The sequence below is a fragment of the Ochotona princeps genome, chromosome 4 (genome assembly GCF_030435755.1).
Source record: "Ochotona princeps isolate mOchPri1 chromosome 4, mOchPri1.hap1, whole genome shotgun sequence".
Lineage (NCBI taxonomy): Eukaryota > Metazoa > Chordata > Mammalia > Lagomorpha > Ochotonidae > Ochotona > Ochotona princeps.
In genome coordinates, this window is record NC_080835.1 from 60,927,249 (window position 1) to 61,067,553 (window position 140,305).

The following is a 140,305-nucleotide window of genomic DNA, read 5'->3' on the forward strand; positions in this document are numbered from 1 at the left end:
TGTGGGAGACACAGGAAGAAACTCCTGGTTCCTGGCTTCAGATCGGCTCAAGTCTGGAATATTACAGTCATCTGGGAAATGAACAAGTGGATGGAAGACCTCTCTGTCCTTCTCGCTTTCTAAAATCTACCTTTCAAATAAAAATTAATAAATCTTAAAAAAAAAAGATTAAGAAGGAAATCAATTCAATATTCCAGGAATCACTTTCTGCTTCCCATGGGAAGTGAAGCCAACCAAAAAACATCAGTCCTTTAAAAAACATGGATAATCTCATGTGCTGTGTGCCTGAGATTAGTCACCCTGTAACTTGCTAGAGAATTGCTAGAAATACCTTATCAATAGCATATCTCGGGCCCAGCGGCGTGGCCTAGCGGCTAAAGTCCTCGCCTTGAAAGCCCCGGGATCCCATATGGGCGCCAGTTCTAATCCCGGCAGCTCCACTTCCCATCCAGCTCCCTGCTTGTGGCCTGGGAAAGCAGTTGAGAACGACCCAATGCTTTGGGACCCTGCACCCGCGTAGGAGACCTGGAGGAGGTTCCAGGTTCCCAGCTTCGGATCGGCGTGCACTGGCCGTTGCGGCTCACTTGGGGAGTGAATCATCGGACAGAAGATCTTCCTCTCTGTCTCTCCTCCTCTGTGTATATCTGGCTGTAATAAAATGAATAAATCTTTAAAAAAAAATAGCATATCTCTCCATGTCCATTCCTTTACAATTAAACAGCTTTCAAACGCCAATGTATCAGAACTGAGACTGTTACCATCTACAGCAATAGTGGAATTGTCATATCCTAATTCCATCACTCATCGCTCAGTTATGATAAACAAGCTACAGAAAAATATCTGACAGCATCAACAGCTAATTTGCATTTATATCAGTGAACAAATTGGAAGGCATCAAAGTATGGCACTCAAGTCACAGGAATACCTGGTCAGCAGCACATTCTCCATTGTAAGTCCCATTTTAAAACTGGCTGAGTAAAGCATCTGTACCTCTACGTGAATCAGAGATTTGCAGTAAGACAAGCATGTGAGGAAGGAGAGTAGGGAGGGAGGAAGAAAGGAGAAAGGAGACCAGGAACTAGAGAAGAAAAGAGAAATAGGAAAGAATTTACACTCACAGGACTGGGTGAAACGTTAATACAAGTAGAAGATTAAAAAATGACAGCAAAACTGGATTCCACGCACACAATCTTTCTAAGGTTATCACAGACAATACAAAAATGTTTGTGAGACTTTTCCTCTATTGATATTCTCACTTATTATACTTAGAACATCTACAAAATCCTAGGCCTTGGTTCATCCCGGATGGACAGTGCCAGGAAGTAAGGGATGTGACCTACCCTCAAGGAAAACGCTCTGTCTACTGGAACTCTGCACTTCCGTCCCTTATTCCACAGTATTTTGGTCATATCTGGCCTGTTGTCTGATACCATAAGGTCAGAGAACATTTGTGATATTTTTTTCCATTTTTCAAACTTTTTCATTGATGCAAAGCATATGAAAGAAAAGGAAATAGAAGTTGAAATGGTAGAAATTCAGAGGGAAACATGAAAGGAAAAGTATTCTCTTTCTCCAACAAATTTACCCTAGGAATGGTAGGAGTGAGACTTTTAGAGTACAGATTCATGGACTGCTCCCATTTTCTTTTTTTTATTTCTTAATACATTTAAGGACGTTGATGGACTAAAATGTTTGGTCTGTGAAATCATTAGCACCAAAAATGAGTCATGGGACTTGTATATATTATTAAAACAATGATTGTTACTGTTGGTCATGGGTAAAGGTTTCATTTCATTTTTACATCTCAAAGTTCTTGAAGGTGCCTGTGGGCAAAAGAAATAACACTTTTCAAGATCTCCATGGGGCCATCAATATGCACCAAAGAGACAGTACTTGGCCTTTCTCAGGTCTGTTTTCTCTGGTAGATAACCCAAGGCCGCCAGAGTCTTACCACTGCATCCCTAAAGAACAGCCCCCCGCATGCACCCACAGACATGCAGGAGGGATCCCTACAGTGGGGTTCCCCAGGACTGCATTTAGGAATGCGCTTTTACTTGCTCTGTAAACAATCAAAAGCAGCATGCTCTGCAGATCATGGAGCTCCTAGTGCAATTTTCTCCTTGCTCCAACTCCAGACTGCGAAAGAGTATAACCGTTATATGTTCTGCTAATGCTGAGCTGTGGACAAGACCCTTGGCCTGCCATGCTTTGTAAGCTCGGGAGCCCACAGGAGTCAGAAGGTCGGAGGAGCGGGAGCCACAGTCAGCGCCAGATCTCCCTAGCTACTTGTGGCCCATCAGTGCAGCTGCTGATTCCTTTTGCTTCCTTCTGCTTCAGCCTTTAGTTGAAATTACAACAAGTCAAATAGCTGATGCTTTTCCCTTCTCCGGGTAAGGGTGAGGATACATTGTTTACAAGTGTGTTCTGTCTGGCTTCACTGATGAGTCGACAAGCTAAGTCAAGGAAGAGTTTCTCCACATTGTCAGACTCCTTGGCAGAGGTCTCCAGGTAATACATGTCCTGAGCTTCCGAGAACTCCTCAGCTCTCTGCTGCGAGACCTCTCTCCTCTCAGCCAGGTCAATCTTGTTGCCTGCAACCCAGAAAGAGTTATCATTTGACTATTTTCAGGCTCAGAAGCAATACAATAAATTCCAGATCCAAAGTCAAAGCAGACAGATGAGCAAATGTGACTGAGATTATTGACTGGAGTGCTTCCCCTACCAGTACCAAGGTAGGCATTTGATTTTGTGGCTAAGATGGCAGGAAGATATTCTGCATCAGAGTACCTGGAATCAATTTACCACTCTAGTTCCTGCTCCAGCTTCCTGCTAATGCCTCCCTGGGAGGCAGCAGGGATGGCTCAGAAATTTGGGTTCCTTCTAGTCACATATACAACATGGAATAAGCTTCCAGCTTTTGAATCATCGGACGGAAGATCTTTCTCACTGTCTCTCCTCCTCTCTGTATATCTGACTTTGTAATAAAAATAAAATAAATCTTTATAAAAAAACATAATGTCATCAACATTTGTAATGGCAAAGAATCAGACATAACTCAAATGTCCATCATTAGGGTACTGGATGAGTAAACCATGAACAGCCACACAACAGAGTATTTGCTACTGTAGGGGGCTGGGTAGGGGTTAGTTGTAGTGCAGCAGTTTAAGCACCAATTCAAATCCTGACTATTCCACTTCTGATCCAGTGCCCTGCTAACGCACCTGGGAGGGCAGTGGAAAATGACCCAACTTGCCACTCACCTGGGAGACTCAGATGAAGCTGCTGGTTCCTGGCTTCAGCCCAGCCCAATCCTGACCACTATAGCCATTTGCAGAGTGAACCAGCAGGTGGAAATTTATGTTTCTCCCTCTCCCCACCCCCAGTAACTCTGCCTTTCAAATGAATAAACCTTTAAGGAAAAAAAAGCAGTGAGGAATACTTCATTATACCATCATTGAGTGAAAGCACCAGGATATATTCCTAAGCATAAAAGGCAAAGCAGAAAAATTATATGTAACATGTAATTGTCTAAAAAATGGAAGATACTAATATAACAATATTGTCAACTTTTTAATGGGAAAAGAATTCACATTTTAACCTCGAAGATAATGATTACCTATGAATACACTGTAGATTTGACGTCAGAAAGTAACAAATGTTTTATATAAGTATATAATCAATAAAATATATATTTATAAAATTAAATTTAAAAAGCAAATTCCTAAGAAATCAAGTTAAACAAATTATTATATTTTGTATAACTGCATATAGAGGAACTATTTCAAATTATTTCAGACATAGTAACTTTATTACACATCTTATATGTGCCCCTAAGACCAAAAGAATTGGAAGAAATTATCTTGAGCTCTTTCTGTAATTATCATGTTAATGGCGAATGTTTACATTATTATCACAAGATTGATATCTGTGTATCATGGGTTAAAGTTAACAAGCAGTTATGCTGATGTCACTGGGAACTGGGATTTTCAACATGGGAAAAAGAAAACATAGATATAAGATTAATGAGGTTAAATGAAACTTCTGAAGTCCTGAATTACAACTGAAGAATCAGTATAAATAACTTATGCTAAAATAATTTTATCACTAAAAAGTTTTCGACCTCTATTCTTCGAAAACCTGACAAAAACAGTATGTCATGTGTATTACCTAGCAACACTGCTTAGGAGACACTTGATTGGGTATTCTATGTATGAATTATAAATGATAAATGGAAAACTGCAACTTGAGGCTTTCCTGAGTAGGATGACACTTCACTTGAAGAGACACTGTCATGCATGTGGAGTAGTTCTAATAGATTCTTGGCTTCAAAGGGGCATTGTGGCCTTGGGGCCACAGCTTATCCTGAAATGAGTCTTGTTTCTTCACACTCCAATTAGGATCCTGGAAAGCTATATAGACTCTTAAGAGTTAAACTGGAACATTCCATTGAAAAGGGATGCCTGATGCAGATCTGCTGTTAAGCCACGTTTCCTGTCCTATCCTGTAGGTAAGTGAAGGTGATACCAACAGAAGAAATCTTGGGAGCGAGAACATTTAGTCATGCCTGGTGAGACAATTCTACTGGGTGACACAAACCCTCCCTACACCCCCCCGCCAAACACTCACACATACACATCTACGCACACACAAAAACTCCGTCCATTGAACAGTCTAAAATCAAAGACCAGATGTGTGTTTGGCACCATGAATGCCTGGGTCCAAATCTCAGTTCCGATCCTAGTTCCAGTTTCCTGTGAATGCTTAGCAGGTGACGGCTCAAGTACTGGTTGTCTCTGCCACCCATGTGAGAAACCTGGGTTGAGGTCTCAGGTTCTAACTTCATTTGGCCTGTCCTATTCCTGGCTGTTGTACACATCTGGGGAGTGAATCAGGAAATGAGAGTACCCTTTCTTTCTCTCTCACTTTGCTTTTCAAATAAGTAAACAGTCCTTGACCAACCCACTAATAAGGAGGGCTCCAGAGCCTAAGTTCTTCCCACTAAAAACAAACATTACTTCTTAAAGAAATGGCTAATTCCAGGTCTGAGGAAGGAAATAAGCAAGGGATACCTGAAACGCTTGGCATATCAGGAAATAGAAAATGATCAGATACCTGGGGTCAAAAGCATTCAGGAGTCCTTTGAAAAATCTCCCACTATCAGTGTTGGAATAATTAAAACACCAATAATAATAACTGCAAGGAGTTGAAATGTATCAACTATTTTAAATCTTTAATTTCATTATGAGGTTAAAATTATAAACAAATGCCAATGGTTACCTCTGGAAACGTGAGTAAAAGAAAAAATGTCAACCATTTGTCTTGCCTTTCCTAAGAGAAGTGTATATCAGAATAGCATATGTATGATGGTATGTTGGAGCTTTCAATTGACTGGGATGATACTCTGCTGGCTCTGTCTTCAGACCAGAGAGGGTATACCTAAGAAGCCGTTGAACTTGACTGGACAATAAGATACTGGACTCTATGTTTGGTATACGCTTGCAATGGGGGAATCTCAACTGAACTTGAGCTGTGGTTATGCAACAAGGTGGAGGAATCCACCATGGTGGGAGGGTTTGGGGAGGGTTTGGGGAGGGGTGGGGAGAACCCAAGTATCTAAGTAACTGTGTCACATAATACAATGTAATTAATGAAGTTAAATAATAAATAATTTAAAAAAAAAGAATAGCATATGTAGAGTATTTTTGCTAAATGTAAAAACACTTTGTAGGTAAATGCATCCAGATTTACCTACAAAGCTGCTAGAAATATAGGGGAGCGTGTCAAAAATTATCTTCCCTCAATTCTTCATTTAACTTCTTTAGGAAAAATCCCAAATAATAATACTTTGACTCAAAGTCTACAGGCCCTCAGCAGAACAGGAAAAAACCTCATGGGCAGTGCAGGGCAGAGGGCTTTCAAACTCCTTACGGTATTAGCCACTATGCAAGCACATTTTCAGGACAGGGTATCAAATATTTGTTTATAACCATTATCTTGAAGGAAAATACAAAGCGGAATATTATAGCAAAGCAACAGCGGAGCCTGGAGTTCATCATATGTGTTTTGTGACTTCAGGGAAAAAAAAAATCTTCACCTCTCTGAGCCTAAGTTTCCTTACCAGTAGACCAGGGATCAGGAAACAAAGTGTCTGGTATGATTCCTGGCACACATATTCCAGTTGCAAGGCTTACTGCAAAGTGTTTGCTTAGCTTACTGTTAACCATTGTTTCTAACTCCACAATGCTTCTGAGATTCTCTGCCCAAATATCCAAAATTCAGCTCTTTCTAGACACTACAGTGACTTTCCTTCTAAGGAAGCACATATTTTAACAACATGTTTAGCAACATTTTTCTATCACAACTATAGGAAATTTTAATGATCCAGCCCTTTTCACTACAATTCCATTTTTCCCCTTCTCACCACTTTTCTTTTTGGGATTTCTTTATTTGAAATGTAGAGTAACAGGAAGGGCCTGACAGTAACTCACTCCGCCAAATGTTGCAGCAGCCAGGGCACGGCCAAGTAGAAGCCAGGATCCTAAAATTCCATTCAGATTTCCCACGTGGGTGGCAGGACCCCAAGAATCTGGTCATCATCTGCTGATTTCCAGGTGCATTCCAAGGAAATTAGATCAGAAACAGAGTGGCTGAAACTCAAACCTGCATGTAGGTATGGCATGCAGATGCCCCAAGTGATGGCTTCATTGTGCCATAGAACCCACCCCTATAATTCCATTTATAATAGGGGTATTTATCATGTCAGAATAGCAAAAGTTTTCTGTTTTTCCCCAATGTGAAACACAGGTTTTAGCCTCCTAGAAAATGAAACAAATTGTAGCATTATATTCTTTCTGAGTCAGAAAGAATAAATATAAGAAGGGAAAAAGTTAGGTCTAATTTTTAAGCAATATACAATCATTTTAATAATAAATTTCTTATCCACATAAAAGATACATTTACCTTTAAATCAGTAGTTTCTATCAGCTTTTAGATTTTTTTGTTTGTTTTTATTTATTTTTTAAAGATTTATTTTATTTTTATTGGAAAGTCAGATATACAGAGAAGAAGAGAGACAGAGAGGAAGATCTCCCCAAGTGAGCTGCAACGGCCGGTGCTGTGCCGATCCGAAGCCGGGAACCAGGAGCCTCTTTCCGGGTCTCCCACACGGATGCAGGGACCCAAGGCTTTGGGCTGTCCTCGACTGCCTTCCCAGGCCACAAGCAGGGAGCTGGATGGGAAGTGGAGCTACCGGGATTAGAACCGGTGCCCATATGTGATCCCGGTGCATTCAAAGCAAGGACTCTAGCCGTTAGCCTATTGTGCTGGGCCCAAGATTTTTTTTTTTTTAAATAAATAACAGCCCACATAACTTTCACAACCATCCAGTTCTTCTCTTTGGCCAATATTGATAGAAAAATCAACCAGAAAGGTCAACACTGTGGAAAAACAAGTAAAGCTACTACCTGTGCTGCAGGCAGCCCACCTGGTTGCTGGTACACATCGTGACTGCTTCACCTATCCAGCCTCCTGCTACTGTGCATGGAAAAGCAGCAGACAGCCCAAGTGCTTGAGCCCCTGAGCCTACACAGAGACCTAGGAGCAGTTCCTAGCTCCTGGCTTCAGCCTGGCCCAGCCCCAGCTGTTGTGGCCATTTGGGGAGTAACCAGTGGATGGAAGACATCTCTCTTTTTCTCTCCCTCTCTCTTTCTGTATCCCTGCCTGTCAAATAAAATTAAATAATTAATTTAAAAAGATCATTCAGCAGTATTTTCTACTTGATTTTCTTTGACAGTCATCATAAGACAAATTTCATATTTTCTTTTAATTGTAGAAAAAAATGAATGACAGCTCTAAGACTTCTATAACTGTAGACCATCTTTCCATTCACAAACTTTACATGACGATAAATTCTCTGATGCCCCTAAAACAATTTTCCTTCTTTTCAGACCTTACTTACCTACTAACACGGTGATGACCTTATTGCTGGCATATTGTTCTATTTCCCGGAGCCACTCAGGAAGGCAACGGAAGGATTCTTCACAGGTAATGTCATAGGTAAGGATCAAGGCATTGGCACTTCGGTAATAACTCTGGGTAATGGACCGAAATCTCTCTTGACCTGCCGTGTCCCAGATCTGTAGCTGCAAAGGCAGAAGAGAAGGATGAGGGTGGAGAGGGACAAAGGAAAGCACTGCCTTGCTTGCTTTGGTTTGGAAATGGGGACATCTGCACCCAAATAATTTTAGGACTATTTTCTGCCTTTGAAGACATAATATTTATGCTTTGTTATTATTAGATATTTCTAGTTAGGGAGAAAATAGGAATTTTCTTTGTTATTGAAGTTTCCTTCTTTATTCTTAAAAAAAATTAATTGAGCATTTATTATATGCCAAGCTCTACTCTAAGCACTTACATGTTCTAATCTTATGAGCTGGAAACTATGTATTATAATGTCTGTTTCATATTAGGAAATTGAGATGCAGAAAGATGAACTTGATGGGCTCAAGAGAATTGCATGGCCAGGAATCATGCAGAGCCATAGCAACATGGCACTGTGGTTTCAGAGTCCATTTTTTTTTAAAGATTTATTTATTTTATTACAAAGTCAGATATACAGAGAGGAGGAGAGACAGAGAGGAAGATCTTCTGTCCAATGATTCACTCCCCAAGTGAGCCGCAACGGGCCGGTGCGCGCCGATCAGATGCCAGGAACCAGGAACCTCTTCCGGGTCTCCCATGCGGGTGCAGGGTCCCAATGCATTGGGCCGTCCTCAACTGCTTTCCCAGGCCACAAGCAGGGAGCTGGATGGGAAGTAGAGCTGCCGGGATTAGAACTGGCGCCCATATGGGATCCCGGGGCTTTCAAGGCGAGGACTTTAGCTGCTAGGCCACGCCGCCAGGCCCGGAGTCCATGTTTTTAACCACAGTGTTGTATGATAGAAATCACAGTGCAGAGTAAGCTGTCATCCTTGACTATTGGACTTTCAGTTAGCAGTCAGAGAGGGAGGAGATCAGAAGTTCCTGGTTCCTGGCCTCTGATTGGCTCAGCTCTGGCCATTGCAGCCATTTGGAGAGTCAACCAGCAAATGGAAGATCTTTCTGTCTCCTCTCTGTAAATCTGCCTCTTCAATTAAAATAAATAAATATGAAGAAAAAATCAGTGGGTACTAAAGAGGACTTCATAGAGAAAAATGTTATTAGAACTAGAAACAATACTCTCCTATAACCTTTCGGGATCCCTTGTCAATGCAACATAGTCATAATTAGAAAAGCAGATAATCTTCTCTTTATATTATAATCCCTCTGCTAAGGTTCAAATGCATATAATATAATAGCATTATATAATTATATATTATAATAGCATTCTGCGTATTACTAAAGACTAAAAATCTAATGGAAAAGAAAATTAAATTTTTTCCCATATTCAAAGTTGTGTGAAAATACAAACAACTCATCATTTTAAGTATCCAAGTGGGATCCTTTTTAATGCAAAGAGTCTCCTTTTTAATGCAAAGCAACTGAAGAGAAGGAACTCCCCTTTAGCTTTACCTTTACTGATTTGACACTTACTTAGCCTTAATAGCTGCAAGATCTTTCTAATACCTTGGGTCCCTGCCTTTGATCTTGGGAACCACTGTACAAAAATGACACATATAAAGGACTCTAACGAGGTGATGAGAAGTTAGGAGGCAGACCAAGGATTCTGGTCCTAACTCTGCCCCTCAACAGTCAGTGATGGTACACACATTACTAGTAGATTCTCTTTTCTACTCATTTATGGGCTCTGAGCCAAAAGATTTCAACAAGAAGGAGCAATCAGTAAACCTTAAAGAACAAGGATGACAATAAGAAAAGTGTTTCATAAGCAATGTCTGCAAGCCCTGCCCTCTTCCTCAGGACTAGAGAAGTTCCTTCTCACATGTGCACGCCAGTGAACCCTCAGTCCAAGGCGTTGGAACAAGATCATACTCTGTCTTCATTCTGCACGTTGGCCTGGAAAGATTCACAGGCAAACTGATTTGTACTGAGCCAACTCTTACTTTTTATAAAGTTCTGAAGCCTGAAGAGGTTTGGGGCACAGGGATTGTGCTATGAATACAAAGATGAGTGAGACGCAAACCCTGTGTCTTTGTTGCAGTCAGATATCACAAAAAGATGAATTTTAGGAGACTGTAATAAGCTTTATAGTGAATATATTGTTTACAGAAAGTAGAATAAAGGAGGTTCAGGAAAGAAAACTAAGCATATTCATTAACAATGGAGACTATTTTCTTATTAACTTTTAGTCTTAGCCAAAGTCTAGGAACACACTAATTCTTCTTTTTCACCCTCTCCTTTCTCTCTCTCTCTCTCTCTCTCTCTCTCTCACACACACACACACACACACACACACACACACACACACACACAAAGAGAAACCCAAATATCTGGAAGTAAACACATGAAATGGTAGTTATCTTGACCTACCTCCCTGGATCGGCAACCTTTGCTGGAACAAAAGGAAGCTACAAAAGGCTCTTCCTGTTGGTGCCTCCCAAGAGCACTCCAATCTCCTTCCTGTACCAACACCCTAACTCCTTGTCCCCATCCCAAGCACTCTATTTTTGATTTACGATTATTATTCATACAGATTTCATACCCTGATCTTACCATCCAGCATTGCCAGTTTACCATTCACTATTGTATTGGGTGGAGAGACCCCTGCCAGGAAGAGCCATTTTGAGGAGTCAGGCTGAAAGACAAGGACAGCTTTTGTTCCCCACCCATTGGCTCATTCTAGACATGGCTGGGTGATCACTTTCTATGAGATTCAGTCAAGAGAGATATGACAATGAAATTTCAATATCCCTGAATGGCAGGTTGATGAGAATCCTTACCCTCCTTCCACATAAGTTAGTCTTACTTCTGATTTCTTTTTATCACTTGTTCCATGTCAATGGGCCCCTTGTGTCTTCATTCTGTGGTAGGGAAACTCCAGGCAGACAGAGAGGTATACTGGCTGGCAAAACTGGTTCAAATCCTGCTAGCCTCCCTCCCTAACAGTATAGTTATAAATCAGAAAATTGTCTAGTATCTCTGGAGCCAATAATAACATACCAAGATTTATAGCAAGAATTAAGCTGTGATAGCACATACAAAAGCACTCTGCAGCGGCACTGACACATAACAGACACTCTAGCACTATCCCACTTTTCTATTACTGCACAAACCATACTTCCTCCAGGTACCAAGTCACCCTGAAGTTAGAAAATGGGGAAAGCGTAAGGATCATGGCTCCTTCCCTGGGTCCCTCACTGGGTGTCTCTTCCTTGTTGTGGGAGACAGGATAAGTTTAATATGCATCCATCTGACTAGCAGGGCCATGATGCCACACAGGAATTGGGAAGCCCTTTCATGGGCTGCAACTGAGAAGGGATAGTTAGCACTATTTATGGGTCCAATTCAGGAGATTCACACAGAAATGTCTAATTTCCTTTTGCATTATCTCTGACATCGCAGGAGACAGGGAAAACTTGCTTTCGTCTTTCTTTCCCAGTCCTGCCTCCAATCTGTAAACCATGATGCAAAATCCTTTCCTGCTCCATAAAATGACTAGAACTGTGTTTGGAAATCAGTTGCCCAGGCTGAGGATACTGTTTTCAACAAGGGCTTCAATCAGGAGATTGAATAAGTGCTGAAAACACTACTTACCCTAAACTCTCAGCACATACAAATTTTATTGAATGTTTAGCATCTTACCTTTACTTTTTCACCATTTATCTCCACTGTCTTAATCATAAAATCAACTCCAATTGTCGCTCCTTGACCTGGGGGGAAAAGACCCTATAGGAGAAATAATGAAAAATAAAAGTGAGGCAAAATTTCCATTAAATGAAATCTTTCCTGCCTGGATCTAAGATAAGACCAAGATGACTAGGATGGAGGAAACATTGGGCAGAAGCTCTAGAAGAGCATTTAAGGGTTGTTTATCAACCCTGATCATGGACAACCACTACAAAAACAAACAAACAAGAACTCAGCACAAGAAATGCACACAAGAGGCTGAAGCTTGTGAATTTTACTCTGCCTGGAGGGCGTTTACTGCTTTCCTCATGCAACATACCATAAAAATATAATTACATAGGATCAGGGCCAGTGGCACTGGGGAGAAAATCCAAGAAAATACAAGCATCAGGAAAACAAATTCATAGAAATAGCGCTAAGCCAGAAGGAAGAAGACTGTGTCTCCGTGTGATCCCAGATAAACTACTCCTCCTCGTTGGGTGCCAGATTCAAGGGGTTTGAGGTTGAGAGAGCACTTAAAAAATTTAAAAGTCTTTACTTCAAATGGGAAAGTTATCCAGATAGATGGGATTCTTAGCAAAAGTACACGTAATGCAATCTACTGTTACATAACATTTCCTGCAAACTGAAAAAAAAGAGTTGGGCAAGGAATTCTATCAGGCAAGACCTCGTCTTCCTCATTGTTATCCCAGAATTGTCAGAAATTAAAATAGAATGGGATTTATGAGCTCCAGGAACTGAGATGGGGGCATGCTTAATTAAACATATTCTCTAACAAGGGATTTTTTTAAATTAAAGTTTGCTCTTGAAAAGCTGAGCATCTCAAATCAAAAGAATATTTTGCACTGCATGAATGCAAAAGATGTAAATACGAAACAGGCATAACTTTACTTAAAAATACTGATTCAACTTTCTGCTATTACTGGGATAATAATAGCAGATTATTATGGCTGGGATACAAAGCCACCAAGCTTCAAGTTCATAGCTTTAGCTGTTTTGCTGCCTAACAGATGCCAATAAATAAATAAATAAACCCTACCCAATTTTTCCCCTCTGCTTTGTTCCTTAACCCTTCATGCTGCCAAACAGATGAATCTGATTTGTTCTTAACTGTCTACTAAACATCAAAAACAAACTGAATCCTGTCTGTGAAATATAAACTTTTGGGACAGTAGAAGAACTGTAAAAAATATACAGCAAAGAAAAACAAACTAAAAAATAATAAGAGTGCTTATCAGTAAAAATTATTTTTCTAAACTGGAAATACTTTCACTTTTCATAAGAGTTGTGCTTTTAAAAAGAATGGTCTTGGGGCCAGTGCTGTAGCATACTCAGTAAAACCAAGGCCTGGAACACTGTTGCCCGGCTCATGTCCTAGCTGCTCCACTTCCAATCTACCCCTGCTAATGGCTTGAAAAATCAGCAGATGATGCCCCAAATGTTTTGGCTCCCTGCCACCCATATGTGACACACGAAAGTAGCACCTGGCTGTGGGCTGGCCCAGTAATGTCCATGTGGCCATTTGGGGAATGAACCAGCAGATGGTTCTATCTCTTGCTCTCCCCACCCCCTGTAATTCTGACTTTTCCAATAAAGAAATAAACAAATAAATAAGCCTCAAAGGGGGTGAGGTGAACTGGGCCGTGGTATAGTTGGTTTGGGCACTGGTTCAAATCCCAGCTATTCTACTTCTGATTCAGCTCTATGTTTATGGCCTGGGAAAGCAGCAGAGGCTGGCTCAAGTCCTTGGGCCCCTGCATCCATGCAGGAGACCTAGAGGAAGCTCTTGACTTCTGACTTTAGACTGGCTCACCTCTGGCCACTGCAGCCATATGAAAAATGATCCAGTGCATGGAGGATCTCTCTCTTTCTCTCACTTTCTTTCTCTCTGTAACTCTGCCTTTTAAACAAGAATAAAACAAATCTTTAAAAAGAAAAAAAAAAGGTCTCAGAGGTTAGAATCTGTATGAGATGGAAATTAATTGGCTGAGAACCAGAAAAATGGGTTTTATTCCTGGCCTTGCCACTAACGTCAAGGGAGATCCCTAGTGTGTCAGTCAGCCTTCTATACAATGAGATTGTGGGCTGAATAATCTCTAAGTGATCTTCCCATAACAAAATATGGTCAAGGGAATGTTAATAAAGGAAATGGAAACTTCTTTCTGGCTACAGGTCTGCAGTCATGTCCCTCGGTAAAAAGCAGAAAAGATAACTAATGTCAGGTGGAGGTAAAACCAGCTGGAGTTTCCAACCTATCTGACTACGCCCTCAGATTCCTATGAGATTATTACTTTTGATTTCATCAGGCTAAGGCTTAGTAAAAAGCACAGGTTCTCTTCTGTTTTCACTTATCATGGGAAAAACCCTAACATTTCTGCAGTGACTCTGGACCCTAAAGTAACTCTGTTACCCAAACTGCCTGTTCAGTTTTCCAAGAATCACAGACTCAGAGCTGGAAGGGGCCTGCGAACTGACCTAGCCTCTCTTGTGGAGCAAGAAGACTTGCAAGGCCCTGGGGAGGGGCTGGAGCTGACTCAGGCTCACAGGACAGGCCACATCCCAGTTTTCAGGAAACAAACACAAAGAAAGTCAACTTTGGAATGGCTTCCAGCTACTTTCTCCATAAACACCCCCTCAGGCAGCTATTCTCAACCAGGCAGTCCAGAAGAGAACTTGTACTTTTGTCATGTAATCGGGTCAGCTTGGAGGCAACATTTAACTCAGATCAGACAGTTGTTCCCTATTCTCATTTCATTCCCGTTTAAGAGGTTTAGAAAAATCAGCATATTTGGTTCTAAACCAACATGACTCACTCATTTCCCGCGGGGCTATGAGGGCGCACTGGCAGGGAATTAGATTGATTCGATTTACATTAAGAGTTGTTTTTTTTATTAAAGCTTAAGATTTAGTTTCACTTTAAAATCTCGAGTCATTTATTTATATTTTTGAATTACCATAAATGTATAATCTATTTTAACCTAATAATTTTTGATATTGCACACTGAAAGCAAAATTACTTGCTTATTTCATTAAAGCAGGGATGAGGATAAGGCCCACAAAATCATTTGATCCAGGCTTGCCAAGGTAACCACAGGTGGGACTAGAAATTCAGTAAGTCCACAGCAGGCTAATTTTTAACTTGATAATTTTATATGGCCTGCGAGTAGTATTAAAAATTATCCAAATGGCTCTTGGCAGAAATAAAAGTTCCCTCTCTGCACGAAAGAAAAGAGGCATGGGAGAACTGGTCGTGTTCTCCAGAGCCATGATCTCTGGAGGCAGTCCAGTTACAAAGCTGACAGCTGTCAAAGGCCAAATTAAGATCCTGTAGTCAAGGGGCTGGTCCTGGAACCAGTCACCCCTTCCATTAGAAGCCCCTAAACCCTAGCCCCTAAGCCTAGACTGAGAAGCCCAACCCAGATCTTCTTCAGAGTGTCCTTACCTGAGTGAACCGTCGAACTAGGCACGTCTTCCCCACACCAGCGTTGCCAATTAAAACAATTTTGAACAGGAAATCATAATCTTCCATACTCATTTACGCAGCTGTAAAGCAAACACAGGCAAGAGTGAGAGGGATCAGGCCAGACTCACCCACAGCGCTCAAGTGGCACCAGCCCTGTCTCCTGGGGAACAGCAGGTCTGTCTGATTCATTCGAAGAACAAGTTAATGCTCCCCTTTGGTGGCCCTGCCACTGAGAGGAACCCAGGTGTCTGACCACAGACAGACTCTACTGCTGCACAGAGCAAATAACAGAGATGTTCTTTCACCTAGTGACCTTTATTGCTCCAAGCACATGGGGCCTCATGTGGTAAGACTTGTTTTCTTTTAGCAAAGGAAGGAGATCACAAATAGGGAATGCAGATGCAGTAAGCTGATGTGCAAGGAAGCCAGGATAAAAGGAAGTCTAGCCACAGCTTAAAGGTATACCGTTAGTGGAGTGTGTGGGAACTATGGAGAGGCCCTACAATCGCCTCCAAGTCACTGGAGTCTTGGGTCTTATTGGAGGGAGTCACAGCCTTATTCCTGGCTACCACCAGCCCATTCTGTACTCAGTGTAGGGTCTCCTAAAGTGCCCATCTGTTCTTTCACACGTGTTTTAGTGTCTCTCAGTCCTTCCGCCTGGGATGCCCTCCCGCCCACAGGAAGTTCTTCACGGCCCAACGGCAACACCCTCTTTCTTTCTGAATCTTTCATTCAGCTTCCGCAAATAAACACTTTCACCATGTCTATGTCCCTAAAATTTCACTTACAGTATTTAGTTATTTGTTCAAATGTCTGCCTGATCCTTGAGGAAATAATTCTTTCAGTTTGATTTTCCTAGCCCCTGTCACAGAGATATATTTAATAAATATCAACTCTACAGAAGGAAACAATTAATGGGAGCATTGTTCAAATACAGATCTTACTCTCTCTCACTGTGCTTAAAAAAAAAAAAAAAAAAAAGGATGCTCTGTCCACTTCAGAGGACTCTGGGGAGATTACAAAGTGACCACTACTGAACCAAGCTGTTGCTGTAGCAAATACAGAGGGGAGAGACTGACTGCCCTTCAATACTAACATAAGAAAAAGTTAAACAACAAAAAAGGAAAGTAGATATTCTACCCAAGAGAGCAGCTTACTACATAAGTTGTGGATAGCATAAGCCAAATAGACTCCAAAAGCAGAAGGAGAGGACAGTCAAGCCTGAGGCAGGAGGCTGCTTTAAAGAGCAGAAAAGCCTTGGGGTCACTCCTAGCACATCTGAAAAACAGCTGTGGGCTTACAGGGCAGAAGACAGCCCCATGACGGAACCTGCCAAGCAGCTGGGGGAGGAAATCTGCTATATGCAAAGTCGATTCTTGTGCAGATTAACTGGTCTTGGGCAATAGGACTAACAATCAGGTAGTCTCTGATGTGCACCATTTCACTTCTCTTGGACTGTGAGGGACAAAACATTTTTTCCATATAAGAATCTGGGTTTGGGCCCGGTGCGGTGGCCTAGTGGCTGAAGTCCTTACTTTGCGCACACTAGGATTCTATATGGGCACCTATTCATGTCCTGGCAGCCTGACTTCCCATCCAGCTCCCTGCTTGTGGCCTGGGAAGGCAGTCAAGGACAGCCCAAAGCCTTGGGACCCTGAACCCACGGGGTACACCTGGAAGAAGCTCCTGTCTCCTGGCTTTGGATCAGCTCAGTTCTGGCCGTTGCAGCCACTTAAGGGAGCGAGCCAGCTGATGGAAGATCCTTCTCTCTGTCTCTGCTTCTCTCTGTAAATCTGACTTTCCAAGGAAAATAAATAAATCTTTAAAAAAGAAAGAAAGAATCTGGCTTCATAAGCAGAGGTTACTCAGGCTGCACGTCCAGCACTACACACATCCTTTTATGGGTATTTCCATTTGTTTTCACAAGTCTGTAAGACTGGTGTTTATTAGTTTATGACCTATTTTATAGAGGAGTAAACTGAGGCCAAAGAAAATTAAGGGGATGGCTTGAAGTCATAAAGGTAACAGCCAGTGGTCAAGTGCCAAAGTCACCTGGCAGCACCACGAGAACCCTCACTTTGGAGCCAGAAAGAGGCTCAGATTTCCTCTATACTACTTCTAAGGATGTGCTTTAGGGCAAGTGCTGATTTTCTTTGGAGCTTCAATTTCCCCATCAACAAAATGAGGCTAATAACTGTATCACAATATTGTGATGCTTGAAAGAATTTCAGGAAACCCCCAAAGACTATAACTGGTTCTTAGTTACCCTAACATGACATGCTTTTTCCACGATCTGTTTTCGGCTTTCATTGCCAGCCCCATTTCTACAGCATGAATCCCTGACCTGAAAAGGAACCTGAATTCCTGGCTCTATGCTACCACCACACTCCCCTCTCCTACCAAGATGCACCACACTGTTACTACTTATGTCTGTCTCACACTTTGATTTGATTCCTCAGGACCTCAGTTTTAAACAGACACACACACACACACACACACACACACACACGTGTAAACAGAATGATGTATCCAATTGTATCCTGATACCACCTCTTCACATCACCATCATCTATTCATTTTATATTAAGTCATTCAATCACAGTGACTATAAAATGGATACTATCAGCAACATGATTGATGGGAATTCAGACACACAGAGAAGTAAAATAAGAAGTCATTCTAGGGGCAGAAGTTATGGTGTAGTGGGTTAAGGCACACTTAATGCCTGCATTTCATCCTGGAGAGGCAGTTTGAGCTGTGGCAACTCTGATTCCAATCCATTTTCCTGCTAATTCACCTAGAAAGGCAGCAGATAATGTCCCATACATGTGGGTCCCTGGCACACATGTGGAAGATCTGGAGAGAGTTCCCGGCTCCTTACTTTGGCCCTGCTAAGCCCAGCTGTTGCAGACATTTAAGGAAGTAAACCAGCACATGGAAAATCTCTTTTTTCCCTCTGTCAATTCTTTCAAATAAATAAAAGAATCTTTCCATTAAGAAAGAAAAGGAAGTTGTTACAGGTCCATAGCTAACCGATGGACCAATATTCAAGCCTAGACAGCCTGGCTCTGGCACCTGTTCTATTTTTTAATTTTTCATTTCTTTATTACTCATTTATTTGAAAGGGAGAGAGATCAGAGATCAGAGAGCTTCCTCCTATCCATTGATTGACTCCTCAAATGCCCACAATAGCTGGGTCTGGTCCAGGCTAAATTTAGGAGCATAAATCTCAATTTGGGTGTTGTATGTGGATGAGAGGAATCCAAGTACTTGGGCCACCATCTGCTCAATTGCCAGGAAGCAGAACCAGATGTGGAGCCCAGACTCCAACCCAGGAACTCCACTGTGGCATGTGAGCATCCCAAGCAGTGTCGTAAGCTCTGTGCTGAACACCTGCCCCTAGTACCATGTCCTTGTGTGACTATCTGATCTACCTTTCATAATGTGTGATTCACAGCAAGAGCTCAAGAAAGATGTGATGAATGCAATGAAATGGAACTCAGGGATAAGTACAAGAGTACCTGAGGTTGTGTGGACCACAATCCGCTGCTTTCACAGGCAAGTAAGAAACAGGAAGCACAGGTCTGAACTGCATCCATTTCCTGTGCCTACATTGCCTGACTCATATGAATGCCAGTATCTCCACCAAAGATCAAAGAAACAGAGAATCCAGAGGAGAATGTGTACAAATAAAGATTTGTGATACAAACTCCTAAAAGAAGGTTTGCCAAGTGCAAATGATGTACCTTCAGCAAAAAAGGAGAGATTTGTCATAGATGACACTCATTCAGCATGGCTGCCATCTGGAACAACCCATGGAAGAGAAGTTAAGATGCTTCCCCTCTGTAAACAAAATTACTTAAATGTTCTGTTGAATGCTTTTCCAATGAAGCTCTGGGGAAAATGTGTTTAGTCTCTAAAAAATGCAGGCTGAGGGGGGGCAGCATTATGGTACATGAGCTTAGCTGCAGATGTGTCTGGGAAGGCAGCAGAGGATGGCCCAAGTACTTGAGCCCCTACAACCCAAATGGGACATGAGTTCCTAGCATTAACTTGCACTTGATATTAACCAAAAGGCATTAACCTGGACGAGTTCTAGCTGTTGCATCCATTTGGAAAGGGAACCAGCAGATGGAAGATTCTCTGTTTCTCTCTACCTCCTTCCTCACTGCTCTGCCTTTCCTCACTGTTCTACTATTATCTTAATAAATAATAGATTAGTAATAAATCTATTATTTGCTAAAAGTAAAAATGCAGGCTGTCTGTGACTAAGGCCAGAGTAACTGCAAACTCCAAGTTGTCTGCTGCAGTTACTATTCTAGTTCTAACAAAGAAGCCACATTACTGGGTAAAAGCTCACAAGATGCTCTGACAAGGGCTGTTCTTAAGGTAGCCCTTCTGCTTGGGCTGCAAGGCAGCAGGGCAGGCACCAGCAGTCACCAGGCAAAGGGCAGGGGAAACCCTGCAGAAGCAGACTGCTCTCAACTGCCAACAGCCGGCTCACCAAGTGTGGGGAGCAAACAAGACATGCTTCTGGAGACGTGCCATGCTAGGATTTTATGTTCAATTAGTCAAAAATAAGAACTGACATTTACTCAATGCTTATTATGTGCCAGGCATGCTCTTCTACATGCAGTCACTCATTGACTCCTAACAACAACCTAGTGTCACATGTATTCTTTTTTTTAAAGATTTATCTATTTATTTATGGAAAGTCAGACATACAGAGAGAAAGAGAGACAGAGAGGAATATCTTACATCCAATGATTTACTCCCCAAGTGACCACAACAGCCGGTGCTGCGCTGATCCGAAGCCAGGAGCCACATGGATGCGGGGTGCCAAGGCTTTGGGCCATCCTCTACTGCTTTCCCCAGCCACAAGCAGGGAGCTAGATGGGAAGCAAGGCTGCTGGGATTAGAACCGGTGCCCATATAGAATCCCGGCGCGTTCAAGGCAAGGACTTTAGCCACGAGGCTACTGCACTGGGCCCTGTCACATGTATTCTCATGACCATCCCTAACTTACAGAGAAAAAAAGTCAGGCACACAGAGGTTCTGCTACAGTTCTATAGCTGGAGAGCTATAGAACCAAGATGTAAAACCCAAATGCATCTTGTCCAAAACTTTCTGAAGCAGAATACTGCTTCCCAGGTCTCATCGTTGACAGCGCTGCTACATCTGCCAGGAAGGTGGAAAGCTGCAGTGAAGAAATCTAGAACTGCAAGTGGTTCTAGAGTCCCCCTGATCTGGAAAAAGCACACACATGTTGATGGGGCTTCAAACTGATTCTCCACATAGATCACACCACTGCTCCTTACTTTGCCTCCCAATCCAGCTACTTTAGGGGCTAGACTCAGATTTCTCTATGCAAATTGTTCTGCAATTCAGTCAGCATCCTAAGTACCACAGTGGATATAAACAGGAACACTGCCCAGATGACACCAAAATACCATAATCATCATAAGTTTTAAATATTCATACATATAAACTATGATATTTAAAACATACGAGACTCAGAACTAAAAAAAATAGACAAGCAAAAGGAAGAATGTTTTTCAAAGGTACAAAAGACGAGATCAAGTATGAAAAACTTAAGAAAGAACTATAGTAACTTTGGTGAAGCAAAGCATTTTTTAAAAGTGGCCTTTTAGGGCCTGGTACAGTAGGCTAGTAATTAAAGTCCTCACTTTGCATGCACCAGAATCCCATATGGGTGCAGGGATTCCATATGAGCACCGGTTCTAATCCCAGTGCCCCCACTTCCCATCCAGCCTCCTGCTTGTGGCCTAGCAAAGCAGTTGAGGGTGGTCAAAACCTTGGGACCCTGCACCCATGTGGGAGACCCGGAAGAGGATCTGGGCTTCTGGCTTCGGATCGATGCAGCTCCTGCTGTTGTGGCCACTTGGGGAGTGAATCAATGGACAGAAGATTTTCCTCTCTGTCTCTCCTCTCTGTATATCTGACTTTCCTATAAAAATAAATAAAATCTTTTTTAAAAGTAGCCTTAAAAAAACTATATTGTTCACCTGTGCAACTTTCCCTTTGCCTTTTGGGGCTCAAGATAAAAGATAAAGTTAGAAGCCAGATTCCTTCCTCCATTTTTTTTTTTTTTTATTAAACTTCTGTTTATTTGTTTATTTACTTACTTTACTTTGAAAGGCAAAGAAACAGGGTTCATTCCCCAAATGACTGCAGCAGCTTGGGCTGAGCTGGGCCAGGTTGAAGTCTGGAACTGCATTTGGGCTTTCCAGGTGGGCAGCAGCACAGCTATCACTCGCTCAATTCTAGAATGTGCCTCTATAGAAAGATGGAATTGGAAGCCAACTTCACTCAAACTCTGGCATTCTGTCATGTCTTCCAAATACCTGCCAATTCCTTTTCCATTTTCTACACCTTAGTTTCTACTCCAAAACTCTTTGAGGAACTTGTCCTTGTTCAAAAGCCAGGGTGGCAGGCAGGTCCTTTGCCCTTCCAGGGTTTCAAGTGGTGTGTAAATGGAGGCAGTGTTTGAGTAGACACCAAGGAGCCTTCACACAACAGCCTGTGCTATCGCTAGCTCACACCAGAGGCAGCAAGGGAAGGAAACCAAGAGACCAAGGATTCTAAGGAGCTGTGTAAAGTTTCCTTATCCGTAAAACAAACACTGATGATCAAAATCTATACCACTGAGTTGCCTCACAGACAAATAAGACAATATACCCAAGTGCTCTTTTAAAAATTAAAATAATCAACAAAACGTCTACCTTCTGACAAGACACTTTTACTGAGAAAAAGGAAAAGAAAAATCATTGAAAAGCTCTTGCTAAGCAGACCTCCTCCAGGAGATAATTATAGTTAACAGTTTGGCACACAGACTTCATTTACTTATATACACTTACATCCGGTGTATATTTTATTATAAATTATGGATGTTAAAAACAAAAACAGTACCAAAGCATTATGTAAGGATGTTTTGTTTGTTTTGTATAGAGTGACATTTTGCTAAAACACCAAACCAGAACTTATGGTCTGCAAACAGAACCAATTATCAAGAAATCTGCATATACATTCAACCTGGCTGCCATGAATCTAAGTACCAGGAGTATGTGTGTGTGTGTGAGAGGGGGCGAGGGGAGGAAGGGAGGCAGAGACAGCGAGCGAGCCAGCTTGACAGTAACAAAAATTAGAGAAACACTAAGTACTATCACCCTATAGCAGAGATTTACACTGTTAAAAATTCCCAAAATAAAGAAAACCATTTAGCCATTTAACTTTGGTTAATCTAGGATTTACTGAATATGATTTTAGCTGAGAATTCTTCTCTTTTGGCATATGTTTTAGTATCCTTTATTCTTTAGTATCCTTTGCTCCATGCAGAGTTAATGAGGTAAGTACAGTTGAGATTAGGGCTATCCAGGTGGGGTTATAAGATATGGGGAGTGGGGATAAAGGCAGGGTACCCACTTAAACCTCAGTTTCAAATATCAACAAATATAATTTCACATTGTTCCAAAAATACAACTTTCTTAGATACAACTGTGACTCAATTGCTTATTGTTTACTTGAAATTCACAATTAATTGGGCATCCCACATGTGATTCGGTGACCCTACCCAGGGAAAATGTGGCCCAAAGCACAGTGCCACACCTTCGGAAGATGTGGAGGGAGTTACGCAGACTGTGAGAAGCAAATTATCTCTGATAAATCACTGGAATAAAAAAAAAAAAAGGCCAATAACATTTCAAGAAGGTATTGTTGGGCTTGTAATCTTTAGAATCTGGGGCAAGCTCAGACTGGCACCCAGGGCTCTCTGCAGGCGACAACCCAGACCACTGGGCACCTTCCTCCGCTCGAGTCCTTGCTCATCATCTGCCTATGGAGGGTGCTGTGCTCTATGTCTGTTTAGCCTCTACGACACATAAGGGCAAGAACTACACCTCAGTGAGACCCCATCTGCTCTCACCTTGCCGCTGTGTTCAGTAAGTACACACTGATTGAAAGCCCTTGATCCATCTTTCACTGTAACAAGGCTCTGTCCCAAGAAGCTCATTATTGCTTAATTAGTAGGAGGCAATTACTAACCATTACTATAATCAACTGCTACAAGCTTACCTGCTTTACATCAGCTGCTAATTTCATGTTATTGCAAGTTAATTATTCTCCTTGGCCAGGGATGTCAAACCCCACCTGTGCCGTGACTGCTTATCATTCACCAGTAAACTCCAACATTTCTTAGATGCCCCTTTTATAGTTTACAAAACTGCTTTCACAGACATGGCCAAATCTGGATCTGCTAACAACCTAACGAGCTACTGACTCGTGTTGCAGGTGAGGAAGTTGAGGGTTTAGGTGATCAAGTAACTCACCTACAATCACATCCCAGTGAACCACAAGGCAGCCTCTGCATCCTGGCTGCGTAGAACTTCTTTTTTGTCAGAACACACTGTTTTTCAAGTCTCTGGGTATCTTAACCAGGATTTGAATACACTGTGTGCCAAGAACTATGCTTAGTGCTTTCCATATTTAATCTCAATCTTCAACAGCCATCTGACAGGTGTTATTACTATTTCCTTTCTATGAAGAAACTGAGCTTCAGAAAGATGAATTAGCTTACACAAAATCATGTAGCTAATGAGTAAAATTGCCTTCGTTCAAAACCCAGGTCTTTCTGGAAAGAAAGTAGCAGCTGTATGTCACTCCTCATTCTAAAATAAATTCCATATTGATTCAAGATTTTGCTCTAAAAACAAAAGCATGGAAATACAAAGAGAAAGCATTACGTATATATATATACATGTAAATCTTTAATTACTCAAAATTAGGATGACACTATGAAATAAAAAGATGAATACATTAAATTTTTTAAGTATTTTAAGGGAATAAAAAATAATTTTAAAAAGTCACTGAAATATCTGCTGTACTAAGAAAAGTAAGATCTGATTTTCTGAAATGCAGAAAGAATAACTACAAATGAATAAACCAATAAAAAGAATGTGCAAAGAACAAGAGCAGAGAAGTCATTGGAAAGGAAATAAAAATAACACATTTTTAAAAATGTATTTGATTATAACAGATTTTATTACAATTCTAGTTATAGAGGCCGCTTCTGTGGTAGAGCAAGTTAAGTTGCAGTTTGCAGTGTGGGCATCACTTATGGGGACTTGATCCCAGTCATGGCTACTCCACTTTCCATTCAGTTCCCTGCACTTGGGAAAGCAGTGGAAGAAGGCCCAAGTACTTGGGCCCCTGGCTATGTGGGAGACCAAGATGAAGCTCCTGGCTCCTAGCTTTGATCTGGCCCAGCCCAAGTCTTTGTGGCCATGTGGGAAGTGAACCAGCCAATGAAGATATTTCCCCCTCTCTCTCCAATTCTGCCTTCCAAATAAATACTTTTTAAAATATTTTCAAAAATTCAGAATGCAGTATATTTATGATGATATTTTAAAAGATTTATTTAGTTTTATTGGAAAGGCAGATCTACAAAGAGGAGAGACAAAGCTCTTCCATCTGCTGGTTCACTCCCCAATTCCACAGTAACCACAGCTGAGCCAATCCAAAGCCAGGAGCCTTTTCAGGGTCTTCCACATGGGTACAGGGTCCCAAAACCTTAGACCATCCTCCCCTTCCACTTTCCTAGGCCACCAGCAACGAGCTGCATGGGAAGTGGAGTAGCCAGGACATGAACCAGCATCCACATGGGATCCCAGTACTTGAAAGGGGAGGATGAGCCATTCAAGCCATTTTGCCAGGCCTCATTGAGATTATTTTTTTCCATCTCGTATTAGCCAAGGTCACCCTGTATGGGCAAGAGCATGGAAGAATGAAACGCTCGTAACTACTGGTGGGCCACAAATCGATGTAACCTCTGTTGGAGAACAATATTGATTTAAGACTAAAAATGCTTTCACAATTCTCTGATGCAGCAATCACAGTGCTAGGAATGTATCATACATCAATAATCACAGCCGTGTACACGAGCTTATATAGTAATGATATTCTCTTTTAAAAAAAAGATTGATTTATTTTTATTGGAAAGGCAGATCTACAGTGAGAAGGAGAGGCAGAGAGGTCTTCCAGCCACAAGTTTACCCCTCAAATAGCCTCAATGGCTGGAACTGAGCCAGTCCAAAGCCAGGAGTCTCCTTTGGGTCTCCCCAAAGTGTGCAAGAGTCCAAGGATTTGATCCATACTCTGCTGCTTTCCCAGGTCTTAAGCAGGGAACAGATCATAAGCAGGGAGCTGGATTAAAAGTGGATCAGCCAAGACTTAAACTGGTGCCAGTATGGGGGGTGCTGGCAAGGCATGTGGAGGATTAGGCTACTATACCACAGTACCTGCCCCAGGATGTTCATTATGATAGCTACACAAACAACATTTCTGCTAAATGTATATTACCAGAAAAATAGGTGTATTACAGCAGTCATATATCAACCCACCATGGATGTCTTCAGTGAAAGAAACAAAGTGGACAGCAGTGTATATAATATGAAAGCACAGAGAGTAATGAATCTGTATCTGTATAGGCACAAAATAGCTTTGGAACGACACAAAAGAAACTGGCAACAACGATTACTCCACAGAGGCTTCACCACTTGGCTCTTTCCAGGAAAGGATAATCTCCAACTTCAAAATTGTACCCTGCCCTTTAACTTAATGTAGAATATTGCTTGAAAAGCAAGATAGCATTACTAATATGAGAAAGGCCCTTTACAATAGCATCTGGCCAGTGACTGGCATTCTAAGCAGCCACATGTGACGCCACGTCGCATACTCGAGTGTCCATTTGAGTCCTGAGTTATTCACTTCTTTTTTTTTTTTTTTTAAGATTTATTTTTATTTTTATTACAAAGTCAGATATACTGAGAGGAGGAGAGATAGAGAGGAAGTGGAGCTGCCGGGATTAGAACCAGCAGCCATATGAGATCAAGGCGAGGACCTTAGCCACTAGGCCACGCTGCCGAGCCCCCGAGTTATTCACTTCTAAACCAGCTCCCTGGTAATACTCCTTGGAAGGCAGCAAATGATGGCTCAAGGGCCTGGGCCCCTGCCACCCACGTAGGAGACCAGACTGAGTTGCTGGCTGCTGGCCTCTGCATTCCTCACACCTGGCTGCTGCAGCCGGCACATTTCCTCTCTCTCTGCCTTTCAAATTTATCCTTTTTCACCTGTGTGGGGTGCTCTGTTTCTGTTTCAATGTCTTTCTCTTCATCCACCCTGTTGTATCCCTTCATGTGTCAAGGGCCAAAGGTAAAACTTGCCCCACTCACACTTGGGAGTTGTTTTTCTACCTCAGGGGGTATCACTGCTTCTCTCTGAAATCATATCACAGCACAGCAAGTCCCTACAAAGGAGAACCATTCTTTCCAACATCCCTCAAAACCAAATACCCATGAAATGATAGCCTAAACCAGTTGAGCTGTTTGTGCCACTAACACAAAACTCTTACATGTTAGTACAGCTTAGAAATTACCAGGATTTAGAATCAGTGGCTAAATCCTTGCCTTGAAAGCATTGGCATCCCATACAGGCACCAATTCATATTCTCACTACTCCACTTCCCTTCCAGCTCCCTGTTCATGGCCTGGACAAGCAGCAGAGGATGGCCCAAAGCCTTGGGACCCTGCACCCACATAGGAGAACCAGAAGAAGCTTCTGGCTCCCAGTTTCAAATTGGTTCAGCTCCAGCCGTTGTGGTCACTTGGGGAATAAACCAGCGGCTGGAAGATCTTTCTGTGTTTCTCCTCTCCAATAAAAATAAATAATTTTTTAAAGAGAGAGACAAAGAAAAATTGCTATGGCTGCACTCCGAAACAGTTTTCTCCACCATTATACATTGATGGGATGTGTCTTCAGCCGCCTAGCACATAAACAACAGAGCCAGAAAGGCAGACACCCCATGACTCTAAATCAGAGCTGCTGCCAGGACAAAGAAGGCTGTAAACCTAACTCCCAACAGGGCAGGGCCAGGGGCATCACCACCAGGTGTAGCTGGCACAGATCCCTAAACAGAGAAGTTCAAAAGTAGTCCTTAGAATATTGTTTAAGGCATGGAAAAAAAAAAAAAAGAAAGAAAAAGAAAAGCAGGCCTAAGATATTCACAACATCACTTTCAGAAATCAGACAATTAAATACTTTTCTTTGTATCATTTTTCCTATTTTCATATTTCCTAGAAATAAAGATATATTTCAAAGTCCAAACACATGTGAAAGATAAAAATCAATCCACAAAACAGCATTTCATCAGAATTAACCAATGTAAATATCTGAATGTTCGGCCAGTGTTCTTTCATTTTCCCTTGTAAGGATGTTCCTGCATTGAGCACAGATTTGGTTTTCTAAGCAGAGAAAGGAGGGACCATGATTTGGGACCCACTTGGGCTTGCATTCAGTTAATTCCCCAAGCCAACCTAATTTGTTTTGTACCACAGCACCTGGGTACAGGTGATATTTGACAAATACACTTGAATGTCCCTAGAAATACTAGCATGTTGTTTCCTGGGAGAAGAAAAAAGATCCCTTTTCACTTATTAATCCCTTTCTAAGATGGGGAGCTGTTCTCTGCAAAACATGTTTGTTGAACTGATCTAAAAAAGGCTTTTACAGCCCCAGCTTGCAGCTTCCGTGTTCTGCATAAGGAGGCAAAGCTGCCTCTGTTGTCTTGTTCCAACAATAAACAATGCCACAGCAAATAACTGCCGGGTTTTGCCCCGCTGCCCTCCCTGTTGTGCTCTCTAAATCAGGGCCTGTGTCTAATCTTTGCTACGCAGAAGTCTTCCTGCACTTGTTTGGCTGGACCGGAAGACCTCTTTATTGGCATTTTCAGTCTCCTCCCCGAGCTTGAGCACACAATGCAGCCTGGCCCAGCAGCCAGAGTTCAAGGCCAAAGCCCAGAGTTGGGCTCAAGCTTCTCTCCCCATGGCTGTCCACCCCAGCAGCCAGAGGCCTATCAAGGACAGAGGCGTCTCCTCCTCCCTCAGAAAACATGTGGATCCTTCCTGCCCTGAACTGTTCAGATTCCCTGCTCACTGGAAGCAGGAGTAAAAGCAACAGGGTAGCAACTGCATGTTCTGGGATCCACAGGGAAGGCAAATGAAATACAGGAAGTCTCCCATGTTTGTAACAGGGCGTTTGTCATGCACAAGTGATTTGTCTAAGGCTCAAGTATTTTATACACAGTCCATTACATTGTTAAAACAACCCCATCAAGCAGCATTTCTTAGATACAGTAAATATAAATTTCCACATCTATACGGCACTCAGTTTGCTAAGTGCTTTCCTATATGCTGTCTTATCTGTACCCTGGCACTGTCTTAAGAGGAGGGTAAGTTACAGATCTCCCTCAACATGACCTCCCAACACACACATCTATGCCATAAGCCACCTGTCACCCAAACATGCAGATTGTCTCTTGGGAATGTAATTGGAACTCCTCTCTGCTCCCACTTTGTCCCCTACTGTGCTGCATGGCACAGGCCCATGTTAGCTCTCACCCAGGCAGGACACCAGGGACTTCTATCCAGGCTCCCTGGGGCTAGTCCAGGTATCTTTTTGAAAAGCACCTATTAATTCTCAGCCTTGAGAATGAAGTTTAAATCCCTCAAATGAGGGAAACAAGGCTCTTTATGATTTGCACTAAATTCACCTCGATTTCCAGTCTCCCAAAAGCTTTCCCTCCACCACACAGACTTTCCTTTTTTCTCCAAATATCCCATGTACTTTCATATACCTTCATATATGCTCTTTTCCCTTTCTCCTTATCTTTTTTTTAAAAAGATTTATTTATTTTTATTGGAAAGGCGGATATACATAGAGGAGGAGAAACAGAGAGGAAGATCTTCCTTCCGATGGTTCACTCCCCAGGTGACTGCAATGGCTGGAGCTGAACTGATCCGAAGCCAGGAGCCAGGAGCTCTTCTAGGTCTCCCACATGGGTGCAGGGTCCCAAGGTTTTGGGCCGTCCTCGACTGCTTTCCCAGGCCACAAGAAGGGAGCTGGATGGGAAATGGGGCCGCCGGGACATGAACTGGCGCCCATATGGGATCCCAGCATGCGCAAGATGAGGACTTTAGCTGACAGACTACTGGGCCAGGCCCCATACTTTATTTTATGAAAGATTTATTCATTTCTGTTGGAAAGGCAGATCTACAGAGAGAAGGAGAGAAGACAGAAAGATCTTCCATGCAATGATTCACTCCCCAAATGGTTGCTACAACCAGAACTGAGCTGATCTGAAGCCAGGAACCAGGAGCTTCTCCCAGGTCTCCCACACAGGTGCAGGCTCTCAACACTTTGGGCCAAACTCACACTGATTTCTCAAGCTAAAAGCAGGGAGATGCATGGGAAGTAGAGCAGCCAAGACACAAACCTGTGCCCATATGGGATGCTGGCATTTGCAGGCAGAGGATTAATCAACTGAGCCATTGCAGCAGTCCTAAAATCCATACTTTTTGATCCCACAATTCTGTTCCTAGGAAGTTTCCCAAGGAATGATTTCAAGGTGTTCTCAAAGATTTATTCACAACAAAGTTCATTCTAGTATTTCTCAGAAAAGTCCCCCAACATAGAAGCAAGAGAAAAGATTGTATCTCATAATAGAAAAGTGGACACTTTGCTAGAGCCATTGGGTATAGATGATGAACACATACCTGGAAGAAAACACATTTTAGGAATCCTCTGAGTAAGCAATGGCACAGCACACTAAGCTACCACTTGACATGCCAACATCCCAAATAAGTGCTGATTAGAGGCTGGGATTGCTCCATTTCCTGCCAGTCCCTGATAATGTGTCCAGGAAACCAAGTACCTCCCATGGGAGACCCAGATGAGAGTCCCAGGTACCTAGCTTTATCCTGTCCCAGCACCAGCCCTTGTGGCCATTTAGGGAGTGAATCAGTGAATGGAAGATCTCTCTGTCCTTGTGTCTTTCTCCTTCTCTCTGTAACTAACTTCGAAAGAAATATTGTATTTTGAAAGCCAGAGTTGCAGAAAGAGAAAGAGATCTTCCATCCACTGGTTCACTGTCCAAATGGACACAATGGCTAGTGCTGGGTCATGAGTAAGCCAGGAGCCAGGAGCTTCATCTGGATCCACCATATGAGTGCGAAGGTCCCAAACTGTTGCACCATCTTTCACAGCTTTCCCAGGATCAAAAGTGGAACAGCTGAGACTTAAACTGGAACCTGCATGGGATGTTGACATCACAGGCAGTGGCTTTACCCTCTATGCCACAAAGCTGGCCCCAAATAAATAAATCGCTTTTAAAAATTTTTTAGGAGGGGACCCAGCACAGTAGTCTAGTGCTAAAGTCCTTGCCTTGCACACACTGGGATTCCGCATAGGTGCCAGTTTGTGTCCAGGATGCTCTACTTCCCATCCAGCTCCTTGCTTATGGCCTGGGAAAGCTGCTGAAGACAGGCTAGAGCCCTGGGACCCTGTATCCGCATAGGTGACCCAGAATAAGCTTGTGGCCCCTAGCTTTGGACCGACTCAGCTCTGGCCATTGCAGCCATTTGGAGAGTGAGCCAGCAGATGGAAGGTCTTCCTCTATGTATCTCCTTCTCTATATATATCTGTCTTTCCAATGAAAATAAACAAAATTAAAACAAAAAGTTATCTAGGAGGTAGGACTATAGATAGCTTATCTTCTTTTTTTATCCATTACCTATTTTTAAAATTTTCCCCCACAAACATGACTTACTTAGAAACAATGTGCAATTAATATCACAGAGCTTAACAGTGTTGAGGTAAACATAAGACAGTTACATTTGCATGAAATTAGTGATCATCCACACTGAATCAACCCTTCTAGAAAGCAGGATCTTATCTGGCAAAACCTAATGTCCTAAGAGTCCAAATATTTCATGCAGTGAGTTCTCTGCTGGAAATCTACTCTAATGGAAAACGCTGAACTAAATCAAGCTGATAAATGAACAAGAATGCTCATTACATCTTATCTAAAGAGTAAAAGAATTTAAAACAATCCAAATGTCCAGAGAGATAGCACATCAACACCAAGGAATGTGGGGCAGCCATGAGAAATGCGAATTATGAAAGCCATGTAGAATATAAAATATTGTCGACAATAGGCTGTAAAATGGCAAGAATACATAAAGCTTCACTTGTCAGGACCACAGCTATGAAAACTCAGCATGTACACAAATAGAGGCCTTTCAAAAGTAAAAACATGTTCTGTTAGGATAATGGGATTAGGAGAAGCAGCTTTTCTTTTTTTAAGTTTTGTCCTTTTTACATGTATTTAACATATTGCAACTACCACAGAAACATAACAAGAAAAAAAACCTGGAAAACCTAGAAACAGAGAAAATAAATTGCCAGTAGGAACACAATCACTGTCGCCATTTTGATGTGTTCCTCCAGTCTCTTGTTCCTGTACACTGAGTGGTTTTGTTTTATCTCTATCATTGTAATCCTGTCAACATTTTCCTGAAAGCTGTTACAAATTCAATTCCAATTTTTAAAAAGCAGAGAATTAAGGTGCTGGCCTTGTGGCACAGTTAACTAAGTTACAGTGTGTGATGCCAATATGGCATCCCATTTCACAATGCTGCTCTACTTCCAATCCAACTTCCTGCTCATGCACCTGGGAGGGAAGCAGAACATGGCTCAGGTACGCGGTGTCCGATAGAAATATAGGAGATCAAGAAGAGAGTTCCTGACTCCAAGCTTCAGCCTGGCCCAGACCTAGCTGTTACAGCCTTTTAGGGAATGAACAAGCAAATGAAGATTCCCTCATTTTTCTCCCTTTCTTTCTCTGTCACTCTGCCTTTCAGATGAACAAATACATCTTTTTAAAAAATAAAATAAAATAAAAAGAGAGTTTAACACAAATCCTGTATTAAAATACATGGTACATTATTTCACGGATTAACAAGAAAGCTCATATATTGCTCATTTGTAAGTAAAAACACAAATAATGCACAAAACCCTCGCAACTTAGATGGGTTGACCACAGTTTTAACACCTGCAGATGACTGCCAGGCTTCTGTCAGTAGCTATAAGCCAGCAGTACAAAGAATACTGCAATGCAGTTAGAAATTAGAAGGAATTCTACTAACTGAAACATGATGACATGGACTAAGAAATGGAATGTCCTTGCTCACAGAGCAAACTTCACTCAGTCAAGGAGAAGTGAAACGTGGCCTATCTTGCTTGGATGTTTTTAGAAGCAAAGCCCTGTACAAGACACAGTGAGATACTGCTGCAACCTTCTCCAAGAGCACATCTGATCACTGTCAGCCTCACACATGAATCTCCTCAGAGCGTCTGGCTGCCTCCACAGTTAGCCAGAGGATGAGCTGTGCCTGGTTAAGAGGGCCCCTTGGGAATCCTGACGCTGCTCTCTACCTGGCTGCTGGTAGGCTGGGGCACATTCCCCATCCTCTTGAAACCTGTATTTCGGAACTGTAAATGGGAATCAGAGCAGTATCTACTTCACAATCTTGTGCAGATGAAAGGCTTGAATACAGTGAAGTACAAAGTGGCATATAGGTCACATGTTATGTGCTACTACTATATACTAGGCTGGACCTTTACTTCTCATGGTCTTTGTGTTATCACTACCATGGTTACCAGTCATGCACCACATCCTCCAGAATGTGGACCCCAAGCATGGCTCTTGAGAAAGGCTGATCCCTCTCCACCTTTTTTTTTTTAAAGATTTATTTACTTTTTATTTGAAAGTTAGATATACACAAAGGAAGAGAGACAGAGAGAAAGATCTTTCATCCACTGATTCACCCCCCCCCCCAAGTGGCTGCAGTGGCCAGAGCTGAGCTGATCCAAAGCCAGGGCCAGCAGCTTCTTCCAAGTCCTCTGTGTGAGTGCAGGGTCCCAAGATTTTGGGCCATCCTTGACTGCTCTGCCACGCCACAAGCAGGGAGCTGGATGGGAAGTGTGGCTGCCAAGATTAGAACCGGTGCCCACATGGGATCCCAGCGTGTGCAACGCAAGGACCTTAGCCACTAGGCTACTATGCCAGGCCCCCTCCCCACCTTTATTCACAGAGTTTTTCTCCTCTTGTAGGCTGGTGAACAATCATGCACCTCTGGGAATTAGTCATGCCCTCCTTTGTGCCTCTTCTATATTCACTGTGCGCTTTCGCCACAGACACTGTATTGTCTTGCTTTATGTATCCTGCTGCCTCCAACAGACCTGAAGGACACAAGCTCCTCTCGACTCCTGTCTGGACTTTCAGTGTCCAGCTCTTCAGTTAAACCCTAAATAAGTATTTATTAAATAAATTCAAAGGAAATATCAATCGCTACACACAAAACCTGGCAACATTTTTCTGAGAACTTAAATACCAGGATGAGGAAATCAAACATCAAAGTATTTTGTTTATTATGGAAGCTAATTGGTAAAGATCATATAACCAAAGTGAGGAAGAAAATTAGCATTTCCCAATCTTGCTATAATGCAGTATCTCTGTGTTTCCTGGGGGAGGAGACAGAAGCAATATGAAAAATGGTTGCAAACTCACTGACACTATTTATTGAATAATGCTTTAGAGGCATATTTACATACATATATATTTATATAAAAGGCAGATTTTACAAAAAAGTGAACAAGAGACAGAAATAGAGGTCTTCCACATGCTGATTCATTCCCCAAAGGGCCACAATGGCCAGAGCTGAATAGATTCAAAACCAGGAGTAACCAGGTTCTCCCATATGGGTGCAGGGGCCCAGGACTTGATATCCTCTGCTGCTTTTCAAGGCTGTAAGCAGAGAGCTGGATCTAGAGTGGAGCAGATGGGGCAGAAACCAGTACCATATGGTACTGCAGGTGGAGGATTAGTCTGATATACCATTGTTCCAGATCCCTGAATAGAGCATTTAAAGCATATATATATATATATTTTTTTTTTCCAGAATGCTTGGCTGGAATTTCTTTCCATCCTGTCCAGAACACATAGGTTTAACATACAAGGGAAAAATATTCGGCATAGTGGTTAAGATACTAGTTTGGTATGCCTGTATCCCATATCGGAGTGTCTGGGTTGAAGTTCCACCTATTTCTTTAAAAAAAAAAAAAAAAGATGTATTCATTTTTATTGCAAATTTAGATATATAGAGAGAAGAAGAGAGACAGAGAAGAAGATCTTCCGTCAGATTATTCACCCCCCAAGTGGCCGCAACAGCCGGATATGAGTGAATCCGAAGCCAGGAGCTCTTCCAGGTCTCCCACGCGGGTGCAGGGACCCAAGGCTTTGGGCCGTCCTCAACTGCTTTCCCAGGCCACAAGCAGGGAGCTGGATGGGAAGTGGAGCTGCCGGGATTAGAACCGGTGCCCATATGGGATCCCGGTGCATTCAAGGCAAGGACTTTAGCTGCTAGGCTATCACATCAGGCCCAAGTTCCACCTATTTCACTTTCAGTCTGGCTTCCTGCCAGTGCATATGCTGAAGGTAACAGATGTTGAAGCCAGTACCTGTGCCCCTAACACCCATTCAGAGAGCTGGACTGAGTTTTAGGTTCTTTGTTTTGACCTGGCCCAGTTCTTATGCCTGGTTGCTCTGGGCATTTGAAAAGTGAGCCAGCAGAAAATATCTTCCACTTTCCTTCTTTTGCTCTTTTTCTCCCTTTCTCTGCCTTTCAAATAAAACAGAAATACATAAATAAAATTTTATCTTAAATATAATACTGTAGGGGACCCCTACTGCAAAAAAGAAGAACTAATCTTTGTTGAATATTTACAATGAGTCAGATCCTTCAAAAACAACTTTTATTTATTAATCACTATGTCAGACACAGACCTACTCACTTTATATGTATTAGTAAACTGATAATGTAAGTGTTCAATAATGCAACATCAGCATCAGCCTCTGTGTTCTGCAGATGGGAATATATTCACTCATTCAACACATTTTTACAGAACAATCACTATGTACAATACAGATCCAAGAGCAGAGCAATAAATAAGCAAAGCAAGACTGCCTCTCATGGAACACAGAGGCAAATAAATTAGAAAAATCCGGTTCAGGCCTTGGGTTTGGGGGCAAGTGCCGCTCCTCACAGTGTGGTGGCTGTGGGGGGTGCCCCTGCCGGGTGGGACCCAATGCTGGGGGCTCACGCCAAAGACACTGCCACAAGACAGTGAACAAGTCCTTGGCCTCCCCCAGGGTGGCCAGTGCACCATGTGGTGCCAGGCTCTGCCTGCTAGCCGCCCGGCCTTGGAGCTCTGGGGTATTGGTTGTCTGAATCGCTGCTTAGGTAGCTCCAGGTTGATCCTACTGTGCTTCTGGGATCTCAGTCAGTCCTTAACATTCCCAATGGCAGTAACTCCTCCTTTGAAGAAATTGGTAATGGAACAGAATGTACTGGGCAGGACTGAGCAAACCTTAGCCTACTAGCAAAACTAGAAACCAGCATGGAGCACGGGTCATGCCGAGCCATGCTCTTGCACCTACTGGTCTACTTGAGTCAAGGACACTAAGCCACACTGTCTAAGGCAGAGGCCAGGACAAGTGAGGGACTGAGACAAGCTGAGTCAGAACAACCACTGGCAGGCGCATGATCTATGGCTAGGAACAGGCCCAGTTGGGGAGGTAAGGGGACACCTTAACTGGGTTGAGGTTCCCACCAAGGGGCACGTGTGCTGGAATGGGGTTGCGTTCTATCTAGGAAACAGTTGCAATCTCCCGAGGCACTAGTGTGGGCTGGTATTGTATACACCAGGCCAGGCCAGACCCCAACATCATTTGGTGTCCTGGAGAACCAGGGTGGATGTGGGACTGACTAGGCTGGGTCTCAACCCCATACTGAGCCATGTGTGAGCTGTATGTGGGTATGGACGAGCCATGGCTGGGCTGAAACATCCAACAACAAGAACCAGAACGGGGTGAAAGCAAGCCAGGAAAAGCCACTGTTCCTGCTAGGACATGAGGCGAACTGAATAGGGCTGGCTCAAGGACCCTCTGTATGCGCAAAATCTGGCATTGGGAGAGGTTCTGATGGAGGAGCCTGGGCAACTCCTCTGGCAGGACACAGTCCCTGCAGGTAAGCGCAAGAAGCATGATAGGAAACAGCCCAGAATAGGCCATGGAAAGTTTCCCACTGGCATACATTTGGCATGGGTCAGGGGCAGACCAGGCTGAATCAGTTCATGTCATACACTGGTAACTCCGAACACCAGAACAGAGTGTGGGTCGAGCCGGGACTGGTCACGACAAAACCAGTGCACACTATGGAACGCTAGGGCGAGGTTGCCTGTACTGGATTTGACTGCAGCACCCAACCAGCACGCGCGAGATCCAGGAAGGGAGGGGCAGAGCCAGTGCGGCGGACTAAGGGGCTGGTCCCCTCGCCAGACAGCTACTCCCACTGGAGAGCTTGGGCTGGGATGGGGACAGACCAGACTAAGCAAGGCTGCAACACCTGTGTGCTGCACGTGGACTAGATCAGGGAAAAGCCAGGCTGGGCTGATTATTCCTGCTGGTGCAAGCATAAATTAGAGTGGGTGAGGGATGTTTGGGCTTAGCCACAGCATCAACTGGCAGAAGCTGGCACTGGGGACTAATTCTGTCAAGTCAAATCACAGAACCACCCGAAGAGTGCATAAACTGGGAGTGAGATAGACCTGGGAGGGAAATAGTGGGTTCCCCCTCTTGGGTCACTACTCCCGCAGGAGGGCATGAAAACTAAGACGGGGGCTGGGGTGGCTAGACAGAGAGGCACTCAACAACATCCGTGAGGGCTGGAGAGTTGAGTTGGTTAGATGGAACTAAGCTTTAATACCCACTGACAAGTACAAGAGCCAAATAGGATGTGGGACAGACTGGACTAGTCTGCCACACATACTGGCAAACCAGGGTAGGGGGCGGGCCTGGTGGGGGTTATTGTGGGTCGCCCCGACTAGGCTGCAGCTCTCACTGGTTGATGCAAGGGCCGAGTGTGTGCTGGGCAGGGCCAGGCTGGACTGCAACACCCATTGGTTCCAATGGAAATCAGGACTGAAAACAGAACCAACTCAGTAATTGAAACCACCAGATGATCGTGGGGACGGACTGTGCCGGGCCCTGTGCTTGCTAGAACATACAAGAATCTGGTCTGGGAATACCTCAAAGTTTCTTTGGAGATCTCCCCAATCGAACTGCTGGACTCAGAACCCTAGCCAAGAAAAGACAGAAGACAGAGCAAGTCAATCAACCACCTGAGCTATATGTTGGCAGCGAAATACTGGGCAAATGAAGACTATGATGGACTGTGTCAATCAGTGGACGACCTCATCGAGTGAAACTGGCAGTGATTCATAACTGGAGAACTATTAAAACCATTTGAGCAAGGATCTCAGAGCATGCCCCACATCCGGGACTTGGGGAGGGTGGGAAACTGGGTGGGGCTTCTCCGTCAATATCCCCCTTTACCTCAGATACATGATGGAAACAATATGGACATAATACTATTACCCACTTCCTTAAACCCCTGAACCTTTTTTTTTTTTTTACCGTAATTAACTATGTAAAGATTGTCAACAAAAATACAATAAAAAAAGAAAAAAAAATCCAAGCACAGAAACATTGGAAGAATGTCTTGGACTGAAAGATCACTGGTGTAAAGGCCCCCCGGTGACAATGAGCTTGGCACACCAAGGACCCAACAGAAGCACAGAGGCTGAGTGCACGGGATGAGCGCAGAGATGAAGATTCAGAGACCGCTATGGGTCAGTACATAGAGCTTGGAAAACCAGGACATGTTTTTATTCCAAGTACAATGAAGATATCACCTGAGGGAAGCAGGATGGAAAGTGACACAACCTACTAACACTTTTAGAAGATTTATCATGGCAGCATAGTGGAATAGCAAGCTAATCTTCCACCTGCAGTACCAGCATCCTATATAGGCACTGGTTTGTGTCCTGGCTGCTTCACTTCCATCAGCTCTCTGCTTACGACCTGGGAAGGCAGCAGAGGGTGGCTCAAGCCCTTGGGACCCTGCACCCATGTGGGATGAAAGAAACTCCTGCTCCTGGCTTCAGATCAGCTCAGCTCCAGGCACTGTGGCCATATGAGGAGGGAATGAGCAGATGGAAAATATGTGTGTCTATCTTTCTCTCTCTCTCTTCTCTCTGTAAAATATGTCTCTCAAGTAAAAACAAATAAGTCTGAAAAAAAAAAAAGATTTCTCTGGTCACTTAAATGTGGCATGAATGTAAGTAAAAACCCCCTGCTTTCCTGCTCTGTTCCTCACACAGATCCATTACTTCATTTCCTTCAAGTCTCATTTACATTTGCCCACCTGGCTGAGTACCTACTTACCCTCAGTGGTTGCCTTTGATAGGGGGACACAGAAAAATCACAGTGCAGTGTGAGTGGGGAAACTGAAGGAAATAACTCTCCAGTGAGTTACTAAGGTAGTCAAAAGAATCTTCAAACACTAGTTATGTGCCTTCTTCAGCCAAAAGGAAGATGGAAGTGAAGATGCAGGCTCATTTGTCCCTTGTCCCGGCTATGTCAGGATTCTCCAGGAAGTGGCCTGTGTCATCTGTTTTGCATGTCTGTCCTTTTGTGTCACATGACAACACAATTTGTTCCCCACCTGCATCCTTCTCTCATCTAGCTTTCCCAATAGCTGTTCTAGCTTGTGTCTTCCTTGCAACAAAGATGTTCTTTCCTCGACAAAGTCCTCCCTGATCCGCCCTCCCAATCTTTTTAACAGTGAATGCCCAGTACCATAAAAAAATCAGGTTTGACCAAATTAAGTCTCAAAACTATCCTCTGAGTGTTTGGCTTAGCAGCTAAGATGCCATCTAGGTTGTCCACACCTTGCATTGGAATGCTGGGCTCAAGGCCACTTCCAGGGCCAGTATCATGGCATAGTAGGCAAGGCCGTTACCTGCTATGCATTGCTGCTTCATGTCCTGTTCGCACTCCTTCTGATCCAGCTTCCTGCCAATGGCCGAGGATAAGCAGCAAAAATGGCTCAGGTATTTGAGTCCTGCCACCCCTGTGAGAGACGCACATGAGGCTCCTGGCTTCAGCCTGTCCCAGCACTGGTCATTACAGCCATCTAGAGAGTAAGCCAGGGGACAGGAGATCTGTCACCTCCTCTCTCTCTGTAACTCTAACTTTCAAGATATATAAGTGAATCTTAAAATTAAAAAAAAAAAATGCCAGCTCCACTAACTCTTCCAGTTTCCTGTCGAACTATACCCTGGGAAGAGGCAGGTGGTGGCTCAGTTACTTGGATTCCTGCCATACACAAGTGGGAGACCTGAAGTAAGTTATCTGGGGAATATGTCAGTGTAGATGGGCTATTTCTCTCTCTCTCTCTCTCTCTCTCTCTCACACACACACACACACACACACATACACTAAAAGAAAACCTTTTTTTCTCCCACCTAAAGAACCCATTTGCACAAATAACAAATTTGAGTCAATGTTGTAGTACAGTGAGTTAAGCTGCCACCTGTGACACTGGAATCTCCTATTAGAGCACTAGTTCAAGTCCTGGCTGCTCTGCTTCTGATCCAGATCCTGCTAATGTGCTTGGGAAAGCATGGGCTCCTACCACCCACATGGGAAGCCAGGATGGAATTTCCAGGTCCTTGTCTCAGCCTGTCTAAATCTCAACCACTGTGGTCATTTGGGGAGTGAGATGGCACATGGAAGATACCTCTCTCTCTCTGTTTCTCCCTTGTCTATCACTCTGCCATTCAAATAAATAATTTTTTTTTACAAAGAAAAAAGAGAAACAACATGTTGAGTGTTACCATTTCAATGTTTTATATATGTGTGTGTATACCAGTTTAATGTGTTTTATACACACACACATATGGTTGAATTACAACAGGACCACACACAGACAATATCTAACATCAGCATTTGTAAACATTTGTTTATATTATTTTATTTTTGAAAGGCAGAGTTACAAACAAAGAAGGAGAGAGAGAGACAGAGACAGAGATCTTCCACCTCCTGGTTCATTCCCTAAATGGACACAATGGCCAGAGCTGGGTCAGTCCAAAGCCAGGAGCCAGAAGCTTCATTCAGCTCTCCTGTGTGAGTGCAGGGACCCAGACACTTCAGCTATCTTCCTCTGATTTCCCAGGTCATAGGCAGGGAGCTGAATAGAAGTAGAGCAGCTGCGAGTCAGACCAGTATCCCCATGACATGCCGATGTAGCAGATGGAGGCTTGGCCTACTCTATCGCAATGCTGGTCCCAAACATTTGAGAGACACATAGAGAGAGAGATCTCTCATTTGCTGATTAGCTCTCCAAAGGTCAGCACCTGCTGCAACTGAGTCATGCCAAAGCCAGTCTCCCATGGTCTACAAGGGCAGGAAACTGGAATCACGAATGGAGCCAGGATTCAGACCTAGGCATTGCTACAGAGGATGTGGATAGAGAAACACACACACACACACACACACACACACACACACACAAGAAAAGACACAGAACGAAGCAGCTGTCAAGACAGAACAAATTCTTCCCTTCCCTAGGAAGCAACACAGGGCAGACCACAAGTTCTCCAATCAGAGAAGCAAGTTAAGTATCTCTGCTGAGTCCATTCCCTCTTTGCTAGAATGTTTACACTCCTCCAGCCAGCTGCCCTCCCTCTCCAACCTGCTGACTGCCTAAAAAACCCCAGACTTGAAAGCAAAGGGAACAACATTGCATAACAACAGGCCAGCTAGGCATGTTTTGCTCTAAATAGTTCCCAAACAGTTCCATTTCTAAAACATATGAAGAAAAGGGGCATACTTGTCTGTTCCCATCCCTGGAAATACAATGCTGACTAATCCTGTGGTAAATCAACAAATGTATACTGAGAGTGAGGTATTGTGCTCACGATACAGAGAAAAAGGAAATGCTGTCAACCTTCTGGTTCCTTCTCTGCAGGGAAAAAGGGCAGACAGACAGGCAAATATACTGCAATGCAGCAAGCAAAGTGCATGCAAATGATTCTGTAAGAGGCGAGCACAAAATGCCAGGTAGGCATAAAAGCAGACTCTTTAACTTTGCTTAGACTTAAGGTCAGAAGAGAGGTATGCTAAAATAGGAGAAGGAACAGGTTCCTTCTGGTTCTTAAAAGCTTAAAAGGGAATTTGGGGACAAATATGTTTACCCATAATTGTAAAAGATCTTTGAAAAGTTGATGGGAATATATTATGAAAAAACACACATGATTTCAAAAACTTTTATGTTAAAATAACCTTAGTATTTTTGTCAGTGTTGATTTATTTTTACTTTATTTGAAAGACAGAGATGTGATGTGTCACCCTCAGGTTCACTCCCCGAAAGCCCAGAACTGTCAAGGCCAGGCTAGGCCAAAGTCATGGGGGTCAGAAGTGAGAGCACTTGAACCATCATGTGCTGCCTCCCATGACCTATGTTAGCAGGAAGCTGGATTGGAAGTGAAGGAGCTGGCACTTGAACCCAGCATTGTAATACGGGATGCAGGTGTCCATGGTGGCAACTTGGGTGCTGTGCCAAAAGCCTGCCCTGAACTATCTTTTAATTCTGTTTTTCATGAACTTTCTGAAGTTTCTGGTACATAAATAAAGCAGGATTGCAGAGTTGGCTAACAGAATAAAGCAAAATTGAAAATCATATGTAATCAGTCTCATTAATTTCACTGATTCTCAAACCCCACGAAGATTCAGAAGAGTACTTCTCTTTCTTACTAACAAAATCTTGCGAGCACAGGAAATGGTGAGAGGAGAGAACGGTGTAAAATTTTGGAATCTTGAGATGCAGATGAACACATAGCAACTGACTTGGTAGACTCAAGAAATCTGAGTCCCAAACCAAATAAATGCAGGGAACACTGAGAATCCAGCTGATTTAAACAGCAGAACCCTTAAAAAGCACAAGAACTGGCAGTGCCTTGCACTCCCAGAGCAGGAACACAGGATGCCAGAAAAAAGAACACAAGGGTGAAAGCTGCTTGAAGAGTTGGATCCCTAAATTCTTCCTCACTGACAGAATTCTGGAGGCTTAGCCCTTGGAGGGCATAAAACAGAAACATCTAAGAGCATTCACTTGAAAATAATCTGGGGAAAGGCAGTGGGAAATAATGATAAAACACAAGTGTCTCGGAACCATTGGCTGGGCTGAATGAAGGATCCACAGGGGCTCCATGGAGCATCCTCTCCACTTTGTTAAATCTTAGGAATTTTCCATCACAGTTAAGAGTGTCTCTGGCCTAGGAGTGCTGGTACAGCTGAGTGGGAAACAAGCAGAAGACAGAGCACTGTATCTAGTGAAGGTACACTGCAAAGTGTCCCCAGTCCACTGCCTAGCCGCATTTCTTCTCCTCTCAGCCATTAGGGCATTGCCGGGTGTCTGTGACGGACAGTGGAAAACTCCTCCCTGGTGGGTACAAGCAAGGCAAAACCTGAGGATGCTGAAGCTAGAGGCTCTCAGCTGACAGCCCTCACAGAGCACCTACAGCGAGGCGCAGGGGTCATGAGCCACATCCCTCCATCAGGGCTCCTTGAGAGCGCTTTTGGTTTTTCTCCTGACACCTTCACTGAAAATTAATCTTTAAAAAAAAAATTTATTTATTTGTACTGGAAAGGCAGATATACAGAGAGGAGGAGAGACAGAGAGATCTTTCGTCCACTGGGTCACTCCCCAAGTGGCCACAACAGCTGGAGGTGAGCCAATCTGAAGCCAGGAGCCAGCAGCTTCTTCTGGGTCTCCCACGTGGGTGCAGGCTCCCAAAGGTCTGGGCCGTCCTCCACTGCTTTCTCAGGCCACAAGCAGGGAGCTGGATGGGAAGTGAGCCACTGGGACATGAACAGGAGTCCATATGGGATCCCAGCACATGCAAGGCAAGAACTTTAGCCACCAGGCTACTGCATCGGGCCCTGAAAATTAATCCTTTTAATGTATGTAATTCAGTGGCTTTTACTATATGCACAGAGTTATACAACTATCACCACAATCAATTTTAGAATATTTTCATTACCCCCAAAGAAAACCCAGTACTCATTAGCAGACACTCCGTACCCACCCCTGCTCCCCAGCCCCAGGCAACTACTAATCTATTTTCTGTCTCTTTGGATTTGGCTATTCTGGACATTGCACATAAATGAAATCATACATGGTACGATCTTTTGTAAGTGGCTTCTTTCATTTACTACAACATCAAAGTCTGACCACTTGTCTTTGCCTTCTTAACCGGAAGTTACACAGCTCAGAATCACATTCAGAGTGACACCTTGGAATCCTCTAATGAGGAAACAGATCATGGCCCACACAAAAAAGCAAATGGAAACATACTGTGTGGGGGTGCCAGGGAATACCATTAATATTCTCACAAAAAAGGAAATAAAGCTGCATCCATGAAACAAAAATAGAATGGGTACTATAAAAAGGAAAAACTCGGGCCCGGCGGCGTGGCCTAGCGGCCAAAGTCCTCGCCTTGAACGCCCCGGGATCCCATATGGGTGTCGGTTCTAATCCCAGCAGCTCCACTTCCCATCCAGCTCCCTGCTTGTGGCCTGGGAAAGCAGTCGAGGACGGCCCAATGCATTGGGACCCTGCACCCGCGTGGGAGACCCGGAAGAGGTTCCTGGTTCCCGGCTTCGGATCGGCGCGCACTGGCCGTTGAGGCTCACTTGGGGAGTGAATCATCGGAGGGAAGATCTTCCTCTCTGTCTCTCCTCCTCTCTGTATATCTGACTTTACAATAAAAATAAATAAATCTTAAAAAAAAAAAAAAGGAAACACTCAGGGAATAAGACAAGCTCTTAGAAATTGACAGCATAATGGTCATTCTTCAAAACTAAATAAAAGGGTTGAAAGATAAAGCTGAAGTTTTCCAGAGACTAGAATCAAAAGACAACACTATGAAAAACAGAAGAGAGGAATTCCAACTATTCCAGAGGACCAGTGGGGAGGGTGGTTATCTGAAAAGGATGACTTTCACAAAAGAGAGAAAACAGTGGCAAGGACAGAAAAGTCATAACAATGTGAGTGTATTTCAGTGAAATCTCAAGGAACTGAGATGCAGTTTGCCAAGTTGAAATGGCCCAGCCCATCAAGAACAGTGTGAAATGTCTGTGTCATTTCAAAAAAAAAAAATTGCACTGAGAAGACTCTACAGCTGTCAGAAAGGGGGAAAACAGACAAGTAGGCTAAATATGAAGAATCAGAAGTAAGAACCCTTCCAACTTCTCAACATCAACAAGAAGACAATATAATAACCACTAAAAATCTGAAGAAAAAACCATTTCCAATTTAGAATGCAGTATTCACACAAATAATTGACTGGCTGTTAGAATTAGAATAAAGGTATTTCGAAGTCTACAAAAATCTCAGAAGTTCATGTTTCAGGCACTGTTTAAAAATGTTACTGGGGGATGGGCCCAGCAGCGTGGCCTAGCGGCTAAAGTCCTTGCCTTGAAAGCCCCGGGATCCCATATGGGCGCCGGTTCTGGTCCCGGCGGCTCCACTTCCCATCCAGCTCCCTGCTTGTGGCCTGGGAAAGCAGTTGAGGACGGCCCAACGCATTGGGACCCTGCACCCATGTGGGAGACCCGGAAGAGGTTCCAGGTTCCCGGCTTCGGATCGGCTCGCATCGGCCCGTTGCGGCTCACTTGGGGAGTGAATCATCGGAGGGAAGATCTTCCTCTCTGTCTCTCCTCCTCTGTGTATATCTGGCTGTAATAAAAATGAATAAATCTTTAAAAAAAAAAAAGATGTTACTGGGGGTAGGTGTTTGGTATACAACCAAGACACTGCTGAAATGGCAATTCAAGCCCCAGCTACTCTGCTTCCAACTGCAGCTCTCTGTTCATGGACATCCTGGGAGGTGGCTCAAGTACTGGAATCCCTGCCACCCCCATGGGAGACCCAGATGGAGTTCCTGGCTACCAGCTTCAGCCTGACCACACCCCAGTTAGAGTGACATAGGTGGAGTGACCCAGCAGATTTCTCTCTCTCTCCCTGCCAACCTCCGTTCCTCCCTCTCTGTCATTTTGCCTTTCAAATAAACAAATAAATCTTTAAAAAAAAAAATGGGAACAGTGGTGCTCTCTTGGGAGTATCACTGGGGGTCATTTATACCTGACATCAGTTAAAATTTGTTCTTAAAATCTGTCTATTAACAAAGATAGGAAAAACATTTTTTTCTACTAAGATATACCCCTATAGATGAAATACTTGACATCTTAGGCCTCTCACTGGGAAACATAATTATACAGTTTTGATGTATTTTAGTGGAAAGAGGAGTTTGAGCTTGCCCTAGCGAACATGTTTGCCTCAAATTGTTCAATGACACAAAGCTAGGAGAGAGGCAGAACTCAGGTTTCAGATGACAGAATTGGGATACATCTTGGTGAGTTGCAGTGACAGGTCAAATCTAGCCCAATTTGTAACAACATCCACCGTTTGTTGAGAACATGTGATATGCCAAGAGCTTACATAATTTATTTCATGTAATCCTCACACCCTCAGAGTGAAGCTGAGATCCAGGAAAGGAACTTGCCCAAGGTCACTACCCAAAGCACTAGCACAGCCGTGATTAGAAAGCTAGGTTTTCAGAGTTCCAACTTCGAGTGAGGCTGCTTCCACTGTAACATTTAAACCTGAATCCCTTTTACTGTCACCTTCAGAGAACTGCTACTCACCTGAATGCCCTTGGCCAGAGGAAGGTCTCAGCAAAGTGAAATATGCTAGGACCAGGCTAATTTTATGAATGCACACTTGCAGACCCTTTGTCAGTGCCAGGAAATGTCCTTTTCCTATCAAGAGCAAGTCTGTCCTCACTAGCAAGCTGTAACAGGATTCTCTCTGCTACCCATTCGCAGCTCAGCCATGCCTGTCTCCCATCAATATTTATGATTTTGCAAAACTCAAGCTCTGTAGTTTTAGATGGAGGCGTTTCAGTACAAAGATTGCTGAATAAGACCTCTCCAACAGGCTGTTCTCTGCCCTCAATTTTCTTTCTTTGTCAGGCCACTGTGATCTGATGGGTGTGTGCAGCAGACAGAACAACGCAACTAGCTCCAGGGTACAGTCACATCCAATGGAGCAATCCCGAAAGACAGCCAGGGAATTTTAATGAAAACCAGAAAACCCCTGGCCATCACACTCAACTGTGGTCCAGGCCTGCCAACACCTCTCTCTGAAGCTAACAATCCCTGAGCCAGCTCCTTCCTAAAGAGTGGGGGGAGGGGGGAAATCCACTCTGCATTCAGTTACAACCTTCTTAGAAGCCACTTTCCAGGGTCATTTAGGGTCAGAAGCAAGGCACATATGCCAAATGCAATAGGACCCAAAGACCCTGAAGCACACAGGGTGTGGTAGCAGCAGATCCAAGCCAACAGATTATGAAACAGTCATTTGAAAAAAAAAGGCTTCTTTCCTTCTGCCAAAACTGTCTGCCCACAGCTGCATACAAGGATAGTGAGGAATCTTAACAAGCTTAAAGGGACCGCATTTCCAAATACTTGAGACTCAGAGAAGGAGGAAATGAATATTTTGAACATTTACCATATATTGGACATTTTTACCTCATTTCAAGGTGAGACTTGCAAACAGATAGGTTCACTGACTCCTGGAAATTTGATCACTTGTCAGACACATAGCTGCTAAGTGAGGAATGGCTCATCTGAAACATCAAAATCTTGACCTGTTCTGCTTGATAGGATGATCAGTTACTTAGTCTTGCTGCATGTCCAGCACAAAATTAACATTTTTACATGCATCATCATCTAATCCACAGAGTCAGGTAAGACAGGGGTCATTATTATCCCCAAGTTACAAGGAGCAAATTACAGTTTGGACATTCAGTGACATGGCCTGGGTGACTACAGCCTCAAAATCCGAAGCTGTGTCTATCCAGTTCTAGAGCCTCATCTTAAAACACTCACCCTACCAACCTGCTTAGAAAAACGACTAGAGCCATCATTACCTAGGAAGCACATTGCACAGAAATTTCTGCCATCCTTCTCAGCAAGTAATCCATGCACCAGGCCTCTCAATTCCACCCTGCCTCCACCCCCGTCCCCCACCCCGCACTCCCCAGGGGAAGCACAGAAGGCCGACAGCTGCATTCCCACTTTGCCATGCACTGGGTTCTACTGACTTCATGTGTCTGAAGAAGGCTTCCACTATGGCCCAGAGACTGCCATGCCTCAAGAAACAAACAGCTCCATTCTGCAGGCTCTGCTCCACGGGTTCATATACCCTCACAGGAGTCCCACACATACCCAACAGCTCTTGGGCTCATTTTGTATTCCTAGCAAGAAACCACGTGCCTCCTCTTAGAGCAACTGTGATTTCCCAAGGGGGACAACTGTCTAGACAGAGCATTCCCATCCACCTTGACAAGAAATAGGGCACACAATGTCAGGCTTGATTATTTACATTCTGGGGTCTGTGCTCAGCACCCCAGCAAAGCCTCTGGGCTTGGCATCACAGGGTTATCACACTCGACATTATCCAGCCTAACAATTGATTTCCTGGGTTGGAACCAGCTCCCCAGCCAGGCCAGTGTTACCTGAGCTGGGTGGAGTAGGCATCTTACAACCGGGCTTAGGGTCATGCACACACAGGAACATCACATCAATATTTCCATTAATCAAACTGAAACTGGATAGAACTCATTTATGCATGTTTAGAGTTAAGCACAAAACCTCGAGGTGAACTAAGTCCTTAGATACCGTGGTAGCTATACTCACAGCCTACTTTTTAATTCACCTTCACTCTATTTTGTGAGGTAAACACCGAAACTACTCAGCAGAGGCAATAAAAATCTAGAGACAATGTGATTTTCCCAGAGTCATATAGGAAGTGGAAAATCTGATCCAAATCCATTTTAAGTGACTGTAACACTTTCATCCAATTATATTCCTTCCATTTATTTCTCATATATTCAGTGAGCACTTTCTATGATGCAGGCACTGTACCTTTTGTAGATGATGTAAATGTTAATATGATAAAGTAGACCTAGTCACCAAAGAATACATATTCTCATGAGGGGAGGTGACAATGAAAAGCTTAAAGATAGTTACAGATTGATGAAGTTAGCTGAGTGACTGGGGTAGGTCTCTCAGAGGAAGTGAGATTAAAGTTGATATCTAACAGATGAGAATGATCCAGTCACACAAAAAGTTAGGAGAACAATGCAGGAAGAAGGAACAGGAATTGCAAGGGCAGCCTGCAGGGAAAGACTTGGCACGTCCAAGGAACATAAATGAGGCCAGGGACCAAGGCTGAATAAGCAATGAGGAAAAGAGAATGGCTGAGATGAAATAGGGTTTTGTTAACCATGGAAGAGCTTGGATCTTGTTCTAAGGGCAATAGGAAATCAAAGAAAAGTTTTACTAGGGGAACTGGAATTAATTCTCATTGCTCTGTGGAGGAGCATATAGGGATGGTGAAAAGAATCAGGAGGAGAAATAATGGTAGCATCAAAAGGTAACAGCAGGGCTCGGTGGCGTGGCCTAGTGGCTGAGGTACTCGCCTTGATCCCATGTGGCCGCTGGTTCTGATCCCGGGAGCTCCACTTCCTCTCTGTCTCTCCTCCTCTCAGTATATCTGACTTTGTAATAAAAAAATAAAATAAATCTTTAAAAAAAAAAAAAAGGTAACAGCAGTGAAGATGACTTATATTTGGAGACAGGTCCGAAGACCTGTTGATAGACTGACTGTATGTACATAGTGAAGGGAACTCCTATGGTTCGAACAGGACCTGACTCCTGAACTTGAGGTCTGTAGGTCATTTGGGTTGCTTTCAAAAGCTTCAGTCAGGGCCCAGCGCTGTAACCTAGTGGCTAAAGTCCTTGCCTTGAACGCACCAGGATCTCATATGGGTGCCGGTTCTAACCCCGGCAGCACCACTTCCCATCCAACTCCCCACTTGTGGCCTGGAAATACAGTCCAGGACCAGGACCATCCAAAGCCTTGGGACCCTGTACCCATGTGGGATACCCAGAAGAGCTCCTGGCTCCTGGCTTTGGATTGGCTCAGCTCCAGCCATCATGGCCACTTGGGGAGTAAACCATCCAATAGAAGATCTTCCTCTCTGTCTCTTCTCCTCTCTGTATATCCGCCTTCCCAATAAAAATAAATAAATCTTTAAAAAAAAAAAGAATAAACTGAAGAATTTGACAATTTGTCTTCAGGAACAGGAGTCTGATTTACTTCATGTGGCCAAGACTCCCAACCCAAAATCAAAAGGCAGAGGCGGACACAAAGAAACAGTTCAGTTTGATGTAAGGAAAGGTTGTTTCATGGTCAAAGACTGGAAGATGGAATCAGCTACTTCAAGATGGGGGCTGGAATTTCCCAAATAAGGAAGAACTTCCTTGGCATGTTTTACATATCAAAAGACAAATAAAAATCTTATTAATTTCAGTCACTATAATGTGATGCCTAGATGATTTTGAAGCATCATTCAAGACACAGACAGGTTTTCTGGAACTGACTCATTCTCTGCTATTTATTAGTTCTGTGCCTATTAGCAAGTTATTTAAATCCTCTGAACTGCAGTTCCTCTCTTTGCTATATAGAGAAAATAGTGCCTAACTGAGGTTGTTTGCTGGGAATATCACATCCAGATGTCTGGGAAGGGAACAGGAGATGGCCCATGTGTGCTTGGGCCACTGCACTCCTACATGGAGTCCCAGATGAAAACTGGTTCAGAGCTAGTGTGATGGCTCAATACGCTAATCCTCCACCTTGCCGTACCAGCATCCCAGCAGTTCTAGTCCCAGCTGCTTCACTTTCTATGTAGCTCCATTAATGATCTAGGAAAGCAGTAGAGGATAGTTCAAGTCCTTGGGACCCTGCATCCACATGGGGGACCTTGAACAAAAACCTACCTCCTGGCTTACGACAAGCTCAGCTCTGATCATTGCAGCCAGTTGGGAAGTGAACCAGTGGCTGCAACAGCTTACTCTCTCTGTCTCTCCTCTCTGTAAATCTGCCTCTCAAATATAATTAAGAATTACTATTTAATTAGTAATAAAGAAACTCTTTGCTTTGGTCTGGCCCAGCCCTGGCCATTGCAACTTTTTTGGGGGAGTGAACCAACAGATGAAAGATCTTTATCTCTCTCTCGTAGTGTCTCACTTTCTTTCCCCTAACACCTGTAACTGTGCCTTTCAAACAAACAAAAACTAAATCTTAAAAAAAAAAAGACTTAAAACTAAATTATCCTGGCCAACCTTTGCAAGTAATGGGTCTGTGGAGGCACAAAGGTAGACTTGGTCACCCAACAGACCTTGGAAAAATTTTCTCAACCATGGTTAACAAAGTCAACAATGGCTCAGAAATATCAAAACATCTGTGGAACATTCTTCCTCACATTAGAGTCTCTAAACATCATTAATGACTGTCCCCAATCCCTGGGTGCTGATGTGGTTTGACAATAAGGGGCGGCTCCCTCCCCTCACACCCCTCCTCCGTTCAAACACACACATACACACACACACACACACACACAAAAGCAGAAAAAGACCTGAAACATTTGTCCTACCCACTTTCCTCTTTGCCTCAACCATTCCCACCCTTACCAGAGGCCCACATGGCCATGCATCATTTTCAACTATGTAAACAATATTAAGAAGAAAATTAAGGGCCCAGCATGATGACTCAATGGCTAAGTCTTTGCCTTGCAAACAACAGGATCCCATATGGGTGACAGTTCATGGCCTGGCTGCTTCACTTCCTATCCAACTCCCTACTTATGACCTGGGAAAGCAACTGAGGATGGCCCAAAGCCTTGGGACTCTAAACCTGCATGGGAGACCCAGAAAAAGCTCCTGGCTTCTGGCTACAGATCAGCTCAGCTCTGGCCACTGCAGTCACTTGGTGAGTGAACCAGTGGATGGAAGATCTTCCTCTCTCTCGCTCCTCTTTGTAAATCTAACTTTGCAATAAAAAAAATAATAACAAATCTTAAAAAAAATGAAAAAGATTTTAAAAGAACTTGTGTAATCCTTAACTATATCCTGCTTTAAAAGAAACCAATAGTTACATTTTAACATTATAAAATCATAATTATTTTTAATAATCTTTGCAAGATCACTGCAATTGGTCATTTCCATTTGCTGTACCCCTAAGAAAGGCAACTTTGTAGCCCCTCCCATCAAGAGATTGTTCTTGTGACTTGCTGTGGCCAAGACTGCAACATAAGAGATGCTGACCCAGTTTTATGCCTCAGCTTCACAGGCTTGGTGGACTTTGACTCTGTCTTGCAACTTCTTGTAAGCCATGGGGAAAAGCCTGGCCTAGCCTGTTGGAGGCTGAGGAATGCTCTAGCATAGGCACAGGCCATGCAAACTGAGGTGACTGGAGACCAGTCAGTCCCTAGTTAACTCATCAGCTGACTATAGAAGTATAAGGAAGCCAGGCCTGGTGCGGTGGTCTAGTGGCTAAAGTCCTCACCTTGAACGCACCAGGATCCCATATGGTCACCAGTTCTAATCCCAGCAGCCCCGCTTCCCATCCAGCTCCCTGCTTGTGGCCTGGGAAAGCAGTCGAGGATGGCGCAATGGCTTGGGAAGCTGCACGCATGTGGGAGACCCGGAAGAGGTTCCTGGCTCCTGGCTTTGGATCAGCACAGCAACAGCCAGTTGCAGTCGCTTGGGGAGTGAATCATTGGATGGAAGATCTTCCTCTCTGTCTCTCTTCCTCTCCGTATATATGACTTTGCAATAAAAATAAATAAATGTTAAAAAAATAAAAAAAGAAGTATAAGGAGGCCCAGTCTAACAGCAGAGCCTAAATCTACATAAGAATCACCCAACTGACCTCCAGAAGTATGAACAAGAATAAATGGGAGTTGTTTTAAGCCACTACATTTTGATATGATACATTAATAGCAAAAGCTAGCTGACCAAAAGCCAGATACAAACAGACTATGTATTAGATAAAGTATTTTGGAATTAATGTTAAATGTCTGAGGTATGTTAATGATACTGTGGTTCTGCAAAAGAATGTCATCTTATGCTTAGGAGATGAACACTGACTACCCCACCTCCAAAAGTGTAATTATGAAATTTATAGAGAAAAATAAAGAAAATTGATGTTAACAATGAGTAAAACTGAAGATTTTCACCTGTTCTTCAAACAGCTTAAAATATTTCAATATATGGATAGAAAACAACATACACCTAACTCCACAATATGATAATAGTGACCGTTTACCTGACAACACAGCAGGTCACAGGTGAACACATCCTTTTCACCTTTTTTCACCATCTCCCACCTCTCACCCCTTTGTACTGGAAAAAACTGCTGCAAAGGGGAATGGAAACAGATACAAACTACAGGAAACCAGGGATACACCCTGACCTAGTCATGAAAAAGATGCACTAACAAGAAATATTTAAAAGTAGATATTAGTAGCAAGCAATCATTGAGGTTTTTTCTTCCTGATATAATCAGAAAATATGAATACAATTGAATGGGACTTGAAAAGAAGACAGCTTTAGTGAGCAACAGACAGGTCTTCAAATTGTCTTGTTTTATAAAACAAATATTTGAGAACAGTACTGTACAGGAGGTTAAGTCATTGTCAGACACCCTAGCATCCCTTATGGGTACTGGCTCAAGTCCCAGCTGCACAAATTTTATTTTTGAGATTTATTTCAGACCCGGTGGCGTAGCCTAGCAGCTAAAGTCCTCGCCTTGAACGCATCGGTATCCCATGAGTGCCAGTTCTAATCCTGGCAGCTCCATTTCCCATCCAGCTTTCTGCTTGTGACCTGGGAAAGCAGTCGAGGATGGCCCAATGCTTTGGGACCCTGCACCCATGTGGGAGACCTGGAGGAGGTTCCCTGGCTCCTAGCTTCAGATCAGCACAGCACCTGCTGTTGCGATCACTTGGGGAGTGAATCATCAAACAGAAGATCTTTCTGTCTCTGCTCCTCTCTGTATATCTGACTTTCCAATAAAAATAAAATAAATCTTTTAAAAAACAAAAAAGCCAAGAGCCAGGAGAGGAGCTTCTTATGGGTCTCCCGTATGGATGCAGGGTCCCAAAACTTTAGGCCAACCTCTACTGCTTTCCCAGGCCACAAACAGGGTACTGGATGAGAAGTGGAGCAGCCAGGACACAAACTCATACCCATAATGGATCCTGGCACTTGCAAGCAGACAATTTAGCCACTAGCCATCGCATCAGACTCTGTACTACTGCTGAACCAGCTCTCGGCTAGTGCTCCTGGGAAGGCAACAGAGGATGGTGCAAGTAGTTGGGATCCCTGCCACCCACATGGGAGACATGGAAGGAGCTCCCAGCCCCTTGTTTTGGTCTGTCTAGGCCCAGCCATTGTGGCGATTTAGGAAGTGAATCAATGGGTAAAAGATTCTTGGTTTACGCCCAGCACAGTAGCCTAGTAGCTTAAGTCCTTGACTTGCACACACAGGGATGCTGTATGGGCACTAATTCGTATCCAGATGTTTCACTTCCTGTCCAGCCCCCTGCTCATGGTCTGGGAAATCAGTCAAGGAAAGCGAAAAGCCTTGGGACACTACACCAACATTGGAGATCTGGAAGAAGCTCCTCACTCCTAGCTTTGGATCGGCTCAGCTCCGGCCATTGCAGCTGCTTGGTGAGTGAACCAGTGGATGGAGGATCTTTCTCAATGTCTGCACTTCTCTCTGTAAATCTGATTTTCCAATAAAATAAATACATTTTTAAAAATTTTATATTATAAAGTCAGATTTACAGAGAGGAGGAGAGACAGAGAGGAACATCTTCATCCAATGATTCGTTCCCCAAGCGGCTGCAACGGCTGGAGCTGAGCCAATCTGAAGTTAGGAGCCTGGAGTTTCTTCCGGGTCTCCCACATGGGCACAGTGTCCCAAGGCTTTGGGCTCTCCTTAACTGCTTTCCCAGGCCACAAGCAGGGAGTTAGACGGGAAGCAACGCCGTCAGGATTAGAACCTGTGCCCATATGAGATCCCAGCACATGCAAGGTGAGGACTTTAGCCGCTAGGCTACCACACCAGGCCCAAAAATAAATAAATCCTTTTTAAAAATTAATATATTTTTATATTTTAAAGGTTTTCTGAAATGTCTATGAGAATGGCATCTTATATTATATCTCTCCCCTGGAAAAATCCCTAAACAATCTTACCTCTAGATCCTAAATCATTTTTTTTTTTTCACAATAAAACAACATAATAAAACCTTTCTTTATTTCATTTGGATTTTTCTCCCAAGTGATATGTAGGGATTATTAATGCTACATATTGACATAGATGGCCTAAGTTCAAAGTAAAATCCAAGGACCTCAGCTTTATTATGCCATATAAACTGTGTATGCAGTGAATGGCAAACAAAACCCACATTATTCTTTATAAAATGAACAGTAATCTAGGTAAAAAGGGCTTTTTTCTGTTAGAACAAATCTGCCAAAATATTTTGCTTTCAAAAAACTTTGGCGGAGCATTCTGGCACATTACCATTGTTACATTAGAAAAACATTCACCTTAAAAAAAAAAAAAAAAAAGAAAAGAAAAACATTCACCTTGTAGAAGACTGAGAAGAAAATGTCATGGGATTCCATACAAGAGATGAGTTGGTTGTTCTCATCTGTCAGAATCGAAACATTAATGAAGCAAAGATGTTTGTTTTAGGTGTTATTTGGGTCAGAACCAAATCCCTGTCCATTTTTTTTTTCAAGAATTCCTCAATTCTCTAGCCCACAAACCCCAGGATGCTCAGAATATAGTTGGAAACCACAACTTTAAAAATAGCTGTATAGAGGCCCAGCATACTGGCACGATAGCTAAATCCTCCCCTTGTAAGCACCAGGATCTCATATGGGTGCTAGTTTGTGTCCCAGCTGCTCCACTTTCCATCCAACTCCCTACTTTTGGTATGGGAAAGCAGTTGAGGATGGCCCAAAGCCTTGGGACCCTGCATCCACATGAGAGACCCAGAAGCGCCTGGCTCCGGATCAGCTCAGCTCCAGCCGTTGTGGGCATTTGGGGAATGAGCCAGTGGATAGAAGTTCTTTGTCTCTCCTTCTCTCTGTAAATCTGATCTGCCTTTTAAAAATTGATCTTTAAAAAAATAAAGTAATTAAAGTAGCTGTTTGTAAGGGACCACATGTAGAGAGAGAATCTTCCAATTGCTTTTGCAAACTTCATGAGTTTCAGCAAAACCACTAAGCTGTCACAACGTCTTCATGGACGCGCTGATGTTCAAAGACAGTTCTACTGAACAAATGAATGCTCAAAAAATGTTGAGGGATATTATAAAAACAGATTGAAAGTTATGTGCTTTCCTGGCCCAAATCTGCATAGTCATTTATCTCCCTTGTGAAAGGAAGAGGTTCAGCGGAGTTGGGCATTGTGTGGCTCAGCTACCGGGTTCCCATTCACTTGTCACCAAGAGTGTCAACTGTTTGTAGAAGTGTGGATTGATTGACTCAATGGTTCACTCATTCTGCCAACATTTTTTGAACAAATTTTACAATTTTTTGAACAAATTTTTTTCTGTCTAGAATCAACCCTAAAATCCCATGAATTAATTGTATGACTCAGAGTAAGTAGTACAAATATCTAGATCTCACCTCTTCATCTGCTAATTGAGAGGTTATAGCTCATTAATTCTAGAATTCCCTTCAAGCTCTAGAATATTCAAAGGAGCTGTGACTGACATGACAGGGTTTCACTTGTGCCTCCGTGCCACTGCCCAGATAAACTGGCGCAACCAAGTCAGCCTGTCATGACTGATGCCATGAGCTCAAGTGTAGGGTATTCAAACCACATCTCCCATGTAGGCATCAGGAATGCAACAGCTAAAGACTTTCCATCTATTATTTTACTCTCCGAATGCCAACAGTGGATAGAAATGAGCCAGGATAAAGCTAGGAGCCATAACTCAATCCAGCTCTCTCACATAGATGGCAGGGCCCAAATACTTAAGCCATTATCTGCTGTATCCCTGGGAGTGCACTAGCAGAAAGCTGGATGGGAAGCAGAAAAGTTGGGACTCAATCTAAACACTCCGATATAGGATGCAGGCATGTCAAAGTGGCTCCTTGATTGTTGTGCCATATGCCTGCTTTGGGACACAGGTACCTTAACTAGCATCTTTACAGTTAGGCCAAATGGCCACCTCACCTTTTTTATTTTAGTGTTTCAACCTCAATGCCTACCCCTGCATATAGGAGGGACTTCAAAAGGGTTGTGGGAAAATGAAATTAAAAGACAAAAGATCATTTTGGTACCATGCATTGCTTCTTTGCAATACACATTTCTCATTAATTTCTGGAGATCCATCATATAAGAAATAAGCAGCAGTGAGGGAAACTAGGGCACTGCTCCATTCCTCTAGGTTGAAAAGTGTCTCCCAAAATGTAAGGGATGGAGGTGCAATGAATGAATGAATGAATGAGTGCATTTACCCACCCAAGTATCCCATTTATTGAGGGAAGACTACCTTCATGTGCTTCCACTGTAGGACTACATGTTCTGTTTGCCACTTTCCACAACACTGCCTTACCTTCAGCACCAAAAACCAAAGCAAACTGAGAGCTTTAATCTTGCAGTACTTAATTCTCAATCCCATCCTCAATCCCAAACACAACAGCTAGAATGCAGCTAATAACTTAAGAATTAGGATGTCTACTTCCTTCCAGAACAAAGCTATGTGTTGGCAAAGTGATTAGGCAGTCTGAGATGTGGGATTACCTTCAGGATCGTTAACTAAATGTTGCCAAGCAAGCTACATCAAGAACTGTGTGACCTTGGGGTGTGAGGTAGTAGATGTGGGATGGAGGAGGAGAGACAGAGAGGAAGATCTTCCATCCGATGATTCACTCCCCAAGCGGCCACAACGGCTGGAGCTGAGCCAATCTAAAGCCAGGAGCCAGGAGCTATTCCGCGTCTCCCATGCAGGTGCAGGGTCCCAATGCTTTGGGCCGACCTCAACTGTTTTCCCAGGCCACAAGCAGGGAGCTGGATGGGAAGCGGGGCTGCAGGGATTAGAACCGGCAATCATATGGGATCCCAGTGCGTTCAAGGCGAGGACTTTAACCATTACACTATCGTGCCGGGCCCAATCTTTATATTTTTAAATGGCTGTAACATGTGCCACAGATCATATGTGGTATCCAAAGCCTATTTGCTTTCTGGTCTTTAATAAAAAAAGTTTCCTGCTCTGTGTTTGATGATACTTAAGGTCCCTGCAAACCTGACATTTCAGCTCCCAATTCTGCTGAGTTTCCTATGCAGTCTGATTCTGGCTTGTCAGAGTGTTCCCAAAACTGAAACAATACTTGAGGCACAACAGGACCTCAACTGTATTTGTTCAATTGAATAAATAGATTCTGTAACAACAACCCTAAGAAATAAATCCCCTACTGAGTTGGGTCAATGTGTAGCAAATGATCACCTAGTAAATATCCCCAGGATGAGCACAAAAATGAAGGAAACACAGGCCCTCCCGGCCTTTGAGATGACAGTGATGTCTGCAAGGGCCTAGAGCGCCAATAAGCAGGATTAAGGTTCACCTTACTCCACCAAATTGAAAATACATTTAGCCATCCCCTGAACAAACCCCTCAGGCAAATTACAAAGCTATCTAAAAGCAGCTATCAGTAACACAGATCATCTGAACAGATAATCTTAATAGCTAGGCACCCGAGAGAATAAATCCTGTCCATAATAAGGCACACAGAATAATTTAGCTCACAACATTCTGTTTCCCTTCCCTCCTGTTGTTGTTATGAATATATAATGCCAAAACAAGGAATTCAAACATTTATGTCAAGGCAGCAAGCCAAAATACAGCTACAATATACAACCCCACTAACACTAACGGGAGTCAGAGCCAGGTGAGAGAGAAAATAAAGTTCCCTGCCTCAATGCACACTGCACCTAGTTTTTCAAAATAAACAGCAGCTATTATTCCTCTAATGTTCCTTCTCTGTACATCCATAAATCAATGCTGGTCATAAACCTTGTGCTGACTTCAAACGCTGGGTTTCCCTTCTTTTTCCTTTGCTTACTCTCTGAATGTTTACAAGTACCGAAGAGGGGTAGAGGTACTTTACCCCAACCCCTCAGAAATGCAGTTCCATTTGCAAGCACAATGCACTCCCAACCACATCCTCTACTGTCAGACAGCTACTTAGAAATCACAGAGTTGGAATAGGATTCTCTCTCTTCATGGAGGACCAGAAAGAATCCTATCTGCACACAAAAAGTCCAAATATCCAATGATAAGGTGGAGTTACAAGCTTATTCAACCTCACCAAGTACCCTGCTCTAGAACTGCTAATCTGGAAAAAAAGAAAACAATAGCCCTGGGGCCAGCATTGTGGCATACCACGTTAAGCTGCCACCTGTAAATCAGGCATGTTATATAGTCACTGCTTCAAGTCCCAGTTACTCACCTTCTGGGCTAGCTCCCTGCCAATGAACCTGGGAAGGCAACAGAGAATAGCCCAAGTGCCTGGGCCCTGCCACATACCTGGGAGACTTGAGTGATGTGGAACATCGCCCCTGGATCTCTGCCTGCTACCTGGCGGGCATGACTCACAGCTTACCTGCCCATGACCTGAGGCACAGCTCAGGTGTGCCTTATACCCAATTACAGTGTCACTGCTGGGTGAAGGGACTGTCGGGGGATGCCCTCCTGCCCTCCCCATTCCTACACTATGTAAGTTTGTATTTTCTTCACAATAAATGCAGATTCCCCCACCAGGTTTGTCCCCAGTGATTCTTGGTTCCTGACTTCGAATTGGCCCAGCCCTGGCCATTGCAGCCACTTGGGGAGTGAACCAGAGGACAGAAGATCTTTGCATGTATGTGTCTCTCCCACTGTCTCCACAACACTTTCAAATACATTTTTAAAATTTCTTTAAAAAGTATCAAATATGATAGTGCTATTTCCCAGATTTTTCATAAACCAAATCAAAAATAGTTTAAATTTGAATTCTTTCCCTGACTGGTTAAGTAAGCTTTTTCTAATAACCAAAACAGACAGAAGGTCATTGGCCCTGAACTGATCTTTCTATGAACCTAAAAAATATATATATTCTATACTTCCCAGGATCTTCTGTTACTTTCAAGCCAATAAAATGGGCTACATCCTAAGATGCTAACTGGCATCCTTGCTTGAGAGATAAGTACCCCCCATGATCACATTTGTCTGAGCTTTGGGCCCTTAAGGAAGGTCAGGCTGTGGCTGTTCTCCAATTCCAGGCCCTGGAAGCAGCCTCACCCACATTGTCTCCAAATCCCACCCCTATCAGCCCTGTTCCTTGACCTTATCATGGCCCTGACAGCCTGGGTAAAGGGCTTTTCTCCCTACTGAAACATGTAGGACACGCCATTCCACTGGGACCCAAAAAACAATCACTTGGTTAAAAATGAGTCCTGTTTTAGGGAGTTAACTAATGTAAAGGAATGCAGTCTGCCTCTAGGATGAGATAAATCTGATATCTTCCCATTGTCTCTACAAAAGTCACTGCAGGCGACTCATTAATGTTTACACAAAGAAAGGAGATCCACAGGTACCTTTTGAAGGTGAGGCTTAATAGGAAGCTTGAGGTGATTCAAATAGTCTTTGGAAAACACTTTGGCTTACTTAAGAATCATTACCAGGATCTAGGGAAGTAATTACATGTTAATATTCAAAAGAAACTATTGCTTATTCTTTTCATCAGGCATAATCATTTCAGCAATATGCACAGCATAACCAGTCTCACTCTTCAAAGAACTGACAATTGCTCCTACTTTGGGAGTATATGGTATGCTGTGAAGATTTTCACAGGACTTATAACTCATTTCTTTGTGTGATTGTCTCTCGATACCTCCCAGTTTTCCTACTTAACACCATGTCCCTTAAAGACAAGGTCCCCATCATATTCCTTCTGAATTTCATGATGCTTAACAGCCTTCCTGGCACACAGCAGGAATCTCCTAAGTGCAGGATGGAGAGCGAAGGGTTCAGTTAGGCTGCAGGGGAAAGGCAGTAAGACTCGAGGAGACAGAAGCTAAGTCTGTATTGTCACCTGGACTACAAAAATCTGAATGAATGGATGAACTGAGGAAATAAAATGAGCAGAAGTACTAAGGCATGAAAGCAGAGAGCTTGGAATGTGAACATCTATCAACAATTCTAAAAACATTTTCTAACACTTCAACAGCTTGGAAATAAGGATACATTTTACAAGGGATGGCATATTAACACGTCTTAGTTTTTTAATACCTTATTTTCTTAGTCATACATAAAATAGTTACATAAGACAGAAATTATAATGTCAGGGCAGGCATTGAGGACTGTGACACCAGCACCCTGTATCAAAGCACCATGTAAGAGTCCTGGCTGTGGGCCAGGCATGGTAGTCAACCGGCTAAACTCCTCGCCTTGCATGCACCGGGATCCCATATGGGTGCCAGTGTTCAAATCCCACTTGCCTTCCCGCTCCCTGCTTGTGGCCTGGGAATGCAGTCGAGGATGGCCCAAAGCCTTGGGATCCTGCACCCACGTGGGAAACCCAGAAGAGACTCCTGGCTCCTGGCTTTGGACTGGCTCAGCACCGGCCATTGCGGCCACTTGGGGAGTGAATCAACTGTACAGAAGATCTCCCTCTCTGTCTCTCCTCCTCTCTGTATATCTGACTTTACAATAAAAATAAATACATCTTAAAAAAAAAAAAAAAAAGAGTCCTGGATGCTCAGCTTCTGACTCAGCTCCCTGATAACGCACATGGGAAAGCAGCAGAAGACCCCTGCCACCTACATTGGAGACTCAGACATAGTTCCAGGCTCCATTACTCCTGGGGAGATTTATCACTTGGAAGCAGGAAGGGTGTGGATTAGCCCTCTTACGGTGTTGACAACAGTGAGATTTCAACTTCAGGAGCAGTCAGAGGCTTCCCTGCCATGTGGAAAGAGAAGCCAAAGCAAAAATCTGTGTGTGGTTCAAACTAGTTAGATGCTCAGTGAACCCATGTTTGTTTCCATTCTCAGGCAAACAGGCTGTATTTCTCAACTTCCTTTATTGTTAGATAGAGCCATACACTGAGTTACAGTCAATGCAATGAGGACTGAAATGGTATCAATCAGGCCCGGCGGTGTGGCCTAGTGGCTAAAGTCCTCGCCCTGAACACGCTGGGATCCCATGTGGGTGTCGGTTCTAATCCCGACAGCTCCACTACCCATCCAACTCCCTGCTTGTGGCCTGGGAAAGCAGTCGATGATAGCCCAAAAGCCTTGGGACCCTGCACTTGCGTGGGAGACCCAGAAGAGGTTCCTCCTTCCCGGCTTCAGATCAGCACAGCACCGGCCGTTGCGCTCACTTGGGGAGTGAATCATCGGATGGAAGATCTTCCTCTCTGTCTCTCCTCCTCTGTATATCCGCCTTTCCAATAAAAATAAATAAATCTTTTTTAAAAAATGAAATAGTATCAATCTCTTCCAAACTTGCTCCAAATGATGGCCTTTAATTTCTTCCTCCATTTGTAGATTAAAAGAAGGAAAGTCTGAGAGCAGAGGAAGAGACACACTACGGAATGACCCCAGGCCCTGGAACACTGAAGGCAGCTTCAGCAAGAACAACCATGTTGAACCCCTATATGAATAAGAAATAAACTTTGCATTATGCTACTAAAATCTGGAGACTGTTCAGGCAACTACTTGTTTTAATATATCATGATTCCAGGGACTACCATGGCCAGCTGGTTCTTCTCATGTTTACATAAAATGTCTTAGTATCCTCCCCATAAATTCGTTCTTTGCCCAAGTTAGAATTGGGTTTCTTGCAATTGTAACTTAAAGAATTCTGATAGCCACAACTAGGGAGAACAAGCAGCAATCAAGATAAGTAGCAAAAATATGGGAGTAAGAACCAGTTCTATAGGCCCGGCAGCATGGCCTAGTGGCTAAAGTCCTCGCCTTGAATGCCCCGGGATCCCATATGGGCGCCGGTTCTAATCCCAGCAGCTCTACTTCCCATCCAGCTCCCTGCTTGTGGCCTGGGAAAGGAGTTGAGGACGGCCCAATGCTTTGGGACCCTGCACCTGCATGGGAGACCTGGAAGAGGTTCCTGGTTCCCGGCTTCGGATCGGCGGCGCTCACTTGGGGAGTGAACCATCGGACGGAAGATCTTCCTCTGTCTCTCCTCCTCTCTGTATATCTGACTTTGCAATAAAAATAAATAAATCTTTAAAAAAAAAAAAAAGAACCAGTTCCTAAGAACACCAAGAATTTCTCAGAACAGCTCGATGATTCCAACAAACTAATGAGAATACACAAAAGAATCTTTTTCAAGTCAAGCCCTAAACTCATAAACCACTTTCAGTAAGAAACTCTGTTCCCCACTTTCATTTCATTCCCTTAAATGTGTATGAAGTTGCTATAGCCAAGTGTTAAGTTCACTAAGATCTCCTCAGGAGTTCTCAACCACCAGAATTCTAAAAAGCGAGACAAGGCTAATTTATTACACACCATCATCTCTGCTCATCTGTCATTTACTGGGAAATGAAACACCATGTAGCTCCAAGAATTCAATTAATTACGCTGGGGCAAACAGTGCTGGGTATGAGTAAACAAGTCTGACCACAGTTTTTAAACATAAATAGTCAAGAATCACCCAAGCTTCTGGTAGTACCTACAAGACTATAAATGAGAAGATTACAAAAATAAATAAGGAATGATGCCATGAATGTCTCTTCGGGTAATAATCATGTTTGCCAGGAACTGGGGCCAGTAATGATAGAACAGGCATCCTGCTCAGTTTCCAGAACTGTTGCTCATGAAGCCAAATTTGGCCTATTAACAACAAGCACTGACATCCAGAACACATTCCACAGGCTTGTTTTAAAGCCTTTTTACACTGTATATTGAGTTACTGGACTCTGAACAACAGTATGGAGCTGAAGTTGTCATCAGTCCTTCATCTGCAGCTAAGAAAACAGGCTCCGACAGGTCAGGATTTGTGACTCAAGCCAAGACTTGGGTTCCAAGCTATTGACTTCAGACCCTCTATCCATTTTGCAGTAACTCAAACTATGAAATACCAGGGCAGACAAAAAGCCTGGCAGGAGGAGCCTCTTCCCCACTCCCATAGTTCATCAATCTATGCTGAAAGGTAGTTCAAGTTACAGGCACACATGGGAACATTCGGAGGGTGGTGGGGGGGTTAAAGGGCCTGGGATAGTTATCTGGCCTGCTTCCAGAGTTAGCTGGGAAAACACTCCCTAACAAGACACCATGCCGTTAAGGGACTTGGGGAAAGGAGGGAGGAGTCTGAGGCAGAGGAAGATCAGGGCTGAGCCCTCCATGTGATCCTATCTCAGTCTTACAGAAAGCCTCTGAGGATGACTGACAAGGTCTCGCAGGGCCTTGTGGACACAATCAGCAGTCATCCTTTGAGGGGAGGAAGAGAATCTGCAGTAGACCTAGCTGGCTTCAGTCAGCAGTCTCTCAGATGATTTCTTTTTTTTTTTTAATTTTGTTATTATTTTCTCAGGTGATTTCTATGAATTGCTGCTAAGAGACAAATTGCTGAGATCAATACTTACATACTACTTGAAAAAGAAGGGGACAGGGATTCAGACGTATGTGTGTTTGAGACAAACCAAAATAACCCATGGGCCTGTAAAGGTCCAGGGTGGGTTTAGAGTTGGGAGATAACTGGGGATGGGGTCGTGGCCGCCACTCCTTTATCTGGATTTTAGTTTAGCTTGTGTAACCACTGGGAATTATTTCAATATTCTTCCCTTTATTTAATCTGCTCCCCCGTTGAGGACCAAATTTTTCTTAAAAAAAAAAAAAAATCTCAGGATAGACTTTGGCAATGTAAGGAACAATGGGCACCCAGAAGGATGTTCAACTCCCCAAAGCAGCAACCAATGATTTATATTTGTGGAGAATGTCACATGGAAAATGAGATAAAAATCCAGGGATCCAATCAGATGCAGAGAATGTGGATACAGAATAATGTACAAGAACAGGACAAAAAGATTGATGGCTTTTGGTGCTCGATTAAACATGCAGTTCAGAATATCTTCATTTGTACTTAGATTTGCTGTTAATGTTTCTCATTGTTGTATAGCTTTTGATGTAGTACACTTCTATTTTTGAACTAAATGATTTCCCTTTAAAAACATATTGTATTGGGCCCGGCGGCGTGGCCTAGCGGCTAAAGTCCTCACCTTGGACACGCCGGGATCCCGTATGGGCGCCGGTTCTAATCCCAGCAGCTCCACTTCCCATCCAGCTCCCTGCTTGTGGCCTGGGAAGGCAGTCGAGGATGGCCCAATGCATTGGGACCCTGCACCCGTATGGGAGACCTGGAAGAGGTTCCTGGTTCCCAGCTTCGGATCGGCACACACCAGCCTGTTGCGCTCACTTGGGGAGTGAATCATTGGACGGAAGTCTCTCCTCCTCTCTCTGTATCTCTGACTTTGTAATAAAAATAAATCTTTAAAAAAAAAAAAAAAAAGAACAGCCCTTACTACACATCAAACCTGCTGGTGCCTTTGATCTTAGACTTCCCAGCCACCAGGACTCCGAGATATAAGTTTCTGTCACTTATCTATTTCCCATCTTGGGTATTTGCTATAACTGCACAAACTAAGACAAATGGTGCATCTGTTGAATTGTCAAAAATTTTGGCAAGATACATATAAAATTTACTATCTTAACTATTTCTAAATATTCAAGTCAGTAGGGTGAAATATATTCTCATCGTTATGTAACCAGTTTCCAGAGAGCTTTTCCCTTTGCAAAACTGAATCTCCATACTCATTAAACAATTCCTGATTTTCTCCTTCCCCATTCTTTAGCAACTGTTGTTCTTTCCATTTGGATGAGTTTGCTTAATCTAGATACCTCATGCACATGAAATCATACAATGCCTTTTTTACACTGGCTGGTTTCACTTAGCATAATGTTTTTCAGATTCATCCATGTTGTAATGTATGTCAGAATTTCCTTCCTTTTTAAGGCTGAAGATTATCCCATTGCATGCATGTATATATCACACTTTGCTTATCCATTCACTCATCAATAGACACTTGGGTTGCTTCCACCCTTGGCTTTGGTGAATGTGGCTATAAACATGCATGGAAGTATTGTTTCACCTGCTCGATTTGAGGATTAACTCTTTAAAGATAAAGACAGGGTCTCAACCATCTCCATAAATCTCATGATGCCTGATGCATTCAGGATACTGAAAAATTACCTATCAAATAAATATGACAGGACTCCGCTCCTCACACTTTGCAAATTGCACAGCAGAAAATTCACACAGCACAGGTTTTGCAGTAAGACTGTCTTGGCTTCTGGGCCCAGATCTTCCTCTCATTATTCATATAGTTTCAGACATGTCTCTTAAGCTCTCCTCATGCAGTTTTGTCATTGTTAGATTACATATCTTAAGTGGTCACTACAGTTCTTGATACATGGTAAACTGTTAACATTTGCCACCAATATTATTATTAAATCATATAATAAATTGTACATATACAAAAATGCCCTATCATTCCCTGGCCAGGATAACTTTAAAAGCAAGAAGACCAAACAATATAAGGTAGATACAGTCAAAACAGAATGGGATTCTGCAGTGAAAACATAGAATCCAGCTTGGTCTCACCAAATTTAGAATCTTTAGCTACACGACTATAGCTCTGGGATTGAAAATGTCATCATTTCCAGAAACAGGCATACATGTTACACTGGCTCTCCTCCTTCACTACAGTGGTCTGCTTGAGATCTCATAAATATTTCTTTAATCAGTATTATTTGAGAGGGGCTTTTTGGTGCCCTTACTATGCATGTTGAGGCAATCAACGTAAGGACATTATGGCCCACACAATCTTGCTACTTCCTCTGATCTTAAAAGCTAGTAGATCCCGGATCTCTGTGTCTAGTGCTGCCAATTCAGTGTAGAATTCTTGAGGTCAGCACTTTAAACCCAAGTCTTTCCCTCCCCATCCCTACTCACCCTCTGGACAAAGAACCTGGGAAAACACCAGGGGAGGAAAAAACAGGTGTTCTAAAAAAGCAGAAAATGGGGCCCAGCGGCATGGCCTAGCAGCTAAAGTCCTCGCCTTGAACGCTCCAGAATCCCATATGGACGTTGGTTCTAATCCCAGCAGCTCCACTTCCCATCCAGCTCCCTGCTTGTAGGCTGGGCAAGCAGTTGAGGACGGCCCAAAGCTTTGGGACCCTGCACCCGCGTGGGAGACCCGGAAGAGGTTCCAGGTTCCCGGCTTCGTATCGGCTCAGCACCAGCCGTTGTGGCTCACTTGGGGAGTGAATCATTGGACGGAAGATCTTCCTCTCTGTATATCTGACTTTGTAATAAAAATAAATAAATCTTAAAAAAAAAAAGCAGAAAATGGCAATATATATGCAAAAGGCTAAATGAGGAAAACCAGAAGCTAGTCCTTACCTAAGAACATATTCCCATACCCTGACCCTTCAGTCGGCTCTCTGAAATTTTTCTTTCTGAGCTCCCATTTCTTAGTATTTATTCGTCTTAATTTTACTTTTGGAATACACTGACAAAGATTAAAAAGCAATGTGATATATCCACCACAATGTCTGTAATACAATAATAATAAATACTGGCAAAGAAGTAAGGAAACTAAAACTCTCATAAATTGCTGGTGAGAAGGCAAGCGGTACAGCTGCTCTGTAAAAACACTTCAGCAGTTCCTCAAAGGTCGAGCAAGGAGTAACCTGTTTACTCAGTAGTTTAACTCTTATGTCTATGGTGTAATTAAAGAAAAACAAATGCTCACTCAAAATCTTGTGAGAAAATGTCTATGTCAATATTATTCATAATATCCACAAAGCAGAAACAATTCAAATGATAAATGGACAAACAAAATGTGGTATGTCAGGCCTGGCATAGTGGCACAGTGGCTGAATCTTGGCCTTAAACGCACTAGGATTCTATATGGCCACCGGTTCATGTCTCAGCTCCTCCAGTTCCCATCCAGCTCCCCACTTGTGGCCTGGGAGGGTGGGTGAGGGATGGCCCAAGGCCTTGGGACCCTGCACCCACATGGTAGACCCAGAAGAGGCTCTGGGCTCCTTGCTTTGGATTAGCTCAGTTCCAGTCATTTTGGCCACCTGGGGTTTGGACCAGCAGACAGAGGATCTCTCTCTGTATTTCCTTCTCTCTCTGAATCTGCCTTTCCAGTACATTTTTTTAAAATTATATGTGTACACAATATTTGGTAGTAAAAAGGAGTGAAGCAGTAATTCATATTACAGCATATATCAACCTGAAAACACTATATAAGATAGAGGAAACCTGTCAACAATTACACAGGACCAGCATGGTAGCCTAGTGGCTTAAGTTCTCACCTTGCACATGCTGGGATCCCATATGGCTGCCAGTTCATGTTCTAGTGGCCTACTTCCTATCCAGCTCCTTGCTTGTGGCCTGTGAAAGCAGTAGAGGATGGCTCAGAGGCTTGGGAGCCTGCACCTGCATGGGTAACCTGGAAGAGGCTTCTGGCTCCTGACTTCAGATGGACTCAGCTCCAGCCACTGCAGCTATTTGGGGAGTGAATCAGAGGATAGAAGATCTTTCTGTCTCTCCTATTCTCTATATATCTGGCTTTCCAATTAAAAAAAATAAAAAATAAACACTACATATAGCATTAATCCATCTATAAAAATGTCCAGAATAATGGCTAGCAAGGGTGGTGCAGCTGCTTATTCCCCCACCTGCAGCACCAATCAATATCCTATGTGGGAGTCAGTTCAACTTCCAGCTGCTCTACTTCCAATCCAGCTCTCTGCTGGTGGCTTGGAAAGCAGCAGAGGCAGACCCAACGCTTAGGGCACTGCACTCTTGTGGGAGACCTGGAAGAAGCTCCTGGCTCTCAGTTTTGGACTGGCCCAGCTCTGGCCATTGTGGTCATTTGGAGAATGTTCCAGTGGATGGAAGCGCTCTCTCTCTGTAACTCTTTCAATGAAGTTAAATCTTAAATAATAAAAAAAAAAAGTCCAGTATAGACACATCACATCTGTAAGTAGATTAGTGATGGCTTGGTCTGGGAAGGTGCTGGTGAGGAAGAGGAGAAATGATTTTCATAGGGTTTTAAAGTTTCTTTTGGGGGCTATGAAGATGTTCTAAAGTTGACTGTGGTGAAGGCTGTATAACTCCATCAGCATACTAAAATAGATTGAATTTTATAACTTAAATGAGGAATTTTGTGGTAAATGCAACTTAAAATTCAAGAATTTTTTAAATTAACACTTCTAAAGGAAGCAATCTTGACAAATATTAGTACACATAAGCCAACCACCTTTTAGTAGTAACCACTTAAATTTTTTATATTCTTCTAGAGTTTCTTTGTGCAGCCTTAAATTTTTTTATTCTCCACTTCTTTCATGAAACTTGTACTGTTCCACACCTTCCTCCTTTCATTTAATATGTCCTTGGAGAGCTTTCCATATAATTATTTAGCAAATACCCTAATTCTTGTTGGTAGTTTCATCATTTTCTCTTGTGTAAACATACTCATTTATTTAACTAGTTCTCCACTGATGCACATTTACGGTTATTTTCAACCATTTGCTATTAGCAGCAATGATCTGCTCTTTCCCCTTAACTTGGTGTCAGCCAGTGATTTTCTGTCCCTGGACAGACAGGAACCAGAGTCTACCAGTAAAAACTACTGCACAGCAAGTCAGAGCTAGATATGCAATCTGGACTATGATGCTACAGATAAAATTACTTATAGCTTCTGAGCCCTACTTTCCTTACTTGTATGCATAAAATTTCTCACCTACTTCATTGGGATGCTTTTACAGTTAAATAGGATAAATTTAAGACAGTTTGAATATCATGAAATACAGCCGGGGCAGTCTTTGGGCACAGACGTTAACACTGCTTTGGGACATTGCCATCTGATACCACAGTGCCTGGGTATGCTTCTGAGCTCTGCTTCTGACTTCTGCTAATGTAGGAAGCATCAGTGATGGCTCAAGTACTTGAGACTGCTACCCACATAGGAGACCTGGATTGCGTTCCAGGTTTCTGTCTTCAGCCTAGCCCAGCCCTGACTGTTGCGGGTATTGATAGAGCAAATCAACAAACGGAAGATCTCTCTCTCTCTTTCTGTCTGTCTCACTCTTCCCCACTACCTCTTTGCTTTCAAACAAGTGAAGAAAAAATAACTTCAAAAAAAAAAAAGCCTCATAAAGGTGGGAGGGAAGAAACAAAGACTGATTATGCATTACTAACACAGTAAACAGAGAAAGAATTCATGAATCCCAGCAAAAGACTTATTTTTATTACAAAGTCAGATATACAGAGAGGAGGAGAGAGAAAGAAAGGAAGGTCTTCCATCCGATGATTCACTCCCCAAGTGGCCACAACGGGTGGAGCTGAGCCGATCTGAAGCCAGGAGCCCGGACCATCTTCTAGGTCTCCCAATGTGGGGCTGCAGGCCCCCAGCAACATTTTTTAAAAAATAACAGGAATGAGGAGCTGAAGGATCATTTTTATGATAATATAAAAGAAAAAATGAGTATAAGGTTCATTGATATGATAAAAGAAAAAATGAGTACAAAATAATCTTTTTGCAAATAACAATGAACATAGGCCAAGATTATCAATAGATATTAAAACTACTGGATGAAAGTTATTGAGGAAAAGCATATTCAAGCAATCTCATGTTATCACCTCACACATAATTTTGTTATTTACAATGGAGAGATCTGGACATACCATCCTAACCAAATAATCAAACTTCTCATCACAGTGATGGTACAGACTGATGTGTGGAACTAACAGAGGGACATAACATCACATGTTGGAAATTCTTATCACAAATGTTTAACCTGAGTCTAGTAACAAAAGAAACAAGTTAGGGATTGGTACTATGGCTAATGGGTTAAGCTGTCACCAATGTCCCATAATAGTGTCAGTTTATATAATTTGGCTCCTCCAATTTCAATCCAGCTCCATGCTAGGGTGCCTGGAAAGGCAACAGATGACCCAACCCGTTGGGTCTTTGTACCCACGTGGAAGTTCTGAATGAAGCTCCTAGTTCTTGGTTTCAGCCTAGCCCAATCTAGTCATCGTGGCCATTTAGGGAGTAAACCAACCTATGGAAGATCTTTCTGTCTTCCCCTGCCTCCCCATTCTCTCTATAATTCTGATGTTCAAATAAACAAACAAACAAATCTTAAGAATTACACAAATCCAACGCAAATCTACACAACAAACTTGGAAATCTGAAGAATTTCAATATCATAGAAGACAAAACAGACAGAGATAACTATGCTAACTCGAGAAGAGAACTCAAAGGGCACAGTTATCTTGTGTAAGCAACTCCTGATTAGATCCTGCATCAAATTTCTTTTTTAAAAGGTTATGAAGAAAATAAGGATCTAAAATGTAAAGAATATTACAGTCATATGTAAACACGCTAATGTGCTTAAAAGATACAGTATAGGGATGTCCACAACTTCCTCTCAAATGGTTTAGGGAGAAAAAAAGTACGGGGATTTAGGGGAGAGGGTATACGAGTGGGAAGAGAAAGCATATGAATCTAATTATGGCTTCAGCTAACCCAACAGGTCTACGGAAAATTTCTCCCCTGTGCCTGAAGGTGAAGCATGTGAAAATAAATGCCAGCAGCCAGTCAAGTCTCCGAAAGCTTGTACTTCCAATCAAAAGGCAAAGCAAAAACAAGAAGCAGTTGGGGAAGCCATATGGTTTTGGTTCCAGAAAACCATCAAGGGCCTGTATCAATAGGTGTTTTTTTTTAAGCTGGTTAACTTCAAAAACATAAAAACTTTTCTTACCTAAGAATTGTTTCTTCGTTTGTATGAGAAAAGATGAACCTAAAATCTGTTGCCTAGGGTTGAGAAAAAGAGACAGCACGCACAATGCGCTTTTACTGAATGCTCTCTTTAAAGATACTGAAGACACTAGTCCCAGAATGAAAGTAGGAAAGAAAGAAGCTTCCCAAAGGAGCTTTGTTTTCCTATAAGATACCTAGTATACCTATCAGAACACCTAAGTATACTTAGCATATGCACTAAGCCTTGGTCAACAAGGTAACAACAAAACATTATGAGATAGAAGTCCTTAAAAAAAAAAGTCTTTCAGAGTCAAGTATGCAGTCGTACTTGGGACCCTGTACCCACATGGGAGACCTGGAAGAAGCTCCTGGATCCCGGCCTTGGATATGCTCAGCTCCCGCAGTTGAAGCATTTGGGGAGTGAACCAGTGAATGAAAAATATTTCTCCTTCTCCTTCTCTCTGTACATCTGATCTGCCTTTCAACTAAAAACAAATAAAATCTTTTAAAAAAAAAAAAAGGAGCAGAGTTTAAATTCCCCCATTCTGGTGTGGTTGTGAGACTCAGATGCAGAGGAAGTGAGACAAGGTTGATTTCCTGTCATGACTGATGGTGTCCACATTTTAGTGAAGTTATCCATAACTCAAGAATAAAATTTTTCTGCAGAATTTTCTGGGAAAAACTCCTGGTTGCTTTCTTGTTTCAGTTTTTTTTAATAAATTGTTTTTTTTTAAAAGATCTATTTATTTTAATTGCAAAGTCAGATACACAAAGGGGAGGAAAGACAGAGAGGAAGATCTTCCATCTGATGATTCCTCAAGTGGCCACAACAGCTGGAGCTGAGCCAATCCCAAAACAGGAACCAGAGGCTTCTTTTGGGTCTCCCACACGGGTACAGGGTCCCAAGGCTTTGGGCCATCCTTGACTGCTTTCCCAGGCAACAAGCAGGGAGCTGGATGGGAAGCAGGGCAGCCAGGATTAGAACACTGGCGCCCATATGAGATCCCGGTGCGTTCAAAGTGAGGACTTTAGCTGCTAGGCCACGCTGCCGGGCCCGTTTCAGTTTATTTTTTAAAGACATTATGTTGTATGGCAGATAAAGAAAATGTATTTTATTTCTCTATTGCCGCAGTTTCCAAGTAATTTACACACCAACCTTCATTATAAGATTATACATCAGGATGACAGTGAATGAATTTTGGAGGTAGAATTAAAGAGAACTTTCCTGGGTAATTTGATGTGTATTCTTATAAGACATTTTGAATAACCTTTAGTTATTTCTAGAATTAAAAGACAAATTTACAGTATTTATATGCCCTTTACTATCCTTTCCTCTTCAGTTTAGAGACAGCTCATGTACCACCTGTTTTACAAGTAAAATCAAACAGGGCCAGCTGTCAAAGTTTCCACTGTCATAGAATGGCAGGATCACATTTTAAAAGGACCTTATAGATCTCTTACACTATCGTAGCAAATGGTATCACGGCCCACAGTATCACTCAGCAGCCACCAAGAAGCAGACTCTCTGCTGTGAGATTCCTAAAAAAGCTTCATAAACAGCAACTGATATTATGTCTTTATTCATGTATCAGGCTAAACAGATGGAATCATTTTCATATCCAAGAAAACTACCATTGATTATGTACTGATTATCTAATGTGTAGCTTCCATGCAAACTTCAGTGGTCCCGAAAATGTCCCTTTTAGCTTCTTTAAGTTGTATTACATTTGGTTGTCAAGTCTTTTCTTTTCCTTTAACGTAGACAGCACTTCATACCTTTTACTTCATTTTTCTTTTTTTAATGGCACTAATATTTTGAAGGTCACAGGCCAACTGTTTTTATAGCATGTCCCGCAAACTGGATTTTTCTGATTATTTCCTCATGGTAAAAGTTCTATGATGTTGTATGCTTCCCATTACATCATGTTGTCTCATTACACAAAATCATTTTTTTCCCCATTTTGTCACCGTGGGTACTAAGCAAGGATAACCCAATATATAAAGTGTTTAAAACCAACAACAAAACCGTGGCCAGCCTTGCTATGCAATGAATTAAGCCACTGGCAGCAATGCCAGCGTCCCATGTGAGTGCTGATTCTTTTGATACAGCTCCCTGCTAACGGCCTTGGAAAGCAGCAGCAGAATGGTCTGAGTGCTTTGACCTCTACCACCCATCAGGGAGACCTGGATGGAGTTCCAAGCTCCTGAGATGATTTTAGGAGATTTGGGTGAGGTGAGGGGACGAAGAGAAAAGAAATTAGGATAGCGAGAAAAGTAGCAGACACCTGCAGCGAAATGCCAAGATAGACTCTCCACCTTGTCCCAAACCTCAATCTTTAAAAATTTGGTAAAAAATTAGTAAGTGTGATGTCATAAATACTTACCAAAAGTAGCATAGTACCAAATATCTAAAATGTATGTGAACCTTTTTTTTTTTAAGGTTTATTTATTTTATTACAAAGTCAGATATACAGAGAGGAGGAGAGACAGAGAGGAAGATGGTCTCCGACTGCTTTCCCAGGCCACAAGCAGGGAGCTGGATGGGAAGTGAGGCTGTAGATCCGAGCCCTGTGTTCAGAGGACGCCTTGGCGATGGGCCTTACACAGTGGCCTTCTTGCTCAGCGGGCCAAGAGCAATGGAGACACAACAGCTCCAGGGCCTCCTCACAGAAGGGGGTCAACACCAAGTTGTGCTTCTTGCACAAAGGTGATTCTCCCTGACTCTCTGCCTTGCTCCTGAACTGCAGCATCCTGGCTGTTGCTTTTGACCAATCCCTCTCTGCACTGGTAACGACAGACAGGACAAGGGAAGCTGTCCTGCTGATGAGCCCACATCTCCTTGATGCAGGAATGACAAAAGTTATGTCCACACCCAAGGGTGACAGAGATCTTCAGATCACTGAGACAGACGGGGCACTTCACTGCTTCCCGCAGGGCATCCAGGTTGGCTGCCTCTGCCATCTGGTCTCGAGGGCAAGGATGGGCCGTGCTGTACTATCTTGAGGAGTGGCTGTGAAGGTGACCTCTGGTGGGAAGCAGGGTCACCCTTGGATCTCACTGTCTTCTGTCCTAAAGATCTTCTTGTCTATTAAGGGCAGCCTTGATATCCTACAAGGCAGAAATCGGTGTCCAGAGGCCTTGACTGCCACCTGTAGTTGGTCACAGACCAGTTCAGCAACCCGTGGCATGGACCGACACGAGGCAGCCAAGCTCAACACTTCTGCAGCAGGTAGTATGGGAGGTTCCCCGTGAGTCTCTGCTAGAGTTCTCCGCAGTCTGCCGCAGTGGGTCCCCCACTGTATTTTGAACATGAAATTCTGTCAGAAATTTTTTTCTTTCTTACCCTAAACATCTTCCTCTAGAATCCTGACTCATTTCTTCTTCAATTCTCTTGAAATGTCACTTCCTACAGAAGACATTCCCTGACTTCTCCAGATCAGGGGACACCATCACATAAAGCTCTTCTACCTCACTTTGTAGTAATGCCCCTTTGAACAAGCATCAGTTCAATAATTATCTTCCCTGGTAGAGTATAAGCAATACGAGGGCATGAAAAGCATTTCTTCTCCTAGTGTATCCTACTTAGCACATACTAGGCTGCTTCATTCTTATTTCAAGGTCAGAATAATAGGTCATGGCCAGATGATAGAGGGTAATAATGTCAGGCAAGAAAACTACAGGGCAAAGTTTATTATCTCTTCGCAAACATGTAAGCTGAGACAGAAAGGAATGTATGTATTTTTATTTCAAGAGATATGTCATAGAGATGGCAGTGATGAGGTCAAATTTAACACTTTATTTCTCCTCCCTAAAACATCAGAAACCCTCAGCGGATGAGAGCATTTCAGAAGACTCAGAATGAGAAGGCGGCCCAGAGCAGTCTAGCGTGACAGCTCCTGAATCACCTGTCATGCTAGCTGCCTTCAGATGGACAGCAGGTAACTTTCCCACCACTCACGAAGCAATGCTGTTAAGCAAAGAAATATGACCACCACCATGCCCTGCCGCTTAAGAGAAATATATGTAGGGGCCAGTGCTATGGCATGGGTTAAGCTGCCACTGGCAGTGCCAACATCCCCCGTGGGTGCCAGCTTTTGTCCTGGCTGTTTCACTTCTGATCTAACTTCCTGCTAACGTGCCTGGAGAAGCAGCAGAGGATGGACCAAGTGCTTGGGCCCTTGCACCCATGTGGGAGACCCAGAGAAACTCCAGGCTTCTGCCTTTGGATCAGGCCAGCTTCTGCTGCTGTGACCATTTGGACAGTGAACCAGTGGATGGAAGATTTCTCTTTGTCTCTCCTTCTCTCTATAAACTGCCTTTCAAATAAACAAAATAATTTTTTTTAAAAAAGAGTGTGCTATAAAATAACAGACTTTTTTCCTTCACAAAGGCTAAGAAGTCACAGGAGAGAAAGCTGCTGCCCCACCAAGCACCTTCAAACAAGCAAACAAATGGCCGATTTGGCCACCTGGATTGCAGTCAGCAATCAACAGGGAAGAGGGAAAGACAGTTTTCCCAGTACTCATGAGAGTAGAGATGGGGAGGTGGGGGAAATATACATACATACATATGTGTGTGTATAAAAACTACATATGTATATATACATATTATATATATTATACACATATAATGAGGTGGAAGTCATTTAAAGGCACTTATTCTTTGGATCTTACAAGGACCTCTCAAGCAAAGCATTTTAAAACCTTGCCAACCCCTCAGCAGTTCTTAACACAGGTGCTGGTGAAAGGAAAAGCGGCATGTGCTCTGCTGCAACTCCATTGTCCACATGCTGCTGAGCCAAATGACGTCTGTCAGAGACCGCAAACTGAGCCCGGGGGCAGGCTCATTGCTGCTCATCCTGCCAACACACACTCCTGCAAGAGAACTCTAAATAAACATTCACAGTCTACTGTCACCAGGCAGTTCCTGAGGGAGGAGATGGAGGGTGGGGAGAGGGGCCATTCAGAGCTTGGAAAGAGGCTTGGAGAAAGAGATACAATGCATGGTTACAAGGGCAGGGTTTTGAAATAGAGGCAAAATGTCAGCTGCACCTGGGGAGACAGAGAAAGAAGCTGGGATAATTTTACGAGATTTGGGTGGGGTAAGGAGAGGAAGGGAAAAGGCCAATGCCAGAAGGGCAGGGAACAAGCAACAGAGCCCCGCGGAGAAAGGCAAAGGCTGACTGTCCATCTTGCCCCAGACCCCAAAGCTGCTCATTCCATCCCCATAAATCACTCTACCACAAAGCCCCTGCAAAGGACTGTCCTTCGCTTTCAGGACCAAGCAGCTTGTAACAAAGTATCATCCAGCAGCAACTCTGGAGACCTAAGGGCCTGAATTAAAAATGAACAAAATTGGTTGAGCAAGGGAAGACAGCCGGTAAAAGACTTTCTCAGCTACGATACACTTCAGCATTGTAGAGTTAAGCAAACAGTCTGGCATTTCATCCTCCTTTTGACATTCCAAGAGGGGGTGTGGTTGACCTCAGATCCATTCGTTTCCAAGGTTGTAGATCTTTCAGCTAAGACTGGCCCCATCTGTTCTGGGCTAGCCAGCTGTTTATCTCAAACTAACATATTTATTGCACTAATCATCTCTATAAAACAAGAGGAGTACTAACATCAGACTAGTTCGAACGCTATCTTTCCTGCTCCACGTGTCAGTTCATTTAAAAACTAAAAACCAATGAAAACACAACACTACTATGTTCCTCGGTTTCCCTGGCCAGTATCACCCTCCCGCGGGTAGCTCTCAGTAATGCCAAATGAAGGTTAACGGTCGTTTCTAACTTTCCCTTTCCCTAACGGGCTAATATGAACACAGCTTTCCTTAATCGATCCCTTCTCCAAACCGCTACTCGTGAGTGGTGGCTGTGCCTCAGGAAACAGCGGCTCTTTAGGGTACCACTATCAGCAGCCAGGAGCCTACGGCAACGTAAAACACTCCCGACAAGCACAAATCTACGGGCTCCAAACAATCCTGAATCCTACAGCCCCAGGGAACGGAAAACACTTCACCAAAACGTTGTTTGCAGCCGCCTCAGAGGACCTTCCCCAGACACGTGAAACGTTTCTGACTGGCACCAAGCGCACCATGAAAGGACACTGTCACCTCAAGTCAGCAGAAAAGGCGAACCCAGCGACACTGACCTGCACCTGAGCTTTATAGCCCCACAAAACTCAAGCTACTCGGAAGACGCAGACTCGTCTTTAAAAAGGAGCACAGTGTGCCCGCCCAAGCGACGGGGAAACGTTTTCAAGTAGTGCGACCGCATTCAATCACTGTCTCCATGTCTCCCCACGCATCACCCTCTTCCCACTCAAACCCCATCCCTGGGGCCATCTGTGACAGGACTGCAGTCCCCCACCTCTGCCTCCCTCCGATTATCCAAGAGCGCTTCCCAACGTCCTTCGCAGCCCAACCTCCTTTCCCAGCCTCCACAAGGTTGAGAGGACTTGCGACTAGGGAATTGGCAAGCACCCCATCATCTGGCGGGGGACTGTGGCTGGAGTTGTTCTTTGCAGTGACCCAAATTGCACAGAGCTTTTCCCGTTGCAGCGACTGGGAGCACCTCCCCAACGTGCCCTCTCCACCACCCCCCCCCCCCGCCTCTCTCCCCACCATCTTTCCAAAATAAAGCCTGGAGAATTAAGCGGGAGGAACAACTTGGTAGAATCATTTGAACAAATCACTTCAACTCACCTGGTTTGGGATTTTTCTCCCCACCCCAGGCATACACAGAAATGATGTGCCAATGAGTCACGCACGCGAGGGAAGGTGCTGCGATGTCCTAAGTCCAAGGGCTGGAGTCAGTCCTGGCCCTGGTGCTGCTGCTACTCTTAGCTCAGCTGGAGCGAACGGCAATCACAAGCAGCGGTAGGGGGGTGGATAGACCGTAGCACAATGAATGCAGTGGGGCTTTTGCAATGACATCATCCCTCTGCCCAAAAGGCCCCAATAGCCATGCTCGGGAGCGGAGCATTCTGGGAATCGTAGTCTCCTGACACCCAGGTGGGACGCCGAAGCCGCCGGCGGAACTACAATGCCCGAAATGCGCCTAGGGCCGACGCGTCCGGAGCGAAGGAGCGACAGGGCCTCGGCCGCCATGTTGGGAGTGCTGGGACGACTCCGCGGAAGCCGGCGGAGGTTTTAGGGGACGCGGGAGAGGAATGGTGAAACAGTGGGGCCGGTGAGGTGGAGACGGAAGCCGGCGGAGGTTTTAGGGAACGCGGGAGAGAAGTGGTGAAGCAGTGGGGCGGGTGAGGTGGGGGACAAATGACCGGGGAGCCTCGGAGGCACGAACCTGGGAGACCACTCTGGAGAGTGATGTAGAGAGGCTGGGCTTGGCAGTGCGGTCGGGGAGATCGAGTGAGCCGTGGCCTTTCCGTCTTGTAGGGGCTGCTGAGGGGTTGAGGGAGCATCACTTAGGCCAACAGGACAAGCGGGACGGTGGGTGTCTTTGCTGAGCTGTGGAGACCCGGGACGGCCCGCTTCAATCCACAGAGCTGTGCTCAAGCTCCCAGAGTGGTTTCTGTCTTGTGGTTTGTTTTCCAGCCTGCTTTCATCCTCCCCAAAGTTTCGGACCCTTACAAGTTTTTCATGCAGGAATGTTATGCAGAGGGTTCTCAAGTAGCCGTGTGGGTGAAGATAGGCGAGCTGTAAAAGGACGTTTCCGTGACCGTACGGATAGGTTAAGGAGCAACCCAGCCATTTAAGACTTAAAACCCGATAACCCCCACCGCCTCAAGCAGATAGTGAAAGAGGAATGCCAGTCGGTTCCGGAGTAGCTCTGGTACTTGGATAAACCTAGGGTATGTGCTCATTGGGATGGGTGGATCACTAGTCTATTTAGTGTTTCATTTGGGATACTCATATGTGATTAAGAACCTTTTTCTCCCAATAGCTGAAGCCACCATTACTCTCCTTGTAAGCTCAGATGTGCTCTGCGTTTTTCCCCAATGTGTTACTAAGAATGCCGTGTGTTCTTTTTGCAGAGTCTGTGCATTGTGGCAAGAGGGGAGATTTTCTCCTGACGCTCTCTAGAAGGCTGCTGATCCATACTTTGTGCTATTTTCCTCCCTCCCTCTTGTGCATTATTCTGAAAACAAAAGTTCGTAGTTTTCTTGAGTCAGTGAAGATGTGCCCTACACGGCTCTATGAGGGGTTAATAAAGTTAAAGCTGCCGAGTCCCTGTCGCACAGTATAGGCAAAGTGGTTACAAATAACCACAAAGTGATTGAAGAGAACAGCAGAGGAAGCACAGTGGGTAACTACCAACACGTTTTTGAGGAATGGTATGTCATGTTTCAGGAAACAGGTCACAAGATGAATAGTTTTGCATTTTAAAACAAAGTCAATGAGTGTTGGTGACACTTGTGCATGAAAACAACAATGAAATAGGCTTGGACAAATATTTGTTACTCAAACGCTTTTACAAGTAATGGTGGTAAGTAAAGGAAAAGAAATGAAATGTTTATCATTTTCTCTCTGACCTTTAATTTGTAGAAATGTTTCAGCCTTACACTTCTTAGTAATTGTTTCAAGCTGTTTCCTTATGTAAGCAATAACCTCCATTTTCCGCAGCTTTGCAAAGACTCCATGATGTAATCTTTTCCTTTTAGAAATAAATCCTATATTCTAGAAATTCTTTTTACAAAATGGAAGCTTGAGTGATGCCAGGTGGATTAGGAAAACCTTGTTTAAATGGAGTTGGGAATGCCTAAAAGAGATAAGGCAACCTATGTTCTTTTCATTTCCAAAAAGAATTGACATTGAAATGTGTAAGTATGAGAAATTCAGTAAGGAATACTGAGTCATTTGCTGTTAAGAGGTTTTCAAAGGGTTCGTGTCAGATCACGTACATAGCTGTAAACATAATTATTACTGCCCATCCACGATTTTCAAGGTTGGAACAAATTAATGTGTAGGTAGGTCTACAAGGGTTAGAGGGAACAGTTGGCTACATCCTGGATTTGGAATTTGGTAATGCATCATACAAGTAATCACAAAGATTTTAGGTTAGTTGCTGATTGTATCCACAAATGAATTCTGAAAATATGGAGGAGGAATAAATGTGATAAGTTTACACCTGACAGGGAGAACTGTGGATGAGGAAAGTGCAGTAGGATCAGCTGTAGCCTTATGATTACCGTGTACCCTCACTAGAACTGGATGTTTCTTAAAGTAAGTTTTAGCCTGATACTAAGAAAAGTCTAACAAGAGACATTCTAATAATAGCTCAATGCTAATGATGAAATTGTCATCATTGTTTAGAAATTTTATTATAAATTGAGATATCTGGGGGCCAATGTTGTGACATTGTAGGTTAAGCCTGGCTTGTGTGTTCAGCTTGCATATTAAAGTACTTGTTTCGGTTGTGGCTGATTAGCCTGGGAGAGCAGTACTTGATGTCTCCAGTGCTTGGGTCTCTACCATTCCTGTAGGAGACCAGGGTGACTCTTCGGTTTAGCCTGGCCCGGCCTTGGCAGGCACAGGTATTTGTAAAGGGAACCAACACGTGGGAAATCTCCCAACCTGGCTTGTCCTCTTTCCCTGTCCCCTGACTTCTTTCTATTGCTCTGCCTGTCTTTTTTAAAAAATTACAACATCTGGGCCTGGCGTGATGATTCAGTGGCTGAATCCTTGCCTTGCATGTACCATATTCCATATGGCACCAGTTCATGTCCCAGTTGTTCCTCCTCCAGTCCAGCACCCTGTTTGTGGTCTGGGGAAGCAGTAGAGGATGACTTTGAGCCTAAAGACCCTGCACCCATGTGGGAGACCTGGATGAACCTCCTGGCTTCTGGCTTCAGATCAGCTCAACTCCAGCATTTGTGACAACTTGGGGGAGTGAACCAGGGAACTGAAGATCTATCTCCTCTCTGAATCTGTCTTCCCAATGAAAAATACTTCAAATATGTGTTATTGTTTTTTTTTTTTTTTTAATTTTTATTGGAAAGTGAGATTACAGAGAGGAGGAGAGAGAGAGGAAGATCTTCCATCCACTGATTCACTCTCCAAGTGGCTGTAATGGCCAGAGCTGGGCCAGGAGCCTCTTCTGAGTCTCCCACATGAGTGCAGGGTCCCAAGGCTTTGGGCCATCCTCGACTGCCTTTGCAGATCACAATCAAGGAGCTGGATGGAAAGCGGGGCGGCCTGGATTAGAACCAGCATCCATATGGGATCTCGTGTGTGCAAGGCGAAGACTAGCCGCTAGGCTACCTCGCCAGGTCTTACAATACATAATTTACAATGCAATGAAAACTTAACCAGTAGTCACACTATACACTAGTATCAAGAGGCTGGGCTGGAGTCTGCTTTTTGTTTGTTGTTACCTGTTCAGTATTAATGCTACAGCGAACTTGCTGCTGATTGTCTATTCTTCAAACATTAGATTTTCTTCTCCCCTCCCAGTATTTATTTTGCTATCTTTCAGAGTTTAGTTCTGAATAAGTGCTAGGATTACATAGTTGTCTTTTTTTTTTTTTTTTTTAAGATTTTATTGGAAAGGCAGGTTTTACAGAGGGAAAGAGACAGAGAGGAAGATCTTCCATTTGCTGGTTCACTCCCCAGATGACTGCAGTTGCCTGAGCTGAGCTGAACCAAAGCCAGGAACAGGAGCCTCTTCCAGGTCTCCCACATGGATGCAGAGTCCCAGTGCTTTGGGCCATCCTCCACTGCTTCCCCAGGCAGAGTTCTTGACAAGGGTTAGTGTCGAAGGACCTTCCTTGAAGGGAGGGTCTTGATGTGTTTTAGACTTGAGAATCTAATTTGATTAAAGATTTCTTTATTTTTATTACAGAGTCTCTGTATAGAGAGGAGGAGAGACAGAGAGGAAGATCTTCCGTCCAATGATTCACTCCCCAAGTGAGCCGCAACGGCCAGTGCACGCCAATCTGAAGGCGGAAACCAGGAACCTCTTCCGGGTCTCCCACGCGGGTGCAGCATCCCAATGCATTGGGCTGTCCTCGACTGCTTTCCCAGGCCACAAGCAGGGAGCTGGATGGGAAGTGGAGCTGCCGGGACTAGAACTGGTGCTCATATGAGATCTCAGGGCTTTCAAGGCGAGGACTTTAGCTGCTAGGCCACGCCGCCGGGCCCCTAATTTGATTCTTATACCTCTGAAATCACGGTGATCTGATCACCTTGCTACTGTACTTTAGCATCAGTTTAAAAAGCATTGCCTTTGAGTTCCTTTTAATCCCAAATTGTTGTGCTCACTATGTTGGTTTAGGGCCTGTATATTTTTGGAAGGCAGAGAGAGAGAGAAAGGAAGAAACAGAGAAAGCCCCTGTACACTTGTTTAGTTCCCAGATGGCTGCATCAGCCAGGACTGAGGCAGGAGCTAGGAACTCTTTCATGGTGTCCCATATAAGTGGTAGAGGCCCAAGCAGTTGGGCCATCCTGCTCTCCCTTCTGAAGCAAATTAACTAGATTGGAAACAACAGCTAGGAAATCCAACCAGCACTCTGTGAAAATACTCAAATGTACTATAAAACTGGCCCCAGGTCTGCCCTAAAGAAGTTAAGACTCTGGAAGACAAACAATTGGAGTCAAACCAACCAGCCCATCTTCAGAGGAGAGTGGACCTTGTAGCAATGGTACATGGAGACTGCTTTTGTGTTTGGGAAAGTGATCCTTACCAACAGCCTGGCTTGTTGCTGCCTTGGTTTGAATTCTATAAGGTTTATTCAGTCTTGCAAACTTTGCAACATCATGAACCTCAATGATAATAGCAACCTTGTAGGAATGCTATTTAGAAGTAAATAGTCTATATACAGCATTACAGGAAAGACTTAGGATCGTGGTACATTTGTTGTGAATTTGGTAGTAGTTGGGACTGCTAAGCACATGGAATACGTTCAAGGTAGTAGTTGAACAATTTTAAGCTAGATTTACATGGCAAGTTCTCTTCAAAGTTCCATTAATTCATTTGGTATGGTTATAATACAGGGCTGCAATCTTTTGTAAACCATATTATCTAAGGAGTTGCCTATTAACTGAATTATGTTACAAAGTGGCTAGTAGTGACTGAGGTTTTAAAAATTAAGGATTTCGGGCCCAGCGGCGTGGCCTAGCGGCTAAAGTCCTCGCCTTGAACGCCCCGGAATCCCATATGGGCACCGGTTCTAATCCCAGCAGCTCCACTTCCCATCCAGCTCCCTGCTTGTGGCCTGGGAAGGCAGTCGAGGACAGCCCAATGCATTTGGACCCTGCACCCGCGTGGGAGACCCGAAAGAGGTTCCAGGCTCCCTGCTTCAGATTGGCGTGCACTGGCCATTGTGGCACACTTGGGGAGTGAATCATCGGACGGAAGATCTTCCTCTCTGTCTCTCCTCCTCTGTGTATATCTGGCTGTAATAAAATGAATAAACCTTTAAAAAAAATATTAAATGTAAAAGAATCATTTCAGCTACATAGTACTAATGGGGTACATTTTTGTGGCCTTTGCAGCACGGTGGGTTAAGCTGCTGGTTGGGAAACCTGCATCCCATACCAGTGCCAGTTCAAGTCTCGCCCCCATTTCTAATTTAGCTTCCTGCTAGTGCATGCTTTGAGGCAGCAGAGGTCTCAGGTACTGGTGTGTAATGCAGGTGCAGCTCCAGGCTTTGGGCCTCCCCCTTTCCTGGCATTGGAAAGCATTTGGGAAGTAAAGCAATGAGTGAAGACCTGTCTTACTCTGCTTTTAGGTGTAGATAAAACACAAAACCAACATTTCAACTCATCTGATTTCTGTACGTCTTTCAGAATTGAATATTTCTCAGAAATGATAGCTCAACAACCTAAGGATGACCTAGCTGCCACATAAACAGTTTTCTAATCACAGAACTGAAACAAGCAAACCTAATGAGGGTGTTAGTGTTTTACCAAAATGTCTTTTTAAACATCACTTTTGACAACTGTTTTATATAGATTCTGCATACGTATAATTGCCATGACATGCCATATAGATTTTAGCAATTTGAATTTCTCTAGTAACTGCTACAGCTAAATAGCATATATCTTTAGAATTTTTACTTGAAAAGTGAGTCCTTTTTGTCCTAAGACTCTGCGTCTACGTTGTTTTGTTTTGTTTTGTATCTCAATTTTAAAGATGTTTGGATATTTGAGAAAGGGAGACAGATTTGTAGCACAGTAGCTTAAGCTTCTGCCTGAGAACACTGTTCCGTATCAGTGCTGTTTCAAGTCCTGGCTGGTCCTTCCTGCTACTGTTCGTGGGGAGACAGCAAATAATGACTCAGGTGCTTAGGGCCCATACCACCTCTTAGAGAAAAGCAGTGGAGTTCCTGGCTCCTACCTTCAGCTTGTCCCAAATGACTGTTGTGGCCATTTTGAGAGCTAGCCAGCAGATTGAAGATTTCTCTGTGCGTCTTCTTTCTGGTGTTCTGCCTTTCAGATAAATACAGAAATCTTTCAAGGGGAGGAAGAGTGCACTAATAAAACAATTCTTTGCTAGTGTATGAACAAGATAAATTTATTAATGTGAATGCTGTATGTTTGTGTATGTAAACACTTAAGGAGATTTGAACAGGCCAAGGTGCTCAGCTCTAGGCAGTTACTTAAATAGCCATGATGGATAGTAAAGATGAATATATACATTTTAGTTTGGTACAGTCTTTGAAGGTGCTGTCTGTACATGAACTTGCCATAAAGGTTAATCCATCTGTTTATTTTAAACCGGCTTTAAACAGCTTTGTTGCAATTTAATTCACATGGCATTTATTTTATCCATTTAAAACATGGTCAGTGGATTTGTTCACAGTTGCACAAGCATTACAATAAATTTTAGAACATTTTTATCACCCAAGAAAAGCACCATAACCCTTAGCATTCCTGTTTCTCCCTCACTATCACCACCTTTTAGGAATGTTCATTAGTCATTATTTATGCCCAACTCCTGCTCCGATGAATTTACTAAATTGGTGCTTGCGCTTCTCTGTTACAAGCAGATAAAAAAAATCAGTAGCCATTGCTTGGACACAACCTAAGCAATACCTTATTTTAGGACTGTGAAAGAAAGTAAATCTTGGCTTCTCTTTCCTCCTCTGTCTTACTTGATAATGTACTCAGTGCTGAGTGGAACCATGTATAGTTCCTTAGCCTTTGTCTCCATCAAATTGGCAGTATTTATTTTGGATCTGTAAGAGTTTGTTTGGAGTAACTTCCTTGTGAATGCTTTATGGTTTATTTGTAAGAAGACTTGAGATTTTGTTGCCTGTAAGTGGCAATATACAAAGTACATCTTTACAGATAATATTGACTTAAGATAAAAATTTTTTTAAAGATTTTATTATTGGAAAGCTGGATATACAGAGAGGAGAGACAGAGAGGAAGATCTTCCATCCGATGTTTCACTCCCCAAGTAAGCGCAACGGCCGGTGCTGCGCCAATCCAAAGCTGGGAACCAGGAACCTCTTCCGGGTCTCCCACGCGGGTGCAGGGTCCCAAACCCTTGAGCCGTCCTCGACTGCTTTCCCAGGCCACAAGCAGGGAGCTGGATGGGAAGTGGAGCTGCAGGGATTATAACTGGCGCCCGTATGGGATCCCGGACCATTCAAGGTGAGGATTTTAGCCCCTAGGCCACACCTCCGGGCCCAAGATAAAATTTTTGTGGTACTGAAGCTTAATAGCCAATTCCAAATGTGAAATGTAAAAATGAGCTTTCCTGGTCCTGTGCTAGTTTGATTGCATCTACTGACAAATGATTTAGTTCCACATTCTCAACAGTTGAGAATTTTCTTTTTTAAGATTTATTTATTTTATTGGAAAGGCAGATATACAGAGAGGAGGAGAGACAGAGAGGAAGATTCACTCTCCAAGTGGCCACAATGGCCAGTGTTGCACCAATCCGAAGCCAGGAGCCAGGAACTTCTTTCCAGGTCTCCCATGTGGGTGCAGAGTCCCAAGGCTTTGGGCCATCCTCCACTGCTTTCCCAGGCCACAAGCAGGGAGCTGGATGGGAAGTAGAGCTGCTGGGATTAGAACCAGCGCTCATACGGGATTCCGGTACGTTCAAGGCGAGGACCTTAACCATTACACTATTGTGCCAGGCCCCATGTTGAGAATGTATTAAATGATACTTTTGGGGCCCGGAGGCGTGGCCTAGTGGCTAAAGTCCTCGACTTGAAAGCCCTGGGATCCCATATGGGTGCCGGTTTTAGTCCCAGCAGCTCCACTTCCCATCCAGCTCCCTGCTTGTAGCCTGGGAAAGCAGTCAAGGACAGCCCAATGCTTTGGGACCCTGCACCCGCATGGGAGACCTGGAAGAGGTTTCTGGTTCCCGGCATCGGATTGGCGCATACCGGCCCATTGCGGCTCACTTGGGGAGTGAACCATCAGATGGAAGATCTTCCTCTCTGTCTCTCCTCCTCTCTCTATATCCGGCTTTCCAATAATAATAATAATAAAATCTTTAATTTAAAAAAAATGATACTTTTGGTGAACTGTTACTACTGGCTTCAGAATGCAAGATTTTCTACTCTAATTCTTTGTGTACTTCGTGTTTCTTAAACGGTGGGCTTTATTCCTTGAGTTTCAGTCCCAATCATTAGTGTTCTGTTTTTGTTTTGCTTTTTTTTCTTTCTGCCTAAGATGGCTTATAAGTAAAGTTTGTTGCTGTTCAAATAGCACTGTATTTCCCTGAGAAAGGTTACTGGAATTTCAGATTTCTTAGATAATGTGAATTAAAATAAGTGACAAGAAGCTGGATTTCAGAGGTTTGAGGACTGAATGAAAAAATGCTGACTATACATACTTTATAGAAGTTTTGGCCGGAAGAAAAGGTGAAAAATGGATGTAAGATGAGAATAATTTAGCAACCAAAATCACATTCTGCTGCAGAGAAAATTTGACATCTTCCCAAAGGAATCCCACTTAAAATTGTGCATTACACTGAAATCCAGCCAAAGAAGCATAGGGAGGGTCTTTACAGTATTTCTGCAACTAAAAAGTAATTTTCATTTGATTACTTTGTAGATCTTTCCTGGTTGCTAATTTAACTAGTATTCCAAGAATAGTCTATTGTATTCTTTTCCCAGAAAGAATGGTAATAACTATAAATTTGAGCTTCTGTTAAGAAATTAACTTGGGGGCCCGGCGGCGTGGCCTAGCGGCTAAAGTCCTTGCCTTGAAAGCTCCAGAATCCCATATGGGCGCCAGTTCTAATCCCGGCAGCTCCACTTCCCATCCAGCTCCCTGCTTTTGGCCTGGGAAAACAGTCGAGGACGGCCCAAGGCTTTGGGACCCTGCACCCGCGTGGGAGACCCGGAAGAGGTTCCAGGTTCCCGGCTTTGGATTGGCGCGCACTGGCCCGTTGCGGCTCACTTGGGGAGTGAATCATTGGACGGAAGATGTTCCCCCTCTGTCTTTCCTCCTCTCTGTATATCTGACTTTGTAATAAAAATAAATCTTTTACAAAAAAAAAAACGAAATTAACTTGGTTCTAATGAGGTTTGCTCTTCACACTTAGATGATTCTTACCTCCTATCTAAACCTGAGTGGGATCCTTACAACCACTGTTAGGGAAAATTATTAGGGCTCAGTTGAAACAGGAAGTTAAAGTTGAAGAAGGCTTGTCTATTCCTGTCTGTCTGTTTATCAATATACATTATGTTGTAAAGTCTGAGACAGTTGAATTAGGTGGAATATTTATGTGAGTGAAGTGGAAGTGCAGATACAGACAACTGCACAAAGAGAAAAGGTATCTGACACCAGGGCAACAAAGCCCTCTACAAAACCAGAAAGTCCAATTCTGGCACTGTTAGAAATGAACATTTCAATTATAACTCATTCCATGACCCAGTAATTTAAATGAGCTGCTTTGTCTCTAGAAATTTAACTGCAGAATAAACAGAAGTCTGTAAGAAAAAAGAGCAAGAAAGGTAATATCTCACTACAATAAAATGCATCCAAGGAAGCTGGTGGTTTTTGCATCTGTACCCAGATTGTTCAAATATTTCACTTGTTGCTGTGAAACATGCGCTAGCAAATAATTGTCACTGCCAGTTGAATTGCTCTCTGCTCTTAGACTGTACTATAAGGCCTTGCATACCCAAAGAAGGCTGCTTGAATCTCAGAGCTTCATGTTGAATTCTAACATGTCTTGCGTAGTACCTACCCAGTAAAAATATTGATACTCTCACTTCACAGTCTAGAGGGAGGAAGAAACACGAAAATACTGTAGGAATGGCAATTGCTTTTGACATGTACCCAGACATAGGCAGGATCAAAATTTTTTGACACGCTTGTTAACTGCTTAGTTTTTTAAGAGTATTGGTCATTAATGTAATTATTAACATGCTCAGGAATCTGACCAGAGTTAAGCTTCGTATAGGTTGCTCGTTTATGCCTGAGCCTAAGGAGAAATTCTAAAGCTTTTTCAGAATATGTCTTGACACAGTGGTAGAATTAACATTAAGTACATTTAACAGTTTGCAGACAACAACAAAGTAATTCCTCTGATAACAATGACAAATATTAAGAGATTTGGGTATTAGTTGAGGTCAGTATAAAACTACAGCCTAGATGTCACATTGTATTTATAGTTTTACACATGATGGATGAATCCACCTAAGATTGTTAGCATATCATGGAAAGATAAGAGTAGGTTCAGACAAATATGAACTTAAATATGTATCCCTTATGAGACCTTCAGTGCAGTAAAAAAAAAAAAAATATTAAGTACTTCACTGGATTTTCCATAGAAATATATGAGTTTGTACTAATTCAAATGACAATGTAATGTAGAGACCTAGAATACAAGCCGCAAAGCCAACTGGCGTTTACTTTGAGCAACATAATTCTTTGGGAAGCAAGAATACAGCTTTCCTCATGAGGATTGTTTTGTTTCAAAGATTTATTGATTTTTATTGCAAAGTCCGATTTAGAGTAAAGGAGAGACAGGAAGATCTTCCATTTGCTGGTTCACTCCCTAACGGCTGCAATGACCAGAGTTAAAACAATCAGGAGCCAGGTCTCCCAAGAAAGTGCAGAGTCCCAAGGCTTTGGGCCGTCCTCCACTGCTTTTCCAGGCCACAAGCAGGGAGCTGGATGGGAAGTGGAGCTGCCAGGATTAGAGCCGGCACCCATATAGCATCCTGGCACGTTCAAGGCGAGGACTTTAGCCACTAGGCCACCGCAATGGGCCCTAAAAAGCCGTTTTTAATTGATTTTATTTGAAAGGCTAGATTAGAGTTTATTCTCACCAATTGCTGGTAATGGCCAGGGTTGTCCTCGAAAACCAAAAGCCTGGAACCTGGTCTCCCAAGTGAACGGTAGAGGTTATAAGTACTTTAGCCATATTCCTCTGCTTTTCCAGATACATGAGCAGCTGAGCCTGCCACGGTATCCCACTAGTTTAATCCTTGCTTTGCTTCTGTGGGTATCCCATATGGGTGCTGATTTGTATTCCAGCTGTTACACATCGCATCCAACTCTTCGCCTGAGACCTGGGAAAGCAGTAGAGGATGCCCCAAAGCCTGGGGACCCTGCACCCAGATAAGAGACCTGGAAGAGGCTCCTAACTCCTGAATTTGAATTGGCTCGGCTGCAGTTGTCGAGAAAAACAGTGGATGGAAGATCTGTTTCTCCTCTCTGTAAAGCTGCCTTTCAAATAGAAGGAAGTGGATGGAAGATCTTTCTGTCTCTCCTCTTTGTAAGTAACTAAATGAAAAGGAAGTGCAGCAGCTGTGACTTGACCTGGTGTTCTTACACAGGATGCTGACATTGCAGGTGGAGGCTTAATGTGCTGCACCATGATGCCAGACCCCCCAAAATGAAACAATCATGAAGAATATGGCTTTCTCTGACAGTAAAACAATGTTACCTCATTTTAACCAAGTGTCTAGCTTAGTAAATAGTGCTTTTTTCATTACACAAATGTTAGGTGTATTTGTGAACAATTTACATTTAAGAAATTCTAATCCTACAACTGACAGTTCAAAGGTAAGTATTATATAAGGCAAGTATTTTGGAGGCCAGCACTGTGGCATAAAAGGCTAAGCTTCCACCTGTAGTGCCAACATTCCCATTTGGGTTCCAGTTTGTACCAGCTGCTCCACTTCCGATCCAGCTCCCTGCTAATGTTCATGGAAAAGCAGCAAAAGATGACTCAAGTGCTTGAAACCCTATATTCACATGGATGATCTGTAAGATTCTGGCTCCTGGGGTTGGACTGTCCCAACTCCACCATTATGGCTATTTGCAGAGTAAACCAGGGAATGGAAGATTCCCCCTCTCTATGCCTTTCGAATAAGAATAAAAGTATTTTCTGAATAATAAAAATATAGCATTTTAGGATTTAATGTGTAAATTAGAGTTCCAGCTCTGTGGCCCACTGGGATGTTGCATTTCTAAGAATTGCACAGGCATAGCTAAGTAGACTAGCTTTAATGTCAAATGTGGTGCCGAATTTCAGCACTAGTAGTGACTACAGAGTCAGCTTGGGATAACTAAAATTTTGAATATTTCCTTATCTTTAAAGCATTTGACAACACCAAATATATCACCTATAGTGTTCTATGACATGATCTACCTGCTCCCAATATCAGAATATCCTGGGATACAGTCTGGAAATGCAGATAATGGTGTTGCAATCTATGTAACTGCTTTAAAATTCAAAAGTAAAGTGTGGAAATCTGCATTTTTAGTGAGTTTACTAGATCATCCTTCCACCTAATTCAATCATTAATTTTGCTTGAAAGAAGCAAGGTGAGTTAACTTGTAACCAGAGTTTTGAATTCATAACCTTTGTCTCCTTTGTATGTTCCTAAATGGTTCTTCTATAGTACTGTAGTATCTCTCCACTCTAAGCACAGCTTGAAGAAATTTGTCAGCATTTTAAATGTGTTTGTATCTACATACATCTCCATAATTCATGTTTGTACTCAGTGAACCACATGTATACAAGAATTACTAGAAAAGTTCATTTAAAGCAGCTAACTATCCATTTCATATTTCATCTTAAGCATTTTTTAAAGTTTTAATTAAAAAGCCCCATGACACGCTAATAGACATGGTATCAGTATTTTTGAGGTTTGAGGCACAGTTTTCTCACAGTGAAGACTAAGAAACTTCTTAGAAGTTTATTTTTGTTTTCCTCAATGGAAAGCAAACCTGTATTGCCATAATACTTAGCTGCCACTTTTTATTATTTCATGGTAGGAATTTCCTTCACTGAAAAATTAAGACATTGTAATACAGCAGGTTATTAAGCCATTCCTGTGTTGGAGTGCAGGATCAAATTCCAGTACCTCTACTTTTCATCCAGCCTCCTGTTACATCCTGGGAAGCTGTGGATCACTCAAGATCTTCAAGGGGTTTGGGCCCCTGCCACCCATGTGGGAAATCCAGATGCAGCTTCCAGCTCTCCGCATCAGCTTAGTTGTTCCAGGCACTTGGGGGAGTAAACCAGTGGATGAACGATTTCTCTGTGTGACCTTTGTTCCGCCTTTCAAATGCATTGAAATAAGTACTTATTAAAATTAAGGCAGGGCAAACATGGTGCAGTGGTTAAGTCACTGCATGGGATGCCTGCATCGTGTATCAGACTGGTTCCCAACTACTTTACTCTGATTCAGCTTCCTGTTAATGTGCACCTGGGAGGCAGCAGAAAATGGCTCAAGATCTTGGGTCTCTGCCAATGAGATAGGAGACTTGGATTGTCTTCCCGGATCTGGCCTTGGCCTGGCCCCACCCTGGCTGTTGCATACATTTGGCAGGTAAACAAGTAGAAGAGCTCTTTGTGTCTGTCTCTGCCTTTCAAACAAAAGAAAGAAAAGTTGAGGCCCAACTCTATGGTTTTTCACTAACAAGGAGAGGAATATAGCATAGAACCCACATTTGTTTGACATTTACCCAAGCAGGTAAGATACAAGATTCACATGTCCTCTGTTTAGATGTCTGGTTTCAATTCCTGGCATGGTTTCTGCCAAGACAGGCCTAAGGGTAGCAGGTGATAGCTCAAGTAGTTGGGCCTGGCCACCTACGTGGAGCCCTGGGTTGGATTTTTGGTTTCAACCCAATCCTGCCTGTTTATTGGCATTTTAGACGTGAACCAATGGGACTTGTGCTTTTCCCTGGCTGTCCTCACTCCACCCCCAGATGAACTGATTTCTTAAAAATAAAGAACAAGCTCCACTGCACAAAAACTACTGTATTTTTTTCTTTTAGAAAAGGAACAAATCTATACATATATGCAGGGGATGTTCCAGACCTACTTAGGTCTATCTTAATTCTGTATTTACCCAAAGGAGTTCTTTAGCAAAAACTACAAACTATAATTTTTGCCCATCTCACAGATGCAGTAACCATTATGACACTTAGACCAGGTGACGAAATTCCTGTAACTACTTTAAATGTGTATTCATTATTTTAAAAGATTTATTTATTTTATTACAAAGTCAGATACACAGAGAGCTGGAGAGATAGGAAGATCTTCCGTCCTAGGGTTCACTCCCCAGGATTAGAACCGGCACCCATATGGGATCCCTATGCGCTCAAGGCGAGGACTTTAGCCGCTAGGCCACGCCGCCAGGCCCTAAATGTATCTTTAAAAGTGTTTTTACTTAGGAGCTGGTGCCGTGGCATATGAGCACCAGTTCAGTGATAGCTGCTCCACTTCTCACCAAGCTCCATGCTCACACATTGGACCGTCCCAGGTCCAGCTGTTGCAGTTATTTGAGGAGTGAGCCAGTAAAGGGACAAGCTCTTCCTTTCAAGGAAAAATAATCTTTAAAAAGTGAGTTTACTCTCTCCCTTTGTAATTCTGCCTTTCAAATAAATAAATCTTTTAAGGAAAACCTTTTTCTTTTTTAAAAAAATTGAGTGTCCTTAAAGGAAGTTAAATTCAGATAAGACATCAATTTTTCCCAGATTGCCTTCACAATGTTAACATATTTTCTACTGTACCCTCCAGGAAAAGTTTCATAATTTTTAGGTTATATGTTGATAATTAACAGCTAATGGGATTTTTTATGCCTCTCCCCTCTCTAAATCAGTAGGTATGCTTTAACTTGTATAAAGAAGCAAATCATTTTAAAGGAAAACATTGTTAGACTGAGAAAATGCTAGTGAAAGTGAAGAATTATTTCTTAAACCCTTCTGATCCACATTAGAAGCACTAAACCAACGTGTCTCTAAATTAGTGTATGATACAAGTTACTTCAGTTCTGACTCAGAAGCATATGTATCAGTCAAGTCATAAAAAAAGTTAAATGGATCACTGTTTTGCAGTTACAGAAATAGGGTAGGTAAGAAGTAAAACCTGATCTGATGTACACTGATCTGAAGACATCTCTAAAGCTTGCTCATCCTGCTGGGTGGGAGTTTTGCTTAACTGCAGAAATATTGCATAAGCACAGTAAGTTGGCCCAGACATCACTGGGTGTTATCCGATAGTCAGGAAGTTAATGAACAAAGGATCTGAGCAGTTTCCAGCCTTGTCTGAGTTTTGTAGCCTTGAACCCTGAACTCCATCCCTCTTGCATGCCAATTCAACGTACATACTTTCCCATGATGCACTGAGCACATGAACACGTGTATGCTGAGCCCTATATGAAAACACTAAAAACTGGGCCCAGCGCAATAGCGTAGTGGTTAAAGTCCTCGCCTTGCACATGCCGGGATCCCATATGATTGCCGGTTCTAATCCCGGCAGCTCCACTTCCCATCCAGCTCCCTGCTTGTGGCCTGGGAAAGCAGTGGAGGACAGCCCAAAGCCTTGAGACACTGCATCCTTGTGGGAGACCTGGAATAGCTCCTGGCTGCTGGCTTTGGATTGGTTCAGCTCCAGCCCTTGCGGCCTCTTGGGGAGTGAGCCATTGGATGGAAGATCTTCCTCTCTGTATCTCCTCCTCTCTGTATATCCTTTCCAATAAAAATAAATAAATCTTAAAAAAAAAAAAACAGTAAAAAACCCTCCAAGAAGTCATTGCATGCACTGAACTCTCCCCAAATCACTGCATTTGTGTATTTAATTAGGGAATGCCCTACCCAATTAAGAGGACCTCTAAGACGGTTTGCATGTAGATTCCCTTCATGGTATGCATCTCTGTTCCTCTGTACTCTTTCCCTGTTTAAATAGCCCTGCTCCCACTCGTGGCCATTATTTAGGTCTCTGCTTTGAATCCCTATCTCCTGTGGAGGCAAAAACCTGGAATAAACACAGTTAGAGGCTCTGTCTCCACAACACTGAGGACTTTGCGTTATCATGCAGCATGTGGAGTTATGCCATTGTATAAACTACAGCAATCCTTATGTTATTGATCACACATAGTCCCAAAGGTTTAGGATAAGGGACTGTTCACTTACAGTCTTCAATTCCAGAATAGTCATCTAGATCATTTGATGGTTAAAAGCATAAAATATATAGACAATATATGCCAGACTTCACATAACAATTTTAACTCCATTTTTTACTTGCAGTCTTCATGAAGGTCATGTGATACAATTTGATGTTTTGGAAAGTGTTACAAAAAGCTAGATAGTGTTCATCTCTTAACCTGAAAATTGTAGAACCCACCAAGTATAGGCTAATAGAGAGATGGAGAATCCTCTTTAAAATTCAAAATGCTCCACCAATATGACCCTACTTTCTACCCCCTCTTTGTCTTTTACTGCAAAGCTGCAAATTAGCTGATTCATACGCAATAAGCTGTATCTGGCAGCCAAATGTTATTACCAGTAGATAAAGATTATTTTCTTTGGGTTGGCATATTCACAGCAGGAATGCAATACTTGTCTAACAAATAAATAGGTTGTTAAATTATAAAACTTTGATGGATTGCATAATCCTTTAAGTAATAATTGACACATCACCCTTTATCATGTGATCCTTTTGTGATAGGCTTTGAACTAGTGAGGTGGACTGAGTGAATCAAAGAAAAACTGGAACGTTTTGATGGAACCTTGGCTGGTCTTGACAGGACACTAAATCGGAATACTGGGTTCCCAATGCATCAGAACTAGCCTGAAAGGCACAGATAGAGAAGATCATGGTATTTGGGGGAATGAGATGTTATGTATTGATAGATAACCATGCTTTCATGTGTTTAATCACATGAACCTAAAGCCGTTACTTTAATACTGAAAGTGTGGTCCCAGTGTGGTGGCCTAGTGGCTAAATCCTTGCCTTTCACACACCAGGATCCCATATGGGCACCAATTCATGTCCCGACTGCTCCCTACTTGTGGCATGGGAAAGCAGTCAAGGACAGCCCAATGCCTTGGGACCATGCAGCCACTGTGTGGGAGACCCAGAGGAGGTTCCTGGCTCCTGACTTCAGATCAGCTCAGCTCTGGCCATTACGGCCATTTGGGGAGTGAACAAGCAGATGGAAGACATTTCTGTCTTCTCTCCATAAATATGCCTTTCAATAAAAATAAATAAATCTTTAAAAATGTTTAAGCTTACATGTGGGCCACCAATTAGGGTCGGCAGAGTCGAGGAATGAGGGAATGTGGATGGGACAACTGCCTCCAATCTCATTTTTCCTTCCTATATCTGGGGAAAGTAGGGAGAGTAGGGGAGAGGGTTGCTCTCAGCAGTCCAACCACATCAGTACACAGGTTTAGGGGAGGGCCACCCAGTGTGATCCCAGGATCCCCAGTGTTAGTGTATTTCAAGGACACTGCTTAAGCGATTTTGACAGCAACCATGGAGACGCAGTTCTGACACATGCACTCCGTGGTCAGAGCAGATCCTGTGATTTTCATCATGGTTGGAGCTCTGAGACCAGTGATCTAGTTGGGTGGAGAGGGCGGTATCCCCAAAGAAACCTCACCATAGATGACCCCAACCTGACTCTTGTGCGCCAGCCAGTGTGGGGTCCGGCTCAGTAAATCACCTACATCTGGCTTGGGCTGGGCTGCTCTTAGCCTTAGTTTTTGCATTCACCTGCAGGGACTACACACCAGTTCACCAAACTCCTCTATCAGCTAACCTCCCAATGGCAGATCTCACACACACCACTGGTGGGTCCTTGGCCCAGCCTGACCTGGCCCACCTCTTGTCCTGGCAGGAATAGTGATCCTGCCTGACTGGCCCACACCCATTGCAACTTCTACTGTTGGGTGCTGCAGTCCAGCCACACCCAGTATACCCCCAAACCCAGTTCGCGCATGGTTCAGCAGGTGCCAAGACCTAGCCCACCCTGTCCTACATCCTCTCTGGCTCTTGTAAGCAACAGCAGGTGCTGAAGCCTAGCCCAGACTCAGTTCATACCCCAGACTCAGTTCATACCCATGCCAAGGGATACTACAGCCATGTCCAGCCCAGATTGCCACCCCCATTCCTGCTCTCACATGCGCCAGTTGGAACCATGACCTAGCCAGAGCATCCTCTTAGCTCTCCAACCAGGCCTGTTCCCAGTCCCAGATCTTGCATGTCAGTGATTGCTCTGACCCAGCTCAGCATAGACCATCCCCCTATCTTGGCCTTTGCCATCAGATACTGCAACCTAGCCTGGCCTGGCCTGGCCTGGCCCACTCCCAGTCCCAACTGGTGGTGGGTGCTGCATCCTAGCCCTGCCCAGTTCTCTTGTGGGCTGGTTAGTATCATGGCTCAGGCTAACGTGGTTCATCCCCCTGCCCTGACACTAACTGCCAGGTACTGTGGTTGAGCCCTGCTAGGCAGGCCCGTAGTGATGGCTGTTGTGTGCACTGTTAGGTAGTGGTTGTTACTAAAAATTCCAGCTCAGGTCTCCCATGTAGGTGAGTGTGTTGGTTTGGTCTTAAAAGGTCTTACATTTTTCCCTCCTCTAAACCACCCAGTCTCAGCCCCCTCGTTTACCTACAAGTGTAGTAGCCAGGTTGGTGGAAGTCCTGCAGAAGTCACTCCTTACCTGTCACGTTCTTGCTTAGCAGTCCTCTCTCCCACATATCTCCAGACCTGCTTCCCAGAACAATCCACAATCCCCTTGCCCAGATTCCAAAACCTGGCCTTCTGGTAGTATGCCATACCTACCCAGGGCCCATGCACAGTTGTGCACTGATCCCCAGATCCTGATGCTGGAGTATCACTGTCTGCCCCCAACATATCTTAAAACACACACACACACACATACACACACACACACACACACACACACACACCGCACACATATAGAATAGTCCCTAGCACAGTACCCTAGTGCCTGAAGTCCTCACCTTGCATGCACTGGAATGCTATATGGGCACCAGTTCATGTCCCAGCTGCTCCATTTCCCATCCAGCTCCCTGCCTGTGGCCTGGGAAAACAGTAAAGGACAGCCCAAAGCTTTGGGACCTGCACCCACATGTGATGATTCACTCCCCAAGTGAGCCGCAACGGGCCGGTGCGTGCCGATCTGAAGCCAGGAACCAGGAACCTCCTCCAGGTCTCCCACGTGGGTGCAGTGTCCCAAATCCTTGGGCCGTCCTTGACTGCTTTCCCAGGCCACAAGCAGGGAGCTGGATGGGAAGTGGAGCTGCCAGAGTTAGAACCGGCGCCCATATGGGATCCCGGGGCGCATGGTCCAGAGGCTTTGGGCCGTCCTCTACTGCTTTCCCAGGCCACAAGCAGGGAGCTGGATGGGAAGTGGAGCTGCCGGGATTACAACTGGTGCCCATATGGGATCCTGGCACATTCAAGGTGAGGACTTTATCTGCCAGGCCACGCCTCCGGGACCAACATTTTTGTTTTTAAGATTTATTTTAGGGCCCGGCGGCATGGCCTAGCAGCTAAAGTCCTCGCCATATGGGCAGTGGAGGACGGCCCAGTGCTTTGGGACCCTGCACCCACTTGGGAGACCCGGAAGAGGTTCCAGGTTCCCGGCTTGGCGCAGCACCGACCTTTGCGGCTCACTTGGGGAGTGAATCATCGGACGGAAGATCTTCCTCTCTATCTCTCCTCCTCTCTGTATATCTGACTTTGTAATAAGATGAATAAATCTTTAAAAAAAAAATAGATTGATTTCATCTAGCCTATGCTTTTGTCCCCAGTCACGGTAATGTGAGTGGACATGGGGCAGCACAAGTACTCATAATAGAACGTTAAGTTGCTTCCATAATCAAGTTACATTCCACCTGTCCCTATCTTTGGTTCTCTTTTATTTACCAACTACTTTTGTGTAGTACTAAACGTATTGACAATGTATGAACACTAATATGTAAACTCTTTTGACAACAGAAGCTATACCATATTTTCACATTCACTTCTGCACTTAAAACACCATTTTATTTCTTCAGCAAATATTCACTGGGTATCCACTAGGTGTCAGATAATATACTAGGCTGATGTTTGGGATTTTAAGATATGTAAACACAGGTACATCCACAAGAGTTTGGCAGACTTGCTGAGTTGCATTGGAAAGAGAGATCTGCAAACCAAAAATGCTACAGAATCATATAAAATGAAGATGGGAACAAAATGCCAGAACTATTAATTTTATATTTATTGATCAATCTGTATCAGTTAAGTGTATCAGATGTGTATGCTAGCATGAATTAAATATAACCGAGTAAACATTGAGTAAATGCAGAAATTGATAAAACATGTCAGTAAAAAAGGAAAGAAGAAAAAAATTTTAATTTTTTAAAAAACAAACAAACAAAATGCCAGTAATGTAAGAACAGGAGATACATGATTCCAAGCAAGCTATTGTGCAGTAAGTACTTTTAATACAGCTCTGGAGTAACATTTTTGTTTTTAAGATTTATTTTATTTTTATTGCAAAGTCAGGTATACAGAGAGGAGGAGAGACAGAGAGGAAGATCTTCCGTCCAATGACTCACTCCCCAAGTGGCTGCAACAGTCCATGTTGCGCCTATCCGAAGCCAGGAACTTCCTCCAAGATTCCCACATGGGTGCAGGGACCCAAGGCTTTGGGCTGTCTTCAGCTGCTTTCCCAGACCACAAGCAGGGAGCTGGATGGGAAGTGGAGCTGCAAGGATTAGAACCGGCACCCATATGGGATCCTGGCATGTTCAAGGCAAGGACTTTATCTGCTAGGCCACCGCACTGAGCCCTCTGGAGTAAAAATTAATAGCCTCGAAGCCAATCACCATTTTGCTCCCCTAGAGTCCTGTTTTTGTTTTGTTTTGTTTTGGTTTTGCCTGTCTGGCATGTTAAAATCTTAGTGTCAGTCTTGATTCACTCTATCTTCCCTACTCTTCAGCCTTAATTTTTCCATTTTCCTTTGCCACAATCAGTGCCTGCCTACACTGAGTAGACTGAGAGAATTTAACAACACTTTCAAAAATATTTCCTCAACAAGTCTGCCTCTGTAACTAAATTTCCACTATGAAATTATCATTCTAGGGTGTGGTGTTGTGGTGTAGCAGATAAAGCTACTGCCTGTGATACTGTTATGGGGTGCAGCCAGTGATAGTCAGCACCCATTGACAGTGGGCAAATGAAATTTGGCTGTGTCCCCCAACCTCTGTCCTGAAGGTGGGTCCTACACAATGGAATAGTAATTGCATCCTCAACCACTTCCCCCACATCCTAATTTAGCCAGGATATTGGATACAGATGAGCCCAATTAGCCCAGGTGTTTTTAGCTACAAGCCCTGTTCCTGTTCCTGCCTATCCCAACAAGCACTAACCAACTCTTTAGCCCACAACACTTGGGTATTCGCTCCTGCCCACCTGTGACTCACCTATCACCTGAGAGGGGACGGTATTACGTGGTTGTGTAACCACTCCCCTCACAAGCCCCTTTAAAAGGCCCATGAAGCAGGGGCTCTCACTCTCTTTTCTGGCCAGGTGCTTCTGTTACTCTGGCACCTCGACTCTTGGCTGACCCAGGGCAGGTAATCCCCTGAGCATGGTCCCTGTGTGCTGCTTAGATGGCACACTGGTTATAATAATGTTGTTACTGGTTTGTGTGCTATCAGGAGTTCCAGGAGAGGTGAGGCCTGGCAGTGGTGGAGTGTGGGTAAAGAAGCCAGGGAAAGGTGCATGTCTGCAGGTTTGTAAGTGTGTCCAGGTTCTTTGTGAGTGTGTCCAGGTTCTTTGTGAGTGTGTCCCGGTTATTTGTTGCATGTCTCTTAGGATAACATATACTGTTGGGGAAGCTGGGACATAGGTCTTCAGCTTAATAGATGGATTTAAGGATGATGACCATTTGTTTCTTTTGGGATTATGATTGGTTGGACTATGATAGGTGGATTGCTGTATGGGCTTGTAATTTGCTATTGTGCTCTGTTGTTTTCAAGCTTGATTAATAAAGACTCCTTAATAAACCTTAGATATGTCTGGTGTGATCTCGCTCGCACCCTGCAACAATACTGGCATCCCATTAGGGCACCAGTTCATGCCCCAGTGGTTCCACTTCCAATCCAGCTCCCTGCTAATGGCCTGGGAAGAGCAGTGGAAGATGACCCAATTATCTGTGCTCATGCCACCCGCGTGGGAGACCAGCTGAGGCTCCTTGGCTCTTGATTTGGGCTTGGATCAGTGCTGGTCATTCATGCTATCTAGGAAGTGAACCAACAGATGGAAGATTTCTCTCCCTGTCTCTCCTTGTCATTCCTGCAAAATGAAGAAATCGTAAATAAAAAAAATGTCATTTTTTTAGCAGACCAGTATTACCCTGTAGTTGTCTGTTGGCCAGGAAAACACATGGGCAAGCAGATCATGGAATTCATTTTCCCCTATTTAAATTTTTTAAATTATTTTAAAAAGCTGCATGCAGTAAAATAAATTTTTGATAAATGATTCTGTGAATTTTGATAAATGCAGGATCATGTAACCATTCAATACAGTCAAGAGACAGAACAGTTCCATCACCCAAAAAATTCCTTTGTGCTATCATTTATTCTTTTTATGGTTAAAAATAATTATTTTATTTTTCAAAGAGTAATATTTAAAAGTTCCATGTTCATTTATCCCTTATTCAAAAAGTATGTCTTTGGGGTTAAAGCTCCCCCCTCTAATAAAGCTATATAGAGACATGTACAAGGAGCGCTTAATATCACTTCACTGTTAATCATCAGTTACTTATTTTTTACTTTAAATTGCTGAGAAGAATTACCTTAGAAAATATGTAGGGTGTGTGTGTTGGCTTGGATAGGAGATGTGAGCTCCAGGAACTGGGGAAGAGTCTGCAGAGAGAGGAAGGTGTGTGGTAACATAGATAGGCATGGTGTTTTAAGCAGTGTGAAGAGCACTGTATTCTCAAAGAAAGAGGCAATGAGTTCTTGAAGAGGTGTGGATTTCATTTAAAACATTCATCTATTGCAGGACCTGCATGGTAGTGTAGTAAGCTAATCCTCTGCCTGTGTCACAGCAGCCCATATGGGCACCCAATTGAGTGCTGGCTGCTCTGTTTCTGATCCAGCTGTCTGCTGATGGGTGGTTAATTTTCCAAATGATCACAACAACCCTGGGCCAAGGGTCAATGTCAGGAATTAAGAAATGCATCTCCCATGTGGGTAGTAGAAACCTAGCTACTTGAGCCATCAACATTGCCTCCAAGAAAGTCAGGTGCAATGCTGGATAATGAACTCAGACACTCTGAGATGGGATCCTGGTGTCCTAACCAGTGGCTTAACCACTGGGACAAAAGCCCATTCCCGTGTCTTCTAGTTTTACCTGGAGAGATATATTTGTGTGTAATAATAACTAAATTCTAGGAAGCAGTATGATTTCTCCACGCCTTATGTGATTGAAAATAGGAACTGCAAAGCAAAGTTAAGGCTGATCCGACCTGTATTCAGTTGGATATGCTTATACTCGGGTCCTCAGTCTTCTCATTATAGAATGACTATGTGCACTCCAAGGTTCCTTGTGGCTGATATATTTTGTGAGTCCATGAAACTTAGTAAAATTTCTCAGTTATATTCTCATTTCCCCTGAGTTTGCAGCTAAAATGTTTTTCTGTTTGATTTTTGTTTACTTGATTTTGTTAATGACAATTTATTCACTATCTTCTGAGTGCCAAAACTTTTGTTGTTTAACATACATTATTTAAGGGCCCGGAGGCGTGGCCTAGCGGCTAAAGTCCTCGCCTTGAACGCCCCGGGATCCCATATGGGTGCCGGTTCTTATCCCGGCAGCTCCACTTCCCGTCCAGCTCCCTGCTTGTGGCCTGGGAAGGCAGTTGAGGACAGCCCAAAGCTTTGGGACCCTGCCGTTGCAGCTCACTTGGGGAGTGAATCATCAGACGGAAGATCTTCCTCTCTGTCTCTCCTCCTCTCTGTATATCTGACTTTGCAACAAAAAATAAATAAATCTTTAAAAAAAAATCAGTGCTCGCTTTTGCAGCACATATACTAAAATTGAAATGATACAGAGAAGATTAGCATGGCCCCTGCGCAAGGATGACACGCAAAAAAGAAAATCAATATTATATACTTTATCTTTTTCTGTATTTTTGAAGTACTGACTATACAAAGAACTCATTGGTCCCAAAGTTTATCTCTGATGGGTAACAAATTCTAGATAGAATAATTCAAGTTTCCTTTTGTACCAGTTCCTACTCAGAAACTAGGAACTCTTTTTGGCTAATATCAACGATATTTTACCCAGGTAAAGAAACATGTTGAAAAGTTGTTTTACCTCACAGTGCATGATAATGACAGATTAAAACAAAACATATTCTAAATAGTTCCAAATAGGATGAGAAATACTCCAATAAAATGTGGTAGTCACATTAGTTAAAGGAAAACTGTCATATAAACTATAAAATTTTCTAAACACTTGTCTGGCCCTTACCTTGCTAGAGAATCTTCAGTGTCAAGTACAGTCTAAGCAGAGCAGCTGTTTGCTTTAGATGCTAGCTTTATTTCCAGTAATGTTTTCCCTTGTATACAAAAGATTCCATCTAACGTAGGGTTATGATAGAAGAATGTGGAATTGTTTACTGTTATTCATACAATGCAAAACAGAGAAGAAACTTTCTGGTTCAGTATACTGATTCCTCCTTTAATATGTGCTGATGGCTTTTAAATTTTCAAGTATTTTCTGCATAGATAGTGATAGAATCTCCATAATTTACTTGCCCCAGGCAGCACAGTTACAACTCATATTCCAATGCTTACTATAAGCAAAAGCACTATGCATTTATTTGCATTTTGTTTACATTTTCATTTAATCTTTTTAATAATTCCAGAAGATTTTGTTCATATTGTCACTTCTACTTTGTCGATATGATCATTGAAACTTAAAGAGATTATAAATTTTCCTGACAGTATTGCAAAGCAGAGACATTGAACCCTGCCTGATTTGACTATATTCCAATATGCTTCCAGGCTTCTGAAACTAACAACCATTCAACACCATTGTTGTTTATGACTGTAACGTGACTGTCCACAGCTGAGAGGCAGTGAGGAAAACTCTGAGGGGACTGGTTGGGAGGAGGCACCGCATCTCTTCTGTGAGATGCGGTACCGCCCTTGTGGACAAATTTTCTTGGGGTGATATCAGGTTGACAGGACAGGAGGAGGAGAGGAGGGTGGAGGTGGTCTCATTGAGCCTGTTTAGGAACTGATTGTATCTGAGCCTCTGGCTGACTCAGAGCTGGCAGATGGGCTAAAGCCCAGGCAGGCTGATTGCATGGACTGTGTACTTCAAAGGATCTCAGTCCTGGCACTACAATGCACAGTGCTTCTTAGAGGGTACAGCCTTGTGTGGGAGGGAACAGGATGGTCTCCACAAGATGTTTGTGAAAGCTGGAGACAGTGTTTGCTCTGAATGCAAATAGATTGCTCTACAGCTTGTTCTGAGCTTGGCAATAAAAACCACAAGGCTAGCCCTTAGCAAGGATGAGGATTGATTATTCAAACCATAAGTATTCTGCAGTGCAATGGTTAGATATACAGCCCGAAGAGCCAGGTTGACCCGGGTTTCAATATTAGCTTCACCGGTCAATTGCTGATAAGTTCCTAGATCTCAGATTTCCCATGTGTAAAATGGTGCTTGTAGCAGTGCTTATTTCATATGCTATTATGAAAGTAAACAAAAATGAATGAAAAGCATATACCACAGTACCTGAGACACCATAAACACTCCCGAAATGGTAGTCAGTATTCACTGAAAACCGCTGTTTTGTAAGAGGATTTCAGAGTTTAAATAAAATAGACTAATTGGTTCATTGCTCTTTTCACTCAGGAGACATTCAAAAGGCATTTATGTGTTGGGTGGGAGGGATAGGGAAAATAACTTTTGCTGAACACCTAAAACGAGCCAGTTCTTAAAAATTATGTTCTCCTTTAATATTCTAGAAAGTAATTTCCCAATGTTACAGATGAAGTCACAGACTGGGAAGGGTTTAGCAACATGTCTAAGCTCACACAGTCAGCGCGGTCCTACTTCAAAGACTGTGATGAATGGGAACATTTAACCCACTGGACCGTGTTGTTCAGCAGGCAACCTGCCACAAAACCAAGGATCAAAGTGCTCTTGTCAAGGTTTACACTGGGTGGTTGGAAGCCCAGGACAGGAATGTGAACTCTGGGGGTGGCGTGAAGTAGCCTTCTTGGGAATAAGTGATGACAGGAGGGTCTGGTGGGAAGGATGTAGGGGGCTTTTGCTGGCGGAGAAGTTAGGGGAGCTTAACCTGAGTTTTCACACTGAAGGATTAGAGGGAAGTCTGTCTTGCCTTTTAGATCTGGCAACACAACTGCATTAATTTTTTTTTTAATTTGTATTGGAAAGTGAGATATACAGAGAGGAGGAGAGACAAAGAGGAAGATCTTCCATTCGCTGATTCACTCCCAAGTGGCCGCAATGGTCAAAGCTGAGCCCATCTAAAGCCAGGAGCCAGGAGCTTCTTTCCGGTCCCTCATGCGGGTGTAGGGTCCCAGAGCCTTTGGGCAATCTTCAACTGCTTTCCCAGGTCACAAACAGGGAGCTGGATGGGAAGGGGGTACCGCTGGGACACAAACCAGCACCCATATGGGATCCCAGCACGTGGAAGGCAAGAATTTTAACCGTTAGGCTATAGCACTGGGCCCAACTCACTAATTTTATAACTGTTGTTCAAGAGACTGTCTCCAGAAAGACTAGACTATATTGCTTATTTGGGGTTAAACAGTGAAACCTATGCAGAAATGATATCTGTATGCATCATAATCCTGTAGAACCTCCCTGGGCTTTGAAATGGAACCTGATATTAATAACAGAAGTTAATTTTTATTGCACAGTGATTAAAACTAATCATTGCTCTGTCTAGAACTCTCAGCTGGAAAAATATAGAAAAGCTTTTTCTGATTTTTTTTGTTTTTGTATTTTTATTTTTATGAAGGCTTTTCCTAATCTAAAATCTCACTCTAACTGTACTTAATTCAAGTATATATGCCAAATATGTTTGTTGCTTTGCAAATTATGCACAGGTATGATTTTTGCTACTCTAAGATATGCATTATGAATGTACACAAACATTTCAAGTAATAAAAAATTTAAATTAGCTATTTTACTTTAGGGAAAATATGTGCTTTTGTACATCACCAATAGTGGATATAATTAATTTTTAGAGAAGACCTCATGATAATTTTAGGTTTCTTATCAATTTGTCAAGTTTGATTAAATAATCTGTGTTTGTAATTCACCATGTGACTAATAAAGAATTCACCCCAAGTGGCACTGTCAGTTCTTTCTTCTTGTCTGTGTATCATCTTCAAAATGTTTTCTCAGCAATCATTTAAACCAGTTATTCTCTTTGTAAAATATTGCTTAGAGAAAATTAGACTTAAGAATTTAGAAATCCTTTCTTTTTTTTTTTTAAGATTTTATTATTATTGGAAAGCTGGATATACAGAGAGGAGGAGAGACAGAGAGGAAGATCTTCCGTCCGATGATTCACTCCCCAAGTGAGCCGCAACGGGCCGGTACGCACCGATCCGATGCTGGGAACCAGGAACCTCTTCCAGGTCTCCCATGCGGGTGCAGGGTCCCAAAGCTTTGGGCCATCCTCGACTGCTTTCCCAGGCCACAAGCAGGGAGCTGGATGGGAAGTGGAGCTGCCAGGATTAGAACCGGTGCCCATATGGGATCCTGGGGCTTTCAAGGCGAGGACTTTAGCCACTAGGCCACGCTGCCGGGCCCTAGAAATCCTTTCTTAAAGTGCAACATGTCACTAAATGCTGAAATAATATCCCTTTATACTTCATTTGACACGAGCATCAACAGGACAGTGTGAGGATGTCAGATCAATGGAGCTTACCACTTAGAGTGGACATCAGCAGCATTCTAAGCACACCTCAGTGGATGGCGTTGCCTACCTCTAGAGCAAGCACACTTTGTTTTGGAATCATCAGTGTAAGTAACAGGAACCATGCTCATAATCAGGAAATAACTAATCTCATCTTGAGCAATGTTTGGCCAAGATTCATTCATGAATGACAACTGGAAAGAGTAAACCAAGACTTTTCAAGAAATCAGAAGATCTGAGTGTATCTAAGCCTTTTAGAGTGTGGATTTTCTGTGTGAAGACAGAAATCTATGTTTGTCAGGTGTCACAAAGAAATACATTCCAGTTTTTGAAAGAAAGTGACCTTAGATTTAATCCCAGTCCTGCTGTTCACCGGCATTACCACTTGGGAGATAATAACAAATTCTTGGAACGTATTAGTCATCTCTGACGTGAGGGTGATTAATACTTTACCTCACTGAGAGAGAAAACAACATGACAGTGCTGGCCTGAATACGTGCACAGTGACAGGAAACTGAACTCGTTACAGGCGTCCGTTTAATCCTCAACATGTTAGTGAGCAGGTCCTACCTCCCATCTGTTTTCCTTTTGCTCCTGTATACACAGAGAAATTTTGTCTCTGGCTTCCTGTACATTTGGATACCATCACATTACTGTGTTCTAACCATGGGAACTTCAGCAACACTCATCAACACTATCTCCCGCGCAGATCCACGCATCACTTGCTTGCAGTTCTTAATGCTTTTTCTCATCTTTGAGAGACTTCAGCAGAATTATTAGGTGCAAGAAGTCCTCTCACCCCATCTCTGCCATCAACTGTCCTGCATTCTGATGTGAGCCACAGTTTACTGTGTTAAATTGTTGAGATGTGTGAGGTTGTTTGGTACAGCATTTAGTGCACTAATTCCACAAGATTTGACAGCTTGGAGAGGGGAGAGATACATTATTTATGATTTCTGTGACATAATCTTCAATAGAATCTTAGTAAGAAATATGAAAAATATTTTTATGAAATAGTTTATCAGTATCTGTAAAAGTCCTTAAGGTGAAGTATAAAAAAAGTCAAGAACCAAAGATTTGGAGTAAGCATGATGGTACAGCAGGTCGAGCCACCACTTGGGACATTTAAATCTCAAATTGAAATGCGTGATTTGAGTCTTGGCTGCTCCACGTTTTCTGAGAGCACAGCTGGAAAGCATGATGGCCCAGCGGGAACCTGGGCCAGATGAAATGCCTGGCTTCTGGCTTTTACCCTGCCAAGTCTCATCTATAACGGACATCTAGGGAATGAGCCAGTGGATGAAAGAACTCTTTCAAATAAATAAATATATAAACCATATATATATTTTTTTACTTTTTTATTATTTATTATTTTTAATTCATTAATTCCATTGTATTATGTGACACAGTTTCATAGGTACTTGGGTTCTCCCCACCCCTCCCCAAACCCTCCCACCATGGTGGATTCTTCCACCTTGTTGCATAACCACAGTTCAAGTTCAGTTGAGATTCCCCCATTGCAAGCATATACCAAACATAGAGTCCAGCATCTTATTGTCCAGTCAAGTTCAACGGCTTCTTAGGTATACCCTTTCTGGTCTGAAGACAGAGCCAGCAGAGTATCATCCCAGTCAAATAAAAGCTCCAACATACCATCAGCAAAAATTTACATCATTATGGAATTAATTGACATAGTAATGAGTAACCAATATGTTAAAAGTAAATGTGAGTTCTTAACCACCTTCTGTGACCACCTCATTGCCATTTCAATTTTAGTTTATGCACAACATATAACATACATAACATGTTATACATAACATCATATCATTTTAAATTAAGGCAAATATGTGGTATTTAACCTTTTGGTATTGGCTCATTTCCCTTAGCATTATGGTTTCCAGTTTGGCCCATTTGGCCACAAAGAACTGCATTTTGTTTTTTTTAATAGCTGAGTAGTATTCCATGGAGTAGATGAACCATAGCTTTCTTATCCAATCCTCTGCTGATGGGCATTTTGGTTGCTTCCATGTTTTTGCAATTACTGATTGTGCTGCTATGAGCATAGGAGTGCATGTTGGTTTCTCATAAAACAAGTGTTCTGGATATATTCCTAGGAGTGCTATTGCTGGATCATACGGTATGTTGATTTTGAGTTGTTTGAATGTTCTCCATACTGATTTCCATAGAGGCTGTACCAGCCTGCAGCCCCACCAGCAGTGGAGTAGGGTTCCCTTTTCCCTGCAACCTCGCCAACAAGTGTTGTTGGTGCTTTTATTCATGTGGGCCAGTCTTACTGGCGTTAGGTGGTATCTCATTGATGTTTTAATTTGGATTTCCCTTATTGCCAGGGAACTTGAGCATTTTTTCATATGTTTATTTGCCATTTGGGTTTGTTCCTTTGTGAAGTGTCTGCCCATTTCGCGTGCCCATTTCTTGAGTGGCTTGTTTGTTTTGACATTTTGGTTGTATAAACCATATTTTAAAAAATAGCAAACAGTATCAGTGGAGCCTCCCAAAAGCATTTTACCATGATCATCCATTCATCATAATGCTATGGTTTCGAAACATTCAGGAGTTGGACAATGGTTTTGAAAGTGTGATAAATATTTATGACATCTAGCTGAATAAAAGGAACAAGCAACCTTCGTGTTAAAGATAAGCTGACTTTGAGCCCAGCACTATGGCTCAATTGGCTAAATGCTCTCCCTGGCAGGTGCTGGGATCCCATGTGGATGCCAGTTCATGTCCTGGCTGCTCTACTTCCATCTGGCTCCCTGCTTGAGCCAAGGAGGGCAGTGGAGGATGGCCGGATGCTTGGGACCCTGCACCCATCACGGAGACCTGAAAGAAGCTCCTGTCTCCTGACTTCAAATCAGCTCAGCTCTGGCCATTGTGACTATTTGGGGAATGAACCAAAAGGTGTAAGATATTTCTCTCTGTCTTAAATAGAACACCAGCAAACTAAATCGAAAACACACATTATAACCAAATTTCATTTATGTAAAAAATCCAACATTAATATAATATTTTAAAAAGTGGATGATTTAATTTACCTTACTGATTAAAGGGCTAAAAACATAACTTCAATAAATGTAGAAAAAAATTGATGAAACTCAGCAACCATTCATAAAGATAAAACAATTGGCAAACTCTTTCATTATTATTATTTTTTATTACAAAGTCAGATATATAGAGAGGAGGAGAGACAGAGAGGAAGATCTTCCATCCGATGTTTTACTCCCCAAGTGAGCGCAATGGCCAGTGCTGCACCGATCCAGAGCCAGGAGCCAGAAACTTCCTCCAGGTCTCCCACGCGGGTGCAGGGTCCCAAGGTCTTGGGTCATCCTCTACTGCTTTCCCAGGCCACAAGCAGGGAGCTGGATGGGAAGTGGAGCTGCCGGGATTAGAACCGGCACCCTATGGGATCCTGGCGCATTCAAGGCGAGGACTTTAGCTGCTAGGCCACGCCTCTGGGCCCGCAAATTATTAATAGAAGACAATGTCTTAAAGTGATAAAAATGCTTGCAAATGGATCTGGCACAGTAGCCTAGCGGCTAAAGTCCTCACCTTGCAGGAACCAGGACCCCACATGGGCGCCAGTTCATCTGCCGGCAGACCTGCTTTCTGTTCAGCTCCCTGACTGCGGCCTAGGAAAGCAGTCAAGGACGGCCCAAGATCTTGGTACCCTGTACCCGCATGGGAGACCCATAATAAACTCTGGGCTCTGGCTTTGGATCAGCTCAGCTGCGGCTGTTGCGACTACTTAGGGAATGAACCACCACATGGAAGATCTTTCTGTCTGTCTTTCTCTCTATAAATCTGACTTTCCAATAAAAATAAAATAAATCTTTAAAAAAAAAAAGTCTGCAAATGTCACTAAACCATGTAAAAGCCAGGAGCCTAGAATTATACCCTGGTTTCCCTTTATGGGTGTCCAGGACCCAAGTACTTGGATCATCTTATGCTGCTTTCCCAGGCATGCTAGCAGAGAATTGGATCAGAAGTGGAGTTCCCGGCTTCATCATGACCCGAACCTGCTCGTTGTGGGCATTTAAGGAGTGAACCAGAAAACGGAAGATTTCTCTCTCTCTCTCCTCCCACCCCACTGTGTGTGTGAACTTTTTTTAAAGAAACATTTTCTATAGGTTATTATGAAGATTTGTTGAGGTCACAATATCACAAGCGTGGCCTTTACTGAATCCCCTTCTCATGAGAATGCTGTCTTGGGCCTGGTGCGGTAGCCTAGCAGCTAAAGTCCTTGCCTTGCACATGTTGGGATCCCATATGGGCCCTGGTTCTAATCCCGGTAGCCACACTTCCCATTCAGCTCCCCCTGCCTGTGTCCTAGGAAAGCAGTTGAAGACAGCCCAAAGCCTTGGGACACCACACCTGTGTGGGAGACCCAGATGAGGCTCCGGGTTCCTGGCTGCAGATTGGCTCAGCTCCGGCCATTGTGGCCGCTTGGGGAGTGAATCAATGGACAGGAAATCTTCCTCTCGGTCCCTCCTCCTCTCTGTGTGTCTGACTTTCCAATAAAAACAAATAAACCATTTTAAAAAATGCTGTGTCTTTGCCTCAACCACTTCTCCACTCAATGTCACACTGTTCTGTCTTTTGTGGTTTCTTTTCTTCCTTTCTACCTTAATTTACATTTATCATAATAATGATAATAAATGGAGAAGTGATGTACAGTGCACTCTCCTGTAACTAGGAAGCCATTCACCCACTCTTCTTCCCATGTAGACATTAGTGTTTCAAACACAAACCACTGACTCTCCGTGGATAGCCGTCCTTCAGTGCCCACAGCACTCATTCCTGGCTCTTTATAACTTCTCCATCAGAAGGAGTGTATTTCATTCAAGATACTACTTCCACATTTTTTGTATTTTTAACAAAAGATCTATTGACATATTTCCAAGGCAGAGTGACAGAGAGAAGGGGGGGAGAGCGAGAGCGAGAGAGAGAGATCTTCATCTGTTGAATCACTCCTCAAATGGCCACAGCAGTGGGGTTGGGCCTGACAAAACCAAGAGCCTAGAACTTCATCCAGGTCTCCTATCTCGATGGTAGGGACCTAAGCACTTGGATCATCATCTGCTGCTTTTCAGGTGCATTAGCAGAGAGCTGGATCAGAAGACTAGAAACGGGCCCGGAGGTGTGGTCTAGCGGCTAAAGTCCTCACCTTGAACGCCCTGGGATCCCATATGGGCGCCGGTTCTAATCCCGGCAGCTCCACTTCCCATCCAGCTCCCTGCTTGTGGCCTGGGAAAGCAGTCGAGGATGGCCCAATGCATTGGGACCCTGCACCCGCGTGGGAGACCCGGAAGAGGTTCCTGGTTCCCGGCATCGGAACGGCGCGCACCGGTCGTTGCGGCTCACTTGGGGAGTGAATCATCGGATGGAAGATCTTCCTCTCTGTCTCCCCTCTCTGTATATCTGACTTTGTAATAAAAGAAATAAATCTTTAAAATATATGTATATTTAAAAAAAAGAAGACTAGAAACTAGGACTCAAGTCAACACTCCAATATGGGAACCATAATCAGGCATGGTGGCTTAATCCACAACACCATAACATCAGGCAACACATTTGCTATTTATTCCTCAGTAACTGATCAAAGGAAAAAATGGTCTTTATAAGCAAGCCGACTCCAAAGGAATGCTGAGTATTTTATTCTTGGGTCTTCGATGCAAAGCACAAAAGTCCTTTGTCATCTCCTGCATAGTGTTGACTTTGGGTCCTTGTGTGTGTTTGAAAACTGCTGAATGCAGTGAGAAGTTTCTTTGTTTACTTAATCCTTTATTCATGTACTAATTCAACAGACATTTATGGAATGATAATTGTATGCCTGACCTGTGCCAGATCTTGCAGATGCATCAGTGAGACTCGGGATGCTTGCACTCCACCAAGACAGACAGCAAGATCTGAGTTTGAGAAGTGGTTGGCATGTTTTAGAGAAATTAAAGGGGTAGGAAATGAGAATGAAGAGGCTGGCAACAGGTGTGAAGTCGGGTTTTGTCAGCCAGGCCTTCAGATTTTACTATAATCACGATGTATTCAGCATTCAACAAGCGCTGAGTGGTTAAGTGCTCCAGCCACTGTTCTACACACAGAACATGCTGAAGTAATTAAAACAAACAAACAAACAAACAAAAAACTCTTCCTCTTAAGAGTCCCATTCCAGTGATAGGACTGGGCCATAAATAAAATTAATAAGAAAAATACATGATGTTTTTGAGGATTCTAAAGAGAATAAGCTAGATCATGAAAAGCAGATAAGAACTATAGGGTTGTTAAGTTTAAATGAAAGGGGCTGGTGCTGTGGCATAGTGGTGCTGACATCTCAAATGGGCAACAGTTTGAGTCCCAGCTGCTCTACTTTCAATCCAACTCCCTGTTAAGGCACCTGAGAAAACAGCTGGAGGCCCAAGCCCAATTTCTTGGACCACTGCACTCATGTGGGAGACCTGGAAGAAACTCTCACTTAAAAAAAAAAAAAAAAAGATTTACTTATTTTTATTGGAAAGGCAGATTTACAGACAGAAGAATTCAGAGAAAGATCTTTCATATGCTGGCTCACCTCCCAAGTGGCCAGAGCTGAGCGGATCCGAACTAACAGCCTGGAACCTCTTCCAGGTCTCCCACGCAATGCAGGGTCCCAAGGCTTTGGGCCGTCCTGGACTGCTTTCCCAGGCCACAAGAGGGAGCTGGATGGGAAGTGGAACAACTGGGACATAACAGCACCTAAATGGGATCCCAATGCATAAGGTTGAGGACTTTGGCCACTAAGCCATCATGTTGGGCACAGAACAGTTTTCTTTCTTGTTTTTTTATTTTATTTTATTTTTAATTCTTTTTACATAGCTGACAAAAATGCAGTCCCGGGCCCGGCAGCGTGGCCTAGCGGCTTAAGTCCTTACCTTTAACACCCCGGGATCCCATATGGGCGCCAGTTCTAATCCCAGCTGCTCCATTTCCCATCCAGCTCCCTGCTTGTGGCCTGGGAAAGCAGTCGAGGACAGCCCAATGCATTGGGACCCTGCACCCGCGTGGGAGACCCGGAAGAGGTTCCAGGTTCCCGGCTTCAGATCGGCACAGCACCGGCCCGTTGCGGCTCACTTGGGGAGTGAAACATCGGACAGAAGATCTTCCTCTCTGTCCTCCTCTCTGTATATCCGGCTTTCCAATAATAATAAATCTTTAAAAAAAATGCAGTCCCATAAAGAACACCGAATATGGACGGTGTAGAGTGTCTAGAAATAGGGAACAGTGGGTAGGACAAATGTTTCCAATTCTCCTGTTCTTATTAGGACAGTTTTAAATTGAAAATTCTAACTCTTTTTTTGTTTTGTTTTGTTTTTTTTTGTTTTTGTTTTTAAGATTTATGTATTTTATTACAAAGTCAGATATACAGAGAGGAGGAGAGACAGAGAGGAGGATCTTCCGTCCAATGAATCACTCCCCAAGTGAGCCGCTACGGGCAGGTGCGTGCCAATCCGATGCCGGGAACCTGGAACCTCTTCCGGGTCTCCCACGCAGGTGCAGGGTCCCAAGGCATTGGCCGTCCTCGACTGCTTTCCCAGGCCACAAGCAGGGAGCTGGATGGGAAGTGGAGCTGCTGGGACCAGAACCGGCGCCATATGGCATCCCAGGGTGTTGAAGGCGAGGACGTTTAGCCGCTAGGCCACGAAACGCGGTCCTAATTCTTTTTTTTTTTTTTTTTTTAAGATTTACTTATTTTTATTGCAAAGTCAGATATACAGAGAGGAATAGAGACTGAGAGGAAGATCTTCTGTCTGATGAATCACTCCCCAAGTGACTAAAACAACCAGAGCTGCGCCGATCCGAAGCCAGGAGCCAGGAACTTCCTACAGGAAGAGCCAGAGCTGAGCTGATCCGAATTAAGAGCCTGGAGCCTCTTCCAGGTCTCCCACACGGGTGCAGGGTCCCAAGACTTTGGGCCATCCTCGACTGCTTTCCCAGGCCACAGGAGGGAACTGGATGGGAGGCAGGGCCTCTGGGATTAGAACAAGTGCCCATATGGGATCCTGGTGCGTTCAAGGTGAGGACTTTAGCTGCCAGGCTACCACGCTGGGCCCGTAAATCTAATTCTAACACTGAGACTTTCTATGCAGAGACTGCCTCTCTAATTGTTGCGATTTTTATGACTTTTAGCGTTTTAATATCAATTTTGTGGAGTTCTTTTCATTTTATTCCCAGATATTTACATTTTTATCAATATCGATGACATTATTTTCTCCTTATGCTCCCATAATTGTCACTGTTTGCTTGAAAGTTGAATCTTGTTTTTGGAAGGAGGCAGACCGGGCAGGGCCAAACAAACCTTAGCTCACCAGCAAGTGCAGAAACCAGGGTGGAGCACATGTCATGCTTAACTAGGCTGTCACACCTGTCAGTTTGCATGATCCATGGGTGGGAGAAGACTGAGTAGGGCCAGGTTTCAGCACTCATTAGTGAGAGTTGCGCTTGGGGGCTGGCTGGGTCAGGCCAGGCTATTGCATCCAAAGTCAAAGGCCAAGTCATTGGAGGGGCTATGCCAAGCCGGGTTAGAGCAACCACTGGCACATGTCAGATCTGTGGCTGGGAACAGGCCTGGTTGTGGAGCAAAGGGGACACCCTGGCTGGGTTGTGGTTTCCACAGGAGAGTGCAAAGGCCAGAGTGGGGGTTGCTGTGTAGCCTGTACTAGACTATAGCTCCCACTAGTGTACATGAAGACTGAGTGTGTGGTGAACAGGATCAGGCTGGACTGCAACACCCATTGGTTTCTGTGAAAGACAGGGCTGGAGACAGAACTGACCCAGCAATTGCAACCAACAGCATGTGCATAAGCTGATTGGGGTGACAGACTATGCTGGACTTTGTATTGGCAGGCACACAAAACAATCAGGTCTGAGATCACCTCAGATGAAGTTTCTATGGAGATCTCCCCAACTGACTTGCTGGACTCAGAACCCCAACCATGGAGAAAATTGCAGGTTCCATGGTCTGACCGTGGACTGCATCTGTCAGAGCTGGCCTCTTCAGTGGCTTAGATTGAGCAGGGGACAGCATATCCAGGTGCACATGGAGAATATGGTAGTCCATCAGAACCTGCAGAGGACACTTGGTACCACAAAGGAGGATAGAGGATAGAACAATTTGATCAACTGCCCCAGCCAAGTGTTGGCAAATAGAGGCTCTAAGGTGAACTATGTCAACCAGTGGATTCTGGAGAGATTTCATCATGCTTGGAGTGGCAAGATCAGCAGCAATTCAGAACTGTTGAACTATTGAAACCTCTTGAGCAGGACTCTCAGAGCATGCCCCACATCGGGGACCCAGGGGGGTGTCAACTGGAGGCCTCCATCCCAGGGTGCAGAGGCATTTAGGAGGCTGGTGTGGGTTCTCTCCTTGTCTCCCTGCTTCTCCCAGATATAGGAAGGAAAAAACAGAATTTGGAAATGGTGATCTCACTCACCTTCCTGTAGCCCTTGACCCTAATCACCCTAATCAACTATGTAAAAATCATCAAAAATAAAAATAATTAATAATTTAAAAAAGAAAAAAGAAAGTTGAGTATTAACTTTTCTGTAAATTTCTTTCATAATCCAACCACTGAACTGAATTTTCTTCTTTTTTATGACACTTACTCAGTTGATTCTCTTGCTTTTTTTTTTAATACAATTATATTATCTGTAAACAACGTGCTATTGACTTTTCACTTCTGTTTTTTAATTTCCAATTTCTTATTCCCATTAAGGGATTTTAACCAATGAGGTTGCCTAATCTGGTTGTAATATTAGCTGTAAAAGAAGAATCCACAAGTAGAAACCTTTTCCAGACACCTAAAGCAGCGTCTTCAATGGACACAGTGGCAGCAGAGACTGAAAGCAGTGGATAGAATGGAGATATGTTTTGGAGGTAAAATACCTAGCAGTGAACGGATTAATCATATTCTAAAAATTAGCAAGCTTCTTAAAAATCTCAGAATATAGGAATCAGAATTGGAGGGATCCAAACACATAATCAGTTATCTACTATATTCTTACTCTTAGATTACCTCCAAATTTTTAGCTACTGCCAGGCAGAGAACTTATTAGCTCCCGTAGCAGCCCACTCTAATTTTTTTCAGTCTTTGTCCAGTACAGTGAACTGTGGACTATGCTGGTTCACTCCCCAAATGGCCATAATGGCTGAGACTAGGCCAGGCCTAAGACAGTAGGCTGGAACTCCATCTGGACCTCCCACGAGGGCAGCAGACTTGGTCCATCTTCTCTTGCTTTCTCAGGCATACTAACAGAATTGGACACAGAGCAGCCAGAAACCCTACTGGAGCCCATTATGAATGCTGGCTTTAATGTGTGTTTCATATCACGGTGCTGGCCTCCATAGTCAGAATTTCTGTTTATATTTTTCAATTTTGGCTTAGGGTTTACATTTTTTTATTTATTTTTAATTTTTTAAAAGATTTATTTATTTTTATTGCAAAGTCAGATATACAGAGAGGAGGAGAGACAGAGAGGAATATCTTCCGTCCGATGATTCACTCCCCAAGTGAGCACAACAGGCCGGTGCTGTGCCATTCCGTTGCCAGGAACCAGGAACCTCTTCCAGGTCTCCCACGCGGGTGCAGTGTCCCAATGCATTGGGCCATCCTCTACTGCTTTCCCAGGCCACAAGCAGGGAGCTGGATGGGAAGTGGAGCTGCTGGGATTAGAACCAGTGCCCATATGGGATTCCGGGGTGTTGAAGGCGAGGACTTTAGCCATTAGGGCACACCACTGGGCCCTACATTTTTTTTAAACTAAGTGTGCTAAACTCTCTTCTTTAGGCACTTAGTCTAGTTAACTTTGAGAACAAAATACAAGATACCCACCTTACCAAGCTCAACAAATAATAGCTAATTAGTGTGCTAGGGAGACACTTCTCCACGGAAAAGTCTGATAATAAAGAAAAACACAGAAATAATCTAGTAAGTTGATGAGTGTTAACAGGGAAAATATGATTTTTCTAAGATAGGCAGTGATAAAAAGTCTACTTTTACATATAGAATTGTACATCATGCTTTTGTTTTTAAAAATTCACTTCTCTAATTAGTTATGCTAATTATGCATTCACAACCCCTCTTATATTTAGCAGTTAATATTATTTACTGAAGATGTTATCTTTTTGGTGAGGCATTTTGTGTAACATTTGAATATGACAATATTTACAATGTCAAAGCCTTAATGCAATTTGATGTTTTTCCAGATGAATCGCAGAGAAACGCCGAGGATTAGGAAGATGGCATGGGACAAAGAGATGAGTGGTATTTTTCTGTCAAGTGGGTGACCCTCGTCAATTCAGAATGATGACAGTTGTTAATTATACTGGGCTGCTCTGAGCATTCTCATGTTTCAACCAACTGATGATGTGCTAGCTCAGGGGGTAAAGTCTTCTGTTCTGACGCTGTTACGGGCAGTTTGCTTCCCTGCATGATGAGAGATCACTTTTTCCTCTCTAAAGGTGTTCCTTAAGCCTAAGTAACTTGGACACATGTAAAGACTATTGGTTTCACATTCATAAAAGTCAGATCTCAAATTCTGATGTGAATTCTTGTGCAAAATCGAATCCTTTTATATCATATTTTTTGGAATTTTTTAAAAGATTTATTTATTTTATTGGAAAGGCAGAGAGTACAGAGAGGAGGAGAGACAGAGAGGAAGATCTTCCATCCGATGAGTCGCTCCCCAAGTGGCTGCAACAACCGGTGCTGCGCCTATCCGAAGCCAGGAGTCAGGAACTTCTTTCCAGGTCTCCCACGCGGGTGCAGGGTCCCAAGGCTTTGGGCCATCTTTGACTGCTTTCCCAGGCCACAAACAGGGAGCTGCATGGGAAGCAGGGCTGCAGGGATTAGAACTGGCTCCCATATGGGATCCTGGCGCGTTCAAGGCGAGGACCTTAACCATTAAACTATCGTGCCGGGCCATGGAATTGTTTTAATTTTACTGCAATATTACACAGTACAAGAGCTTCCCTCATAAAGTTGCTGTGAAATTTCATAAATACATTGTGTGTGTGCTTTTGATTCTGACAGTTTTTTAGTATATCTGCTGCCGAAGCGAGCACTCCGACAGTTTTTTATATGAGTTTCAAAAAGCTCACGAAAAAACAGAATTAAATCAGAATGTGAATTTTTCATGAACTTTTATTAAATAAATATATGTATGTATGTATGTATGTATATATATATGTATATATATATATTTGTAAGGCAGGGTGACAGAGTGAAAGAGACAGAAAGATTTTGATGTTGGTTTCACTCCCGTGTTAACTTCAACAGTCAAAGCTGGATCAGGCCAAAGCTAGGAACAAGTAACTCCACTTAGTTCCCCCAGGCACACAAGTATTTGGACCATTATCCACAAAGATCTTTCCTTTGTCTCTCTTCTCTATAAATCTGCCTTTCCAATAACAATACATAAATCTTTAAATGAATAAATAAATTTGAGAGCCATTTTGGGGATTGTTTTGTTTTTTGGTTTTATTTTTCTTCTTGTCTCTATGATAGAACAATTATGTAGGAAAGAAGCCCAAAGATTTAGAAGTGAAGGCACAATCTAGCATCCCTTTCAAAGGTAAGAACAACAGGGGCAGATGTTGGCACAGTGGGCTAAGATACTTCTTGGAGTGGCTGCATTCTATTTAAGAGTGCTTGGATTCATACTCCAGTTCTGCCTCTGATTCCAGCTTCTTGCTGAATGTGCCATGGCAGGCAATTGGTGAAAGCTCAGTTATCATTCCCCTCCCAAAGGGCAAACCTGGACAGACTGTCAGTATCCTGACTTTGGCTTGGGCCAATACTGGCTGTTGCAAACATTTGCGGGAATGAAAGAGTACATGGAAGATCTCTCTGTCTCTGTCTCTGTACCTTTCAAATAAAATTTAAATAAATGAACAAAACTATTTTTTCAAAAGGGATGTTGTTTTCAAATAAAATTTAAATAAATGAACAAAACTATTTTTCAAAAGGGATGGAACAATAATGTAAAAATAATGGAAATGAAGATATAATGGTGGCTTTAAAGTCAGACAATCCCAGGCTAGAATACTAGAGTTCTGGACAAAATTATTTACTAGTATGTGTGGTAGAGCAGTTCATACACAATCACACAATACTATACACACACACAAGCAATTTTAATGAAGATAAAATTGATGTTCATTGTATATACTACTTACTGCAATTATGCCCAGTACATAGAATGTATTCAACAAACAGCAGTTCTTGTTAACGTAGAAAGAACAATAAGAGTTAGAAGCCAAACCCCTTGACAGTAAATTTCATATCCCACATCTTAGATGGTCCCTGGAGGCATGATTTCATTCATATGTTTACAACAAATTGCCTAGAAGACTAGCATCTGTGATTTGGTTGGGGGTAGGGAAGAGAGATAAGATTCAGAATTAGAAGATGCTGAACCCCAAGTCCTCACTCCATGTTTCTAGGCAGTGTGAACTTGGACCTATTAGCTCAGAGACTTTATTTCTCCATCTGAAAATAATTCTTAGGATTTTCCTGAGACAAGAGATAATTTGCAAAATAGCTCTTTAGAAATCTTGATGAACCCTTAAAAACCCTGGTGAGTCTTTTTGTCTCTGGCCCTGTAACAGTCATGCCCAAGAGTGGTGCCAAGTTTTCCATCTGAGGGGCTGACCAGGTTTCACCTCCTCACAGACACACATCTATCAGATGCCAGGCTGTTGACATTCCATTTTAGAAAGGGACATTAAGGAGAGTTCTGAAACAAGGAAGTTCTGGGTCCTAGCTCTGTCCACCGGAGTATCTCTCACCCTGATCAGATAAACTCAACCTGTTCTCTCAACTTTCCTACAGAGGGAAGAAAGATTCTTACAAGGGATCTAGAAACTAATGGGGAAAGGGGATCTGGAGGAAGAATGTTCTTGTTCACCACTTTCTTTTCAGAGGATATTCCTATGGGAAGATTTTTTTTTAACTCATGTCAATGTGTTTAATTGGCGTTATTTCATGAGCTCTTAGAGTAGCAGTGCGGGGTCACACCAAGGGCTGTAGAATGACTCAAGGCTTGGCTCAAACCCTCCAAACTGTAATTAATGTGTGACCTTCAGTTGATCACTGCTTCCTTTGAACTTTGGCTGCTTCCTGAAGCTATGTAGGCATGAATACAGGGAGACATTTCTTCCTAGCTCAGCCGGTGGATCTTAGAAGCCACATTTTCAGTTCCCAATTAGATTCCATTTTGAATTGGTCTCCAAATTTTTTTGTCTGAGTTAATCTAGTCTCGCCTATGTTTGTGAGCTGCAACACTATCATTCTCATCTGAGAATTTATTGCCACGAATTTGGTGCCCGAACACAACACAAAATATGTTCACAATGCATGTTTGTCGAATAACTCACTAGAGGGATTAATTTAAAATACTCTAAGTTCCTTAAGTGAAACACCTAAGGCACCCAGGACAGAGGACAGCAGGTGCAGGAGAAACACAACTTGATAAATTCATCTGTCCTGTATGTGTCACCTCTTTCTCCTGCTTGACTGTCATTTTTTTTTCTGTGGAAAGTTGAAATATCTTGCTTTGTTTTCCATTTCCGCAATGCCACTAGTTGCTAGCCCAAGTTGCCATATTCTTAAAGAATTTGGGAATCTCCCTTTGTGGGTAGGATTTCAGATTTAGCACATTTTTGGCATAAGTATATCTTGTACAACATATGGATAATATTTATACCCAATTTTTTAATTGTTTATCTGAAACTCAAGTGTAACTGAGTGTGTTTTACTTGACAATTGTACTTACCAGGGTCTCAATCAGAGTACTGACACCAGCATAGAGGTTGTTATTTCCCCAAATTACACCTCTCGGGCTCTGTGCTTACTAATTAGCTAGCTGCCAGAAGACAGAAAGCTGCTTTATCTTTCTTCAAGCATCACCAGAATCATGTAGTGAGGAAGGGAGAAACAAATCCCTCCAATGCCTACTTGATCTCAAATTTCCTGCATAGGACCAGCGGGCTGCCTTCTTATCTTTCACTTGAGGGAGGAAGGCTTGGGGATAATCCGCCAATATCCAGCAGTTGGGACATTTCAAACACTGAGTTTAAGCTTTCTCCTTGTGTGCCCCTCCCCAACCCAGTTTATCCTTCCAATCTCCTGGCTGCTTTGGTTAAAGCACTTCCGGCTCCAAACATCAAGGAAATCTTCTCTTTTTGTATGCCTTTTAGTTTGCAAAGCTACAAAGCCGTCAGTTTGTTTTTGTTATTTATTTTTGTTGTTTTCCCTACAGAAACATGTCTTGGGCCCGGTTCTTCCATTCCTGTTCCCTTGCCAGCCCTGCCAATTTAATATGTCATCAGCTGGGGCCTTGCTTGCAGCACCAGTATCCTAGCTCTCCTGAGATTTGTGCAACTCCTAGAAGCTGTATCCTTAAACAGCATCCTTTTCCCATCTGAGCTTGCACTCCAGGAGAAGCTGGTATGACTGTTTTCTGTTAAACAAAGCAATAGTATCTTCCAGCACCCGATGTTCAAGGTTCCAAAGCCTATCTATTTTATTCTTCCCATCTGCCTTGTATAGAAGCAATGTGACAGCCATTTGCCAGCCTGGTGCTCTTCCACTCCTCTGGCTGTACATCATGGTATTTGCCTTGAATATCCAAATTGGTTCTTTCTGTACAAACTGTGTCCCATGTCTCCTCCAAAACTCACCCCACTAGAAGATGATACCACCAATGCTGGGTAGAGGAGACCTTTCCAAAGGGGAGAAACAAGAGAGGAAAAGCCAAAAGTTCACCCAATTTGATTATGCAGGAATGAAGAACTTTTTTCTCAAAACACACTACAAATAAAGCAAAATGACATCACTTCCTGTGTATAACAAAGTTAAGATTTTAGTATAATTGGCAAATTAGTATACGTTTGAAAATCAACAATGGACATTGTTAGACACACACAAAGTACAAGAGATCAAAAACATGAAAACCATGCAACTACTGGGTATTAGAGAAATGTAACAAAAATGGAAATGAATTTCTTTGCCTTTTAAAAAAATTATTTGCGGGCCTGGCGGCGTGGCCTAGCAGCTAAAGTCCTCACCTTGAACGCCCCGGATTCCCATATGGGCGCCAGTTCTAATCCCAGCAGCTCCACTTCCCATCCAGCTCCCTGCTTGTGGCCTGGGAAAGCAGTTGAGGACGGCCCAATGCCTTGGGACCCTGCACCCGCGTGGGAGACCTGGAAGAGGTTCCTGGTTCCCGGCATCGGATCGGCACAGCACCGGCCTGTTGCGGCTCACTTTTCCTGGCCACAGGCAGGGAGGTGGATGGGAAGTGGAGCTGCTGGGACTTGAACCAGCATCCACATGGGATACTGGCAAGTGCAAGGCAGGGATTTAGCTACTAGGCTACAGTGCCAGGTCCTTTTTCTTTTTTTAATAAGTATTTTTAAGTGATGATAACCAATGTTTATAAAAATACAAGAACAAGATTTTTCACATGTGCTAAGCAATCAACTTTAGGATATTCTTTCTATCTTTTTAAAATTAGTATAGATTTCTTTAATGCATCAATTTTTTTAACCTTAATGACAATGTTTGATAATTTTTTATCATAAAATATATCTACTTTATAGTTATTAATGAAGGAATGAATAGGAGGGTAAAGAAGCAGTGTATTTTCTTTCTTTTTTTTTCAAGATTTATTTATTTTTATTAAAGTCATATGTATATACATATATATATGGAGAGAGAGAGAGACAGAGAGACAGAGAGAGAGGAGGAGAGACAAGAGAGGAAGATCTTCCGTCCGATGATTCACTCCCCAAGTGAGCCGCAACGGCCGGTACGCGCCGATCCGAAGCTGGGAACCAGGAACCTCTTCCTGGTCTCCCACGCTGGTGCAGGGTCCCAATTCATTGGGCCGTCCTCGACTGCTTTCCCAGGCCACAAGCAGGGAGCTGGATGGGAAGTGGAGCTGCCGGGATTAGAACCGGCACCCATATGGGATCCCGGGGCGTTCAAGGCGAGGACGTTTAGCTGCTAGGCCATGCTGCCGGGCCCATAAGCAGTGTATTTTCTTTCTTTCTTTCTTTTTTTTTTAAAGATTTATTATTATTGGAAAGCCGGATATACAGAGAGGAGGAGAGACAGAGAGGAAGATCTTTCATCTGATGATTCACTCCCCAAGTGAGCCGCAACGGGCCAGTGCGCGCCAATCCAAAGCCAGGAACCTGGAACCTCTTCCGGGTCTCCCACGCGGGTGCAGGGTCCCAATGCATTGGGCTGTCCTCGACTGCTTTCCCAGGCCACAAGCAGGGAGCTGGATGGGAAGTGGAGCTGCTGGGATTAGAACCGGTGCCCATATGGGATTCCGGGGCTTTCAAGGTGAGGACTTTGGCCGTTAGGCCAGGCCGCCGGGCCCAAGCAGTGTATTTTCTTAACCAGATAGATCTGATTAAGATTCAGGAATAAAAAAAAATCAGGAATTATATAAGGCAAGTATTTAGCCACTAGACTATTGCAACAGGCTCTGAATTTTTAAAAAATATTTTTAAAATATTTACTTTAAAAAGGTTCAGCAATCCGAATGTGTTGTGGTGCATCAGGTTATGCCACCACTTGGGATGCCTGGTTCAAGCCCTATCTACTCCACCGGGATCCCACTTCCTGCAGATGGGCATACTGGGAGGCAGCAGTTGATGCTTTAACAACTTAAGCCTGCACCACTTAGTTGGGAGAGCGAGGCAGAGTTTGGGGTTCCTGCCTGGCTCAGTCCGGGCTATGACTACTCATTTGGAGAATGAAGCAACAGAAGAAGAACTGTCTCTTTTTCTGCCTTTTACATAATAAAAAATGAAAAGATTTAGAAATCCATTATTGTCCCTAACTAGCTGCAATTAACTTCTCAAGCCTGGAATTTTCACCTCAGATGCAGGTAGATTTTTAAAAAGTACATAACCTGTTACCATAGTCTCTGACACTTCATGAACAGTCCCAAAGTGGTGTCTATTACTATTCTGTTGGAACCTCTGAAAACGTGCAGTTTGTCTTCTATATATTGTAGATACTGGAAACCGTGACTGGTGGTCTCAGGTTTTATTTAGTCTTTACCTTTTATTTTCCCTGCCAACCCCAATCTGTAATTCCCCTTTTCTTTTCTTCCTGCCTGTTCCACCAGTCGTAGCCATCACTTTCTTATCACATCCCATTTCTTACGCAAGGAATTTCACGAGTACTCCAAATAGCGTTTTTAAGCTCAATTCCAAAGTCAAGTGTTTGTCAGGCTTACCTGAAGATTCCCAGTGATAACGTTGGGTCTTCATGTTCTGCTCATGACTGCTCCTTATTTTAGCAATGTCTGGCTTGGTGTCAACTCTGCCTGAGCTTCTCTGCACTTGAGCCTTCACCCTGGCGCTTCCTGGTGCCTGTGATGTTTGTTGACATGCCTGTTGACATCTTTTCTTTCCTCCAGGCAGAAGCTAATTCTTTGCTTCTTCTGAGGCTTCCTGCTTGTTTGTGTGCCTCAGTCCTGCAATTCAATTCACAGCATTGCTGTTCAGCTTCCCTTCCTTATCTCTTTATTTCCCCTTTTGTCTCTTCTATTCCCTTGCTCTCTTCACTGCGAATATAATTATCTTTCCTTTCTGACAAAAATTTGTATTTGCTATATTTTTTTATTATCACAAAGTCAGATAAACAGAGAGGAAGAGAGACAGAGAGGAAGATCTTCCATCCGATGAGTCACTCCCCAAGTGGCTGCAACGGCTGGTGCTGTGCCAGGAGTCAGGAACCTCTTCCAGGTCTCCAACATGGATGCAAGGTCCCAAGGCTTTGGGCCATCCTCAACTGTTTTCCCAGGTCACAAGCAGGGAGCTGGATGGGAAATGGGGCCACCAGGATTAGAGCCGGCCCTCCTATGGGATATGGTGCATTCAAGGCGAGGACCTTAGCTGCTGGGCCACTGTTCCCAGCCCTATATTTGTTTTGGGAAAGCAGAATGAATGCTTCTGTAACTATGATCCACAATCACAATGCTGAATATGTATTTTTAAACAAAAAAATATTTATTTATTTTTATTTGAAAGGCGTATTTTATAAAAAGAGGACAGACAGAGAGAGAAAGAGAGAGAGAGGTTTTCTGTCTGCTGATTGACTCCACAAATGGTCATTATGGCCAGAGCTGAGCTGATCCAACGTGATGAGCAAGGAGCTTCTCCCCATCTCTCATATAGATGCAGGGGCCCAAGGACCTGAGCCATTCTCTGCTGCTGTCCCAGGGTACAAGCAGAGAGCTAGATATAAAGTGGAGCAGCCGGGACACAAACCAGCACCCATATGGAACGCTAGCACTGCAAGTTTAGGATTAGCCTTTCGTGCCACAGTGTCAAACCCTGAATATGTGTCTTTTTATTATTTGAGAAAAATTCATCAAACACTGATTGGCACCTGAGAAGACATGATAAAAACAGTGAACAGTGACCACACAAGTCCTGGATTCTCCCCTCCATAATCTCATAACTATTAATGGACAGGGATTAGGGATTAGGGATAGAAATTAATGAATGTTTTGGTGCTGCAGGTTAAACCCCGTATGCCAACATCCCATATTAAAGTGTTGGCTTATATCATGACTCCTTGACTTTCTTTCTTTTTTTTTTTTTTTTAAGATTTATTATTATTGGAAAGCCGGATATACAGAGAGGAGAGACAGAGAGGAAGATCTTCCATCCGATGTTTCACTCCCCAAGTGAGCCGCAACGGGCCGGTGCATGCCGATCCAAAGCCGGGAACCAGGAACCTCTTCCAGGTCTCCCATGCGGGTGCAGGGTCCCAATGCATTGGGCCGTCCTCGACTGCTTTCCCAGGCCACAAGCAAGGAGCTGGATGGGAAGTGGAGCTGCTGGGATTAGAACTGGCGCCCATATGGGGTTCCGGGGCTTTCAAGGTGAGGACTTTAGCTGCTAGGCCACGCCGCCGGAACCGACACCTTGATTTTCAATCCATTTTCCCGCTACGTTGCTTTAATAGACTGCAGACGACAGCCCAAGTACTTTTGTTCTTAATCCCATGTGGGAGGCCAAGATAGAGTTCTTGGCTTCTGGCTTCAGCCTGATTCAAACCTTGCTGTTGCAGACATTTGAGGAATGCATTAGCAGATAGAAAATTTCTGTGTGTGTGTGTGTGTCCATCTGCCTGTCTGTCTTTCTCTACAGCTCTACCATTCAAATAAATAAATCTTTTAAAAAGCAACTATTAGGGCTGCTTTGTGGAGTAATGGGTTAAGACATTGCCTGTGATGCCAGCATTCCATACAGGTGCTGGTTCTCCTCCACTTCTTATCCAGCTCCCTGCTAATGTGCCTGGGAGAGCAGCCAAAGATGGCCCACGTGCTGGACCCCTGCTACCCACATGGCTGACACGGAAGAAGCTCTGGATTCTTGGATTTTGCCTGGCTCAGCCCTAGACACTGGCCATCTGGGGAGTGAACCAATGGACAGAAGATATCTCTCTCCCCTATGTCTTTCATCTCTCTCTCTCTCTTTCTCTTTTAAGATTTATTTATTTTATTACAAAGTCAGATATACGGAGAGAAGGAGAGACAGAGAGGAAGATCTTCCATCTGATGATTCGCTCCCCAAGTGAGCTGCAACGGCCAGTGCACACCTATCCGAAGCCAGGAACCAGGAACCTCTTCCGGGTCTCCCACATGGGTGCAGGGTCCCAAGGCTTTGGGCTGTCCTCGACTGCTTTCCCAGGTCACAAGCAGGGAGCTGGATGGGAAGTGGAGCAAGGGATTAGAACCGGCGCCCATGTGGGATCCTGGGGTGTTCAAGGCGAGGACTTTAGCCGCTAGGCCACGCCGCCATGCCCTCATCTCTCTTTTTGTTAACACTGCCTTTCCAACAAATAAATATAACTCTTAAAACTAGTAAGTATTGATGGTTTGGTATTATACCAGATCTGAGTTCTTTCTCTTGGGCTATACAATGTTTGGCAGTCAACTGTCCTCCCTGGGCTTTAGTTTCTTTGCTATAATATCTATATCAAAAGGTAGGAATTACCCTAACCAGAGGTCCACGTGGGCATGCATCCTTCTCAAAATAAACATCATCAAAAATAAAATTTAAGAAGGTGGGAATCAAATGTGTGTAACATATACAAGACACAATCGTACAGTATTAACAGTAAGTGTGGGAACAGAACCTAACACAAGGCAAAGTGTGAATTTCCCTTTTCCTTTCCAAGAGTTGTCGCTTCCTTCGGGGATTTAGAATACGGTGGAAAGAACCAAAGTCTACATAAGCTAAGAAAACACTGAACATAATCAAAATAAATGTATGAAACTCACAGCACTTTTGTGCTATGTAGACAACTAAAAGAACATGGCATATCCCATCTCATTTACTCTTCATAATAGGAATTATTGTAACTCCAGTTTTAAGGTGAGAAAATGGATATGCATTCATGTCCTACAGTTAGAAAAAACCCTGGTTTACCTAATTAGATAGCAATGTTGAAGTAGATAACTACCGAATTACCCTCTTCTCACTTTTGACATGTACAAACTAATAACTCCATAAATATGTTTCACTTATCTCCTCTAATTCTTTTGATTAAAGCAAAAAAAATAACCATTCCACATTCTCACAAAAACAAACACCCTTTAACTATTCTTTGATCAAAGCTGTTGGCTTTTTGCATAACCTAAAGTTCCGGTCTAGTTCGGTGTAAAAAATATAGGGGAAGTTTGGGTACCTATGTCTAGAATTTGGTTTCCCTAAGTTTAGTGAATAATAAACACCTCAGGGCATGAAGCTGGTATGTTTTTGAAGGTTCCTTTGAAATCCAGAATCTCTCTCTGTCAAGCTCCTTTTACATTAATTCTCTCATTTAATTTTTATAACTACCTTATGCATAAATATTTATTCTTGTTTGACAGTGAGGGAGAAACCAAGGTCCACAAATGTTTAGTTCCTCAGGCCAGCCTACCTGGCCTAGTTCCTCAGGCCAGCCTACCTGGAAGTGACTAAGGATTTGAACTTTGAAGGGTCAGAGGTTGAGAGTGTTTCCATCGCCCTGCTTGTGCAGACATCAGGATCTGTAAGGCTATGCTGAGAGTCTTGTTTTTAGCAGCACCAGGCCCACTACCTCATCTGACTACCTTGCAAACTAGGTGCATTGTGAAGGAATATGACTCTATCTTTGGAAACAGTTTGAAGCACTCCGTGTTCTCAATCAACAATAAGACATAGCTGGTAATATCAGTATCTGTTTAAGGAGAACGTTTAGAGTAAGTCTTCAGGACACAAAGTTAGTAGTGCTGATTTGAAGCTATGATAAGGGACAAAGAACATTTGGTTCCAGCCAGGTTGTGACTCTATCCATCCAAATTAAGACTACTCAGCCTACTACATAAAGATAAATTATAAAACTTTGAACTTCAATTGTGTGTAATATTGTCTCAACATTATTTTTTTAAACATTCATTTATTTAGATGTATTTATTTTATTGGAAAAGCAGTTCAGATTTACAAAGAGAAGGAGAGACAGACAGATTTTCTGCCTGCTTATTCGCTCTCCAAGTGGCCACAACAGCTGGAACTGAGTCTATCCAAAGCTAGGAGCCTGGAACCTCTTTGGGATTTCCCACATAGGTGCAGGGTCCCAAGGCTTTGGGCCGTCCTCAACTGCTGTCCCAGGCCACAAGCAGGGAGCTGGATGGGAAGTGGAGCTGCCAGGATTAGAACCGGCACTCATCTGGGATCCCAGGGGGTTCAAGGCGAGGACTCTAGCCAATGGGCCACGCTGACGGGCCCTTTTTTTGGTTTTTAGAATTCCTCTCCCTCCCTCAGACCCCCCAGGTCCAGCACAGTGGCATAGCACATTGAAGAGTCACCTGCAGCATTGACATTCCTTATATGTGCCTGCTCAAGCCCTGGCTATTTCACTGCTGACCCAGTTTCCTGCTTATGGCCTGGGAAAATAAGAGAAGATGGCCTGAGTCCTTAGGCCCTGCAGCCATGAGAGAGACTTAGAAAAAGGCTCCTGGCTTTGGATCAGCTCCACTCTGACCATTGTAACCATTTGGGGAGTGATTCAGTGAATGGAAGGACTTCTCCCTCTGTCTCTTCTTCTCTCTTTCTAAAATATGCCTTTCAAATGAAATAAATCCTTTCAAAGAACTTTTTTTAAAGATTTATTTGTTTTTATTGGAAAGGCAGATATACAGAGAGAAGGAGTGACAGAGAAGATCTTCTGTTCATTGATTCATTCCCCGAGGGGCCGCAGTGGCTGGAGCTGAGCTAATCCAAAGCCAGGAGCCAGGAGCCTCCTCTGGGTCTCCCACACAGGTGCAGGGTCCCAAGGCTTTGTGCCATCCTTGACTGCTTTCCCAGGCCACAACCAGGGAGCTGGATGGGAACTGGGGCTGCCAGGATTAGAACCAGCGCCCATATGGGATCCTGGTGTGTTCAAGGTGAGAACTTCAACCACTACGCTACCATGCTGGGGCCAAAGAGTTTTTTTTAAATTCAAAAAACAGAGCTGCTGGAGGACACACACACACACACACACACACCTTCCACTTACTGTTTGACTCTCGAAATAGCTGCAATGATTAGAGCTGTGCCAGGCCGAAGTCAGGATCCTGAAACTTCCCAGTGCTGACCCACATCATCCTAATGTTCTCTTTGTCAACAAAACTTATTCAGTTTTGAGTGTCTCAACTGTTTCCGGTTAACATCAGACCATTACACTTTATTGTATTCATTTCCCTCTTCATTTAGACGCAGAATACTCATTTTTATCTAGTCCTTTTGTTACCAAGCTGAAATACACAAACATATGCCTCTTTTTCAAGTTTTACTTCTAGTTAGAATAGACAAGAGAGTCCATACTTGTCTATTCCTTCATTCTAATGTTCCATTCCTGGAGCCCCAGCATTTATCTCACAGCCCGAGTATAGGATGATACCCTAAGAATGGAGGATCAGAAGGGATTGATAACCTAAATGACTACTTATCTGAAGCCTTCTTTTATATGAGAAATGCTGGTGCTTGCTTGGGCAGCACATACTAAAATTGGGATGACACAGAGAAATACTATATAGTTGTGGTCTGTGTTAGACTGTTTTTTTCTATTGTATGCAGCCAAACTTATCCTGAGTAATATTTTTTTTGCAACTTTTAAATTCAGCATTAGCTACCTGATAACATAGCTCTTATCACCACCTAATGTTTTATTTTTCTTTGCCTGTTTCCTCCCACTAAACTCCTTAAGGGCAGGGAGACTGCTTGTTTATTTGTATCTCTGGCTCCAGGCAGAGCTCACCACAAGCTTCAAGTAGGGGCTTCCTAAGTAGTTCCTAAACCAATAAATGACACAAGTGCAAATAGCAGAGGTGGGTGCTACTGAGTAAAGGAGCCACACCAGGAAGTGTGGCTCTTGTACTCATTACTGTAATGATAATACTGCAGTCATCCTGCTATTACGTATTCTGTGTCTTTGCACAAGCTGTCCATTCTGCCAAGAGTACAGTCTCCCATTAGCCCATCAGTGGCATTCCTTCTTAAACCCAACATTTTCACTTAATCATTACCTTCCCTGAAAGCCTACACCACTCACCACAAACAGAGCTGATCTGTCTCTACCCAAATTTCTTTCCAGTTGTTAGTTGAATTACAATACTTGTTGCACGGTATCATAATTAATTGTTTACATGTCTGCCTCCTTGACTAGATGCTGGGCCTGGAGGGTAAATTCTAGGACTTATTAATCTCTGTAATCTTGGGACTTAGCCTAATGCCTGCCTCTTAGGCTCAACATATGTTCGCTGCATTAGTAGCAGGATGACATACCTGAGGCTGTGATTTGAGTCAGCTAGTGAAAAATAAAAAACATAAATACACATTTGGAGTCCATGTTCAGTGAGAAAAAAAATATTGTACTACACCAGAGGAAAACTAGGAGTCTGGTGCCACTTCTAGAATTTCCTACCAGTGGCCTTAGACCCTGTCAACATTTTTCTCCCTCATTTACAGACTAGGATAGAATAAGAAGGTCCACTATGCTCCTAAATTGTATTGTGAAATAAGTGAAATTCATTCACTTTATGTAAATAAATTATACAAAAAAAGGAGTTAGTAGACCTGTTATGAGGACTCAATCAACAATTGTGGGCAGAAGTTCTTTTTGTAAGTTAAACCATCAGGATTCAGGTAAGAATAAACTCAAAACTGTCAGAGGAGTTGAACTTTTAACTTTTTATTTTTCTTTTTAAGATTTACTTATTTTTATTGGAAAGTCGGATCTACAGAGGAGGAAAGACAGAGAGGAAGATTTTCCATCCGATGATTCACTTCCCAAGTGGCCACAATGGCTGGAGCTGAACTGAACCGAAGCCAGGAGCCAGGAGTTTCTACTGGGTCTCCCACGCAGGTGCAGGGTCCTAAGGCTTTGGGCCATCCTCAACTTCTGTCCCAGGCCACAGGCAGGGAGCTGGATGGGAAGCGGGGCCACCAGGATTAGAGCCAGTGCCCGTATGGGATCACAGTGCGTTCAAGGTGAGGACTGTGGCTGCTAGGCTATTGTGCCGGGCCTGAGCTTTTCCTTTTAAGACAATAATTATGTGCAGAAAATTCATCTCCCAGCTCTTAGGGACAAAGTCAACTACACTGATCTACAGGGTCTTTCCTCCTCAACCTTAGCGTGGGAAGAACCTCAGAAAATCTGTAATAACTTTCAGATTTTGAGGCTCATCATCTAAAAGCAGTTGTTACTCTCTAGTACAGCTTATCTTAAGGATTCATATGTTTTATTTAGGATTGATATCTATGACAACAGCAAAATCTAACACTTCTTTGTGCTTGAAACTTGGGCTAAATGGCTCAAGTATGTTGAAGACATGCTTCAGCCTCTCAAAATGGGGCCACTTCCTAGCAGAAGAGGTGGAAAATGGTATTACATTCATTTTGTTTTTCTGTGATCCTTTGAATCTCACCTGGATCCCCCACTCCCCGACTCGCAAGGCGCTAAAGAACTTTAGTTGCTCAACCAATGGGGAGTCACAACTTGATGGAAAAGGTAGAAGAAAGAGGAGGGTTAGATGACAAAGGAAGACCTGCCTTCTAATTGGGCACCCTTGGCATTCAGGGATGTTTTCTTAGGCCTCACCTAGAGCTATACTTAGGAGCAAATGGAATGATGGGATCGTTAACTCGGCCCTGGAATGCAGTCTAGCAGCATGATGCGGTGAGTGTTACAGTCTGATTTCCCAAGTTGACTGCACACACAGAATCCATGCCGTACCTGGGAGACCATAAGCATTTTGCAAGTTTCTCCAGCATTTGTAGCGGTTTTTTTTTTTTTTTTTTTTTTTTGACATGGTTCTGACTACCTTTCCCCAATCCTCTCACATGGCCTGGATAATCTCAGGTCAGCCTTCTGAACTGGAAGGACTTCCTTTCCAGCTCCTGAGTGCCTCCATTAAAACTGAACAATTATGGCTGAAGTTTTTCTGATTTTCTACCTCTGTCCTATTCAATCTGCTCTATTCAGACCACTTCTACCACACATACCATATAGCATCTTACACTCTCACCTTTTCTCCTACCTGGAATGTTCTTTAGTTAATCTTAAAACAGTTCTCAAGAGCCATCTCCATATGTTCTAACTTTTCTCAAACTCTTAGCATTATGCAGTGAACATCCTATCAGGTTATACGAGGACACAAAGGTTAATGATAGAGGCTGGTGTTGTGATGGATGCAGTGGGTTAAGCTGCCACACATGATGCTGGTATCCAATGTCTGAGTGCTAATTAAAGTCATGGCTCCTCTGCTTTGGATACAGCTTCTTGTAGTGAACCTGGAAAAGCAGCAGAGGATGACCCCTGCTACCCATGTGGCATGTGGAAAACAGAGGTGGGTTCCCCGTTCTTGGCTTTAGCCAGGTCGAGCCCTGGCTGTTACGGCCATCAGGGGAGTGAACCAGTAAATGGAAGATTTCTCTCTCCCTTTGTGTGTGTTTGTGTGTGTGCTGGGGCGGTGGGTGGATGTGGGTGCGTTTTTGTGTTTCTCTATCTCTGTCACTCTTTCTTTCAAATAAATACATAAATCTTAGGGAAAAAAAAGAAAAGGTTAATGATATATAAACATGGTTCCTGAACTCAGGGAGTTCACATGTTTAGAGGGAATGAACGCAAGAAAACCAGTTGAATACAATGTGATCAGAAATACCACATAGCAGAATAGGAAACACAGATACCTGTGGGAGGTTGGGCAGTTTGTATATGCCACATACTCTATGAGCTGTGCTAAATTTCTCAAGTCTATTTATATGTATTTCCTGGGAATTTTTATTATACTTTATGTCACTTAACTTAGTGTATGTTATTTTTGTGTCACAGTCAGATTTAACTATTTTGAGTTTAAGAAATATATTCTTGGGCCTGGCGTGGCGTGGCCTAGCGGCTAAAGTCCTCGCCTTGAATGCCCCAGGATCCCATATGGGCGCCGGTTCTAATCCCGGCAGCTCCACTTCCCATCCAGCTCCCTGCTTGTGGCCTGGGAAAGCAGTCGAGGATGGCCCAATGCTTTGGCACCCTGCACCCACGTGGGAGACCCAGAAGAGGTTCCAGGTTCCTAGCTTCGGATCGGCGCAGCACCGGCCCGTTGCGGCTCACTTGGGGAGTGAATCATTGGACGGAAGATCTTCCTCTCTGACTCTCCTCCTCTCTGTATATCTGACTTTGTAATAAACTGAATAAATCTTAAAAAAAAAGAACTATATTCTTGTCTCTCACTCATAGCACATAACATTCAAAGTACTTATTTGATTCAATAATTGGGATAAAATGTGACTACAGAAAGAATTGGGTTGTGGAGTCAGAAAACACTAAGTTTCTGTTTTAGTAATGTTTTAGCATTTATTACAGGTAGACTGTGGCAAGACTGCTAGTTTGAGTTTTAGTTCTGAAAAGGGAGGTAAGAATTTTTTCCTCAGGGTCGGAGCCATGGCATAGTAAACTAAGCCTCCACCTGTGGTACTGGAACCCTATATGGGCATTGGTTCATTTTCCAGCTGCTCCACTTCCAATCTAACTCCCTGATTATGGCCTGGAAAAGCAGTGGGAGATGGCTCAAATACTTGGGCCCACCAAAGTGTGAGAACCAGAGGAAGCTCCGGGCTCCTAGCCTTGGACCAGCTCAGCGTTGGTTGTTGTGGCCATTTAGGGAGTGAACCAGCAAATGGAAGATCTTTTCTCTCTGTCCCTCCTTCTCTTTCTGTAACTTTGCCTTTCAAATAAAAGTAAAATAAATCTTTAAAAAAAGGAACTTTTTCCTCACAAGTTATTATGAGATGAATAGTTTAAGTGATGTTTCTGGTTTAAAGTACTCATTTTTCTTCTTCCTTTCTGAAAGAGTTCCTGGAAAACCTATGATACTTTGTACCTCTCCACAGCTTAAGTGATTGTATTTTTAAAAGTGAAAAAATCTGTAGGTGAGTATTGTGACATAGCAGGTTAAGCTGCTGCCTTGGGCCGCCATACCCTAATTCAAAGTGTCTGATTTGAATCAACAGGACTCTACTTCCAACTCAGCTTCTTGATGATGCACATTGAGGCAGCAGATAATGGTCGCGAGTACTTGGGCACCTCTGTCCATGTAGGACACCAGCATGGAGTTTGTGCCTCCTGACTTTGCCCTGTCCCAGACACGGCTGTTGCCACCATTTCAGAATTGGACCAGAGTGGGGTAGGAGATCTCTCTCAACCTCATTCACTTTCTATTTCTCTCGTTCTATCTTTCAAATAAATGAATAAATATGAAAATAAATATTTTTAAAGAAAAAAATATTTTTGGGCCTGATACAATAGCCTAGTGGCTAAATACTCACCTTGCATGCCATGATCCCGTATGGGCACCGGTTAGTGTCCTGGCTGTGGCCTGTGAAAGCAGCTGAGGATGGCCCAAAGTCTTTGACCATGTACCGTGTGGGAGACCCAGAAGAGGCTCATGGTTACTGGCTTCAGATTGGCTCAGCTTTGACCATTGTGATCATTTGGGGAGTGAACCAGAGGATGGAAGATCTTTCTCTGTCTCTCTTTCTCTGTATAAATCTGCCTTTCCAATAAAAACATAAATATTTTTTAAAAACATTATCAGTGTGTGAATTTACTCACATGTAAAGTCTTGCAAAAGCATAAAAATTAAATCCTGCTGGTACTTTTTTTTTTTTATGACAAATTTGTCAGTTCCAAGAGAATAAGGATCCCACATGTCTTGTTCAACAACATAACAGTGTTTATCTTACAACATATATTCCATAAAAAGCTGAGGAAGGAATGAAGAAATCAACAATAACAAATTTTTAAATAGAAAGGAATACAACAATTTACAATATCCATTTTTTTTTTTACGGCTATGCAGGTTGTAGTGATTTTACAATATCCATTTAAAAATACTTGAGTGTTTGAAGTTTGGACCATCTCAAAATATACAGATCAAAAATCTCCTGGCTCCCATCTGCCTGCCTGTGGAATTTGTCAGAGACTGATACGCCACAGATCTCCAAGCTGAAGGCAGCGGCTCCTGACAGCCAAGTGGGCCGCTGCAAGCAGAGCAGGCGAAGAATCAGCCGTTTCCTGCGGCGTGAAGTCTGAAACTGACTACAAATACTGGTTTTCAAAACAAACAGGAAGAGTGACATCCAACTAGCTAACTGTTCTCTGAAGAAAAGGGAAGTTTTGGCCAGTTGGTAAGGGTCAGGTAGCACCCCACTTTTTCAGTATTTTCTTCTTCTCTGAAACACTATTATATTCATTCTATTGTATCATCTCCACCGTAGTTGGAAATTAGCTAAGCTGATAATATTTGAGTATCTTCTAGGTCCCGGACAGTCTGCTTAGTAGTACAAAACATGATTTTGAACATCATTTTTCCATAATAATAATAATTACTAATTTTTGGAGTTTTACCATTTACTAAACCCCACTTTTTAAGCTTAAGATCATCTTTAATGCTCAAACAACCTATGACGTGTTCTCTACCTTTTTCAGATATGAAGACAATGATCCTTAGTGCTGTTAATGATTGGCCTGGATTATAACAAGTAGCAACAAGTAACATTAACACATAAATTGAAAGTAAACTATGACACTCTAATCTTGATTTGCCTGCCCAAAGCCCTTGTTCTCTTAATAAGTTACCAAAGAGGCTATTAATTAATTGGCTAACAGTTGCTTACTAGCCTCTGTGAAGAAAGAGAGGATGTATGTTTAAAACTCACTATGGATCTTGCAAAATGGAGCATTCCTTACACTGACTGTTGGGAAAGTCATTGACATCACCCGTCAAATTTTCAAATATATGTGCCCAGTGTGATGGCTCAATTGGCTAATCCTTGCCTTTCCCCGCTGGGATCCCATATGGGCACCTGTGAGTGTCCCTGCTGCTCCACTTCCTTCCCAGCTCCCTGCCTGTGGCCTGTGAAAGGAGTTGAGGACGGCCCAAAGCCTTGGGACCCTGTACTTGCATGGGAGACCCAGAAGAAGCTCGTGGCTCCTGGCTTCAGCTCAGCTCAGCTATGGTCACTGCAGCTACTTGGGGAGTGAACCAGTGGATGGAAGATGTTTTTTTTTCTCTGTACTTTTCTGTATAAATCTGCCTTTCCAATAAAAATAAATAGATCTTTGACAAAATTTCAGAGTCCGGCACAATAACCTAGTGGCCTCACCTTGCATTCACTAAGATCCCATATGCGTACCAGTTCGTATCCCGGCTGCCCCGCTTCTCATCCAGCTCCCTGCTTGTGACCTGGGAAGGTAGTAGAGGATGGCCCAAGGCCTTGGGATCCTGCACCCATGTGGGAGATCTGGTAGAAGCTTCTGGCTCCTGGCTTCGGATTGGCTCAGCTCTGACCATTGAGGCTACTTGGGGAGTAAACTAATAGACTGAAGATCTTTGTCTCTTTCTTTCTCTCTGAAAATCTGCCTTTCCAATAAAAATTTTAAAATAAATCTTTAAAGATTAATTAGCAAGTTACTGCTCTGGAAAGCTAGGGTTTAACACTCCTCAGGGAGACTACGTAAGATTTGCTCCACAGGTGCTTTGCCCCAGGAAGCTGGGATAATCACCAATTCTTATTGGTCACTGGGTCATGGGCTTCAGGACAGAGTGGTGGTTAATGTCCTGCATCAGAGTGGACCAAGCTCCCTGCTCACGCTGTGACAGCCTAAGGGCAGAGGCATGCCTAAAGAACGGTGTGTGCCAAGGGATAACCATGAGCCACTGACAGCACCTGCTGCAGTACGTTCATGGACAAAGGGGTTAACTGAGTCATATTTTTCAAGTTTTTTTTTTCTTGGAAAGGAAGATTTACAGAGAGAAAGAGAGACAGAAATATTTTCCATCCACTGATTCACTCCCCAAGTGGCTACAATGGCTGGAACTGAGCGGATCACAAGGCAGGACCCACGTGGGTGCAGGATTCTAAGGCTTTGGGCCATTCTTTGGGCAGTTCAATGGGAGGTAGAGCAGCTGGGATACAAACTTGTGCCCATGTGGGATTCTGTCACTTGTAAGGCAAGGATTTAGCCAGTAGGCCATTGAACCGGGCCTTGTCTCTGTCTTTTCAATAAAAATTAAACTAAATAGGAAAATGATATTAGGAATAACATTTGTAAGACAATTTACCTGAATTGGGATAATAATCAACTTACTTAAACAACATCATATTTTGGGGGTTCTTTGAGCATGTTCTAGGGAGTATAGGCTATCTGAAGCATGATGTTTCAGTTCTGAGATAGGGATAGTATATGCATAGACACTTCCGTTGTTGAGGCTTTTAATTTACTACAAGAAGAATAAAACATTCAAGAATGATGTAAGACCATGTAACTTTACAACCAGAATTTCACTTTGATTTAAAATTAAACAGAGGGAAAAAAAAGTAAGAAAATAAAATTAAATAGAGGGTAATGACTCAATTGGCTATTTCTCCCTGTTCAGATGCTGAAATTTAATGTGGGTACCAGTCCATGTCCTAGCTGCTCTGGTTCCCATCCAGCTCCCTGTTTGTGGCCTGGGAAAGCAGAGGAGGATGGCCTTGCCAGCCTGTGCCCGTGTGGGTGACCCAGCAGACGCTGCTGGCTCCTGGCCTGGGATTAGCTCGGCTCTGGCCATTTCAGCCACTTGGGGAGTGAGACAGCAGATGGAGAATCTTTCTGTCTTTTCTCCTTCTCTCTGTAAATATGCCTTTCCAATACAAACAAATAAATATTTCTCAAATTAAATACATAGAAACATTTTAAAACTGCGACTCCTCTAAAATCATCAGGCATCTGATTTTTCTTGATGAATCTATATTGTAAAAATAAACATAATTAAAACTGGAGAATGATCTTTTTTTTGTTACTAAAATTATTTTGAATGGTCTAACACTGGAAGTATATAAGAATCTGTGACTCCAAAACAGGTACCTTCACAGATTTTTGGCACACAGTGAAATGTTTACCACTGAAAAGAAAATGAAACAAATCCTTTCAGGAAATATTAAAAAAGTTAGGAAATATTTCACCAAAAAAGTTAGGAAATATTTCACATAGGAGCTAGACTATAAATGTGTTGCTGATAAGATCAAGGTATTTTCAAGTTTTATCAATTGTGGGAAACTACCTCACAAAACTAACCAAGGTGACCAGGCAGTAACAGTGAGAGTTTCCTAAATTTTGCTTTAAATATTTTTCCTTTATTTTTGTGATATCCCTTTGATGACTCTAAAGAAATACATTTTTTCTGTTGAGATTCTTTATTTTCCATTCATTTTTTATTTTCAAGTTTCTTTAACATATTCTTAATAGTTTATTAGTGTCCTAGTATATCAGTCTAACATCTAGCTTCTCCTTCCGTTGAAATTTTCCCTCTTTCGGTTTCGGTTACATTGCCTGCCTCATGTCTTAGTTTTTGTTGTTGTTTTGTTTTGTTTTAAGACTTATTTATTTTTTGGAAAGGCAGATTTGCAGTGGGAGAGAAAGATCTTCCATCCCCTGGTTCACTCCCTAAATGGCCACAATAGGCAGAGCTGAGCTAATATGAAGCCAGGAGCTTCTTCCCAGCCTCCTGCTCTGGTGCAGGGTCCTAAGGTTATGAGCTATGCTCTATCCCAGACCACAAAGAGGGAGCTGGAAGGAAGTGGAACAGCTGGTATACTAACCAGCACTCACATGGGATCCCAGCGCGTGCAGGTGACTTTAGCCAGTAGGCTGCTGTGCTGAGCCCAACCTAAGTGTCTTTAAAGAAATGTAATTACATTTTTACTAAACCTGGCATCTTTAGAATTATCTTTTTGGTACAAAACCTGACCATTCCCCCATGAATATCCTTCAGCTGACTCTCATTTCCTGTGCTATACAGCTGTAAAGTAATCACTTGTGATTGCCTCATCTCATGCCTTCAGCTACAAACATCTTTTGATCTCTTTCGAAGCAGTTGTGTAGTTTCAGAGCTCTATTTCATTTTTTGAATAGGTATCTTAAGTTAGGCAGATAATAAAAATAGTGAAACTTCATTTACACATCCCACATAATTTTATATTTTTAATTTGTGGTTTTTTTTGTCTCCCAAGTTGTATATTCCTGGGTTTCACAAAATGTAGATCTGTCTGTCTTTTTGCCTGGAATTTGGTGACTGCTATTTGCCTCTTTGAAACTTACCAAAGTCAAAACTTTTTCAGGGAAGATTTCCCTGATCATCTACAGTCTGATCTAGACTCTTCTGCCAGTGTATACAGCCACCATATCTCTTGTTATATGCTAATTGGATTAATTGCTCCTCTTACTCAGTGGGTTGTAAATTTAACAGCATGGCCCATACTGAATGAATGAAAAGAAGCAACTTTCTTTCCAAGAGAATCTCAATTTTTCACTCTCTCCAAACATACATGAAAGGATCTTCAAAAAAAATTTCACAAAAAATGTGTATTATGAAAAATCATACATAAATTTCAAAAATTTTTACACCAAAATATACCTTTAATTTTTATTTTTTGAAAAAAATATTCACTTATTTTATTGAAAACACAGATTTACACAGAAAAGCAGAGACAGAAAGAAAATTCTTCCTTCCTCTGGTTCACTTCCCAAGTGGCCACAATAGCCAGAGAAGAGTTGATCTAATGCAAGAAGCATCTTTTTGGATCTCGCACATGAGTGCAGGGTTCCAAGGTTT

At 43.0% G+C, this 140,305-nt stretch overlaps 1 protein-coding gene and 1 non-coding gene across 3 annotated transcripts; one reads left to right on the forward strand and one right to left on the reverse strand.

The window, feature by feature from the left end:
- Positions 1-862: 862 nt before the first annotated feature.
- Positions 863-77,864, reverse strand: RAB30 (RAB30, member RAS oncogene family). Of its 2 annotated transcripts, none has more exons than XM_004589840.4 (5): positions 77,661-77,864; positions 15,227-15,327; positions 11,740-11,823; positions 7,958-8,141; positions 863-2,591 (listed from the first exon to the last, which is right to left on the reverse strand). In XM_004589840.4, the coding sequence occupies exons 2-5, from the start codon at positions 15,317-15,319 to the stop codon at positions 2,341-2,343; spliced, it is 612 nt and encodes a 203-aa protein (XP_004589897.1). In that variant the 5' UTR covers positions 15,320-15,327; positions 77,661-77,864; the 3' UTR covers positions 863-2,340. The 2 variants fall into 2 exon arrangements, with proteins under 2 accessions (XP_004589897.1, XP_058519647.1); XM_058663664.1 differs by lacking the exon at positions 77,661-77,864 and adding an exon at positions 21,394-21,497.
- Positions 77,865-102,164: 24,300 nt separating this feature from the next.
- LOC118759563 (U6 spliceosomal RNA) lies at positions 102,165-102,272 on the forward strand. The gene has a single exon (XR_009245378.1). It is a non-coding gene; the product is annotated as a U6 spliceosomal RNA (small nuclear RNA).
- Positions 102,273-140,305: the final 38,033 nt, after the last annotated feature.

Bases quoted from the DNA above. Each gene is read 5' to 3' on its own strand.
- RAB30 (XM_004589840.4), bottom strand. From the start codon at position 15,319: ATGAGTATGGAAGATTATGATTTCCTGTTCAAAATTGTTTTAATTGGC. The intron at 11,824-15,226 runs GTAAGGACACTC...TTTCTCCTATAG, and splicing joins TAGTTCGACGGTTCACTCAG to GGTCTTTTCCCCCCAGGTCA. The intron at 8,142-11,739 runs GTAAGATGCTAA...CTGCCTTTGCAG, and splicing joins TAAATGGTGAAAAAGTAAAG to CTACAGATCTGGGACACGGC.